The following is a 128642-nucleotide window of genomic DNA, read 5'->3' as shown; positions in this document are numbered from 1 at the left end:
TATCACTCTCTAGAATTACCTGAGAGGAGGTTGTAGCCCAGTGAGGGTCAAGTCTTCTTTCAGAGGTCGCAAGTGTAAGACAAGACAAAGTGGTCTAAAGTTGCACAAGGGGAGGTTAAGAAAAATTTCTTCATGGAAAGGGTGGCCAAGCTTTAGAACTGGCTACCCACGTAAGAGGTAGAATCACCATCCCTTCAGGTATTATTCAGAAGCTGCACAGATGTGGTGCTTGGGGGTATGGTTTATTGGTGGACCTGGCAGTGGGAGGTTAATGGTTGGACCTGATGATTTTAGAGGTCTTATCCAACCTTAATGATTCTATCACTTTATACACTTGTTCCTACTACTTCCTGTCACTGCCAGAGTGTCCTGCCCCTGTGAATCCTGTCCATTCAGGATTCACAAGGGCAGGAGTATGTTCTGGGTGGGGGAGCATGTTCTGCATGTAGGGAAAAAGCTTCGTTCCCCCACAGCCCTGAGGGGAGCTGGGCACAAAGGGGGAGAATGCTCAGGTAGCATAAAGTCAGGCTACAGCCAAAGTGGGAGGCAAATCCAGGCTACAGAAGTGATCCCACCTTATAAACGCAAATAAATAAATATTAAAAATATAGTCTCTGGTAAGTAAAACAAGTGAATTATCCTTGATCAAGTCATACACAGAAGCAGAATTAAGAAGTGGTAGGATTTCAGCTTACTGATTGTGTTTGTCTTTACCTACAGACATCTGTGAACAAAGACAACATATTTGTGGGTTTTTTTATATGGAATATGAAAAATAAGTATAAGAGACATCTAATTTACACAATTAGGAATCAATATAATAGAAACACTGTGATTACTTAACCTACCATGAGATCAGCTTTGTCCTTGGTCTTTTCAGAGAATTATAAGGCTGGAGGACCCCCAGAAGATCACCTACTTCCTTTTCATTGATTCTCCCCAGCAGAATGATTTGTTGGGGCTGACAATGTGCATAGACGGAAACCTCTTTTCTTATCCACCTAAATAAGAAGACTGTGAATGAAAAGCTTACAGTGAATACAATTTTATATTCACTTTAAGGACATGTGTGAATAGAAAGGGTGAAACCAGCCATCTGCCAGAGAATAATTCATATATCTGCAAACATGAGAGTCCACAAAAGTGCTGACAGGCACAGAACACAGTGTAGCAGCATGAGCTCATTTCAAGACAGGCATTTCCCTTTGGTGAGTGCATAGCTCACAACGGTAGGTGCAATTTGAGTTGGGCACAGCCCTCTAAGCAATACCACACAGAACCAGATCCTAATCTCCTCTGTGCTTTAAAGGCCCTGATCCTGCAGATGTTTGGGTGGGGAACAGAATTCCCCAATGACAAGGCCCCTGCCCCATGGGGAGTGCAATGTATAGTCCAAATTTGGCACCTGACCTTGTGCATGTGCACAGCCATGCTCTAGGGAGATCCCCTGGCAGTGTGAAGGGACTTGCACAGATGCAGGACCTTCCCTGCAGTTCTGGCCACCAGACCAAGGGGGATTTAGATCTCCTGTGCAGAAAAGGTGTAGGAAAAGTAGGCAGGAGGAGTTGGAAAGAAGGTAGTACTGGTGTCCATCCAGAGACAGAACTCAAACTGCCCCACTGGTGCGTGCTTACTCTGGCTCCTCTGAAGAATCTGCTTTGGTTAATTTGACTCTGTCAGCAGACTGGGCAGCAAGGAAGGTTTCAAAGATTGATGAAGCCATCATGGAGGTGACCTTCTCCAGTGTCTTTTAGGCTCAGATCTCAGGTCCTAGTTCAAACCAGCAGTCACAAGTGTGCTAAAGAACAGTAGCCTGCAGGACTTAAACTCAAGGTTGAATTTGAACAGGTGAGGAAGCCCTTTTCTGCACCAAGACTATGGCTTTATAGCTGGTGTCCATATATCAGGGCAGGATGCATCTCATTGAAAGCCTTCATGTCCAAAGAAAGGAAATGAAGATGTTGAAGGGTCTAGGAAGCAAGTCCTATGGGAAGCAGCTGAGAGAACTGGGGTTGTTTATTCTGGAGAAGAGGAGACTCGGGGGGAGAACCTTACTGCTCTCTACAGCTATCTGAAAGGAGGTTGGTGAGGTGGGAGTTGGTCTCTTCTGACAAATCTCAAGTGAAAGAAGGAGAGGAAATGGCCTTAAATCATGCCTGGAGAGATCCAGATTAGATATCAGGAATTTTTTTCACTGAAATAGGGGTCATGCATTGGAATAATCATGCCTGGAGAGATCCAGATTAGATATCAGGAATTTATTTTTTTCACTGAAATAGGGGTCAGGCATTGGAATAAGTTGCTCAGGGCAGTGGTGGAGTCACCATCTCTGGAAGTGATGGTTCAAGTGGTGTCTGGATTTGGCACTTGGGGATATGGTTTAAAGGGGCTTATGGTGGTGCTGGGTTCACGGTACTAGATCATCTAGAAGGTTTCTTCTAGCCATGGTGATTCTGTGATTCTGAGGTGAAAATCATGGGTGGGTGTCAGGAGGCTACTACTTTTACAGTGACTGACACCAGTAGTGCTCACATGAGCTGCACTGAAATGAGTTACCAGCTGCTGATAACATGCCAAAAGCTCTTGGGGACACAATAAGACTTAAAGATGAAATTATATATTAGATAACTTCTAGAAATGGAGGATTAATTTGTTCACGGCAGATATTGCACTGTGATGTTCAAACAGGTTGAAAAAATGAAAGATTGCTTCAACCAGCGACCTCATTTCTTCCAAATAAAGGTTGCTTCTTTTCCTTTCAGTCCCTGTGGATCATCTTAGAGACATTTATGGTGGCACACCTAAAAAGGCAGAAAGCAACAGTGCTGGTGCACAATGGAGCCATGACTTTAACCAGGACAGCATTCCCCAGAGTAGCTTTGCAGCCAGAAATGCTGTAACATGCAGCAGCACCTGCAGACCCAAACCTCCCTCCAGCAGCCTCATGGTTGCTCACCCTCGTGCCCAGGATTCCTGCAGCTCTGCAGATGAGCAGCTGCAAAGGCATTTTCATCAGCTGAGTGGCTAGCCCAGCAGGAAGAAGACTTTAGGAAGAAGGAAAACTGCCTTTTGTTATCCTTTTGTTTCTCCTTTTCCCACAATTCCTCTCACAAGCAGCTGAGCACTTGAGAGGGGAGCTATGGGAGGATCAAAAGTTTTATCCGAGTTACGTCTAAGAATTGCGCTTGCCTTCTTGTAGCCCCATTGTAGCTCATCTGCAGGCCATCCCTTGAGGCAGAAATGTTCCCCAAAGGTGGGAAAGATGCCACAATTATCTCAGAAAGGGAACAGGAGCCAGGGACAGGTCTGGGCTTTGGAATATTATTGCCCGTGCAGTTGGCACAGTCCCTGGAGTGGTTTTGGTAGAGACTCCAATAATGTCCCAAACAGTGGCCAGGCCCAGCCCAGGGGATGCTATGGGTCAAGGACAACCAACAGCAGATCTCTTAATGTCAACCTGACTCTCTCTTTCAGAGACTTGAGTTCTTTTGCCTTCTGTTGGCCTCAGGACCAAAAACACACAGCCCAAGTTGTTTGCCAGTGCAGGTGTTGATGATGCTTCTGCAGAGGAAAGGTTCAATCCTTTGTGCTCCCTCTACCCTCATTCTTGACTGTCTGATTCCATGAGTGGAGAAGTTTTAGTATGGTTTTCAGTATGTCTGGTGGTGAAGTGCTTGTTTGCCAAACCTTTGGAATGTTTCATTCCATACAGCAGTGGGCTACCTCTTTCCAAGTCTTGTTGTGGCTGGAGGTGAGCCAGATATATAAATCAAAACATAGATTAGGTTCAGACTAGGACTCAGTGTTTAAGCCAGGGGATAAATCCAAGTTTTTGTCTTAGATTTGAGGAAAATGATTTTCATGAGGTCTTCTCTTGCAAAATTTAACCTCAATTTTTTTTTCTGATATGTTCTGACAGTGAAATACCAAAGATCAGTATTACTGAGCCTGTTATATGAATATTAAATTTCATATTTAGTTCATCCAGTGGTGTCCCTCTGTCTTCTATTTCCTGAAAACTCTTGCCAAATAGTCTTAGGGAAAGAAAATTTTTATTCCTTTTTATTATTAAATGGGGATGTGTCATATCAACATTTTGTAGTACCTTCTTTCCAGCCACAGAACTGGTGGCCATGTACAACATTCAGCCTCATTAATGGAGTCAGTTGCAATGGATCTCAAGATCTAGTTACATCATGGCTCACTTTACCACATAAATCACCCTGGCTAGGCTTCCTCTGAAAAATGAAGGAGTGAAGATAGCCAATAAAAACTCTTACAAAAGGAATGTAAAGTGAAACCGTATCATTAGTAGCCATGGACCAATAATAGAATCACAGAATGGTTTGGGTTAGAAGAGACCTTTAAAGGCCATCTAACCCAATCCCTTTGCAATGAGTGGGGAGATTAACTAGATCAAGTTGCTCAGAAACTCATCCAACCTGACCTTGAATGATTCCAGGGATGGGACATCTACCATCTCACTGGGAATCCTGTGCCAGGGTTTTACCATGTTTAACCCACAGACTCACTTGTGCCACCATAGAGAGCTATAGAGGTACTGCCCACAGGGTCCAACAGGGGTTTGATGGACCCATGGTGAGAGGGCCATAGATGGACACCAAAAAGGCTGGATGGTGTTGCAGGCCTGAATGTGGCAGCTGACCAGGAAGGTGACCATGCTCATATGCTCCCCTTGAATAGCACCTCCTGCTGCTGTACTCAGACCTGGCTACTGCCTGTGGATCACTGGTCTGACACTTCAGGTCCTTTCTAATGTCAGTGTCTGCTTGGTGTGCACGGGAGGGAGACACAAGGCAAAGCAGAGCCCAGGCTAACTGATCCTGAGAGACCTCTGCAGTGCCCAACCCACTCAAAGGCAGAAGGCAAAACACCACAGCTGGAGTCAAGAACGAGAATCATGCAGCTGAGCACAGGGCTCATGCCCTGCTCCTGCAGGAGGGTCAGCTTCAGGAAGGTCAGCATTCTTACCAGGGTAATAACAGTGCCATCGGCAGTGATCAACAATTCCATTTTCAAATACATGTTTCTAAAATAACTTACGTATTTTCTCTAAAGCCTGAAAAAGTTCCGTATGCATTCAATTCAGCAGAGTTTTGATTTCAGCAGGATTTGGAAGAGGTGTCTGCTAATGTTTCTCTTCTTTTCCTTCTGCATAAAATACATAGGAAAAGAAATAAGCCAAATGATCACTGCCAAATACCACAACTAAGCATACTTTGTCCATCATACGTGTCATTATCTTTATTATGGCAGCATTTCATGTGGATTATAAAATGTCATAGAAACGTCATTGCTGCCTCTGTTCAAAGATATATAACAACAATAATAATCCCTTACAACTTTTATTTTTTTTATCTATGGATGTCAGAAGCTCTTTAAAAAGGTCATCATCATTATCCTCCCTTTATGGCAGGGAAAAAAAGACAAAGGCCGAGCTGTTCCTTCTAGCTTTGGGCGTCTAGGATCCTTCTGCCGTCAGTGAAGGAAGACAGCAAAATAGGCACATGCAAGGAGATCTGAGTCCCTTTCAGGAAGGGACAAGTCTTCTCTGTGACCCCCTCCTACCCATGAGTCCCCTGGTGTCTTGCTGTCAGAAATCTAAAGTCTGGGGGATGAACTAGAGCCTGATCATTCATGTCTGGTTTTTACTCATTCAACAACAGAGAATGAAACAGAGCCCAGCCCCTGATTCCCACCCTCATTCTGTGCACCCTCTCTTTCAGAAAAAATGATCATGTGTGCCTCCAGCATCGCCCTGCTGCCAGGCTAGCATGATATGCTTCTTTTGGCTGGGGTAGAGTTAATTTTCTTTCCAGTGACTGGTATGGAGCTATGTTTTGGATTTGTGCTGAACACAGAGGTGATAATATAGAGATGTTTTTGTTTTTGCTGAGCAGGGCTTACACAGAGGCAAGGGTTTTTCTGCTTTTCATACTGCCGCACTGGCAAGGGGAGTGGGAGTACATGAGAAGTTAGTCAGAAAGACAGCCAGAACAGGTGACCCAAACTGACCAAAGGGATATTCCATACCATAGGACATCATACTCAGTATAAAAAAGTGGGGGGAAGAAGGATGAAAGGGAAGATCATTGAAGTGATGGTGTTTTTCTTCCCAAGTCACTGTTAAGTGTGATGGGGCCCTGCTCACCTGGAGATGGCTGAACACCTGTCTGACCTTGGGAAGTGGTGATTTAATTCCTTGCTGCTTTTCTTGCATGCATAGCTTTTGCTTTTCCTACTTAATTGCCTTTATCTCAACCCAGGAGTTTTCCAGCTTTTACCTTTCTGATTCCCTCCCCAGTCCTGCTGATGGGGGAGGGAGTGAGGAGCTGCGTGGGGCTTGGCTGCTGTTGGGGGTTAAACCTGGACACATAGATCCTTGTGTAGACAAGATTTAATGCTGGATTTGTGGTAGAGCAATTTTTGTCTGCCCATGCCTGATGGTATAGTAGATAAATTACTGAAAGAAACATACACTCAACGTGCTCTGAAGCCCTGCTTTCCTAAACATCCTGGGTGAAGTATTTTATCTGAGAAACCTGATCTCCCCACTGCTGTGTTACCTCTGGCAATGGCTCTGTGGGGGAAGTAAAGTGGAAGCAGAGCTAACCAGCATGCTCCTGTTGCACAGCAGCCAGAGTCATGACAAGAAATTCACCCAGCCTGCTCTTCCACCAAGGACACTGCAAATCAGCTGCTGGTCATGAATCATCATGAAGTGCTACTGTCTTTGGCCATGGAAATGTCCTTGAATTAATGTCTTCCGTTGTGAAAGTAATCCTAACAGCATCACAGTTTCCCTAATTGCCTTTTTTTCTTTCACAGTGGAAGGTATCAGCATTATTACCATTGATTTCACCTACAGCACAGGCTGATCTGGTGGTTTTCCCTGTGTGTTTCTGATATGGTTTTCCTTCCTGGGCCTTCATTATACTGTAATTCTCTTGATAAAATCTATCACAAGTATCTTTTAAATACTGCAACTTCCACACAGGAAATGTTTAAGAAACATAATACTTATAATAGAAAAAATAGTAGAGTTATTCACATAATTCTGCACACACATACTACCATTAGTGTCAATGTGTCAATACAAATGTTAATGTAGGCAAATGTGAAGTGCACAAAGGATTCTCACAACGCACCTGCAGAGAGGTGCTGTGTATTGAAGTTGCTGTGCATTTATGCACACTGAAAGGCATCCAGCCTAATAAGATGCCCCCAAGGTTGGGACATGGGTTGTGAAACCCACTTGCCTTACAGCCAGCAATCCTGTCTGCCTGGTTTCTGGACAACCCTACATGCAGGTAAATCCACTGGGCATATCCATGCTTGGTCTGACAGCTGCCTGGATGTCCATATCCAATTTGGAGAGCTCTCACTTTTCTATAGAGCTAAGAGTCCATCTGTGCAGGGGACTTGAAGCCAAGATGAGTTAATTTTGGGGACTCCTCAGAAGTCAGATGGGTAGTGACAGCTCCTGCACACCAGCCAAGTGGAGCAGAAGTTGTGAAGGAGAACTTTGATGCTGTGCTATGAGAGATCTCTGCTATTGCTATCTCACCTGGGAACACCCAGGTGCTGAATGAGGCTGAGTCACTGTGCAACCAAACACTGAGAGCAGGGAAAGCAGGAAGGAGAAAGCTTGACTCTGGCCTTGTGATCAGGGCATTCATCTGATGGCTGGGGACAGGGAAAAATAAACCTCTAACAAAATACTTTAACATCATAGCTCAGCCTGCTTTGAGCAGGAGGTTGGATTGGGGAGAAAACTCTCAAAATGCTCTCAGGTTGAAGAAAAAGTTGAAAGTAAATCCAAGTCTTTACAATATCACAGTAATCAGTTTAATTTGTTGTCACCCATGAAAAGACTCAAGAAAACAACAGCAACTAGATAACTGCAGTATGATTTACCTGTACAGAACACACTGCTTATACTGATCAATTCTCTCATACTTCTTGCTTCAGTATGTTAGTGCTCATGGATTAAAACTCAAGGCATTTCTCCTCCTGTGCCACTCTGTGTCTGAGGTTGTATTCACAGCACTTGTTAACCACAGCATGCACTGAAAGCCACTGCCCCAGGCCAGATGTGTGCAGCTTCCCAGGGCACTGCAATACTGACCAGAAGGACTACTAGAAAATAACCCACATGTTTCATTTGTATTCTGGTTTTTATTCTCCATGCCTTTTTGTATGAAACAGCACATTCATATGAAAAATTAAGGAACCATTGAAGGACATTTTAAAGTTATTAAGAGTGAATATTTAGATTATCTTTTCATCCTGTTGAAACCCAAAATGTTGTCTGAAGAGCAAGCTGCAATTTGATATGGGTAAGAGCAGAGTACTCAAGGTCTTCCTTCCTCAGAATACAAAATTTTTGGTCTTGTAGTGAAGTGCAGTTCCACTCTCTCTTGGTAACAGCATTGTAACAAGGCTGATAACAACAGGCCACGTGCTGTACCTGTTGCACAGCTACAAATGCAATGAAAACAAAGGCCAAATATTACCTGCCTTCACAAGGACAAGGTCATTTGATCATAGTAGAAGAAAACATGCCCAGAATTTGGCTAAATGTGTGGCCTGATAACAGCCAAGTGCTGGCATTGGACTATGAACTGCTGTGAAACAAACACCATTGGTCTACTTTGTTTAGTCATAAATAATTCTTATCTCTGCACCTCCGGAGCTCTTTTCAGTATCAATGGGTTGACCTGTGCAATCTTCCAGTGGTGAAAGGGAGGCAGTGCTGATCTGGGGCGGCCCAGGCTGCCCTGGCCAGGGGCCCAGGCTCTGCTCTGGCAGCAGGCACTGCTGCTGGCTGTGCTGAGGGCTGCTGGCATGGCCCCTGCAGTGTTCCAGGTCTCCTTGGGCCAGGGGACCCACCTGCCTGCAAAAGGCAAACTGTACTTTCTTTTCTACCTCTCTTCTCCCTTCTTTGGTGGATTTTGCAAAGATTCTTCCTCTTGTCTATATCCAAAGGACTGTACTAGGAGCAGAGTCTGTCTCACTCCCCATTTTGAGTAAAATCCCACTTTTTAATAAAAAATGACCACTGGACCTCCCTGATCGCTCTATATCAAAAGATTTCAACATGACAGGTACTACCTGCTCTACTTTCTAACCACACACTTTTGAAAAATGCTCCAGCAACAAGCTCATCAGATTTTACACAACCTTTCTGAGTTATTTTCAGACTTTGCTTTCTTTTTCTCAAGCACAACGTGAGAACCCAAGCCCAGCAGCTGCTGAGGCAGGCAGCTGTGCACGGCGGGCTGGCACCCGGGATGGAGCCGGGGCTGCGGCACGGGGGGACAGCGAGTGACACGGACACGGAGCGCCTGAGTCATCCCGCACGCCCCGGGGAGGGCAAAGGTGGAGCTGGGAAGCAGCACAAGGTGCTGCACCGATTGCCTCCCTGGGGACGAGGCGCTCTGTGAGCTCCAGAGCAAGCGCAGGGCACCCAGGAAGCATCCCTGGAGGCTGTACCACCCTACAAACACCTGAGTCATAATCCCCTGTCCTCCTCCTTCCTCCTGGGAGTGGCAGCAATTTGCTACCCATGTAAGCCTGCCAGAGCAAACCACAATCCGAGGCCAAGGGACAAGCCTCCACCCTATTGTCCACCTACACTTCACCCTCCTGTTTTGGAAGGAAGGGAACAGGAAAGACTTTGGCTCTCTCTTCCACGCCTGGGCCCCAGGTCTCAGCAGCTCTGAGTTGTCAGAGGTGGTTTTTCCCAGGATGGTTTTCTTCCTTTTGTTTAGGTCGTTTGGGATTTTTTTTTTTGCGTGCAGAGGAAGAATTTGTTCTTGCTCTCTATCCATGTGTGGGTGTGCTGCCAGACACTGGCTCTCAAGCTGGTTTTGGCATCTTCTTAAAGGTAATACTCCAGCTACAAGACCAGACCATCACTTGGTCTGCTCATCCAGCCTATTCCCAAAGGTTTTACAGAATAACTCTCCAAAGGAGGAAATATGTCATACCCAGTGATTTCCTCTTCATAGCTGGGTTTGAGTGAAGCTCTTGGTAAAGGATTCTTCCATTTAAAAAAGCAAATCATCTCCTGAACTCATTTAGTTGACCAGCTTTGTAAATAATAGAGTGGATAATGAATAATCATTTATCACCTTGGAATCTCAATTCCAGCAAGTTATGGAGAAGCAGGCGTCTGTCCCAAATTCTGCATTTCCCTCTCCTCTGGACTAATGGACTACGTGCATTAGTTCATTCAGAGATGTCTTTCTGGTTTCCTCATTTAACCTATTTATCTTAAACTATCTTATCCTATTTGCTCCACAATTTCTAAAAAGATCCTACCCCAGGACAAGATCATTCTTGTGAAATTTTTGTGTGTATTGGTTTAGTTTTGGCAAAGTTAGGAGGTAGTTAAAATGAGACTTATAATGGAAAGCTAGCTGCTAGCGACTCTCCATTATACATGTCTACCTTGCAGGAGAGTTGTGAGGATTAATTAATTTGTGTTTGTTAAGCACTTTGAGATCCTATGATTAAAGGTTCTATAGAAATGCAAATTGTCATTATAATGATAAATTCTTTATATGAGCTCATATATTTTGCCTTAGAGGCACAGTCTCACCCTGAGTTGCGTAGTTATACACGTAAATCTTCAAATATTATGATGAAAATGTACCTCTGAAGGCCTGATCCTTCCTACTGCTCCCACTTCATGCATAGAGCTGCCCTTGATTTCAGGCAGGTCCCATCAATGGCACAATTGTAGGATTCAATTTGTTTAGGAAAAGACCATTGTATGCCTCCAGGCTTCCCACTGAGACACACAACTTTCTGTCTCACTCCATAAAACCACTACTTGCTGTCAGTAATTATTCCTTCTTATTAATAAAATGACTGAACAGATGACAAAATCTGGATCTGAATTCTGACCCTGCCAAAACTCAGGTTTTCAGAGGTTTATTTAACCTGTTAGAGAACAAGGGAGGTAAAAGCCCACCAATGGATATAGGATTGAATGTCATTCCTGACACACAAGATGTGACTCTTTGGCCCTTTCCCCTGTGTGATTTGGCAAGTGAAGGTTTTCAGGCACAAGCTGCCAAAGGACTCCCCCTTGCAGGGAGCAAGGCCACAACTGCACTGTCTGGGCAGACCCATGACCTTCTCTCAAAGACAGCTCTCTGCTTTTCCTATTCCTTCTCCCTTGCACAGGCTTGAAGCATCACACTGCCCATGCCCTGCCTGCAAGGGCGTTTGACCATCCTGGTCAGTGTCCTTGTCTGAAGCACTGGTCCAACACAGGGGCTGTGCAACAGAGAGGAAGGTCAGTGTCCTTGTCTGAAGCACTGGTCCAACACAGAGAGGAACAGGGTCCTGGGAGAAGTGGTCACCCATCTTCCATCCCAACGTGCCTTCCTTGTCACATCTCCAGCACGAAGCCACCTCAACTCACACCACCAGAGGACGGAGTCAAAAAAATGTCACGGGGTTTGTTTGCATCACCCATGGGCTTATCTGAGTGCAGAATACAGTGCCAGAAATACCAGCTGTAAAAGAAGTCTCCTGCCTAACCTCACACCCAAAGTAGGACTATCAGCAGTCACCAGAGCAAGTCAGCCATGGCTTTTTCTGGCTTAAGCTTGAAATCCTCCAAGGATGACCACCCCACCTCTGGCTCAAGGTCGCACTACTCTCCTGGAGAAGAAGTTTCTCTGATATCCAACCAGAACTGCCAGTGGCACAGTTTATGGCCATTGCTCTTCCCTGTAATGTCTGACAATGCTGAGAATTTTGCACCATCTTTGTAGCTACCGTTGAGATAATCACCTCTTAAACTGCTCTTCACCAGATTAAACTAATCCCAAATTAAACTCCAGTCATAATCCAAAATGTGAGGTTTTCAACATGAGGTCTCGCTTCTTGGATGTTTGCAGTGGGTAGTGTGTAGGTAAGATTACAACTCATTCATTCCCTGAATATGACATTGTCTCTGTCGAGAGCAAGAAGAGGAATCTATTAAAATACAAAATGTTTAAATCCTGCTATACCATCACATATTACCTACAGCATCCATGAATTAACTATAACAATGTTAGAGTCAAATCTCATTATTTGGCTCACTTTTGGTTGGTGCTGAGCTCTTATTGAGGATGATGGTACTCAAACACCTTGATGTATCAAGTATATTTAACAACATGCATATGAGAGCACTCAGTTTTAAAATTTATTTTTCATATATATCTGTCTCAAATCTGTAACAGTGAAGGATTAATGAACATCTCTAACAGGATCGGGTGCAGTAATGTCAGAGTTATGTGCTTCCCCTCATGGCATGTGAGGTTTTGAACTAATTTTTAACTGGACTACTAAGCCCAAAAAAGGCAAATCAGAAAACAGATCCATAAGCATTTCTGGAGTTGAGCACCAAAGCAAAGCTTTCCAGTCACTTCACAAGAATTTTGGTTACTCTGTCTCCTTTAATTTAGTCACTGCAAGGAGTTATTTTAGTTTTTGCTCTGACTCAGAAGGATGCAACATCACATTGGTAGCACTGAGTTGCAAGAAACTGTATTCAAATGTCTGGAAAATGTGCAATAAAAGATGATGAAAAACGTATCCTGGAAACGTTGTTTTCTCTAATGGTCTTTGTTGGATGACAGGGACAATTTGTAGGTTTTCTTTTCTCTGTGTCAATGAACTGAAAGGTAATGAAGAGCTGCTGCCCTAAGAGAGCTGGAGGCAGCCCCATGAGATTCCCCCATGCACATACCCTGCATCCCACAGCCCACACAGTACCTCCACCTCACATGGGCCCACATCTCAGCACACCCCTATCAGGAATTTACTCTGTGCAATCCTTGGTAAGTCACTGAATCTTCCTCTGAGTCACTTTTTCATCCATAAAGTGGAGGTAGTATTTACCAGCCTCCGTGAACTGTCACAGGGCTTAATTTCTCAAGAAGCACAAAGACCCTGGTTAGACTCAGACGGAAGGAAAGCAGCTGAGAAATGCCAGGCATTAGCTTGAGGTTTTCTCCAGCTGCTGTGGTGGTGCTGGCCACTTCATCTCTCTCCCACCGGGCAGCTCTCCCCACCTGGCCAAAGCTCAAGGACCCCGGGGCTTGGCTCCAGCTCCTCCCAAATTTGGGGGTCTCTAAGACCTAGGACACCCATCATTCAGGTGGGTGAGGGCCCACCAGGCTGCTGCTGCTGCACTGCAAGATGTAGGAGACTGACAGCTATAGGGAAGTCAGAGAGTCCTCCCCATCCCCTGTCCCTCCACAGCAGCAAGCGCCCTGTGTGGAGAGAAAGTGAGGAGGAGAAATATCAGGAAGATATGGCCACAGTCTCCTACCAACAAATGCTTTTCCAGTGCCCTCTTCTGGAAAACGTTTTTGGCCCAAGCAACTGCTTCATGTAAGATAGTCTGAGACTGGTGGTGACTTGCCAAGAGCTGCGGGAGCATCCCCCAGTTCTTCACACCCAGGATCTGCTCTGCCCCTGTGACTGGTGGAGCTGGGCAGCTGCTCATGCCCTTTAGAGCAGCTTGGCCAGACCCTCAGGGCACTAGCCAGGAAGCAGGAAGCAAAGGACATTTCTCCTTTTTTGTACCTGAATATGCCTGAAAGCTGCCCTTGACTGTCCTCTGGCACAGGGACCCGGGGTCCTGAACTGGAGCACCTCCTGCAAACATTGTGCTCCTCAAAGCCAGCCTTTGTCACCACCAGCTCTCAAGGATCCTCCAGAGACAAGAACTGGGAGGACGATGAAATATTTGGTAATGCTACCATTTTAAGGAGCTGATAAATCATTGATATTAAGTATCTGCAAAACGCATCAGTTCCTCAGGTAATTACATCCTGTGGTTGTTTTTGTCACCTCTTTCCCTTGGGGTAGTCCAGCCTTTGCTCCAGCCTCGGGCACAGCTCCATTTTGTCTCACACCAGGGCAGTGCCTACCCACTGGCCCCTGCCCCCCTGCCCCAGCCAAGGTCAGTCAGCTGGGACATGGCTGGGGACGGCCACAGGCTCTTCTCCTGCCCCAGCCAGAGGGGAGAAGGTGGAGAGTACCAGAGTTGTGTTGGAGTGCTGGGGCAAGTGATGGCCATTGGCATTATCCAGACCACAGACCAGCTTTTGAGCCAGCTCAGTGAGCAGCTGGCCCCTGTGGTGGCAGCACAGCCCTTCCCTTTCCTCTCTGTCTGCTTTTCCAATGCTTAATTCCAACGCTGATTCTGCAATCCCCGTTATTCACAGTCAACAGAAGAAAAATGAAATTAAATTATATCTGCTGCCCACAGAGCCAAATCTTGAGGAATTTGAGCTCCATTATTTGTCCTGTTAACTGGCAGGGGAGGTGGTGTGAAATTCCTCAGGGGTTTTGATGAGTTATCTCAGCAAAGACAATGCTTGTGCAGTGGCCCTGCTGCAGCAGAATTACCGTTGAGGGCAGGTAGTGTCCTTAGGACCAGCTGATGTAGGTGCTACACACTGGGATGGTTTTCCCCACTCCTTGCTCTTATTTAGAAAACCTTTTGTAATTCATGTGTGGACATGTGATGACATATAGTATATATATATATATATATATATATATATGTGTTTAAAATACTTTAGGGCATTTTGTTCCTTCTTTCATTAAATTATTTTAACCAAAACCAGCACTTCTGTCCCCTGAAGTTTCTTTTGGGTGTGTCTCAATCTATCTTTTGTTCATTATCTGCTTGGTCTTGGTGTTTTCCTTTATTTCAATCCTTTAAGGGATTGTTTTGCAGCCCCAGCCTGGTGCCCTCCACCTCCAACCCAGCTCCAGAAGGCAGGGGATATGGAGTGGACAAGGACATCCCATTGATCTGCTTCTGCCTGAAACACAGTGGGTTTTCCAGCTGAGCTTGGTGGGAGAGGTGGGAGGATGGAACCTCTGAGGCCAGTGAGCACAACCTTTTGCTTTGGATAGCTCCATGAGAGCATCCCACTCGCAGAGCAGCCAGCATTTCCCATCACTTTTCCCCAGTAGGACACAGGGTTTTCTCCACCCTGCAGTGCTCACTGGCCAGCCCTGCAGGAGGCTAGGGGCTGCCCAGATGTCTGCTTTCATAAAGCCATTAAAAGAGCCTTCGGTGACTTGGAGATGGGGAGCAGGAGCACCCTGAGCTCTGTCCTGCAGCAAGGACTGCAGAAAGGTTCTTGCCTCTTACAAATATTCCAGAGGTGGCTGGGTGTAAAAATCACTTTTTCAGCATGGCAAGGGTAGCTCCATCCTCCCACAAACATTGACAAGGCAGGAACTCAGTCCACAGGGCAGGGACTTGGTCTATCTACCATGGGGTAGGGCTTGAACTTTTTAAAGAGAGGGGGAGAGGGGCAGAAAATGCCTCTCCTGACGGGCAGAAAGCACAGTCGTTCAGGGCTAAACCAAAACTGGATTGAAAGGATCAGTTGATACCTTCTTACGTCTTCCATGGATGCCCATTTCTAAAACAAGCCAGTAATACATAATAACCTTACAGTAGAAACAGCTACCAGTGTCAGAACAAGAGCGGACGGAAGAACTCCGGTCAGTGTTTTGGATAACACCCGCGGTGGTCAGAGATGCAGGCAGGGGCAGCAGCCAGGGCCGAGCACAGCGGCTGCGGGAGCCGCACAAATGGATGGCTCTGTCTCCGCCGACACGCCGGCTGTCACACACTGCGGGTCCCCCGGCGCAGCAGCGCTTTCCTCCACCAGCTGCCAAAGGCATCGCTTGAAGCCGCAACCCTCCGGCCTCCTGAGCCGCTTTTTCACGCTACGGCTGCGGTACCGAGCTGGGAGCACCGAGCCGGGGGCACTGAACCGGCGGCGGGGAGGGCACGGGCCATGCACCTGCCGGCAGCCGGCAGGGCTGGGGTCGCGCACATCGCCCCGCAGGTGGATCCCGTCCCGGGCGGCCCCGGGAGGGACACAGCCCGCGCGGAGGCCCGGCCCGGCCCGGCACGGCACGGCCCTGCCCCACCGCCCCTCCCGGGGCTGCCGCCGGGCACGGGGAATCCCCGGCCCCGGCGGGGAGGCGGGAGGCTCCGGGCGGCTGTAAGCGGGCCAGACCGGCTCGCCTGGGCAGCATTGGCGGCGCTTTCCGGCAGCGAGGGAAGGCACGGCCGCGCCGTGGCCGCCGGGCTGTTTCCGGGGTGGGGAAAGGCAGGTGCGTGGCAGGAACGGGGCTTGGGGCGGCGGGCTCGCCCTTGGGCCGAGGGGCGCTGCCCCCTGCACACCCGGCGGGCACTGGCCTGGCCGGGAGCGGATCGGAGAATAACAGAGTAGTCTGAGTGGGAAGGGACCTTAAAGACTATCCAGGTCTAACTCTGCCTGCGCAGGGACAACTTCCACTGGACCCGGCTCCCCAGAGCCCCGTCCGACCTGGCCTGAGCACCCCGAGGGATGGGAGGGAGCCCTCCTCCCGCGGAGCGCTGCTGCCCGGGCGGCTCGGGACGGGGCCGAGCCGCAGGGCGATGGGGGCTCTGAGGAGGGCGCACCCCGGGGCTGGCAGGCGCCTCCTCGGGAAGCCGCGGTGTCAGGCTGGGCTCGGCCGCGTCGGGCTCTGCTGCGGGACCGTGTGGCTTTGCAGGAGAAAGGCGTCGGTGAGCGCAGGGCAGCCGGCCCCGTCCGGGCAGCCCGCAGCTCTGCAGCTCCGGAGTCGGAGGCGCCTCGGGCACCTTTTCTAGACGCAGCTTGGCTGTTTGAGAACCGAGCCTGCAGGCATGACTCAGCTCTGTCTAAGTACAGCTGCTAAACAGGGGAATGTTCTGGAGAACAAATTCCAAATGAGCATAAATTGCCTTTCTTCTGGGGAGCTGCAGACACTTTGCACACAGTCCAAGTAGAAACATCCTTTGGGAGGCTACAGTTTGCAGCTACATGACCGTGTTCTGTCTATATGCGGTGTAATTACACTGTAGTTAAAATTGTGCAATGAGATGGAGATGGAAAGCTTGCAAGAACTTTTTAACAAAATCTGTTGTGGCCGGTACAAGTAATTTCCTTCTTACAAGTTAAAAGGAAAACTGCTGTTCCTGCAGTTCTCTGCAGAGGGGAGGTTAAGCTAAATTCTTCCTGATGGTGTTCACATCTCTTAACCACAGCTGAAGTCCCTGAACTGCTTTCTGCAAAGCTGCAAGTCTATGATGAGATGCAACCTCTCCTTAGTAACAAGCACCTCCTGAGAAGTGTTTAATTTGCTGTTTCTTATGGTCCTTTCAAAGAGGCTTTAAAGAGAAGACTTTAATCCAGCTTGTGGTAGAATTATCACTGCACGTGAATGAGAGCAGAAGGAGAATGAGGTTCAATGGATTGCTGTGTTTATTAGAATCAAAGCTTAATCTACTTTGACTCTCAAATTTGATTTGTCACTGATAAATTGTCACTGAAAAATTATCAAGATACAAAGTAGTTCTTGTTGCCATATGTTTCTGAAGGTTGAAATGAAGCATAATTGCTGATGTTTCAAAGTTATTCAATACAATTCAATGAATGTTTTTATATGCATATATGGAATTAATGATTCTGTTGGTTTTAGAACTTTGTTAATCTGTAACAACTATAAAACATCCCTTTTCAATTGGTTTATAGCCAAACTTTTTGAAAATAAAGGAAACAGTAACATAACTTAAAATTAGTGAATAATTTGGAGTTTGCATAATTTTCAGTCCTAGTCTGCATGACTAGTTTGAGTGTAAAAATTGCTGAGAGAAGGAAAAGGGCTGGACCCCGTTACATGAGTGACTTGCAGTGCTGAGGTCTTTGAAAGGAAGCACACACCACTCTGCTTAACAGCTTGATGGAGAATGCTGCTGTTCTGTATTTGGACAGCTCAGTGAAAGGGTGGCCCATGGGCTTCATGGGTCATGGATGGCAGAGGAGTGTACTTTTACTCTTTAGTTCTGGTTCTCAAGGGACTTTATACTTAGCAGATAGATTTCTGTTAAATGGATGGCAGAGGAGTGTACTTTTGCTCTTTAGTTCTAGTTCTCAAGGGACTTTAAACTTAGCAGATAGATTTCTGTTAGCAATGAAGATTAGTAATGGACTGCTGGAAAATCCTGTTCTGAAGTGCTAGTTGGGATCCCTGTTAAGACTTTTTCTGCAGGTCAGAATTACAAAACAGTCTCAACGTGTGTATCTGCCACTCATGACAGCTGAGGTTCTCATGTAGCTTGGAGGTCATGCGTAGATGAGGGAAGCTCTGACTACCAACAGAGCAACTTCAAGGAAAGCCCAGTTCTCATGTCTACATTGTGCACAGTCTGAACTGTATTGAGAATCCAGGCATTTACCTGGCTTGGACCTAATGAGAGTTGTTACTACTCAGAAGTCAGTAAAGTCTTGGGTTCTGTTGGCAATAACAAGTAAACCCTTTCTTCTGAAACTGGTGAGCTAAAATAGTGCTTAGGACTTTTTTAAAACACAAAGTTGTAAGGACACACTAGCCATAGTATTAATAGCTCTGATGTGGAGGTGAAGGAAAAGAGAGCAGAAACTTCCAGGGAGCCAGACTAATAATAACTGACAGTATTTATTTGATTGTTTTTTTCTTTGAGCAGACTCAGAGCATCATTGAATTGTTGAACAGAGAACTTGCCTTCCAGCTAGCAAGATTATTTTGGCCTGCCTTCTTGGTTCTGATTACATCTGTTCTGTCATTATGCTAGTGCCTAATGTGTGCAGCTGTATAGGAGCTGTATAATTGTAAATTATATGAGCACAAAGTAGTGGTCATATAATGACTATATGAATCTAAGTGAAGTATTGAATGTAAACTATATGAACTCAAATTAAGTAATTAACTTTTTTTTTTCCCCAGCACTTCATACCCAAGTCCTTTCCCATAAACCTGAAATCTTGGAAGTCATGAGTAACTTCAGCAAAGAAGAATTTGAGTTGACCTTCCTTGATGAAGGTTTCACTGCCAAGGATATCCTTGACCAAAAAATAAATGAAGTGTCATCTTCTGTAAGTATGATGGGGAAACCACTACATTTCTTGATGCTACAAACTTATAAACTAGTAGAACAAGTTGTCCTTGCAAATGATCCACAAGACAGCCCCCTCAAATGCTGACCTCTAGGCTTATCCTGTTATCTCTTGTTTGTAAGGTTAAGATGTGTGTTTGCTCTAGGATGATAAAGATGCCTTCTATGTTGCTGACCTCGGGGACATTGTGAAGAAGCACATGCGGTGGCATAAGGCCCTTCCTCGGGTGACCCCCTTCTATGCCGTAAAATGCAACGACAGCAAAGCTGTTGTGAAGACACTTGCTGTTCTTGGGGCAGGATTTGATTGTGCCAGTAAGGTGAGATCTCAGCTGTCTTCTGATCTGTGATGCTCGTATCTGTGCAGCCTTACAAGACATGTTTTTGTAAAATTAAGCATAACTGAGTGGTGTTGCTTTTGTTGTTCTGATTACATTAATCATCTATGTAGAAATATCTTCTGAAAGTGTAATCTGTTCTTTCTTCAGACTGAAATACAGCTGGTGCAGAGCATTGGTGTGCCTCCTGAGCGAATAATATATGCAAATCCCTGCAAACAAGTATCTCAAATCAAACATGCTGCCAGCAGTGGTGTGCAGATGATGACATTTGACAGTGAAGTAGAACTAATGAAAGTTGCAAGGGCCCATCCAAAAGCCAAGTAAGTAATGTTAATTGTCCTATCATTCTTCCGTGGGTTCCCAAGATACAGAAATATCTGCTTTATTTGAAACTTGTTCTTTAAGGTAGTCTGCAAAACTGCAAAACTGTGAAATGATAAGCATACTTTTAACCAGTGAAATCTAATCTAGTAGAGTTTACTGGCGCTTTAGGAAGAGATACACAAAGCAGCTTGTATCTTTAAGCTCAGTCTCATTCTGAGATCATACTTGCCTGGTGATGTCTGTTATACTGAAATTAACATCTCATTTTTTCCTGTTTCTAGGTTAGTCTTGCGCATTACCACTGATGACTCCAAAGCAGTCTGTCGTCTGAGTGTTAAATTTGGAGCTACACTTAAGACTAGCAGGCTTCTTCTGGAGCGTGCAAAAGAACTTGACCTTGCCATTGTTGGAGTTAGGTGAGCTGACAGTATCAAAACACAGTCATACCAAACAAGTTTCCTTTAAATTATCTACCTGACAATAGAGATGCCTTTGCATGTGATGACATGAGTTTATACAAAACTTTTTGAGTCATTTGCCAAATAGCAACTGATATTTTGTATCTTTTTATAGTTTCCATGTTGGAAGTGGATGTACAGACCCAGAGACCTTTGTTCAAGCCATTTCTGATGCCCGCTGTGTGTTTGATATGGGAGTAAGTCTAGTTCTGCTTTCTCTGGAACCACTGCTCAACTGTTGTGGCAAAACTGAATGACATGTACAACTGTTGTGAGGTTAAATGTTGTTGGAATTTTTTAGGTCTTGGTAGCTTACTTTGACCAGCTTGGCAAAACTAAAATTGGCAGCTCAAACTCAAATTACTGTTACTTGAATACGTGTTAGCTCTGTTTCAACTGTTAATGAAATGACTTCACATTACTTTTTAAGCTTAAATGATAAATTATAAACTGACATAAATTATAAACTTTTTTTGACAGTGTTGCTGTTCATTTCATTTTAGGCTGAACTTGGCTTCAATATGTATCTGCTTGATATTGGTGGTGGCTTCCCTGGCTCTGAAGATGTCAAGCTTAAATTTGAAGAGGTATAGCTTTGCTAAGAAGTTCTCAGGTTGTGGAGTCTGCTTTTGGTGTTGATCCGGATTAAATAAAATCTTGCTTTTTCTGTTTGTATGCAGACAGATTTGCAAAAATGTGTCTGCTTGGTCAGAAATGTAATTAAGAGGGAAGAGGAATTAATCTGAAAACTAGAAATTAGATGAACTCATTAGATACATAGCTAAATGACTGCACAAACATGCAGAAGTCGCAAAAAAAAATAAAGCCAGTTCTAACTACAGGCTTGATTCTTATTTGGCATAGCCTTCTTCCAGTTGGTGCTGTACTTGAGACCGAATAGATGGCACTGCTCCCAAAGGGTGCAAGGGTAGTCCCGAACCCATACTGTTCTTAAGGGTGGCAGCATAAGAGGTCAGTGTCAGATTTTATTTTGGGCTAGCTTTTGCATAATTCAGTGTTTTCCAGTCTGCTTTACCTCAGCAATATCTCTGCTTTCAGAAGAGGCAAGGGGGCTGAATATGGCTGGGACTTCCACTTAAAGCAGCGTTGTCAGAGCACCTTGCCTTCTAACCCAAGGAGGTGCTAAATGTTACACATTAACACAAGGATACATAAAACATTTTCTATAATAGTGTGAGCTAACACTGTAGCCCTTTTGGTACCTCCTAATGAAGTCTGGCTTCTGGTAGTGCAGTACAGGCATGTGTGAGGCATCCAAAGTAAATTATGTCATTGGGCTCCACAGCATGATACAGTTATGTTGTGGTTGGAGGCAGCTTCATGAACCTTCAGAACATGCAAACAACTGTTCATGAAGGCAACTGAATTTCAGCTATGGTGGTAAAGCCTCTGTATGCTTTTGATCCCATGAGATGACATCTTCAGGGGTTAGTAAGCTGTGGAGTAGTGCATAAGTAGCAGCACTACAAGTGGACTACAAATCAAATTTGGAGTGTGAGGACTTGCAGGGCATTAATGATGGTTTAATGAGCCTAGGAGGAGTAATTTCCTTCAGCCTCAAACATGATCTGTTTTGTTACTTAAACTAAGCTGCAAGCTGCTTTTGTTGCTTTGCATTTAGTATATAGTAAATTTAATTGCAAACAAGATTTTGAATGAGAAAAAGTAAAAGGAGTCAATAGAAATTACAATTGATGTTATATGTTTCACTAGTATATAATTTTGAATTTGAGGGTCTTACTTCATCTAAGACTTCTAAGGTAGCACCTGAGTAGCTGCTGAAATATTAATACTGGCATCTCATTTTTTCCCTAGATCACAAGTGTAATCAACCCAGCTCTGGATAAATACTTCCCTTCCGATTCTGGAATAAATATTATTGCAGAGCCTGGAAGATACTATGTTGCATCAGCATTCACGCTGGCAGTCAACATCATTGCAAAGAAAATTGTGTTAAAGGAGCAAACAGGTTCTGATGGTATGTAAATCAAGACCTAGACTTAGATCTAGCCAACTGTATGTGTCTTTCCAAGACTTTTTCTCACTGGTATCTTGACTTCTTCCAGATGAAGATGATGCAAATGACAAAACTCTTATGTACTATGTGAATGATGGGGTCTATGGATCGTTCAACTGCATCTTATATGATCATGCACATGTTAAGCCAGTCCTGCAAAAGGTATGCCTGTTCAGAAATACCACATGCCAGTCACATATCATGGGTGTGGGAGAATCCTTGCCGCAGCAGTCACTTCTCAGTTCACGGCTCCCTCATGTTGCCAGACTCTGGTGTTTAACTTATGAAGCACGCAGTGGAATTAAGTGAAAGCCAGAGGTGAAGAGCCTGCAAGCAGCTCTTCCTTTTCTTCAGAGGGGGAATATTACACTATGATATTACTTCTGGAAGCTCTGTTTTGATAGTCAAATAATTAAACTCCACTCTCTTCTTTAGCGGCCTAAGCCAGATGACAGCTGCTACTCCTGCAGCATTTGGGGACCAACCTGTGATGGCTTAGATCGGATTGTTGAGCGCTTTAATATGCCCGAGCTGCAAGTTGGTGACTGGATCCTGTTTGAAAACATGGGTGCCTATACTGTTGCAGCAGCTTCTACTTTCAATGGATTCCAGAGGCCAACAATACACTATGTGATGTCAAGACCAGCATGGTTAGTAACTAAGTATCTTGATCCATCAGTACTTCTGAGATCACTGTAATAAATAGATTGTATCAGTTGACTACCCCTTAACAGGCAAGGGTAGTTTTGGTAAAACTTCCTGGTGTAGAAGAGGGCAGTGCTTCTGAAAGCTTTTGCTGTGTGGTTAGAAAAATGCTGATGCTACTAATTACTTTTCTCTGTTGTACATGCTTATAGGAGAGATGTTTTTAAAGGGGCAGTGTTGAGACTTCATTAATCTGGATTCTAGCTGGTGTTTTCACTATTGCACAACATACAGAATAATGAATTCTTTACAATTAGCTTCTGTAACTTGTAATCAGAGGCCAGTCAATCACAGTTATAATATGTTGTCTTCTAAGTTAGTAGCTAACTAAATCCCAGCTGCAGGTTGCAGGGATATTCAACAGTGTTGCTTCACAGTATGATCTCTGTTTGTTTGAGAGCTATTCCTTGGTTTAGGTTGAGCTCTGGCTCAGTGCTCAGTGCAGAGTGCTAGATCTCCATGGGAAGTTATTAAACAGGTAAGTAAAGAAAGCAGGACTACCTTTTAAGTGCAAAGATACTGTGAAACTGCAACTTAACAGCAGTTTAAAGTAACCTGTGTGCTCTGCATTGCAATACAGGTTAATGGATTGCACCTTCTGTAAAAGTGGGATTTCCTTAAGAGGAAGCCCTTACCTCTCCACTGGTATCTGCCTGCTCAACTGGCAGAGGACTTTTGGGCAGAAGTGTTACTCTAAAGCATGATTAGCTCTGCTATTGGATTGTTTTTGGATTTTTGAAAATCTTTAAGCTCAGGGAAATTCCTGACATAAGAGGAAGCTTCCTCTATTCTTCTACTAACCATGCCAGTATAAGCAGGGCTTTTATTTTTTCTTTCCCTTAGTGAAACCTCCAGTTTATTGAAGCATTTTTCAAAACACATGAAGCCTTTAGACTTCCCTTAACACTCCAAAACTATGTATAATTGAACTAAGAATGGCTCTGTGGGAGAATAATTTGCTTTTTCACTGTATCACTAGGTTGCTGTTAAAATTTAATACTTGGTCTGAGGCATGCTGAGCTTAATTATGCAAACATAACTGTAATCCAAGGCCACAGCACAGCCCTCTTTCAGGCCTGTATGTGTTTTCTGTTTTAGCAAGAGAATTGTGTGATAAAGGCTGGCCCTTAACTGAGAGGCATGCATCAATGAGATTATGGTGCAGCTCTTTCTAGGACAGGCAAAAAAAAGTCTTTTACAATGTCATCTACGTATTCTAAAGGTGAACAGCTAAATTTGTGACTAGAAACTGTGAAAGATCAAGGACAAGGTGATTACATGTGTCTTAAGTGAAAACCAGTAATGCATGATGAGCCATGAGTGGCACAACTGCTTGCCTTGCGTACCTAAGATAACTAGAACTGTAAGATGACACCAAGCTGAGTGTTGCTGTTGAGACACCTGAGGGACAGGATGCCACCCCACACCTGAGGGACCGGGACAGACTTGAGAAGTGGGACTGTGGGAATCTCTTGAAGTTTAACAAGACCAAGTGCAAGGTGCTGCACCCGGATTGGGGCAACCCCTGGTATCAATCCAGGCTGGGGATGAACAGATCCAGAGCAGCCCTGCTGAGAAGGACTTGGAGGTGCTGGTGGGTGAGAGGCTGGACTTGACCCAGCCATGTGCCCTCACGGCCCAGAAAGCCAAACCTATCCTGGGCTGCATCCAGACCTTTCTATGAATCTATGAATAACTGAAGTTCATATGAGGTTGTGTTTTAGTACAGCTCTTGTCTGAATATGGAAGGAGTTGCTTTGTTCTTACTGGTCTGGTCAGCTCCTTTATATTCCTAGTCTGTTATCCATATTTTTTCTTGATTCAAGTTACCCAGTAATGTGAAGATGTGGGATAAGTGACAGTCAAGTTGTCAGGGATTTTCACATCTGAAATTCTGAACTTTTGAGCACTAAGTAAATTTGTATAGTATGAAACACACAGATGTAGCTGTATGGGTGCATCTTTGCAAATCTAAATCCTACACAGGAATGGTAAAATCATCTTGGTATTGGCACTTACCCTAAAGCCTAGCCAGCCACAAGTGACCTGCATGGATTCTGCTTTTGTTGTTTTTAATTTTTTCCCTTTATGATAATAATATCAGGATTGCAGGTGATGCATAAAGAATTCATTTTATACTCACTGGCAATTTAAAAAAATGTACCTTACATTTTTAAGTAGATTGCAGTGAAACAGTTTTTTACTCACTCTTTTTTTTTTTTTTTTCCCTTTCTAGGCAACTAATGCAGCAGATCAAGGAGCAAGGGTTCCTACCTGAGGTGGAGGAGCAGGATGTTGCTAGTCTGCCAGTCTCTTGTGCCTGGGAAAGTGGAATTGAATATCCAGCAACTTGTGCTTCAGCTAGTATTAATGTATAGGTAATATTTAGTAACTAAGTGCAAGGTTAGTCATTGAATTTAGGGCATTTGGGGGACTGTTAACTTAATTCTTGGTAGAATTTTTAAGTGTTTTTTTTAACATTTAGGTTTGGCATAAATGCAAGAAAAATGACTAGGAGATGGGTCACAATTATCTGTGTTCCTATGGAAACTATTTGAATATTGTTTTATATGGATTTTTATTCACTTTTCATGTATGCTACTAAAGATTGACCCTCAACTGTCAAACAAGTATTTGTAGCTTGTGTATGGCAGAACGGGCTAAGCTTAGTGCTTTGTGACCTACCTGTTTTAAAATAAAGTATATTGAAATAACTGGTCCTGTGTTTCATTAATCTGTAGAAAATTAATGTGTCATAGATGGCTCTTAAAACATATATGAGGGCAGACCAGATGCTGCAAGCCCAGAACTTACTAATAAATGGATCTCCCCTACCCTTGCTCTCTCAGCTGAAGTGAAGGAAGCTCCCTCAGTGGGTAGGGAAATGGAAATGTCTCTTTTCATATGTGATTAGAAAAAAGTTGACTGTCAACAAATTGAATACTGTGTGAATTCTTGTAAATTCACATTTGTTTTTAACTACTGAACATGTGTGTACCGAGTTGCATATTGCAGATTCAGTGCAGTGCTGATTTTCTGCAAGTGCTGTGGCCAGCACTGGTGGCTGTTTATAAACATTTAGTCATTAATGAGAGAATACAGCACAGGCTCCACAGGTGGCACACTGCTTGCTATGTGTGTCAGACCTAAAATATGTTGCAGCAAAACCCAGGAAGCTGAAACTGTGCCTGACAGGCTCTCTGACCTGTGTTGCCTAGGGCTTTAGTATAAAAGAGATAAGAAATGGGATTTGACATCTTTTGTATGTGCAATACGATTAGAAGCTCTTATTTAATATTATGAAAAGATGCGCTACCCTTCTGCTTTTGGATTAAATGTGATAACTCTCCTAGTATTTACTACTTAGTGTCATCTAATACAGGGGGTGTTGGTGATAAAATAGTCTGCTTATTGAAGCAGAGCATTCTGACTTATGTTTAACCTATGCTAGTTTGGTGCCACTTTTTGCACTAAAATTAGAGGATGTTTCTGATAAAATAATTGGTCCTACAGCTGGATTTTATCTATTTGCCAGAGGGTCCTAGACTGCAGGCATGCCATAGCAAATGCCTGATGTGTAAAGAGAAAGATCTTAATGTATTGAGTAAATACTTAAAGCTTAAGCTAACTTGGAGTAAGTGTTAAAATTTGAAAGGTTGTCCAAAGGTTGGCATTGCTGATAGAAACGGTGACTCCAGCAACAAGAGAAATAAAGCTGTTTTTCAGCTGTGTACAAGCAGCTCTGAAAGGCAATATTTAACCTCCATTCTGTTTCCAGCACAAACTCTCCATTAGCTGAATTAGTAGGGTAAACAGGAGTGATGAGTCCTCATTCCTGAGTCTCTTGAAGCATCCCAAGTGACTCTCTTTATTTGCTTTTTTCCCAGCTTCAAGCTTGTGATTAAAATAGCACTTGCCTTTATTCTTATGCAAATGGCAGATTTCAGTACATACACATAATCTCATAGAAGCTCACTGCATCCAAACCAGGGTTTCCTTTAGCTTCTCCAAATTCAGCTGGAAATGTAATGATTCTTACATTACCTCTGTAAACAGGTAGTAAATGGTAACCAAATGTTAATACTGTAACAATTCCACATCTTGCTCTGCCAAAACTAAGTACATTTGAACAGGCGTGCAGAAAATATACTCTGAAGAGCTGCAGTTGTCTAAAGGACAGGTAGCTACTTTTTCAAAGTGCCTGTTTGAAGGCTGGGGCTGTTTTGAGTCAGAAGGAAGTTCAGCTGTAGTGAGACCTTATGTGATACCTGCACTAACACCTACTGTCCTGCTGGGCAAGTGGCACAGTCTGCCTCCCTCACAGCTGGTGGAGACCATGTCCAGCAGGTAGTTTGAAGGTAATCACTTATGGAAGCTAATTAGTGAGCTTCACTGAGAAGAAGTTGGCAGGCTGCCAATTCATTTCTTCATCTTAATTTAACTTGATTGGATATTTTAGTTATTTCACTAGGTTTTCTCTCAAAAACCCAAAATTTACATCTCTGCTGTAGGCCAGTAGAAACAGGCTAACCAGCATTTTGATCCATATGATGCTCCCCAAAAGAGATGTAGCTGGCTGTAGTTCTTTACCTTTCCTGTGGCTGGTATGTCAGACTTGGCTGATGCTCTCTAAGCCATGTCTAACAAGTGTGTCAAGTGTTTAAAAATGGCTAATCTGAAGCATCTTCTGTATTAAAAAACCCCAATGGATTTTATGCTGGTGTGTCTTTAAGCAAGACTCGGCTTTCTCAGGTTATGCTGAACAGATGTTCTGGGCTTTGGGATACTTCATCTCACGGCTGCCTGACTCCTGGCTTCCACTGAATCTTAGTTGCCCATTTTTTAATTGATTTTAGAATAGCCCAATGACAGCATTTTGGTCATAGCGTGACTGTGGGTATTCCCTACAATCCACAGTAGGGAAATTTGTTTATTGCTGGAGCAAGGACCATGTAGGACAGCAAAGACGTAACAAAGTAACAGCGAGCTCATATGGTTTTGTTTGACCTCCCCTTGATGGCCTTTTGGGACATTAAAGCTTTTGCTTTGTTTTGCTGTGTTCATTAATCAAATCCATTTGTTCTAACTGCATATCTTAATTATTCTTCCCTGGGGCAGGGTTGTCTGATACAGGAGGAAGGGAGGAGCTGCATGCCAGTAAAATTGAGATCAGCTGCAGCTGTCTGATGTAATTAGCTCAGCAAATACTAAAGTTGGAGCCAAGAATAGCCTATGCCTTTCAGCTTGCTCCTTGCTAGCCTTGCTCTGTATAGTGCTCTGTCTCTCTCACTGTGGGCTTTGCTGGCACATTAGCAGGGACTGTGGGATCCCTGCTGCAAATGTCCCTGGTGTTCACTCCACTCGCTGGCACCAGTGCTGGTGGTGTCAGTTCTCTTGGGATCACACATGTAAAACAAAAGTAAAATCTGAGGACAATACCAAGACATCTGCCTGAGATGGTTTCTCATCACCCCATTTCTCTTTTCTATATAGTGAAGATACTTGACATCTAACTAGAGGTCTAGCTGAGACCTCATGTTTAGTCCCCATGTAGCCATACATGTCCTGTACTGGAGTTCAGCTGACATTCTTTGGTGCAGAGATAGTTTCATATACCAAAAAAGCTGAGAAGCACTCATCCTCTGGAATTACATCAGATGGACAATCAAAGGTGGAAATGTTTTAGGAGAGATTGGAGAATACTGACACAGAAAGGAGGTAAGGGACAAGGGGAAGTTGCTGATGGCAGCATACCACGGAGCAGAGATCCCTTGTCTTACTGCATGACCATTTAACTCATGTTTTACTTTTTAAGCTGCTGTCTTCTAGGCTACCTTGCAGACAAAGTGTCAGTGCACCATTTGCCATGGCAGTCAATTTTGCTGCCTCACTTTGACCAGCAGAGGAACCCAGAGCTGGGAGCAGCACTGAGCAGGGACCCCATGACTCCACCTGCAGGAGCAGAAACAAACCTGGTGCTGGAGGGAGCTCTCCTGCCACAGACCTCTTCCCCAGAAACTACTATCCTTTAAACAGGTGTTTTATAGCTAAACACAGCATCAATTTGCAGCAAGATTTCCAGATCAAAACCAACCCTCTTCCACAAAAAAAAAAGAGAGTTAAAAAATCATTATCCACAAGTATTGCAAGTGGAGCTTAGATTAATATTATTTAACTGACAAAAAGAAAAATATAATAGATCATTGCAATAATTATTATTTTTCATTTTCTCTTGAAAGAAGCTCTGATCAGTACCAAAAGAAGTGAGAGAGACTTGCTTTGGAGAGTGTCCCTGGTTTTGATTGCATCACCTGATTTTCTTTACAGTTTGAAGGCAGTTGGTATCTCCATGGTCATGGTCTGGTTTCAGGACCTATGGTCACAAATGCCTGCAATTCAAATTTTTCTTAAGCTCATTAAAGCACTGTACTTGACCACCCTGAAAATGCATTGAGAGTAGGGAGCATATATTGGGGCTGGGACTTAGGTTTTGGCAAGCTTTGCTCTTGCTCTTCCATTGGTTTTGTAGTTCCAGTACAGGAGAACAACTCAGCCACGGTGGTGCCACTTTTGGAAAGCTGATGATGAGCACCCTGAGGGGCAGAACCACCAAGATGCCCTTTGCAGGATTGGGCATGAGCAACACTGGCTCCTTGAGTCCCCTCCACTTCACTGACTTAGGAGAAGTCACAAGGGTTACAGGGAAATCACTGGCAAACAAAGGGAGCTCTCTCAAGGGAGCACACTGCAGTCTTGTGTGTCCATGCAGTCTTGCAAGTATTGCTACAGTCCAGTAAACATTAGACCTTATTTGAATGTGTTGCTGCTTAGACTGCAGCAACAATCTTCCTCTATGTGTTAGTCTTAGCCTGAAGACAAAATCATTAGCATGCTGAATCCAACCCTTCTTTTTCTCTCATTTTAGAGAGCTGATCCCAGTCTTACCCACAGTATTCCCACAAAAAAGAAGTGCCTTCCAGTTATAGTCTCTTCAGTTCATGCTCTCTAAGTGCTTTGCAAAGGACTAATTGGTTCAGCCTGCTTTTGTGGTGTGGAGCCAGCTGCCATGTTCCAGCCCAGAGAGCAGACAGCAAGGCTGTGCAGCAGTTCAGGAAAGGAGAGAAAGGCAGAGACACTTTCAGAACAATGATGCAGAGACCAGTGCTCCCAGCTGGGCTGCTACCAACACTTTATCATTGCTAGGAATGAGGAGGCTCAGAGTACCTTGAGAACACAGCAAGTACTGAGTTTCTCAGCAAGGAGATGAGAAAGGGCAACTGTAGCAGCTCAGTACAAAGAATTCCCAAAATATTTTACAGGTATTATTTAAGCTACCTTGAGACAGCATTTCCCTACCGTGTGAGAACAGGATTTGGACATTCAGTTGGCATAAGCATCACCTTTTATATTTGGCTACTAAGCTCACTAGCTGGAAAAAAGAAGACAATGGCAATCTTGCAAAGTACAGGATTGCAATGCTTGGAACAAGATAACATGGATGCAGTTTTCAGTAAGAAGTGCTGCTGCCCTTACTGTGAGGATAAGATGAAAATAACCTATTGCATTGTTAGATTGTAAAAAAAAGCCTGCTTAAAAACTTCATTTACTTGCTGTTAACTGTAATTCATCAGTAGCAACAGCATTTCACAGGAACAACTCAATAAATATTTCTCAGCAATGGTTGTCCCACTTTTCTGCAGTCAAAGCATCTGACTGAAGTGAAAAGCAAAAGAAAATCCAACTTGCCAGAGACTGCTCATTCTGGGGAGGGAGATTGCTCCTGCACCCCACTGGAATGGCTCCCAAACTCCTCACAGATCAGGTACTATGGCACTCACCTTCTGCCATCTGGGTTTCATTCCCCTGTGGGTTATTTGGGCAGCCTGGTCTGGTGGAAAGGTGTCCCTTCCAGGGGCAGGGTGTTGGTGTTTAAGGGTCCCTTCCAAGCCAAGCCATTCTCTACCTCTGTGATTGATTCTATGATCATACCTGGCCTCAAACAAAGCAGGGAGGTGTTCCTCTGTGACCGGAGCCAAGAGAGATCCTTCCAGAGATAAGGACAAGGTGACTAATTAGCCACGGAAAAGCCCACAAGATGGAGCTCAGCTCAAAAAAAATGCATCCAAGAAATTTCGTCGGTCAGAGCCAGGGAAGGAGGAGGAAAGGAGTGAAACAGGAAGCTTTCAAATGAATCCCACAGTCCTGATGTTAGAGCACAGCATGAGTAAGGTGTTACTAGAGTGAACAAATACAAGTAAGAAAGTACACAGAAAAAGTATGTACAAAGTAATGATTAAGCTATTGCACAGCTCAAAAAAGCCCCAGCCAAAACTCTCATCCCATCCATTCACAGACATGGGAAATAGAGGATGTGTGAGTTTTAATACATAGAAAACTTCAAAAAGAGCTGGGATTTCTTTAATTATTTGTTAAGGCTAATACTTCAAATGTCCTGTCAGCTTCCAGTTTCCTGCTTGGAGCCCAGTCTGAGGCTTGGTTCTTTCAGTAGCTATTTCTGTGTCATTTTTTATTCTTCTGTCTAACTGGGGTTAATTTAGGTTTGCTGTTCTCAGAAGTTTTGGGTGGTTTTTTTTTTCTTTTTTTTTTGAGTGAATGCATGGAACTGATTTAGGCCACCTTCTGTAGAGCAGCTTTGCAGGATTGTAGATGTCAAGCACCAGTGGACACAAGCTGGAAACCTGGAAGTCAGGCTGGATGAAGGGAAAAACTTACTTCATGGGGACAGCCAGGACTAGTTGGGTTGGCCAGGCTCCATCTCTGGAGGCTTTTGAGACCTGACAGATCAAGGTCTTGAGCAGCCCTGAGCTGATCTTGCAGTTGATCCTGCTAGAAGCAGGAGCCTGGGCTAGAGATCTTCTCAAGTCCCTTCCAATCCTGGTGTCCTTGTCATCACCCTGCTCCCCGCTGGGTCTGGCAGTGCCATGGGGCTGAGCCCTGCAGAGCAGTTCCCTCAATTCAGCAAAGGGGTTTGCCAACACCACCAGCCCTGGCTGCCTGCCCCTCTATGGGGCTCTGCTTGGTGAGAGCTTGTGCTTCAGCATTAAAATGGATCTAAACTGGGCAGCAGCCTCTGAGGAGCTGCTGAAGAGAGAGAACCCACTCCTGCCTCAAAAAAATGAAAAAGTACCAGGGAAGAACTGGTAATGGACGCTAAACCAAAGACACAGCGTTGCTGTTGGAACAAAGGCTAAGTCTCATCCTGCTCCATGGCGTGAAGAAGATTCCTCACCCAGGAGGCCTGACCCTCCTAAGGTGGCCTCTCACCTCCCTAAAGCAGATTTCCTGTGTCCCCAGCTGAATGTGCTGATCACTGCTTCTCCTCCTGGGAGAGCCGCAGGCATTTGGAGGGAGCAAATGGCTTCAAAAGCTGAGAAGCCTTCCCAGCCTCAGCTTTAGGACACTGGTGGTGTCCTTAGGACAGTGGGAGAGCGGCTGGATCCAACAGCCATGCCAGCACCAGGGCAGGGGGTGTCCTCCCCGGAGAGGGGAATCTCGGGCAGGAGGCTGCGGTGAGAGCACAGCCATGCCAGCACCAGGGCAGGGGGTGTCCTCCCCGGAGAGGGGAAGCTCGGGGAGGAGGCTGCGGTGCGGAGCCTGTGGGAGCGGGCCAGAGCCCCCCGCTCGGCTGGGGCCCTGCCGCCGCTGCGCTCCTGGAAAGGGCGGGCCAAGTCCTTAAAAGATGCCTTCTCTTGGTGGCTCAGAAGGGGAAAGCTGCAGCAAAGCAGTAACGCGGGCAGACCGTGGCCGAGAAGGTGGCGTGGGTGAGGGCTGGGCGGCTCCACGGCTAGATGGCAGCAGCGGCCCGCGGCAGGGCCTCGCTCCCCCGCTCCTGCCGCATCCATCCCTCAGCCCGCCCCTCAGCCCCGGGACCTTCCCAAGGCTGTGCTCACTGCCCGCACACCTTCTGGGAGAAGAGAGGAAATTTATTGCCAGCAAATAAATTGGCTGGCACTGAGGCAAGCTGAGAGGGAAACAGCTTGCAAGGAAAACATAACTTCTCAAACCTTTGGTTTTTGAGCTCAAGGAAAGATGGTGGAGAGGGAAGAGGTCAGAGCAGAGAGGCCCAGCACACCTGCCCAGGGTGCATCCCTGCAGGTGGGCTGCCAGCAGCTCCCAGTGCTCTTCTGCCCAATGCCACCAAGTCCAGGGGTTTGTGGGACACAAGGGAGACTCCCTGAAGTGTCTGCGGCTGATGAGAGGTGAAGGCAGGCTGGAAGAGTGAGGGTTCCCTAAAAGCCTCTGCAGCAGATGAGTCCAGCCATGCCCAGCTCCCTGCACTCCTGACCAGACAAGCATCCCATGGCTCAAGGAAGGCTGGAGACAGATGTCTTACAGTGCCTATTGCATGCATGGAAGTCACCCCTTAACCAGGGCTGGACAGCTTAATCTGGGTGTGCCCTTGGATGCACCCCAAGACATGCCCTGGGAGAGGCCCTGAGGTTTTTTTCCACTGCTGTTGTCTCCTGCAGAAAACCACCCTGCGTGGGCAGAGGATACCAGTGGGACTGCAGAAAGGCAGAGCACATCTCTGCTACCCTGGCTTGTTGATACTGCCCCAAATAATGCATAGGGACCCTCTGCAACCATCCTCTGCCATCCTGCCAGCTCCTCTATTCTTCCCGAGAGTCTGTGCACCAGCAGAAAGGAAGAAAAGAAAGAAAAAGTGAAAAGGGGGGAAAATGCTAGCCTGGTCATTATTTATTATTATGAGTGCAAAGTGCTGAATTGCTGGTGTCTAATGAGTTTTTTTTCTGTCCTGAGCAACACCATGTAATAAAATACAATTTATCTTTGGGAGAGATGGATGCAGCTGAGCTGGTACCAGACGTAGGACAAAAGAGTATTGACGTCACCCTCAGGAGTCCAGCAGCAGATGTTTGACATCGTCTCCAGCCTCAGGCCAAAGGTACAAGCCTGGTACACAAATTACCAAGGCAGATTCTCTGGCCTGCATTAGCTGCAGGGTCAAGAGGAGCTGATCAAAATGTTCCTTTCTGCATTAGGCAGCTGGGAAGCCTCTTGCCACTGCTCTGCACGGGTGTGGCTGACACAGTATGTGATTTAGCCAGGTACCAACTGCCATGCAGAGAGTTTAAATTGTCAAGCAAAGAGCTAAGGGCACAGAAACATGGGCATGCAGGCTGCACAGGGAGGACATGCTGTGCCAGAGCAGGGGTGGCAGGTCCTGGAAGCCAGTGTAACCCCATATGATGAGTGCAATGCCCAGGGAACCATTTTACCCAGAGCAGTAACATCCTAAACTGTAAGGCTCTCCAAAAGCTTCTTTGTCTTGTAAGGTGAGCACTGAGTTGATATTTTCAGACCTCTACCCAAAGTGATCCCAATACCACCTAAATTTTTACCTCAAAGTGTATGAATGGTTAGAACTACTGTTTTTAGAGTCTTTTTTTTCCTTTCAGTTAATATTAGGTAACTTAATTTAGCTTTAACTAATGGGTAGTAGCTTTGCTGCCTCAGAATCAATATGGAGAAAAACTTCTGCAATATTTTGCCTAATCTCTAATGATCCTAAACAATCCTGTATCACCAGTAAACTTCTTTATCTATCTATCCATCCATCCTTCCGTTTTCAGACCATTTAAGAATGTGTTACCTCTTCATTCCTGCAGAGATCACAGATTTATCAGGCACAACTTCCATTTGTAAAAGCTCATTTTATTTCTTCTCTTTATACATCACATTTACCTAGCATCTGCAATGTCTGTACTTTGCTATGGTTTCTTCTGATTTTTTTCTGCTTCAGATATGAGGCTCACTGATTTGGAGTTCCTTAGACCGTGCCCTGGAGTGACTAAAAGAAACCCCAGCTAATAATTTGGTATCATGTTTGCTGGAGGCTGATTTTAGAAAGTGGTTACACTCTCATCCTTCTGTTCTTTGGGTGCACTCAGGTGGCTACCACCTGATCCAAGCAATTTCTTTCTGTTCATTTTAGCAGGCTGCTGGAAAGCTTCTCCTGTGGCATTTCAGGGGGCAGCAGCTCCTCAGCCTGGGTCACTGTCACCCATAGCAGTGGCTGCAACTTTGGTTAAGGGAAAGAAATTAAATAGCTTGTCTTCTCACCAACATGCTGGTGGCATAAAGAGTAAAATATCACTCTTCTGGGATGAAAAAAACCCCAACTTGTTTCTTTGAGATACAGGGATAAAGTTAAAAACCTGCCTGGGTCAAATACTTTCACTTCAGCTTTTCTCACCTGTATGAAACACCAGCTTACCCAGGTACTCACTGTGCAACTCCATCCTCTCTTCCAGGACACAGCAGAGCATGTCTATGGGCTCCAACTCCTTGTAAATCACTAATTAATCATCCAAGATGGCCAGCCAGGCTGGTAAGGCTGTGGTCAATTCTCTGAAGTACCAATAATCCTCTCAATCCCATGGGCAGAGCAAGTGAACTTTGAGCTTTGTTTCCAGGGGCAAGCCCACCATGCCAACCCCTGAAGCTGGGTCTTAATACCTCCTCACTCTGGGTCTTAATACCAACATCACTCTTTTTCATATTAAACATAATTTCTCCCTATTTTTAAGAAAAAAGGCATAACCTGGAGGCAAGCTGGAGGGTAAATCTCATTGCTGTTCAACCATGCGGGTGGCTACATACCATCAGTGGGACAGAGTGCCTCACCTTCCAGGGCTTGGTTAAGCACAGATCTGTGACTTTCAGGGTGTGCTGGGCCACCCAGAAAAATCTACCCACTGTGGCAATGAGCTTCTGGTGCAGGTGGAGAGAGGATGCAGGCAGGGATGACTACAGTGCTCCTGTAGCACCCCCCTACAGCGCTCAGAAACCCTTTCCTCCTGCATCATTGTCATGCACAACATGAGTATGTGCCATTCTTCCTGCTTGTGCCCTTTTCCTTCATACACCCACAGCAAAGAAACCAACTGATCCGAGCTTGGCAGCCACGTCTCAAAAACCCACTCCAAATTGAACCTATTTCCTAGAAGCAGGTTTCTCTTATTTAAACTGCTAATTTGTCCTTGTTGCCACAAGGCGAGGAAATGACTAGTGATTGAAGGTGATTTAAATCACATTACTGAGGAAGGAATCAACTTCAGCAGTCTATCTTCAGAAAAAGCCTTTAAGACAGAGCTGTGGTGATGATGGAGATGAAAATTTTGAAGTGACTCAGACTTCAGGACAGAGGTGGGAATTGCTCATTCTAGGGAAGAACAAGGCAACCCCAGAGGCAGGACATTTAGCCTTGTCCTTAGGAAAGTGCCTGTGAGTACAAAGCAGTGCAGTAAGGAACCACACTGTCAGTGCCATCAGCTTCGTGCACTGCTGGTGGCATCAGCTGATGTTTTCAAGAAAGTCCCCTTGGCACTGGTGCCTGCTGCCTGACCACAAGTTCAGCTGTGAGGCAGCTTGCCGGGATTTGTGGGGCACCCAAAGCAAGCAAGCATGGGCTGCTGGGGGAGGTACCATCAATTGGTGCTGGCTCAAGCATAAAAAGGAAGTTTAAAAACACATGCCACGTAAGAGCACTAAAACTTGGAGCTGGGTGGAAGAAGCCTAACAAAGGCAGCTGGCACTGAAAAAAATAAAATTAGAAAAATGATGGTGTAAATGCAAGGAACAGCACAAACCTTGCTGGTTGATGGTAGAATCACAGAATATCCTGAGCTGGAAGGGACCCACAAGGATCCTCGAGTCCAGCTCCCAGCCTTGCACAGGACCATTCCCAAGACTCACACCATGTGTTCAGCACCATTGTCCAAACACTTCTTGAACTCTGTCAGGCTTGGTGCTGTGAGCTTTGTTTTGAGAATCAGCTGCCAGAATATGGAAATTCATCATAATTGTCCTTCACAGTCCTCTTTGTCCCTTTCCTTGTATTCTAGGTGATGCCAAATTCCACCAAAAAATGCAGGGGCGTGCAAAGCACAAGTGCCTTGAGAGTGACTTTGCCAGACAATTGCTAGATCAGAGAAGAGAAAGAGAAGACTTGGGTCCCTTCCACTGCCTTGGTTGCCAGACCATCCCATGCACGGTTGCACTCATGCTGCTGGGCAGGGATGTTTATTCCTTTCAAGCATCCTGACCAGTGTGGATGCTGTGAACCGTGCAGAGAAAGTGAACGTGGGGGTCTGCAAAGTCATGCAAAATAGAAAGTGGGGATTCAAACAAGTTGCTTTGCTTTGAAAGAAAAAAAATTAAACTCCTGGCTCCTTTTTTTGTGTTGCCATAGCAACTTAGGTGTCCCTTGCCTCTGCTGTGTGGACAGCATCAGCTGGATACCATGTGGTGGGCACAGGAGGGGCCACATGGAGGTGCAGCCAGGGTGGCCAGCATCTTCCTCACAGGCACCCCAGGAAAGCATCACACCCAAAAGAAAAAAGGGAAAAGACCTTTTTTCTTATTGTTTGTTTGCTTGTTTTTTCACAGTTTCTAGCAACAGTGCTGGCAGTTATTAAAGGTCTAAGCAGATTTGCAGTTGTTGAGTTTCTTCAAAAGAGTCGTCCTGAAGGTTTCACCAATGTGGCCCATGATGCCTTGGTCCCAAAAGACATTGGGATCCTCATGGGACAGCTGGAGCCCCACAGGGAGCTGCTTGAGGAGCCCTGCTATACACTGCAGCTGTCAGCAGGTCCCACACGGGACTTGTGATGACATGCCTGAAGCACCAGGAGCTCAGTGAAAAGTGGATGTGGAATTCCCTGCCAAGTAATTCAGAAGGGTTCAACAGCTGCTTTTAAAGCTGACTTAAGTCACTCCTGCTTAAAAGTAAAGTTCTTCTTTTACACAAGGTTATCTTTAGCCCCCAGGGCTACCCAGGTGGGGCACAGCAAGGCTATGAAAGCCAGTTTCCCCAAAGATCACATTTCTCCAGAGTGGTCAGGGTGTCTGCCAGCAGCAGCTCCCTCAGGCCTCACTGCACACGATGCTGCTGAGATGGAGGATGTGCACTGTGGGGGTAAACCCTGGCACCTGACGTCTATTTCAAGCACCAGCACTGTTCACAGTGTGCTGGCAGCCCTCACCACACACATGCAATGGCACTGCCTCTCCTTTAGCAGGCATCAAACCTGCTTGTCATGAGCTTCACATGTATTAATAGTTCATAAGGAAAGCAGCAAAGGAATAACCATGACTGTGCAACACTAATGTCTAAATTAGCTGAGTTTATTTTATTTTCGCCAAGGAAAGTGTCTGTAATGTTTGTGTTTTGTTCCTGATCATTAATGGCATATTAAGGCACAGTTGGTGCACCCACCTTGTCCCTGAGGAACCAGCTGCCAGCACTGTGCCTGCTGCCCATACATCCATTCAGCAGTGGAATTTGCCCTGAAAATGGTCCAGGAAAATATTAAAGAAAATAAAAAAGAGAAAAAACACACATGTTCAGTCATTGTTGCAGAGCGGGGTGTTTGTTCACACAAGCTGGGTCTGCTGGGAGGAGGGGTCCCTTCTCCCACCTACATTTTGTGACTGAACCTTTGTACTAGAGCAGGGAGGCTGAAGCTCCCACACAGCAACCCGGAGGGAGCTGGAGATGGGAAGCCTGCTGCTCTTACAAGCTGCAGCAAATGGGGGCTCAGTGTCCCCAAGAGGATGCTGCTCCCAGCTCCATGCTGTGATGCTCAGCACATGGCATTTCCCCAGACTGCTCCCAAAACACTTAAAAAACCATTCACAAAGACATCTTGCTCCTGAACAACCCAAATGAAAGACAAATTCCAGCTTCAGGCAGAGGATTATCTGTACCAGCTCTGTTTCTCCCTAACTCAGTTCTGATTCTCTATAAGAGGGGATAGGTCAATATCCTAGTGAGTTAGCTGGCACTCTCCTCTGAGCCTGGGCATCTCAGTGTTTCTTCAAACAAGCCTGATTTCTCTTATTGCTTATTATTCACGTTTGGTTTAAGACCTGGCAAGGAACACCCCAGCCCTGCTCTGCAGATCTCCAGCCAGTCTCATGGCTATGTGTAATCATGTGGGATGGGCTGTCCCTGCAGCCACCGACACGGCGAAGATGCAGTAAGAAAATTCAAAGATGCACTAGAACAGTCCTTAGAAACAGGAACAAGGGTCTACAGAGATGAAAAGGAGAGGCTGCCTGCCAGAGTCCTTTGGAGTTCACGACCGCTGGTGCAGGCTCAGCACAGTGCTGACATGGGCTGGGTTACAACACAAACCCCACATGGGAGGAACAAAGTGTTTCTCCTTGCATGTACCCAAAATGGAGACACCAGGCAGTCTGCATCTTCTTCTCGTGCAAACAAATCAAGGAAGGATTAGAGGTGTTTTAATACATAGAAGAAGTACATGGCTGCTCTTGTGAGCGAGGACAGACTGGAGCAGAGCCATGCACAGCCACAGCACAGAACTATGCAATCATTTAGGTTGGAAAAGATCTGTAAGGTCATAGAGTCCACCATTAAACCACAGCCACATCTACACATCTTTTGCATACCTCCAGGGATGATGACTCAATCACTTCCCTAGGTAGCCTGTTCCAATGCTTGATTACCTTTTCAGTGAAGAAACTTTCCTTCTATTCCTAAGCCTCCCCAGGTGCAACTTGAGACCATTTCCTCTGATCCTGTTACTTGTTAGTCATCCCCACCTGGCTACAACCTCCTCTTAGGTAGTTGTAGAAAGCAATAAGGTCTCCTCTCAAGCTACTTTTCTCCACATGTTGCTGATGACAATCTAGATTCAATCTTGTCTCAATGTATGTACACCCACATTAGGCTTTAAGGATAGTACTTACTGGGAAACTAAAAAGCAAAATGCAAATAGTGACTGGAAAGTTGTCTGTGTCCTGACCTGGGAAAATCAATGAAAGTTTATGTTGTGGGTGACTTTGACATGATGGGACCCTTAGGCAGGACTTGTCCCTGCTCCTGTTCTCTGATGCAGAGAACCCATCCCCAGTGTTGGGAAAGAGAAGGCAGAGGAAAATGAGCTCCCTTGCTTACACCTCATTTCCTGCAGAATGACCTGGGTGACACTGCAGAGGCAAATTTCACCCAGCATGTAATTTGTCATATTTGCTGTAATATATCTGTGACCATCTTGGATTTTAGAGTGTGACCCACTTTCTTTTCTGCACTAAGTTCCCATACTGCTTCATGGAACAGTCTGTGCAAAGAAAAAAAAAAGTTAAAGCAAAGGAAGCTGCCAAAGTCCTGGGCAAAGGAGTTGCATTGTTTTGGAAAGGTAAAAAAATGCTGGGGTGGGTGCCCTGGGAGCACAGCTGTGAGCTGGCAGTGGCCAGAGATTTAGTGACACAGCTCCCAGTGCCAGGTACAGGGTAGAGAAGACACTAAAGATGTGTTCAAAGCTACAGTCCACAGGCAGTGAGGGTTTGAGGGAGCTGATCATGACCCACCCAGGCCCCAGCAACACCAAACACCAAGGTGTATGGGGAGGAGCAAGGAGGGGATCCTGCTTCTCACCTTCATGTGAGAGACAATTCCCTCTAGTGACACCTCAATCAATACAGATTTTGTTTGTGATAAATTGTTCCTCCATCAGGAAGAGCCAGCTAGCTCTTAAAATAACCCACCCAACTGGTGGTGGTGACCTTGCCCCTCTGTCCCCACAGACACCAGGCTGCTTCCATGACAGTTCCTTCCTCCTTCTGGCAGTGGTTTCTGGCTCGTGTGACATGGCTGAAAGCCTGGGATTAACCTGACCCTCTGCTGATGCACTGGTTGCCCTTTAGCCACAGTGAACATGAGAGTGTTCAGAAGTGTGTCTGCATCCAAACCACCACACTGGATATGTGCAGGCAACAGGTAAGTTCTGCTTGCAGGCACACTGCTCCCAGCGATGCAGGCATGTGCATATCTCCAAAGCTCCTGCACAGAGATGCTCTGCTCTCCTCTCCCACCCTTTTCCTTCTTTTCAATAGAGCATCTCTCCTCCTGAAAAAGATAACTGCAATTATCAGGTTCATCAGCACTGTATCTTCCCTGGTGCAGTACAGGGAGCTCAAAATGCCAGTCTGCCCACTAGACCATTAAAGTCAATGGCTGTTCCTAACCTTTAAATATGAATAGAGCCCTGCATAATGGATCGAGGACTATCCATGGAGACCATCTGCCCCGTGCTTGCAGAAATGTTCACGTTGTTCTTCACAGGAGTTTATTACTCAGAGGCTAATGCTAAAAATACATTGCAAAGGCCTGATTTAAAAACAAAGGGCCAATTCAGACTTGGCAAGGGAGATACCCAAGACTGAACCCAAACACCTCTGCCAACCACGCTGGAGTTAGGCTGCAACCAGACAGACTTTATCTGAAAGGCAATGACATAATTCTGAATTAGCTGAACAAGACCTTTTCATACAGAAAAGCCTGAATTTATGTAGTAATTAGCCAGAGCTTTCAGAGTGTTAAATATCTCCATGGCGAGAAAATAATCACATAGGTTATTAAAGTGAGGTAAATATGGACACAGTGATGAGATTTTTTTGTACTAAACTATTTTTGCGAAGTATGACTCCAATTTTGACTAAAAATACAATTCAGAAAAACACTTAAACCACTTTACAAGTTGAAGTTTCCTATTAATCACCTGGACTTAATTTCCCAAATGATTAACCCCTCTACACAACAGTCCCTCTATGAAAGATGTTCCTGGGAGCCCAACAAGGAGTAAAGCTCTCTTATCTCTTCATTGATTTCTCAGCTGGTTTTGAACTCTGCTTGTATCAACATGCAAATGACATCCTGAAGAAGGAGCCTGGAAATTGTTCTGAGTCCTTGTTACCAGCCAGGAAAGCAGAGACATCCTCCGAGGAGCTGCTCAAGCACAGCCAAGATGATCAAAGTTACCCAGTGACTGGGGATGCACAACCTCAGCCTCTGAAGCAGGTCTGATTTTAAGAGAGCTGCTTGGCAACAGCAGATAAAACCCTTTCCAGTACTTAGCTGGCCTCTTAATTAAAAGGTTCCCCATATCAGAAGCCACCTTTGAAAAGCTCAGCCTGGTTGGGCTTCAGAGGATCTCTCATTTTCCCTGGGATGCCATGCATGACCACCTTTCCTGGGCATTTTCCTTCACTTCTTCCTGAAAGGTAAGCTGGGAGCATCTTACTCATGTAATCTGTGCCAGTCCCAGTCTGAAATGAAATCATCTTGCCCTGAAAAGAAGAAAGTCCTTAAAAGCTATGAAAACAGTGAGAGATAACTGGAAAAACTCCCAAATCTGGGATTGGAAAGTTTAGAGAGGCAAAGGGAAAGACAGAAGAAATTGGGTCCAATGAAGCAGGATACAATCCCAGTGTCTGCACAGGACTGTGCAGGGGCTTGTCAGACTGTGGCAGGCAGCAAACTCCATCATGGATACCTTGGCACATTTTAGAGAAAAAAATGTAACATCAAAGAAATGGGAACTTTCTAACCTCTAAAATTTATGTTCTTTCACTTTCTTTCTGCAAAACATGGTAAGCTTATTTATCAAAATAAATAAGCTTCTGTAATGATATTTTTTTCTCCATATAAGAAGAGTTTGGACTTTATTAAACAGCCACTTAAACTTGCTATTCACTACAGTCAGCAAAGGAAACCAGAAGAAGTGAGATGCCAGGAAAAAGCAGTAATATTTCCACTTAGAGAAGCAAATGAAAAAGAGCTGCTGCATTTATGAATGCTGCAGCAAAACAGTTTTTAAATCTTTGGTACCCAAGATATCATGCAATGCTTGACTGATTATGCCTGACTCATTTTAAGAATGCAGAAACAAGATTCAAATGTTGTGGTCCACCTCAGAGGTTACTATCCCAGGACAAGGTCAATGACATTTTTTCACACTCAGAATGATACAGAAATGATAAAGTGCATGGTGCCCAGTTCACATCTCAACACCTGCTTTTGGATCCAACCCATGCAAGAAGAGCCATTAGTGTAAGAACATCTGCAGCATATCTAACACTTCAGCACCTCCTGGCAGACAGACTGACAGCATGAACACAAGCAGGCTGGAAACAGACTATCTTCTACCATGGAACTACATTTTTTTCAATAGCTGGGCTTTTTTGCTGGGCTCGACCTGGGAAAGCAGGCAGGCTTCTGATTAACATCCCTTTCAGGTTTGCCTCATCAGCAGGGTGTTGTGGTTGAAAGGACTGTTGGTTTAATTGCTCAAATTTGAATTTCCAGGGGAAATAATGAACACGCTCTTTTGCTGGCAGCACTGACACAAGTTTGTATTGTAGACAAAGTCTGATTAAATGTATTTCCACTTGGATATTGCAAACATTTCTCTCTCTTTCTTTTATATTAAAGTATTATCATCACGTACTAGAATGTTCTATTTCACCACTACTAGAACATTCTACACAGCAAAAATCCCTTCATTACCTGCTCAACATTAACTTCAGACCAAATAATTTTTTGATGCTTTATTTTGCAGAGAGGGCAGGCTTATGCAGCTACTGGCAGACCTGATGAATGTGAGAAAACTGCTTCCCATGCTACCAATGTCAAATGTTAATCCAGCAAGTACCCGGTACCTGACAGGAGATTTATTTTAAAAAGTTGTGGTCACAGTAACCCAGCCAGCAGAGCCAGCAGCTTTTCCTTCATTGCCTTGAGTTGCTCTGCATCCAGCGGAAACTGAGTTGTCACCTTCCTGCAATCTTTACCCTGGATTCAGCTGGGATGGAGCTGGATCCCACAGGCACCAAAACCACTGTGTTAACCCAGCCACCACAGCCAGCTCCCAAAACCCCTACGCATTTAAAGGCAATGTGTCTCAGACAAGACTGACAGATGTTGTGCAGGGAGCCATCCTTGCCCTTCCCCAAATACGTGACACTAGGAACTTGGTGCATGGCTTAGATAAGACAGGCAGTGACAAGAAAAGTAGTCTTTTATTTCAATTAATATTTCTTGGCATTAGGCAGATATTAAATAACACTGGAATGCACAAGACTATTAACATATCGACAGCAAAAGGGAGGAGGAGGTGTAGCCAAGTTGAGAACAGCAGTGCCAGTCACGTCACCTCGGGGCACTCAAAAGCCATTTAACGCAGCAACCACCAGAAAGTAGGACTCCACTGAGAAATACAAAATGAGGATGAACTCCTTTCAGGTCTTTTGTTAATACAGTAATACCGGAATGACTGACAGTAAAAATGAACAAATATTTGCATTCAGGAATTAAACAGAGTGAAATATCCACAAACTGCTAGTCATGCATTTCTTTTGGAACAGCAATTTGCTAATGCATAAATATCACAAAAAAAACAATCTCCAAGATTTGAATAAATCACAGACGACTAGAAGAAACAAAGCTTGAATTCTATTTTATGCCTTAAATAGATGACCTAAATATTTAAAATTTTACTTCACCATATATATATAATTTATATATATATTAAAAGAAAGTAAAGACCATTAGATAAGTGCAAGCAATTTTCCTCAAAAAGAAAATTGGAACCATGCCCAGGAAAGCTGCTTTTTTTTTCTTTTTTTTTAAATTTTTTTAACTTTCTACTCCATTCAGTCCACTTTTTTTTTCCAACATAGTAATTTCTGAAGCAAAATAAATTATCTACCATCTGCTATTTTGGGTAAAAGTCCTACCTAGCATCTTCTCGAGAACTATGGGAACATCACCTTTCTCACGGACTAAGTGAAGTGGTATCTCGCCAGCCATTGAACTCTCTCGTAGCTGCATGTAAACAAACCTTTCGATTAATGTTTAAAATGTGCAGAGTGAATGGTAACAATACGGGGAAGCAGGAACGGAGCTGCCGCAGGAGAACTGCACTGGTGTTAGTGGGGGAGCGAGGGCTGGTTCGCTCGGACACACACACACACACAATCTGGCAACGGGATCTTATCCGCGAGTGTGGAGGGATGGTTGAGAAGGCATCCGTTTGCGAGCAAAGCTTGAAGGACACAAGCCGAGGTTCTCTGAGCACACTGTCCGCTTTCATCAGAATTGACTCGCGCTACTGGGGTCGCACTGTAACAACCGCACGATGGAGGGATCGCTCTTGGCACCTTTGATGAACTCTTCCAGTGACAGTTTACCTGACAGGGAGAACAACCAAAATGGAAATAATTATTTAAAAGCCAGTTGTTCCTGTCACCATTGCCATAACAAAGAACCCCTCCTCACCGAGGCAACGTAACATCTATTTAATCTATCACAAAGGCATCGAGGGGAATTTAGCACAATGCACAGCAGCTAAATCCTACTCAAGCCTTTAAGCCCAAATGCATTTTTCTTCTGCAAAACAATCCAGCATAATAATTTCTATTTCTTTATTTAAAAAGACAGTCCCAAATCTAAAAACAAGTATTGCAATACCATTTGGCAGCTTTTTGCTCAGAACCAGACTAATGAATACCATGACACATGAACACAAGATATGGTACCTGAATACATGTATGCTTTGAAATTATGCTTTTATTACTACACCACTTGAAACCTAAATATTCCAAATATCCCCACTTTGTCCTCTTGTTTCTTGTGACACGTGGGGCTGAGCAGTCATGGCTTCTCTGGCACCTACAAGGTTGGACAGGGGTTTGAGCAAGCTGATCTAGTTCAAGATATCCCTGCACATTGCCGGAGTGTTGGGCTATATGACCTTCAAAGGCCCCTTCCAACCCAAATTATTCTGTGATTCCATGACTTTGCAAGTCACTTGCTGTGCCCTGCTGGGTGTACAGGAACAGGATGGGTTTTATTTTTTTCTTTTTTTACAAGCAAAGCCAGCCCTGGGGCACACTTACTGCTATGTGTTGCTCCTGATTATTTCTGTTTTATGCAGCTTTAATTTAGGCCAGAGGAGCTGACTTGGATGGACATCAGACTCTGAGGGTCTGAAAATTGATCTCTGAAGGAGCAACCAACTCAGCATCCCTTGGCTCCAACAGTCCCATGGAATGGCATGGTACAGCAAGGAGGAAATATTCCATCTGGTCCTTCAGACCTCATGGTGGGCTGACCCACCCCCCTGGTGGGTAGCTAGCACCAATACTCCCCTGCTCCAGCACTCAGAACCATGGCAGAAATAGGACATGGCAATATTAATGAAAAATGAAATTTTCCCTATGAAAAGGAGGAAAGAAGCATTTGCTGCACCCTAGACACCATGCCTAGTGATCTCCCATTTAGCTTATGCATTCACCTGCCCTACCCTCACACAACACCCCAGGGCTATCCTTACCCACCTCAAACTGCAAGGCTCAAGACAGGACCCACACCAAACATCTTGCACTTGGGAGCTGCCTGCTGCCACTTTTGGCCACATGCACCCAAACAGAGAGAGGCACCAGCTCATTGTGCCAGTTGGCACCAGCCCCAGGACACTACCAACCTGTTGTGGGGATGGAAGAGGAATGACCCTGGTGGCCAGCTCCCAAAAGAGATTGAACAGGGAGGAAGTCCTCTTCCAAGTAACAAGCAATAGGACAAGAGGAAAGGGCCTCAAGTTGCACCAAGGAAGGCTTAGATTGGATATTAGGAAAAATTTCTTCCCCAAAAGGGTTGTCAAGCATTGGAACAGACCGCCCAGGGCATTTAAAAGACATGTAGATGTGGCACTTAGGGACATAGCTATGTGATTCCATGAATGAGCAAGCCTTCCTCTTGTAGAAATTACAGAAGCTCAAAAACCCGTGGCACACTAATTTCTGGCTTTTAAGCTAATGCTCCCAAACCAAGTGTTTTTAACAAAAGCAGAGGTCTTCTAATTATCAGGATATTTATTAGTTTGCCCTTTGCCTTGTATTACTTAAAAGCAAAGCCCAAATCAAAATCTATTTGCAATGCCTAGCAGTCAGATGGGGAAGAAACATTTTCAGCCACCAGACACACACATGCAGATGTTATTCCTTGGCACTGCATAGATTGCAGGGATGGTATTTTACTGGGAATAGGATGATTTTATTTCAGCAACAAAGTGCAACAGATGGAGGATGCATATATATATATAGCAGATTTTGGGACCACTACTCTGTTACACATCTGCATGCATTGCTACTTTCTGCAGACCAAAAATATTTTAATCATGTTATTTTAAGGCCCTCCACATGTCAAGCCAGGGGATGAAGTGCTAGTTTTGATGAAGCCAAAGGCAAAAAGCTTGAAGACTTCAGCAAGGCCAGGAATTTGCCCTGGGGCATGCAGCAGCAGACACCAAAATGCAGCCATAAAATCCTATTAAATGAAACCCTTTATGTACATAAGATGGTATTTTTTCAGGTCTCCATATCTCAGTGTTAGAATCAAATCTTTGCTCTCACTGAGCACATCAGTAGGGCACAGCTTCTGACTGATGTGGGCAGCTCTCACCTCAGCCTCTGACAGGGTAATTCCCAGGCAAAAGCTCCACCTTAGCTGGGAATAGAGGACACATGTCATGAGGCTGATGAGAAGAGGAAATTGATAATTTTTGCCTGTATTTTTCAAACCCAAGGAACTGAGCCAGCGTGATGTGGGCAGCTCTGCCTCTGACAGGGTAATTCCCAGGCAAAAGCTCCACCTCAGCTGGGAATAGAGGACACATGTAATGAGGCTGATGAGAAGAGGAAATTGATCATTTTTTGCCAATATTTTTCAAACCCAAGGAAATGAGCCAGCACAGGTGGAGGGGTTGTGATGGGTACACTGTCAGATAATTTATCAAGGAGCTCCACAACCTGGCTTGGGAGCTGCTACATCCCTCTGATGCTCATAGTGCAACAGAAGTGTGTGACCATGTATGTATACATGCCATAAACACACACTTTTCATTTTGTTGAGAAAATAAGTGTTATGGACCTGGGGAATTTTTGCTTTCAGGTGCCCAGCCACATTCAGGATTCACATTACTGATGACAAGCCCAGGAATGCAGCCCTATCAAGGGCAGTGGAAGCAAAACCTTGTGACAAGCTTGTGCTATGCCCAGAGAAAATAACCCAAAGACATGGGAATTTCAGAGGAGCCTTTGCAGAAGGGGATTCACCCATGAAATGCCAGGGAAGGACTCTCCCCTATCAGCCACCTCAGCAGGAGAATTCACCCTCTGTTCTCTGCTCACTTATTCACCCTATTTATCATGGACCAGAGATGCTCAACAAGGGCAGGCAGAGACAAGAGGCACCAGTGGGGACCCTGGTGTTACCCTTTCTCTCCTCTCCCGAAATTTCAGCCACCTCAGCAGGAGAATTCACCCTCTGTTCACTATTTATCATGGACCAGAGGTGCTCAACAAGGCCAGGCAGAGACAAGAGACACCAGTAGGGACCCTGGTGTTACCCTTTCTCCCCTCTCCCGAAATCCTGCCATCTACAAGGCTGGGCTAGAAACCTCTATTTCTAGAGCTTAGGAAGGGGTGCCAGTGGCAATCCTACCGTCATTGTTTGTGTCCATCTGTCTGAAGATCTTGTCTGTTCGCTTCTCAGGAGTGGATTCATCCTCTGGCATTTTCATTACTGATGAAACCATTTTGTAAATTGCCTGAGTATTAAAAAATAGTTTAAAAATAGAGATATAAGAAAAACACAACCCAAATGATAAAGCATAGGACAGAGAAAAAGAATTTCAGCCTGCAGCAAGAAAAAAAGACAGCTGACCCTGGCAGGCAGCTGCAGGACTTTATAAACCAAAATGAATGGGAATTTCTGACTGCAGCTTTTTTATTTTTCTTTCCTGTATTAATTTGTACTTCAAAAGAAGAGCTGGGTCAGATTAACAGAAAGTCAGAGACTAGATTAATGAGGTAAAATAGAGGAGACAATAGTGTAGCTGGGCTAGGCCAGTGCATCTTTGTCTGGCTCTCACTCTGCACCCAGTTACATGTAGGTGTGTGGGGTGCTACATGGATTATGGTGAATATGAATATACAGCAGTAGGGTTGTTTGCCTTTGTGGATGGGTAAGGAAATGCATCTTCTGACTTACAAGAACAGGACTAATGACAAGACCTCTTCAGACTGTCTGCAGTCCTAGACTTCCACCTAAATTATCCCACCCTAGCCATGAGGACCAGTGTCGGGGCACTGGCTGATGCATGATCCCCTCGCACTGCACAGGACACACATCTCAGCTGCACAGTGGGTGACAAGCAGCCCCTGCCGAGGCCAAACCCCCACCAGCATGTGGGGTAGGGGCACAGGGGACTGTGCTGCCTGCCCCCACTACAGCCTGTGGTCTACATGTCCTCTGCCTTTGGGAGACAAAGGCATGCTACAGTCTTTCATCCAGAGTTCACATTGACTCAGATTTGAAGATTCAAAGCATTAATTCTGAGATTAATCAGGCCAACAGAATTCGCATTTAGGGTTTTTGATCCTGTGAACATCACACTCAGAAACCCCCAAGGAGAGCTGCAGAATTTTGGCTGCAGGCCAGCTGCACAAGTGCCTTGTCCATATCTCAGGCCCTTTCCTCATCTGCATCTTGTAGGTCCCATCATGGGTCCCTTTGGGGACCATGGGCCCAGGAACCTTCCTGGGGCAGGAGTGAACCAGCTTAGCACATCCCTCCAGCTTCAGCTGTCTCATGGTGAAGAGTTACAAGAACACAAATAAGATGTCCAATAGAGATAATACCTCACCTGCACTATTTCTAGCATTTCCCCACGGCTGATGTACCCGTTGCCATCCAGGTCGTACATACTAAACGCCCACTTCAGCTTCTGTTCCAGCTTGCCCCGGGAGGTGACGCTCAGGGCGATGATGAATTCCCTGAAGTCGATGGTCCCGTCGCCGTTAGTGTCAAAGGTGCGGAAGACGTGCTCCGCAAACTTCGACGCGTCGCCATAGGGAAAAAAATTTGCATATATTTTTTTAAACTCTTCTACAGTCAAATGGCCCGTGGGGCAATCTTTTAGGAAGCCCTTGTACCACTCCTGCAGCTCGTGGTCTGTGAACTCAGTGTTCTCACGCAGGTCCTGGAGCACCTCGGGGCGCAGCTTGCTGTTCTGCTTCCCCATCCTCTTCTGGGTCTGGGTTCAGCAGCTGCAAAGCAAGAGAAAATCTGCCTGAGCTCCAGCCACACTAGGCAGAGGGGGGCTGGCGAGAGGTAGAACCCTGCTAGAAACATGAGGTCCCCCTGGGGCAAGGGGGAAAGAGGAGAAAAAGGATGCTATAAATCACCAGGAAAAGACCTCATTTAATTTGGCTTCCTTTCCTCTCCTCTAGGCTCTCCCAGTGACTAATATGCTGTGGAGGGGAACGTAGTTTGGGAGGAAGTATTTGGAAAATATGAATTCTTATTATTAATCCTTATTATATGGTAAATAATAAAGCTCAGTATTTCAGTTCTGTGCTGCAATCCCACTTCTCCATCCTGGGCTTGCGATGCCCATCTCTGGATTCCTACACAGGCTGAGCGGGAGCGGGCAGGGACAGCAGCACCGAGGAAAATTAAAATTCATCCATTCAAAAGTGAAAGTAAATGCAGCTGAACAAGAAGCAAGAAGGGCAGGTGTCTCCGTGCCAGTCATGTTTGCCTTGTCCAGATGCTCTCTGAAACCCTTTGGCTTATACAGCTTCTCCTGCCTCCCTGCATCCCTTGCCCCACAGCATGGTAGCTTGTTCCTGTATGGTGGGGCTTGGAGGATGCTCCTTGTGGTGCCTGAGGGTCACAGGAGGGTCCAGCAAGGGTAAGCTCAGCACAGCCCATGCTCAACAGCAGCACCCCAAAAGACTTCTCCCTCTTTTTCTCAGCCATGGAAGCAGCATGAGCAGATGGATCACTGCAACAGCAGCACCAGCACAAGGGATTTTGTCCTTTCCAGCCCTCCCAAAGAATCAGAGAATAAGGCTTTTTAAAGTAAAATGTCTGTCAAAACAACTCTTTTCAGGTTTATACTTCTTGGGTTTATACTTCTAGAGAAGCTTATTTAGTAGGTTCAATATTCCCTCACCAGGGCCAAAGCGTTTCCAGCCCTCCCAAAGAATCAGAGAATAAGGCTTTTTAAAGTAAAATGTTTGTCAAAACAACTCTTTTCAGGTTACTTGGGTTTAAACTTCTAGAGAAGCTTATTCAGTAGGTTCAATATTCCCTCACCAGGGTCAAAGCCCATTTAAATCCAGGATTTCATCAGGATACCAGGAGAGGGCTGGGTCTGTCCTCTCTCTTGACAATGCCCATATTGTACCATACAAGGTGAGACTGCCCAGCAGTAGGAGAGCTCCTTCAGCAAAATGAAAATGGTCAATCTGCAGTTAGGCAACAACAGGAAAACAACAAAACCTTGATAATTTCTTACTTTTATCCCTTGCAGTCTTCATGGCTACCTAGCAATATCGAACTGTGCTGCTGAACTAGAGGTTGAGCTCTATGGTATGTCCTTCCTCATATTCAAGAAGTTTATTCACAAGTGTGCACAGACTCCTGTGACTGGTTTGCATAAATATTTCTCTGCACAGACTGTTGTGCCTGTTGGGTTTGCTCAGAGCCAATGGAGAAGACAGGTTAGTAATAGGCCAACACTGCAGACTACCTGGAAACTGTAAGAGCTGAGCTGCAAAGCATGCAGAAACCAGCAAAAACAGGGGCTAAGCACTTCCCAGAGAGTAAAAATTCCAAGCGTGCATAAGAACCCAAAAAAATTTAAAATGCTAAAGGTCAGCAAAAAATAAGTTGCTCTACAGCAGAATGTAAGCTTGTTTTATTTGTATTCCACTTAGTCTGTGCACTGCCTCAGCAATGTAAAAAATCCACATCCTGCTCTGTGGCTTAATGCTCGGAGACAAACAGCTGCTCGTTAGTTCCGTGCATTTGGCTTAACGGACAACTGTGTTATCATTCACACTTCTGTTTTCCAGAAAAGCTGCCAATACTTCAACTCCAAAGCTTTATTTTTGTCCATTATATTGCAGAGTTTTCTCCACGTACCTGACATGCCTCTGCTTGCTCCCAACGTACAGGGATGCTACAGCTCCTGGTCCCTGCCAGCATCACCCCTAGGAGAGCATCAGGCCGCCCTGCAGTTAAACCACTAACTCTCAGCTACTGCCTTTCCATCTTCAAATCTTCTCTGCTCTATGTAGTCATCCTGCAGTGCCGAGGGCAGAAAACACAATATTCTAGTCTGCTGAAGTTAAATGGCAGAAAAGAGCAGCTTGGAGCAAATAATGGATCAGATGTGATCCATTTTTTTAAAGAGCAGAAATTGTAATAGTATGTTCCTGTCCTTGGGTGAGGAGGTGCCTGCAGTTTCCAGCCTTCAGGGAGCCCCTCCACTTCATGATTCCCAGGTGCTTTGTAACAACTAGTGTCTGGGTTGAAAAGCAGTCCCTGCCTCACCAACCACTGCCTCTGAATTCCCTGGGAGAGGGGCAGGAGGAACAGCAGAGCCCACTTAACATAGGAGCTGGGCTTTAAGCAGAAATTCCTCAGCTTTATTGACTTGCAGGGTTAAGGACTGCAAAACTTTCAACTGGTAGTTAAAAGAGGTTTGAAAAGCTTTAATATAATTTCTCCCTATTCCTATAATAACTTTATTATTCTTATTCCCTTAAAAAATAGACACCCCTAGACAACAGAAAGGTAAAGTAATAATTATAGATTAATAGAATAAATAAATAAATCTAGAACTAGATTTCACTACTTCTCCTAGTGGTAGGTACATCCTGTTATTTGAAGAGATGCTCATTAAATATCAGCTTCAAAAGCTTTCTATTCAAGCAATCTTTGCATTCAAAAGATTACAGGCCTTTTCAACCCTTCCTCCTTTCACATTGTTTTATATCAGAAGATGTGCAATGCTCTGAACACAACCTTTTTTTGCATATGAGCTTTCTGAAAGGCTTCATAACATGTTCAACCCGAATGCAATCCCACAGTTGTAACCAAATTGATGTGAATAATTAAATAACCAACATTAACATTAATTTATTAAAGCCCATAAAAAAAAAAAAAAACAGCTTTGATGTAAATTGTGTTGCAGGTAGCTCCTTCAAAATGAAATGCCTAAATATCTCATTAATCATGACAGCAACCCCTGCTGCTGGCATCCAACTGACATTTCATTCGATTGCTATAAAATGCTTTCATCAAACCACTTTCCAGAGGCTCAGCAGCTGATTTAGCCACAAGACCACTCAGAGGATGGCTGCTAATGGAAATCACAGGGAGCAGGGCTGGGATGCTCTGGTCAGTCCTGTGATTAGGGCTGTGTTTTGTTGCTTTTTTAAAATGAGCCTTTACCAGCTAAATCACTTGCTGCAGTGGATGTAGAAAGCAAAGCAGAAGAGATATCCTTGCACCCAGCATTGCCCTGGGCAGTTAGCAGAGACCTAACTCCAGCACAGCCCTGCCTTTCTCTCATTTCCCATCACACCAGGGTGAAATCCAGGGAAGTGATGCCACACACACTGCAGCAAGGTCTGTCCCTGCTTTCCTTGATGAGCAAAAGCCCTCAGAGCATCTGGCACGATCACAGCAGTAAGAAAAACAATCGAAGGAATGCCCTCGAGGTGGTCAGACAAGGAGCACCTTGGTTGTCTAAATGCAGAACTGAGGCCTTAGCAAGTCAATCACCGCTGGTGAAAGAGACCCTGGGCCATGGAAGGCTTCAGCAGGGGTAATGCAGATGCACTTTTGGTCCAGTTTCACACCAACATTTCTGTTAAAATTATGTGCCGCCTGTTTGAATTCTAATTAATTGTAGCCAGGCTCAAAACCAAGCTGCCAGAGAACTCCCACCTGAATGTAACCTCTGTCATTCTAGGCTTACAAAAATCAGCAATAATCTCATAGCAAAAGCCTAGCAATGAGCAAAAAGGTCTTTTACTGAGGCCAAGACACACACTGGTGTCCTGGTTTCAGCTGAGGCAGTGTTCATTTTCTTCTTAGTAGCTGGCACAGGGCTGTGTTTTGGATTTGAGAATGAAAATAATGTTGATAGCACGCTGAAGTTTTAATTGCTGCTGAGCTGTGCTCACCCCAACTCAAAGACTTTTGCAGTTTCCTGCGCTCTGCCAGTGAGAAGGTGCACAAGAAATTTGGAGGGAGCACAGCCAGGACAGGTGACCTGAACTGAACAAAGGGATACTCCACACTGTCATGGTCAGAATATAACTTGGGGGGGATTGTCAGGGCAGGGGGCTGATCACTGCTCAGGGATGCACTGGTCAGCAGGTGATGAGCAATTGTACCGTGCATCCCTTGTTTCTCTTGGATATTACCTCTCTCTCTCTTTGTATTATCTCCCTTTTCACTACAATTGTTATCATCATTATAATAATATTTTCTTTTATTTCTTGTCTCCACCCACGGATTTACCTTTTTCCCCCCCAATTCTCTTCCTCATCCCACTGAGGGCCGGGATTAAACCACAAGACTGGGTTATGCAGCACTGGGTGAGTAACTGTAGCAGAGTCTGAAACAGCTAAAGTAGCAATTCTGTGTTTTTACCAACAGATGGACTGGCTGTCAGCTTCCACACGCTAAAGTACTTGAAATACTTGTAACAAAGCTCAGTGCATCTCATTTTCACAAGAGCTCTCTGTCAACCACCAGTCACAGCTGGTACAAGTGTGCTTTGACCATGGAATCCAGAAAGCCAGAGACCAAAGCAGCTTTTTACTGCAAAGCTTGGGAAAGCAAAACTGCCTTGACACGACCTCGTGATGGGATCCTCTCAGTGAATCAGTTACAGCTGCAAAAGGAGGAATATCTCCTTAGAGATGTAATTCATTGTGCAAACCCCCTTGGATACTAATTTAGTGCTAATAAAAAGAGGAAAATTGATGAAATGCCTGTCTATAGGACAGAGGTGCTTTCCAGCTGAGAAAGGCAGTGCACAGAGAACAGAACAAATACTCTTCATATTATCTGAGCTATCTGCTTTGCAGGGGGGAAGTGTAGCACCATTTCTCTTGCAGTGCTCACTTATAAAGCAGAATAAGTGTGTCAAATCTGTTACAGTCGTGAAGCTGTAGTACAGTGCCTCCATGACTGCAGGAGCCCAAAGAAAATGAACCGCATATAAGCCAGGCAGCAAACATTGCTCTGGGTTGGTCTGAAATGCAAGAACCATTTCAACAGGGGTGGAATATTTTTTATTGAAATACATAAAGCATCAGATCTATCACTGAGGCTCTATTTTTAAAAGTTTGATCCTTGTATTAAAAAAAAAAAAAAGAAACAAAAAACAACGACCAAAAAAAATCCCAAACAAATAAGCAAACAAAACCCCAAAAAAAAGCCCCACAAACAAAAACAAACCAACCAACCAAAACACCACAAAAAACTCCCCACAGGTAGTCCAAAGGCAAGCCTGAGCCACTGGAGTTCTGTGTTGCCACAGTGCAGGAACACGCCCTTGAGAATACATTTCCTGCACGGGCAGCACCAGCTGGCACCAGCTCAGCCACACACAGATGTGCTTAGGAAGCCTCCAGCTCCCGTGGGCCAGGCTGTAAGAGAGAGACGGGCTCCCACACACCCCAGCTAGTGACAAATGGTTAGGTAAAAAATGATCATGCAGCAACAGGCTGCAAAACAGGATTATAACAACATCCTCTGGACCACGTTTGCCGAGGGCCGGTCAGTGGTTCTGATCTGAGCTGGGGATGGGGGAAATGCGCAGTTACATGGGCTGGGACAGATAATGAACTCCAGAGTGAGGAGCAGATTTTGTTACATGTTTTAATGTCAGTATCCTAAGCAACGAGCGTTGCAACAGACAAGGCACAGGATATACAAATACGTTGCTATAGATATCTGGTCCTGCCTGGTAAACTCGTGTGAACTTCTTTCCTGCCCTGCGGCAAAAGCCGACACCCACACGGCAGCCACTGCAGCACCTGTCGCGCTTTCCCAGGCTGCAGGCACGGGCCCAAAAGTAACACCTTTCGATAAAGTCTGAATTGCAAAAAGGAGTATCTTCACCTCTTGAAAAGCTAATTACAGAAGCAGTGAGATAAAAGAAATACCTTAATCAATAATGCCACAAAAAATTCAAACCCTGCAGGGTTTGAGATGCAAAAGGCTCCCGTTAAGAGGGACTGAAGCTGCTTCTGCTGCTGCCTTCAGGGAAACAAAGAAAAACGAAACCTGACAAGTGAAGAAAAGACCAGTCTAAATAAATAAATGGTTTTTTTTTTAAATTTTTCACTTTCAGTGACTAATTCTGCTTTTATTTATATAAGAAATATTGCTTATTTGCATCTTACTTTGAAGTTCAATCCTTTTCAGAAGTTTATTTAAAACAGCAGGTGAAGGGGAAGGACCACTCAATGTACCACCCCAATATCAGTTTCAGAAAACTCAGTAACAATTCACATGTGCTCACCGAATGTCCTTCGAAAGGTAGAGTGAATTGGTAAAGAGACCTCAAGCCACCTCATTGTGTAAGTTTATCCAGAAACACATACCCAGGAACTATATGGTCTTGAAAACCTGGTCCCATGTCTGGGATAAAAATCCATTATAAATAACCACCTACCCCTCACCTCGCCAAAGAATGATGTAATTACAAATACTCCAACCCTGCAAATGGCAAATGAGACAAAGGCTGGCACGTTCATTTCATGGAGTCAGCTGCAAAGGCTGAAACAGAATAAAGTAGCTTACAGGTGTCTGGGTTGCCCCCATCTAGTGAAGTCACTTTATTCAGGATTATATTCCTGATTTACAGGGAAAAATCAGTTAGTCACTGACATCAAGCATCAGTACATTACCCTGAGAACCATTTTACATTCGGATCACATGTGTGTGGTGAAGAGGTGCTCGCAGATCCCGGGGGCAGGACCTTCCCAGGTGCTGGAGTGACAGCAAAGGGCATGAGGATGCTGACACCTGCTGCACCCATTGCTGCCCACTGTGCCCACCAACACTGACCCCCACCAGCAGAGGAGAGTTTGCCATGGATGGCATGGTCACAAGCTACTGAAAAGAAGCCAAAGAATCACAAACTACCCCCAAACATCCATGAATTGTTGCTAGTGAGTAATAAATGAGACCCATGTCAGGACCAGAAACATGGCAGTTCTTTGGGGAGCTCTCCATGATGTTCTCCATCTCAGGGAGGAGAGCTTATTACTGTAAAGGGCAAATATTCCCAATGCAGTAAGAAAAGTACAGAAATATTTCAAGTAAATTAGGAAATTGGGTTAATTTGGGTGGGAGCAGTTTGGGCAGTAATGCAGCTTGTGATTGCAGACAGGAAAAGAAAATCATGAGTGGATTTTCCTCATCTCCTCCCTTTGTCTTTTCATTCTAAACAAAACCAAGGGAGAAGCAGCCAGTCCTATTTTTTTCAGATGCTGTGCAAAGTTGGCACGGCTTAAAAAAATTACAGTTTGTTTACACAATATTGCAGATCAAGGAAAACATGTCTGCACAATGTCTTAGTGCACAAGGTCTTTTTCTGAGAAGGTTGGGTTGCATGAGGAAAAACCAACGTCATGTTCACTGAATATAGTATTGTAATAAATAATTTTTAATAAAACTCATTGAGTGCTGGCTGCAGGACAGGGGAAGCTTCCTGAAGGGAACTGGGAAATCAGAACACTTTTAGAAAAAAGGGAAGAAAAGTGACAAAAATTACCACAAGGCACTATTGTTAATACAATTAAAACAACAGTAGCACAGTTGGGCTGTTCTGTCATTAGATTTTAGAAGTTTCCTATGATGCATTTATTTAATTGATGAAGGTAAATCACAGAAAAATTCTCTAAAGAATAATCACAGCCCTGGGAGAAAGGAATCCAGATTAAATTTCAGAAGAATTAGTGAAACTCTGGCAGTAACAGAAACCAGCCAACGGCATCTGAGCAAATTCCACAGCATCGGAGCCATTCCTGTGGAGAAGATGGAGAGTTTGGGGACAAGGACACTGGCTAACTAGACAATGACAGATGATACCCAGCCCTCAGGCATGGTCTGTAAGACCATCCTCACTGCTAATGATGCCTAAATTGAAAAAAAAAAGGAGAAGATCTGACTTCCTTCCCCAGCTGCAGGTACTGTGCTGAGATACGGGGCTTGGAGGAACGAAGGGGATTTCAGTGTAGCTTCATGAAACAGAGCAGGGAAGAGAGTTGGGTTTGCTTTCAAAGTGTGAAAAGAAACCTTTTTATTTAACTAAAAAAGCTTTTTTTTAACAGGTGTATCCTTAGTGAAAATTATGCCTTGAGAGGCTACTTAGAACAGAGGTTAGACAGTGTTAAAGAAATAAAGTATGTATTTATTTAAAAGGCCTTCAAAGGATACACCCTGGGCAGTACAAGAGCCCAGCTGAGGCTACACCCAAGAAGGACTCCAAGTCATGAGTTTTCACACTTTTACAACTTTTGGTCCATTTACATATTGGGGTTAATTGTCCAGTTACAGCTGCAGGTTATGCACTCCCATCCTCACAGTTTGCTCTCCTCAACTCACTCGTTTAAACTTTTGCAGCCCGAAGCTGCAATGGTGTCCTTGGCTCTCAGGCTGGAAAAGGATTGTTTTGTCTGACTAAACTGGAAGGAGAACTTGCTAACACTTTATATGAAATTCAGAGTTACACATTAATGAAGTACAGAATCTGGATAATATGAAAGCTAAAACTTAAGGCATCAAAAATATGCTACAAAATGTGGCTTTGGAAATAAGCCAACCAGCTACCTCTAACAAAAATTCAACATTAACTAAACGTATTAAGATGTACTGGGGGAAAAAAATCAACCAAAAGAGAAAGATTCTTTGCTACTAACATGTTCAAGCTCCAAATACACAGCTATGGCTAATAATTTCTGCTACTAATACACAGGTTGTTTTTGTTCCAAAAATATGACATCTAATATATATGCTCCCGTTTATTTTATTAATCTAGTTTTCTAAAGCACCTTTTTAAAAAAATGGATCACTTCAAAATAGCACAAAAGCCACTAGTTAAATTCCTTATAAAAATACACTCCACTAAAACAAAATTTCTTACAAAACAGTGTTTTATTTCCCCTCCAGTGGTAAATAATAGTAATCAAATTGTTTCACAGCTTGATTTTCCTGTTTGTTGAATGAGAAAAGCACTGAAGTTTCAAACCTAATAGCAAACCTAGAGTTTAACTTTCCTGGATTTTTCTCCTTACAGAGATGTGAATTAAAATCTGAGAGTGAAATAACTACATGAGAACAGCATCCCACTCATAAGGAAGGAACCTAGTTCTGCTGGATGCAGCAATTCAAGGAGCAGAAGACCAAATCTGCTGGTAGGAATCAGCCCAAGCTGAAGAACAGCTAAGGATATTACTCAGGTTGGTGGATATGACTGTACCAATCTCACAGGGTTTTTTAAAAACTCATTTTTAGAATCAGGGAGCCAAAATTACAGTGACTACTATCCTGTGCAGGAAAGCCATGGACCCAGGACACACCCTGGACAAAGCATCACACCAGGAGCATGATGCAAGGTCTGTGTTCAGGTTATTATCAGGGCAGCCTTCATGCCTTGAGAACACAATGGCAAGCACCTTGTGCTGGATTATAGCAACATTTATGCTAGGATGTGGTCACCCAGCTGTCCTGCAATGTCCTGCTGTCCTCCCTGTGTGGCAAGGACTGCCCATGCCAAGGCACACCAGGCTGGTGGCTCCCCACAGGAAAGCACCTGCAAGGGCACTCGTGGGCATTTGCCCAAGGCAGTGCCTTGGTGGTGTGAACTCCAGACCAAATGATCACAGGGATGAGCACTGGTGCTCCTGTGAGGTGGATCCCAAACACAATGGGCCCTTCTGACCAGCAATGTGACAGACCATCTCTCTGGCCATGCATAATGCTCAGGGATCTAAGAGTACCTTCTCTCACCTCTCACTTCAGCTTCCATCATTAAAAATGGGAGAGTTATCTCCAGAAAACAGCAAACCATATGATTTTGTGACTAGTTCCTCTAAAATCCCTACAAAATTGGGCACCATCCCTTCACTGAGCTGTCAGAGACAGCACTGACTGGACTCTCCCAGCTGTCAAGACCAAGGCAAGAGGAGGCTGGTGCAGCAGCACAGCAGGACACCTCCAGTCCCAGCCAACACATTTAGTAGCTGCAACTTCCATTAATCCTGAACACTCAGGAGTTTGATTTGCTCTTAAGTGCATTCACTATAAATTATGCAGAAGAACAATATGACTGTCTATCTCCAAGAAAGGGAGTGCTCCATATCAGAGGAGAAAGAGGAGACGGTGGTAATTTTAGGGGCACCAATAACAGCCCTATGAAAATCCTTTCTATCTTCTGGCATTTCTGTGTAGCATTTAACACTTCAATGCAAATCATCTTGGAAGCAAGTCGTGCAATCTGCACTCGAGACATCACTTTCCTCATTAACCTCCACCACAGGCCTCCATCCCCAGCAATACCCACACCAAATGTGTTTTTCTGAGCACTGTGGGTGAGGGCTGCCTGGAGCTGAGCCTCTGTTAGCAGGCTGGGGTGAGAAACAAATGGAAAATCAAATCATGCTGAATTTTATATTTATATCTAATTGATGCCAGTAGTGGCCAAATGGGTGTATTTTCTTCCCTAACTGGGTATAGAAACAGGAAGGAGATGTGATGGTTTTGAAGCAGGAAGCATCCCAACAGGCGTGGGATGAGAAGAGCTGACCTGCACCTGAGACCACACAAGGGGCACATCCTGTCCCTCCGCCTTGGTGCCGCATCGTGAAGGTCTCGACTGCAAAAACAGGAAACGTGCCTTCTCTCAACAGTGATGTTGAAGATGGACTTTCATGTTCACATGAGGAGAAGGGGATGAAGGAGAAAATCGGCTACTGATACCTCCTTAGAATTGCTCTCTGAGGTGGAAGGATCTTCATGAAGTTCATTTTAGCAAATGCAAAAAGAGCACCTAATCTGTAAGGTTTTAATGTATCAGGCCGTGGACAGATAAGCTTTCCTGGGTATGGCCACAGCAGGTGGTCAGGATACTGACCTCAGTCATTTTGTAACCTCTTAATTTATCACCCTGTCTCTGAAAAGACCCTAAGATACACCTGGTATCAGCTACTAGTCTGCTTCACTTCTAACAGGACTAAAAAATCCTACTAAACCAAATTCTGCATCTCTTGGAAACTAAGATCCACACTAGCGCCACACCAGGCTGGCATTTTGGTTTGTTTCTTTTTTAATTTCCCTTCACCAAGGATATTATCTATTTCCCTGGAAGCTTTCAGCAACTTTTCTGCAGGAGGAGAAGGTATCCTGTGCGAGAAACCATGTCAACAAGATCTTTCCGTAAATGCAACGTTTGCGTAAGATCAACACAATAATTTATCATTTATTTTTTCCTCTTGAAAGGAACAGGAAAAAAGTGTTTAAAGGCTGTGGCAGTGGTTAAAAGGAGGGCTCTGATGGTGGAGGATGGTGCAGGAATCGAAAGTTTCTGAAGTGATGCCTTCTCCTGGGGTGTGCACACATCATCTTTCAGCACACAACAGCAAGGCTGCTTCCCTTTGCCTTCAAGCCTGCTAACAGCTCTTTGTTGGCATTACATATGTTAAAAAAGGGAAGGCCAGCAAATGTACCACCCTCGGGGTCAGAGGAGTCAGTTCTACAACTGATAGAGATGTCTGGAGTCCTACTGGCATTGGGGGAGAGGTTCCTGCCAGAGGAAGATGAAGTTTTATTTGCTCAGCTGAAGTGAGACTGGACCATGGAAGAAGCAGGTAAATCCTCCAGCTGACACTCTCTCCTGACTGAGCCTGTCATTCAGACTCTTCTTACCCCCCTGCAAACAGAGGCATGATCCTGCTGCTGGACTTCTCTGAGATAAATACAGCATAACAGAAATAATCCCTCATTTCCCCAGCCCTGCTCTGAAGAGAGTAAGCAGTAGTACATTAAAAGCATTTTAGGCTCTTGCATTCTTGTGGTTAACGTTAATTTTTTAGCTTCTTGACCTTCTATTGCAGAGATTGTGACTTGTCAGACCTATTTTGAGACCTCCTTTAAGTTTCACAACTAAAAGTCAGTGGCATGATTCAAATAGCCTCCCAAAGGAAAGTCGACCTTCATATTTCCTCTGCAACTGACTTTTCCAGCTGCAGGAGGGTGGTGGGGCAGAGGAGACAGATGGGCATTTACACATGCCAAAGCCCAGGACAGAGCTCTTCTGCATTTGGTGCCCAAACTCTGTGTTTTAGAAAAGGAGAGGAGCTGCAGCTAAGGATGACCCTGCTGAACAATAGCACACAGCCCTGGCTGCGTGCTGGGTTTTGGAGCGACTCCAAGCAGGGTGGGACTGTAAGAAAGTGGACAAAAGCTTTGGATAGAGATCTGCAGGGAGGAAGCGCTTCCTACTTCCTCCACAAAAAGGACCAGGGCTTTAAATAAACCTCCTCCCGAGCTCTGCTGAAGACCAAAAGGGTTGCTGCTGAAAGAAACTCCTGTCTGGGACCCAGCTGAAGGCTGATGGAGCTCTCCTAGGGAACTCTGCTGCTCTGCTGCAGTTTCCAATATGCTGGTGGGAAGTGGGGGAGGGCTGCCCACAGTCCCATTGTGACTGGCATCAACTAGACAAAAAAGCCTGTAAAACCTCTGACAGGGCTTTCAGCCCTGCCACTAAAGGTGCAGAGCCAGACTTGCCCATCAAGCACATCTTTTGATGAAAAAGGTATATCAAAGTGTACATTTACACTTTGTAAAGCCATTTCAACATCATGCCATTTCTCAGACCATTTACCTTTTAGCCCTTTCTTGGGTGGCCTGTGAGGCTGCAGCAGCACATTTATTCTGATGGACAGAGACATTCAATCTGCTCCATCCCCCTCAGCTCCTTTCCACCCTCCCCACCTCTGCAGCTACATGGGATATTCCAGCCTTGCCTCTCTCCTTCCTCTCACATGGTCCCACACACATACCATAAACATGGGAGCCAGGGTTGGGCAACAATACTGGTGAGAAAATGACTGGCACTGACAAAAAACCATCCCACTCCTGACAAATACCAATGGAATATTTACTTTGCTTGGATGTAACAGAATCAGACCCTAAATACAGTAATACATACTTGCAAACCATCCAGATATTTCCTCTGTATAGTACCACATCAATTATCTTATCTATCCATTTTAGGGTACATATTCAATTGTAATAACCCCCATTTCCCTGTTCTTCATCCTGAGCATCAGCCCACAGCAAGAAGCCTGTTTGTTGTTTTTGAAATCTGTCATTAGTCTGCTAGAGCATCCACTGATTATAACTCAAAAGAAGACTTGTGCTGTGCCAAAATTGCTAAAATTTACATTTCAGACATTTTTAGTGGTGTGGAAGACTTAATAACAGAAAATAAGAGAGACAAGGAAGGAAACCACAGGTCTGAAAAATATCAGGCTAGACATATTAAGAAGCAATGTGGAAAAAATATACTACCAATTATATTCTCACAACAAAAACAAAGCTACAGGCAGGTCAGAAAGAACTGAGTTTTGCATACATTTCTGCTATAGTAAGAAATGGCTTTGCACTGCAATGGGATGGAATAAGCAAATTTCACATTCCTGGAGGAAAACAATTATTTTATTAATGGCTTTGCACAAAGCAATTACCCAGCAGTTCGGAACAGACACCTGTGATATTGACCTGCGAGACAGCCATTGAAACTGCACTTGGTCCAAATTTGGGAGAGAAAGTTCTCAACTCCTGTCCTGCTTTACAAAGGAGTGAAAGAGTCAAAACTACTTCTTGTAGCAATTATCTGCTAGACTCTGGCTTCACTGGACACAAACTGCTCTCAATAAATGTAGTGCTCTTATAAAATTTCTGGATTTTCCCTACTAATTCACATCCCATGGCAATCTGGCTAACACTTTGCTGGGGGGTGACTCTGTTAGGCTGAAATAAGGCAAAGTTCAGTAAGAAGCAGCCCATGCCAACATGAAATTTGCAGCCAAGAGTGAGAGAGGCAGACCTGCTCAAGTGCCAGCCCTGGAAAGGCATATCCACCACAGGCATGCACTGAAGCAAAGATGCTGATTGTCACTGTTCCTGCATTAGGTTATTTCTCTATTTCTTATTGTTTCCAAGCTGTCCTAATGTTCTGCTAGCTTTTGTTACTCAGCTTTGTCCTAATGGCTTCTGTACAGAGCTATGTCAGAGTGGATGTATCTTAATATACTTGTACTTTAAAGCAGTCAATACTTATTACTTTCCATATTCCTGAAGATGAGCTACTCCTCTCAGTAAAACTATGTTCAGGCCCTGATATGGCAGATGTAGTGTCAGACACTGACTTTCTTCCTGAGCTTTATTCCAAAACCCAGCCAGGCTTTGCTCCCACCATCCCAGTCAAGGCCTCATTCCTCTACTGGCTCAAAAGTCATCTTCTAACTTGACCTCAAATGTATTCAGTGCTGGTAACCACATTTGCTCTGGTCCCAACACCGTCTTCTCTGGAACTTCCCCTCTGCTACACACAGGGATAGAGAGCCAGCACTCTCACATCAGCCTTGGCTTTCCTGCTTTAACTGAGCAGGTTCTTCTTGCCTCCTCTCAGACACACAGTGTCCTTTCCCCATGTCACAGAAATCCTCCCCTGCAGTGACAGCCTCCTGACCCCTGCACCGCACGCACTATCTCAACACCAAGTTTCCTTATCTGCACTGGGAACTCTTCCAAGAAGGGGATTTGCCTTTTGACCTTAGTACCTTGGGTCAATCTGTGTTCAGCTCTGCCTGGGCTCTCCTCCACACTTGCAGAGAGCAGCTTCTCCCCTGTTCAGGGACAGAGTACCCCTGTGTTTCACGCCTTTTCTGTCCCTGCCACCCAAAGGGTACCCTGCTCTCTCAGAATGACATCCTGATCTTTTTCCAAGCTGATGGCAAAAGGCAGTGTCATGGCACCAGATACATGACCTGTGCACCCCTGAATGTGGAGCTTCAAAACCCATCTGCTGAGAAGGTCTAATGGATGAGATGTAAAGCTCAGAGGAAAAATAATGCCAAGATGTAAGTGATCCAGCACACTACTGGAACATCTCCACATGTAAAACCTAACAGTGCGAGTCATACAAGGATTTTTCCAGTTTCTTCTCTAGCTCTCAATGACAGGTGACTGACCACTTTTATCACTCATGAACAGGGAATAATAATCTATTTGTTTTAAAAACAAAACAGTAGGGTTGTACAAAGCCAACCAACAAACCAAATGTAACCACACCCTCAACTAGGGAAGACCACAATCACTATTTATTTGCTATTCAGGATCTGTTTATTACACATATATATTTCTATTTTATTAAAAATAAAGGGTTTGGTTGTTTTTTTTTCCTCATAAGGGGTGAGATACAGATCTGGCACATCTGAGGAATAGCTGAAACAAGCAGAAAGTCCATTAGGCAGTTTGGTCTGAAAATACACTAAAAAATCCCCCCTTACTAATCAGTGCAAAGGTGACTGAAAATACCCCTGAATGCTACAAGCAGGCTGCAGCCCCCTTGGAGTGTGAAGAGTTTCAGAATCCACTGTAGGGGCAGCAGAAACAGCTCAGCAAATATTCATGCACACTTACAGATCCGTGATGCTTGTAGTTAATGAGAGATTTGCTGCTGAGAAAAACATTTTTTCCCCCTTTTAAAGAAATTTTACATGGAAAGAAATGTGTCTTTGCTGCTCTAACCCATGGGTGGGCCAACAGGGATCTAGCACAACTCTTCCCCTCACTCCAAGCAGCATTTGCACCAGAGTAGTTAATGAGAGATTTGCTGCTGAGAAAAGCTTTTTTTCCTCTTTTTAAAGAAATTTTACATGGAAAAAAAATATGTCTTTGCTGCTCTAACCCATGGATCTTCCCCTAGCTCCAAGCAGCATTTGCACCAGACCAACACAACACAATCTTCTGCAAACCAGAAAGTCCCTCTGGATTGGATCACTGTGCAAGCCAATGGATGGGGAGAAACTGTGCAAAAATACTCCAAGCTTGCCAGAGCTCTGGGCTATGCCATAATGGCATTTGGATGTACACTGGAGCATGCAGGCATCTTTGGCCAGGCACAGCTCTGCTCAGCTGGGCACTCACTCTGATGGCCCATCACTGCTGACATGTGACTCATTAAAAATGTCTCAGCACACCACTGAATAAAATCTGTGTGTGCATAAACTCCCCATATTGACTTTTCCTGTGGAAGTGACTGCTTCTCCACTGTGTGCCCTTTCAGCAGGGAGGAAGCTGCAGCAGCACCTTCCTCAAGGCTGCACCACAAACTCACAGGGGCTGCAGGGAGCACCTCAGGAAAAGCTCACAGAGCTCCTCAAAACCAGCACCACCCTCTGCCCACAAATAACCCCATAAAACACTTACAATTTCCTGAGGGTGTTACTGCCAGGATTTCCAAGCCTGCAACTTTCCAGGAGAAATCCATGGAAATGGATGCACACACTCCAGACTGTGCTACATTTGATATGAGTAACCCAGTTTCAAGCATCCACATAAGCAGTGGGAGCTCCCATTTTCCCACTAAGTGCACATCCTAGGCTAGTACAAGTTAAAGTTAACTAGTGGCAAAGCCTACTGCTCCAGCTCTGCAAGGGGGAACACCTGCCAGTGGCAGCCCCAAAACAAAAGCAAGATGCTGAAGAGCTCCTGCTGCAATGCAGAGAAGTGGCAGCTGAGATCTTGCTTCTCCTGTGCCAGGCACCATGTACGGGGCCAAAAAGAGCCTGTTGCTGTGCCAGAAAGTGGATAATTCAAGCTGAAAGGCAGCTGATAGGGCTTCCCTGCTTTGCCAGGCAGCTGGCTGCAGAAACACATTTTGCAGCAGCAAACATCACCCTGCACTGATGAGGTGGAGCATCCTTTCAAGTCAGTCCTTACCAGGTCTAAAGATGGGCTAAAGATAGAGGAGCTGCCTGATAAATGGCAATGCTTGGCAAGCAATTAAAAAAAAAAAAAAAAAAAAAAGCTTTCTCTCTTCAAAAGGTTATGGTCCTTTTTCCTACTGCTGCCTCCCAGTCCATTAAATATCATTACATTTTCCCTGACTGAAAATATTAGAGGTCTCATGTCTTAAACTTGAAGAACATTTTTTCCACTCAGACAGAGGAATTTTGCTTACCTTCATCAAGCAGTAGTGCCAACAGTTGTTAAAGTATAGTATAAATATTAGTCCTTGCCAGTAAACAGATGCAAATTTTGGCACCAGATCAGACTGAAATAATCACATAATCACAGAATGGTTTGAGTCAGAAGGGACCTTTAAAGATCATCCTGTTCAACCCCCTGCCATGGTCAGGGACAGTTTACACCAGACCAGGTTGCTCAAAGCTCCATGCATCCTGGTCCTGAGCTCTTCAAGACATGGGGAATCCACAACTCTGGCAACCGGATCCAGGTTCCCACCACCCACACAGTAAATTTGTTCCTTATGTCCAATCTAAACTTACCCTGTTTCAGTCTAAAACCATTGCTCCTTGTCCTGTCACTACAGGCCCCTGAAAATACCCCACTTTTCTCAATGTTTTTTTTTATAAGCCCCTTCATACTGAAAGATTGCAGTGGGATCTCCCTGGAGCCTTCTACAGGCTGAACAACTCCAGCTCTCTCAGCCTTTCCTCACAGGAGAGGAGCTCCATCTCCCTGACCATCTCCATGACCCTCGTCTGGACTCACTGGAACAAGTCCATGCCCCTGCCTGTGCTGAAGGCTCCTGAGCTGGACACAGTGCTCCAGGTGAGGTTCCACCAGAGCAGAGGGTCAGCAACACCTCCCTCATACCTGTCAACACCTCACACAGAAAATCCCAGCTGGGCAATACCAACATGGATTGAGCAAACCTGCCCGACAGACTGAAAAAGATATGCACAGCTACACTGGGCACAATAGTTAGAAACTCCATTTTCATGCTTTATTTATTTCTACTTAACAAACTAAAACCCTAAGTGCCAAACTGAAGGTTCAGTGACAACTCATACTAAACAAATTAGCCACTCAGATCATTAAAACACTCGAGAGATGCTTTACTTCCTTCTGTGTATGCTCCACTAATCTCCACACTTCCCCCAGTCTGATAAAGCAATTAAAAAAATCCATTTCACTTTCAGTTTCTCACCAGAGAAAGCACCGTGAGTTCACCAGCTACCAGGATTTTTATTTTTTTTAAATGAGAAATGTTATTCTCCATATACTTTCAGTAAATAATCCCAGTGAATTTAGGTATGAAACAGACCTGCAAAACAAAATAGGCAAGAATGTAAACTTGGTGCCTCTGCCTCAAAACACTTCCAGCCTCACCTAAGGAGTGACTTGGCTGGAAAGCTGCTAATTGGACCAAAGAGGCTGAGTGATGCAGGAGCGCTGGAGGCAGGCAGGGAGGGCAGGGAGGGAGTGTAACACCTAAGCCAGTTATGTAAGCGGGGAAGCACGGGGTGAAAGGACAGGAGGGCTCTGCGGGACGTGGCAGCCAGCCCCACAAAGCTCATAAGGAGCTTTGGCAGGCCCGGGTGGCCCGCCGGGGCAGGGGACAGGAGCCAGGCTCCAGCAGGACCCAGCCCAGAGGCACAGCCACAGGTGCTGTGCCTTGCTGTGGGCTCTGTGCTCATGGCCCGCTAGAGTGAAGCCTGTGGGATGCTGGGGGAAACACCAAAAGGGCTTTGGTGCTTTCTCTGCCGTGCATTTCAGGTTTTAATGGTGGTTTTGCCATCCCCACCCCCGGGATTCGCTGCTGAAGTGCCATGGACAATGAGACTATTGAGAGTTTACTACGGCATGAGATTAGTTTGGGTTTCAGTTTCTGCTGAGCCAGCTCATTTCCTTCCACTTCTTACAGGAACAGATGCTAAAATATAAAAGGGCCGTAAGCATCATAAAGGCAGAGAAAGGAAAACCCTTCATGCAACAGCATGAAGTTAAAAATACTTTTTCACAGCTTTAGCCAGAGCCATTCAATAGTTTGCTCTGCTGTCTAATTACATTACATAAAAGAGGCAAGAGATTATTATTTTTCTTAAGAACAAAAAAACCACAAACACATACACACCTCAAAATAACAAAACCCCAGCCAAACACCCAACAGCTAAACTGGCCAAACTGGCTGGATTAAAATAAGTGTTCAAAGAAGCTAAACAGAAAAATTAGTTTTGTCCCCTCCCATCATGCATGACTGCAGTGCTGCCTTCAGACACCAAATTCAATTGCTGCAGCAATTAGTCACAAAATTGAAGGCGAGCTGAAACTGTCAGATACTCCAAGAGCATCCCTGTGCTAGAATCAATTCTTCCCCCACAGAGGCAAACCAAGCAGATGGACAACCTGCAGCTCATAAAAAGCCACAAGCCATCCCTGGGCTGCAACAGCAGCAAGGACGAGGTGATGGCAAACAAACTGCCAGCCCTTGTGCCACTGCTCCAGCCAGTGCAGGAGCCCCTCTTCCCCTGGAGCATCTCTCCCCTGGGTGCTTTGGTGCTCGGTGGCCACAGCCCAGATCATCCCCACAGGGCCATGCAACACAGGTGGAGCCACCAGGGCTGGGACTTGCTTTAGGGAAAAAACAGATGGAAAGAAACCCAGATTGCCCAATGGCGCCACACCAGCCACGTTTCTCTTTCCACAAAGTTACGTTCATCAATTTGATTATTTTTCAGAAAAGTCCCAAGTATGGCAAGGTGCTTCTCCATGTAGCTCTGACATTCTGATGCTTTGCCAGCTAGATGGGCAATCTGCAACCCATCCAGACACTGTCTAAAGTACCTTTTATATACAGACATAATATCCATTATCCTCTGATGCTTTTAAAATGCTTCTCATTAGTCACTCCAGATGTGCAATCCACTGCTCAACAAGTCCACACCTTCCTGGTGCCACTCCACCAGCCCACAGCTGAACCTGCCAGCACCATCTCCTCCAGGCTGTGGGAAAAATACTGTAATATAGACCAGAAAACTGACATCACAAAAGACAAAAGCCACTGATTACCCATCAGGTTGCTTCACTGCTTGACACAAATTTTTTCAGGAGGTTTCTAAACCTCTGAGAACTACCAAGCTGTGAAGTATAAACAGGCAATGTAAATACAGAGATGTTGGTAGGACTAATGACATGAAATCACTGATAACATTTAGGAGGATTTTCATACAAATCTTTCCAAATCATTAGCTTCTGGATTTAAGACAAGTGAGGCAGCTTCATGGAGGTTCAAACAAAGTGGAGTAAAACAAATTTAGCTCAAACAATAAAATAAATGTCTCTGCTGGCAGCTTGGGCCAGAACCAGGCTCCACAGCACCTTGCTGACTACAACCTTGGGGAATTTCAGTCCTGTCTGTAAAGAGCAGAGAGCACGATGCAACTTCCAATTGCTTTTGTCAACTTATTCATAAACATCTTCATATTATGAACATTTTAATCACCTGTGCATTGCCTACACAGTGTCATTAGGTTTTCTTTCAAAACAAACAAACAACCAAAATGGAGTAACCTTCGTGGAAAAATAAACTCCCAGGGCAACTCTTGACAAACACAGCTGCACCATGCCTCCAGCCAGGAGATGCCTTTCTCCCTTCCCTGCAGCTCTCCCAGCAGCGGCTCAGCAAACCCCAGCAGCACGCACTGCTCCTCCCTGGCTGCAGAGCAAAGCCCTGGCACGCCTGGTGTCCCACAGTGCCCGGTGGCTCTCGGTTCTGGCACCAGCTACACCCCCCTGCGCCACACTGCTGCGTCGGCACAAGGGGCTGCCACTACATTACACATTTTTGATGGCTTCACCATTTCTCTGCTTGCTCACCCATTTCACCTAGACCTCTAAGCCATTCCAGACCTCTAAACTACTCCCTGGAATTTAGGGTTTGAAGCTAATTCCTTCCCTCACTGTCAAAACATACACTTGGGACTGATGGAAGACCTAAACATTCACCCCACAACAAATATTTATGGGTGTAGAGGAACTTCACAGAGCCATCCCAGGTGGGACAGACACCAACTGACTGCAGTGTCACCCTGCAGCACCCAGAGAAGGAACAGCCCTACACCAGCCCCTCTCCTCACTGGCTGCCCAAGAGGGTGCTGGCTGCCCTGTACTCACCCCCTCATCTCACCCTTCCAGGTGCCCTGGGCTCAGGCAGGAGGGTCTCCAGGCTGGACTGGCCACCCCATCCCTTTGGCTGCTCCTTCACAGCCCTGTGTGAACCAGGAAGTGGAGGCAAGCCAGCAGTTTATTTTCAGCCTTTTTTTTTTCTCCCTTAAATAAAAGCAAAACCACATGCACAAACCACATGTTCGTGCTCACTCCACCCAGTGACGGGTTTTACATTTCGCATCCTTCCAACGCTCAAAAATTCCTGGGCAATGAAGTACAGCAGACATCACCCCACAGATTTCCATTATGCCCCTCAGCATCCCCGTTCCTACACTGGCAAAATAAGAGTCTCTCCAACTGAATTAAGTCTCTCCATGAAGCAGGCAAAGCCTGGAGAGAGAGGTCAGTGAGAAGGACTCTGCACTCAGCTTGTCTCCCCCTTTCCCTCCTTCCCAAAAACCATCCAGGACATCCAGGAACACTGGCAGAAGTTGCAGCTCACACTTCCAAAGCTTCACTGCAGACCCTTCAAAGAAAGAAGAGCTAGTGTAGGACTATGAGTTCCTTCCCATGAGTTCAACCAGAGCTTTGAATCCCTACTAACTAGAAGCTGGCTCTTGCTTCTCTTCTGCAGCTCCTCAGACATAATTCTTTGCAACTTCTTTGAGTGCTTCAGATAAACAAGTTAGAGGATCTTAACCAACTCCTCAAACTTTCGTTTCAGAGGTGCAGCAGGTGGAAAGAGTTAAAGGGTTTCCCAGCAGCAGACAGTTTTACAGACAACAGGCTGAACTTTTGGAGCTAGGAGGAAACCACCCATTCACCTTAGGAACTTTTGGTACAGAACTCAGCTTCCCTCAAAGTTAAAATAAAAAGTTGAAAGATTCCCTGTTTTTTCCAAAAGGTCTATTGAACTTCACCTTCTTTAAAAGGAAGGGGGCACTAGGTCAGTACACACATATCTACAGCTTGTACAGCAAGACTTCTGAATCTAAGCAACAAAAACTTTCAAGGAGCAAATACATTTAACAGAAGACCCAGTTTGTGCCCCCAGTTTGATGTGGCTACATTCAGGCTCTAATGGCAAAATTACCTGTTTTCAACTCCTGTTCAAAGAGAAACTCCATACCAGCAGAGTGCCACTTAGACATGAATATTATTCATGCAGAAATGCCTGCTTCAGAGCTCTGAAAACACTAATTAATCACAGCACTGGCTTTATGAGTGATCATTTGCAAACGCCACGTCAGCTCTGCACCACCCTGGAATTGCTGGCAATGCCTCATCCCAAGCAGAAAAATGTGCTCACTACTTGCTGAATACCATACTGCTTGGACAGCAAGTGGAAGCCATCAGTTTTGAAGAAGACAAACTTGAGAGATAAAACAAGATACTTGAAATCACAAGAAGGCATCTGCCTCAATTTTAATATCTCTCTACTGACTTTTATCTCCAAGACAAAAATAATTTTGTGAGTTTGCACAGCAGCTCAAGGATGAACTGGACAGCTTCAAGCATTGCAAGACTTGAAGACATAAACTTTGCTCCACAACCTCAACAAAAAGAATATGTTTGTGAATATAAAAAGGTGGAAGCTAAGATGGTTGGGTCACTCCAACCACTGTGCTCTACACTACAATAAAAAGTAGATTCAATGCAGCCCTGCAAATACCTTAATAAATTCAAAAATCTGTTGGAAAAGCTGGCAACCATTTTTGTATATTTTAGGAAGCAGAGCTGAAAGGGAACATCTTCTCCCAGTCCAACCTAACAAACACGTGGTAAGCTGTTGGCTTCAGGGCACAGATTATGTTAGCTGATAACTATCCCTTGCTCCACTCTTGCTCAGGCCTCTTGGTCCATCTCAACCAGCCAAACTGGGTTTTAAAAACAGCTCATTTTTGGTTGTTGTGTGTGTCATTAGCCACCTTGTCCATGCTTTATCCAATTATTTACTGTGCCAAGCCAGCACCCTCTGAAAATGCACCAAGGTGCCTGGTGCCAAGTTTAATTATCCCCTTGCTTAAGAGCTGCAGGTTATTTGATGTGAAGTGATGGAGAGGTGCATTTGCTGGGCAAAGAAAAAGCCTTATACTGTGCCCCATTTCCTGAAGGAGCCTTGAAATTAAACCTCTTAACTAACTAACCACACTGTGCAGGGAGCAGTGTGCTTATTGTTAGCAAGCATGGCAGAAACCCCCCAGTCAGCTACAATTTCCTTGCTCTGCAGAAGCAGCATATTCCCTTTCCCACTGCCTGAGGCTCTGCCTCACCTCTCCGCCAAAGGGGCAGATTTGAAACTGCAGTAACAACCAGCCATAGCAGCAGTAACAGCAGCTCCCCTGCCATAACAAGGGAGCTCCCTCTTGTCTCACCACAGGGGTGGACACAGACACCCCAGAGAGCAGCACCAGAGGGCTGAATCATGCTGCCAGCCTCCTCAAGGAATGCTGGCACAGAACCCTCAGGCCAAACATGATCAAGTTCCCAAAGGAAAAACACTCAAGTGTTTTTCTCCTTCCCAGCCTCCAAAGAATCCTACAGATTCCTCCAGCAGTGTTTATTGCTGCATCCTTCATGTTATAGGTCAACATATACCAGAGAGCCAGCAATTCTCAGCTAATCAGATTTTGGTGCAGACTGACAAATGGCTCCCAATGAGAACATAAAAACTCAGGAAAATCAAGAGCCTCTCTAATCAACTCACTAGATATGATGCAGTAAGCCTGCAGAAAGCTCACACACTTTGTTAACACATTGGACTGCACTTTGTGGAAGGATCTGAGGGGGCTGGTAGCAGTGGGGGGACCCCAGCCCAGGCCAACTGCTGGAAGGAACATGTTCCTCTTCGTTCTTTGTGCTCCACTCAATACTGTGTTATTTTGAAACTAATTCATGGTAATTCCTTGACATACTATTAGTGTGCTTGCCAAATGCCAAAACTTAAAACTGGAGTGTGAAAACACACTCACAAAGGAGGTTCTTGCTCCACCACTGGATTATTCCAACCTGGAAACTTCTTATAGGTGAGTCCTTCCTATCTCCCCAGGCAGACTCAAAAAAACCATGAGCTGACATTGCCAGCGGGGTGCAAAAATCATCTTTCCCATGAAGGCCAAGCACCTTGCCTTGTTACCAACCCTGCAGCTCTGCCACATTCTGTCCCTCCAACCTCCTGATCCTACATACTTTACCCCACAAAGCTCACTCATGCCTGGGAAGAGCTTCAGAAATGTAATGACCTCACTGACATTATATGGCACCCCTCCTCTTCTCACAGCATGGTGACAGCAGGGCACTGCATGCCCCAGGAGCCAAATGGCTGAACCCAGGGAGTCAGGAGAGGAGGAGATGATGTGCAGAGAGGCAGGTGGAAAATCATGGCCTCCTCCTTCACAATGGCCCTCAGCTGCTCTTAGAAGATGACGAGGATTTCAGTGCTCTCACAGGTCTGGTACCCGAGCTGCTGAGCAGGTAAGAGACTGTGAGTCTGTCAAGGTCCCTGATTAGGTGTGAAAGAAAAGCCCTGTGCACACAATACTCTTACTGAAGCTATAAATAGTCCCCCCTGCACCAAAGTTGTGCATACTGTATTGACACTTGTGACTTAATAGGATTTCCAGGGTAGCCTGAACCAGCTTGGGCTGCTGCAGGGCAGCCTTGCTGAGCCATTTTCACAACACATGCATACCACTGTGACTGGGGGGAGCATAGGGGATAATCCTGTGTTTTCAGTGTCCTGATCACACTGAGGCAGGAAAAGACTGAGAAACTCCTAGAGGGTCGTCATGAGTTTGCATGCACAGCATAATCAGGAGAAAACTTCCAGGATGGCCTTTTCAATGCAGCAAGCTTATCTCCCAGCTACACTTCAGAACTTACCACAAGTGCAGTTTTTTTCTTCTTTATATTCACCCTTTTTTACAGTGGTAGAGAGAGATAAGAAACAATGTTCTAATAAAATATATAAGTTTTATATCGACTAATGTAAAAAGTTATTTTCCCATTCAAATATGTCATTTCAGTTCCTGTAAGTAAATTAAACCAGTTCTCTCACTAATGGCATATTATTGTCTTCAAATACATAAGATAAGAATTTAAACATCTCTTATGCTACTTTATTCCTTCTAAAGAAATCCCACCCTGTTTTAGTTACTGTCTGCTAACCTGGCAGGCTGACCTGAGAACTGCTTACAAAGTAATCTTTTATTATAATATTTCCACTACATAACCTTTGTCTTTGTGGTGCTTAACAGCCTGCCAGTGGTGCTGGGGATCATGGCCAAGTTTTGCCCTGACCCTTCGAGCACGCACCAGATGTATCCCCTGCCTTGGTCCTGAGGATGAACCATGCTGCTGAGCCTGTGCCCACCTTCCAGGGTACAGCCACAGTATTGCTGCACCTCCCCTGCCTCATCTCTTCCATCCCCTGACAAAGAACTCCAAACTTCCACGGTCTGCTCACGTGCTGTGGAGAAAGCCAGTGTTGACCCTTTCATGCCCAAAAGGTACAAGAACCAAGGGCCTGGCTGTGAGTGCCTGACTGCACAGGAGCTGTCCCACTTTGCACCGCAGTTCCAAGGGTTGGGCACCACCTGGCTGGAAACATTACCCCAGCATCTTGGGGCCTGAGTCCCAGACCAGGAGACAGCAAGACTTTATGTTGTACAGATGAAGAATAAAAGGTGTTTTCTGGTGCCTCATGTCATTCCCATCATCACTGCCTCACAGACAACTCACCTCAGCAAGGAATGGTGTAGGACAGTTGCCTATTGCACAGTCCCTGCCAGCCCCAGCTTCCTTCAGCTGCTCCATCACCACAAGCAACACAGACCCCAGCAGAGCAATTGTGCACATCCATCCATGTGCTCAGTACTGCAGTGTGCACCCAACCTGCTCAAGACAAGCTCTCAATTGTGCCTGTTGCCCTGGGCATGCTGTGTCTCCAGGGCTTAGGGATGCAAACTCTCTGTGCAGCACTTCTGTGTTTTCCTGGAATGACATTTGGCTATTTGGAGCACTGGGAATTTGTAATACAAGAAGAAGAAATAATAAAGTTGACCTCAAGCTGGTTCAATACACTCATTCTGAAACTAAAGTAGCTACAGCATGGTGCATCATTTTTTCCTACCACAGTCTTAGCTGTTATGGAAAATGCAGCAATGAAGAAAAGAGCTGGCTCATGAGCTAACACTACCTGTCTGCACCTCATCTGCTCCTTCAGTGTGCTCTGTACGTCACAGCAATGATACACACAGTGCTTGCATGGCTATCTAAGAACCTCGGGCAGAAGTGATTGCAAGAGAGTCATGTAGTTCAAAATTTCATTAAAGAAATGGCTCTAATACAATCACAAGCCACTCAATGCACTGGAGGCTGAATGTTGCTAAGGAAAATTATGAACCTTCTCCTGCAAATATCCTTATCTACCCACAACATAAAAAGAGCCAATAGTGTAGCAACATCTATATTCAGCACAAGGACTAGACCAGAATAAGGTGATCATTAAATAGTTTAAAACAAAGACAATAGCAAAATGTAATGAGCCTCAACAAACCAAGTGAAGCAGGGCTAAGAGGCTGTACCAGCTATGCCTTGCACTTAGGCACCTCTTAGGAAACCTTTTGTAGGAGACAGAAGGACAATCAGCTTCCCAAGAGCTTCCACACTGGATGGATGAAGGTGGCTCCTTTTGCAAAACCCATTTTCTTTATTCTGCACAGTAGATAATTCAGTTCAAGGATAAGAGGAAAAAAAAAGCAGAGGGGGAGGTAGGGAAAATGCTTGAATGCTAAAAGAGGCAAATTACTGAGCTAGAAAATCTAGATTAAATCAAGCATTCCTGCAAATGTGTAATAGAGAAACAAATGGCTCCCATCTGGAAGCTCAGCAAATTAACTTGGATCCTGGTTAAGACAACAGCACCAGAGTCTGCTTCCAGAAATGTAAATATCCAGTGTGCATTTGCAATCCAATCACAGGCTAAAAATATAAGACAACTTGGAGTGGAAATCTGATTTTGTGTCTACCCTCCTAATGGGAAATAAAACAAAAATTCTTTAGACACATCAATCTGGACTCATTTTTCCTGCTTGAAGAGATGATGCAAGATGTCTTTGCACCAGGAAAATCTTTCAGCTGCTTCTGATTGCAAGGCCACAGCTCACATGTTGGAGACCTGACTCTTATCCATCATATTCCAGTTCCCCATCTCCTTTTCCATTCTGTGACCCCTGGCTGCTCCACTGTACTGTCCTCAGCTCTGTTTATTTATACCGCTTCACTTGATTCTTCTCACTAAGAGTATTCTAGTTCCTTTTTCCCCCAGAGGTTTATCTCTGGCCTTCCAGCAAGAGAAGGGTTCTGGTCTCAGTGTGCAGATGGAGAACTCAACCACAGGCATGAACCAGGCTCAGGACTAAATTTAGACCAGAAGAGGATAGTCTTTCTGCCTGTAGACCAAGAAGGCAATTTGAAGCAGGAGCCTATTTTAGATGCTCTCTGGTAGTGTCTGCCTCCCTCTAGGCCATAGAGAGTCTGGGGAGACCAGCCTTAGACTCTGAGCATCATCCCTGAGGACCTTTAGATGATACAAAAGGAAGGAAAAGCTATTACAAGTTAATGTCATCCATATGGTTCAAGAGCTGACACTGAAAGGGAAGTTTTAGGGTGTTCCACCAGCAGAAGGCACTCATCGAAAAAAGGGATGTTTCTCTGTGTATGAGATGGGTCCTTCTGTGATCACAGCAGGCACAGACAGGAGTTTTAAACTACAGAAAAAAACACCTCTCGAGACAGGATAATCAGGAAAATCAGTTAATTCCCACATCTGGTTTTAATAAACAGATGGGGGGGATAGGTAAATGTGGACAAAAAAGCACATAATACCCAAACTTAGGAGAGCAAAGAGCATATGAACATTAATAGCAGCAGATAGGATGTTAGATAATTAGCCAGAATTCACAGATGATGAATAAGAAACAGGAGCATGGATTAACATACTGATACCAAGAGAAAGGGCACTGAAAGAGAAAACTCAGGTAGCAGAAAAAGAAACTCCAAAGGACTGCAGTGGTATGGGGTCAACACTACTTGGAAGAAGGGAGCACATCACAGGTTATCCTACACCCTGCAGAGCCTGCATGGCAGTGCAGTGCAGATTCCAGGGTTCACAGCAAGACTGAAGTGCCAGCAGGGCTTATCTTACTGTGGGACTGCAACTTCCCAAAATACTCAACTGAAGAACCCACTATTAACGTAAAGAGCTGACCACAGATATTTCTGGAAGCAGAAGACAATTGTAATCCTCCAGCTGCTGAACTAGGAAAGGGCAGCTCTAATTTAGACACTAACTAGCTGAAAGTCCTCAATGAAAGCAACTCTGGAGGCAATTGTAATCATGGAGAAGCGATTCAGGGAAACACAAAAATTCATCTTTTCAATTTCCCATAAGCTTGGAGGAATCTAAGGAACTCGGCATGGAAGTCAGCTGGACAGAAGTGCTCAAGAACACACTTGTAAGAAGCTTAGAAAGATTTAAAAAAAAAAAAAAAGTTGGTACTGAGCAACCCCAAACAAAGTAGGGGAGACATCTAGGGAATGAGTCCTGATCTAAATGGAGAAAAAAAATAAATCACCAAAAAGGGATTTTTAGGGGTAAGCAGAGTGTATGTGAGGAATGGAAAAGAAGGGCTGCTCATCAAAGACAGCTGTGTCAGAGGTCAGGAAACAAAGGGGGAAAGAGAAATTGCCAAAGTCAAGCTGAATTAGGTCATGCAAATAAAAATAAAGAGCAAAGATCAAAACATTCTTCAATTATAGATTTATATGTTTTTTTTTTACAGTACAGAAAGTGGAAACTAGCAGCACTTGGCTGATGTATCTTAAAACAAAAGCAGAATGAGTTTTTTCATTACTGCATCAGGATGGGAAACAGCAGATGGAATAAAATAAAGCCACAGCCCTGAAAAAAAACCCCTTCAAACTATTAAACAGCCCATGATTAAGTTGAAACTGAAAGTGTTTCTAGTCAGGGTGGAGGTGAACAGCCTATCCCCAGGGCAAACATCCAAGAGGGGAGCAATTTGTTTGGGCTGGCGCCTACTCCCTGCAACTACAGGAGATTGGGCTTTAATACAATCAACATAGTGAGGCAATCAACACAGCCTCATGAAAGCTGCTATTTTGAAACATGCTGACCACAACCACCTCACAGAGAAACCTAAACAGGAGGATGATGACAGTGTGATGATGTGTGATGATGAGGATGTAGCAAAATAACTCAAAAATAAGGTTAAATGGGATCAATTTCCACTTGTAGCCTCATCCCACAGCACCCAGAGGCAAGGGTGCTCTTGATGCTCCCCTTGATCCCTTTTCTGACTTCAGCACAGGTCTCCCAAACTCGGAGGTTGAGAGGAAGGGAGACTGCTTATTTATAAGCACTGGTCATTTGAGTCCTTTTTGAAGAGACACCAAAGCTGCCCCACAAAACAATAATAATCTGTTGCTGGGTTGGAGCAGTCTGTCTGACCTTTACCTACTAAAATTTGGTAGCAAAGGCATTAAGACCAAAACCAACCTTTGCTCTGAATAACCTTAGCCTAGCACAGATATCTCCCCGCAGCTCACTCCTGAACTTCAGCACACTGAGCAAATGCAAAGTACATAATTTATGAGCACTTCAGGACTGTTTCTTCCATTGTATGGAATTAAGAAAGGCGATTCATGTACCTGAGAAAGCTGGGACTGTAAAGGTGGGCACTAGGAGCCAGTGTCAAAGTTTTCTCATTTTCCAATGAAAATGTCACTGTCAGAGCACAGAGTTGCCTTTAAGGGACAAGAAGATATTTCCAAGTGCAGATAAAATGTGCTATAGCTTCATCAAGTTGTGGTCAACCAGCACACAGCAACTGCCTTTGTGCCTGATGTTTATTGAGAGCTAAACACAAAACTTCAGCAACAGCAGAATTGGCATCACACAAGCCAGAGAAGCAAACCTATTATTGTCCAGAATTACTATTACATTGTATTATTAACCAAAACAACTTAAGGAAAATATTAAGAAGCTGTGAGTAACTCCATGACTTATGTCCAGCTCCACTGATGCTCACTGGCTCTGAGCTGGCTCAACAGGGCATGCAATCAAATGTATCATTGCTATTCAGAGCAATGAGGAACAGCTCAGCCTCTAACCTCAGGTCACATTTGAGGACATCTCGTTAAAAAGGAAGACAATTAAAACCAGAACTAGCACAGAGGCAGGTCCACAGCATCGACAGGTGTTGAGAGGGCTCCTCTGAGTCAGCTGTCTCGATGCAGCACAGTACACAGTGTTAAGACTCGTAGCTGCAAAAATGTTAAAAATGTACAAGTTTGTAGAACGCATGAAGAACCAAACTGGAATCTTTTCTGTGGTCTTGCCTTTTCTCTCACAAACTGGGATTTTACAGCGTTTAGTCACCTCCCTAAATTCAGCTGCAGATTCAACTCCTTAACTGAACATGAAAAGTTCTCCCTCCACACTATGTAGCCAAAAGCAGAGACCTTCTGAGAAGAAAACCAGAATATAAGCAGGTATTCTCATTACAAGGACTGCTCCAGAAAAAGAGATGACCAATGAATATTTTCCCCTGCTCTGCACCTGCGCCACTAACACAAAGCAAAACATTTGTGACCTCGCTTCAACAAAATCTTTCAAGTATCATTATTCACCTGGATTAAGCATGCACATGTTTGACTGCACAAACAAATCCAGCCAACACCGAGATAATTTAAGCATGTGCCTCAAATGAAATACAAGACTGGATGTTCTGGCTCAGGGCAGTCTTCAGATCCTTTCATTACACACTTTTCAATGCAAGACAGAAGCACAATGCTGAAGCAAAGGAGAAGACTGAAAAAGAAGCAGGCCACGCATCACAACTTATTTTATGGTCAGTGTTTTATCTTTAAATCAGACTTGGAGGAAAGGAACAGCAGGAAAGAAGCTCAAAAATTGTTTCAAAGACACTACTGCACTGGCTGTCTGGTAGTAGATTAATCATTTAGTTGTCAACCTTGCAATAACTAATTGTTTTGGAAGACATTCATATTGCAAAATTGTAAGCACATACAGTAACAGTGAGTCAAGTTGAATCTAACCCTTCTTCATTTTACATTTGCTACAGACATGTTTTCTCCAGTACAGAAAGAACCAACTTAAAGGAAAAAAAACCCATCATCTAGATTAGAGTTTATTGATTACCCAGACACTAATTCCAGCCCAGCTCTTTGAGATCTCTCCAAGGAGAAAGGAAGAGATGGTATTTACAGAAACTGCTCCTAATGAGAAAACCTTAAGGCAAGGAAGGTGAACCTGAGAGCAATGAGTACCAATTTTATAGAATATAAACAACTGTTTGCTGTTGTAATTGCATTTGCCTTTTTAACTACAGTCCCTATTCTCTAACATCCTCCAGAAACACCCACTGCTAGGCAAGGATGGCCAAAGCTGGATTACATCACTGTAACTATGGGGAAAACATGTTATGATTTGCTTAAGCTCACTTTTTTTCAGGGAAAGCCTTACGTTTATCAGTTTAAAAAAATTGCTATAAAATCAGTGTCACAGAGGGACTATCCCTTTTTCCTCACTGATTTGAACAGCATGGTATTAAATAGAGCTCTATGATGAAGGACTTTTTTATTTCTAAAACAAAATCCAGTGTCCCAAGCAGCTAAGTTCACTTCAGAGAGGGCACCAAGACCAGGGAAATTACTTTCTGAAAAAGAAAAAAGAGCTACTTCTTCCAAGTCTTCTCCTGAATGGACAATTTTATTGATGGTAATGATGAAGTCTCCTTTGCTGGCTGCAGACCTAAGCCAGCAGGACCTTCACACGTTTTTCTGCAGGCAGAAGACACTCACTCCTGCAAAGCTAATCCCTGTTGGAATCCTGTGTTACGGCCAGGGGTGCTGAAGCTCCAACACCTGGGGCGAGCAGGGCACCCTGAGCACACCAGTGTCACCCCTTCTCTAAGAGCCCTTGGCGCAGCAGGCACTGCCTCCATCAGGTGTCTGCACTTCCTCCATCGCCAAAGGAAAGGAGCTTAAAAAACCCCAAATGAGCATAAAGCACCTACACTTTAAAGAATACTCTGACCTGAGTTACAGCTGAGCTTGGATGCAAAGAGATTTGGGGTTCATGGACAAGCAGCAATGACAAGAGAGGAATTAACAGACATTTGCCAAATATAACTTTCAAAAACAATTTGTCAGAAAATGGCAGCTTTGGTGGAGTGTAGGAATAGGATGGAATGGACATTCTCACAGCATCACATTTTTATTTAGAGAAGACAACCAAGGAAAAAAATAAACACATTTTGCAGATGGTCTGCCTCTGAGTGGCCCTGATAAAAGCTGCTGTGCCCTGACTCTAGGCCAGCCACATTCCAACTGCACAGCCTTCAGAAGCATTAGCAGTAATTAAGAAGAGCCAACCATAGTGATAAGCCAGATGTCTATAAAAGAAATACATGTTGCACTGATATTTTTTCTTGCACTTTTTGGTGGACTAACATGGTACACTCCTTATAAAGACATTTTTCAAGTCCTTCAGTGTTGACTCACTGAATCCCAGATGGGACTCTTGCATCATTCATCCCAGCAGGTCTCCAGGACAGCACCAAAGACTTTATGTGTGGTCACCAAGTAGATACCGCTCTTTCAAATTGCCACACAAGTTCCTGAAGCACAGTTCTTCAGAATTCACTGTGACCTCACAAAAAGCATTGAGAACCTCTGATCTAGTCCAATACCTTTTCGTTCAAATAATTTCTCCAAGAATTTTGGCACCCAGTCACCACCCATTTGGCCTATACCACCTGTTTTCAAAAGACATGCAACCATGACCTAAAAGCCTCCAGAGCACAAGGACTCCCCATAGCCAGAAACAATTTTCTTCAAACAGTGATGTTCTTCTACCATTAAGCAAGCAAAGAATGCACAGCCTATGCTGTGGTAGAGGTAGGACAGGGGAATTTGATCATTTTGTGTCATCTCCCTGTTTGTGCCATATATAACTCAGTGCTCACTTGTGCAGCTCACTGAAAGATTAGTTGGCTCGTTCAGACAGGCAAGGGTAGACTCCTAAGGCGTTTAAGTGATTTGGGGCAGGATGATCATCTGTCTCCTCCCTGCCCACAATTAACTGTTCCATGGCCCCTGTCTGTGCTAGGGCTGAGCCTGCTGGGGAAGTGAGAAAAACAGAGGAGCTGAGCTCCTTCCACCATGACTAGGAGCATCTCTTCTCCCTGATCCTTCAGTGGTTTAAAGGAAGTTGTCACAAAGGGAACCAATCCCATTGATGATCCAGGATCTTGCTTATTCAACCTAAAGCTCAGTGTTTCAAATAGCAAGGAAATTAAACAACAAAGCTTTGCAGTAAGCTAATAAATCATTGTGTATCTATGCTCAGATGGCTGTAAGGAGCATGACAACTTGAAACAGCCTGCAAATTTCTAAAATTAAACAGTTCTTGATGTTACAGAGGTCAGCCATCTGTTCAAATGTTCATGTTTCAGTTAATATAACTTCTTCTTCCACTCTTCTCTCCTAACTCAAGCATACTCCCTAGGAAGAAGAGAGTATGAATCCCTAGGAAGAGGAGAAGCTGAACTCACTACAACTAGACAGCCCTCCTCTTCCACAAAGAACTGCCCACAGAAAGCACTTTTGTGGTTAGGACAGACTAGGAGGCAAACAAGAAAAGTGGTAGAAAGAACAGTGGATTACCCAGGTCTCCCAGGAGCACCAAAGCCTGCAGAGAGCCAGGACTTCTGGTGAAATTTGCAAGGTTTGCAAGAGAATTTGTCAGGTTCTGAAAGCTGCACACAACATCCCTGGCTTGTCAGGAGACCTCTGGACCTCCCTCCTCCCATCCTTCCTAACCTCTGCTCAGTCTTGCAGGGCTCCAAGGAACATCAGAAAGCACTTCAACATTCAGCTTTAAACTGCCATCTCATGACAGGAAGAAAGTGAACTATAACTGCTTTCAACAGACTTCATATACATTTGTAGTGGAACTGCTTGCTTTATAAACATTTGGAATTATTTGGAGTTATTCAGCAAACAAGGCCAGCCCCAGGCTGAAGCTAGGTTTATAGAGCAAGAAATGGCCTCCAAGTTGTATATGGTATGAAGAGATATGATGCAAAACAACCAAATTCTGCTGTTTGACATCCTTTCACAGTCTGGTCCTCTCCTCTATCCCTGGTAATAAGAGGAACAAAAAATCCATGAGTTGTGATAAAGGTGAAGAATGTGGAGGACAGGAAGACAAAAGCCAAACAAGCAGTTTCATGAAGAAAACAAACTTGGGCAGAGGAAAAGCCAAAGTTAAAAAGATATGGAAGTGGTTGACTGAGGATAGGTTGGTCTTCTGCAACCATCAACCTGCTTAAAATGTGTCTTTAAGGAAACTGGCCAATGCATTTCAGATATGGGTAGCCCTGGTCCATCAGGACATCTGGCATGAAGGAAAAGACAAAACATGCATCTTTAAACCTTTGGCTTTAGGCTGGCAATGATGTCCTCAAAGGAGACAAAGGAACATGCTGCTTTACTGTGTATAATTTTAAACCAGCAGGAGTTGGAAGAGGTTTTGATAAAGACATTTGGATACAATTCTGTATAACAGAGATATTGTGCAGAACTGCCTACTGGGTTAAATACTAAGTTGAATTTAGATGGAGAAAAGTGTCCCCATACTTACTTGTAAACCCATCTTGGAACAAGTGTGAATCCCTGGTATTGCATGTGGCTTAATTCAGGGGAATAACAGTGAATGAATTACTGGAAATATTGCCATTCATTCTTTTCTAACACCTCCAGTTTAAAGTCTAGCGAACGCTTCACAGCTTGACCTTTGGGATGAATGTAAAAGCAGTACTACAGCATGAAAACAAAATATTTTCCTGCTTTTTTTGAAGTCGATAGGACTTTCAATAGTATTATTTGAAAAATGGTAGCCTCAGGGAATCTGTTTCACTGCAAAGCCATTTAGGCAGCTGTCATTAGTTTAAAAGCTCATTTTTGTTTAACGACTGCTGTTTCACCTACTCCCAATGCCACGTATCGTAACTGTCATACCTAAACCTTAGATTTATGAAAGCATACAGCAGCAGCATTATACTCAGGGGTCTGCTGATATTCCCATTATTAAACCACTTCTTACAAGTTTTGACTTGTGTTTAGGCATAACAAATCCCGTGTTCTGCGTGGGTGCTGTCATGGACGTGGATGCTCAGCTCCCCCAGGATGCCTGGCTGTCCAGGCAGAGACATCATCATCCCCAGCTGGGGCATCCTGCAGATCTTGGGAGAAGGATGCTTGAGATGCAATGAGAAACAAAATAAAACTTTTACATTTGTTTAGATATTCTTTATCATCATGGGAAGGATTCAGAAGGGCTGGATAAGGCCCACTCTCCTACCAAGTCACACTTTATCCAGGGTGCAGAAAAAATGTGGCAGGAGGGGAACACTACCACAAAGTTGTTAAACATCTGGAAACAATTGAAGAACCAAACCCTTTTTCCTAGAGTCCCAGGCTATGATCTTTAAAATACACTGACTCAGGAGGACACTCAGAAGTCATTTCCCAGGTACCACACAAAATGCATAATTTAGTACCTGTCTGCTGTGAAATTCCTTTTGCACCTGCTATCTTCTATCAGTCCTCCACTCAGCTGCCACTTTGCAGGTAAATTCACCTCCCACTATTTTTAGAGTGGAGAACAGGGACCATTTGATCCTCTTACCTCACTCTGTGACTGAAGAGCTGAGTCTATGAACTCTACTTGGTCAAACTTAAAACAAATAACAAAGCAAAATGACAGAAAAAAGTTCTTTTCTTCAGATTCAAAACAGTTAGAAAACACATGAAAACTCAGGGAAGGTATACCTGGCATATTCTGAAACCAATGAGCACAGATTTTACATTATCAACTTTATGTTTTCAGGCACTTGTATTAACATACATATCTATTGTGCTCCTTGTTGCAGCGTTACAATATTTCATTATCGTTCAGAGAGAAGGTATTTTTACCTAGAAATAAAAGGATTTAAAAACAAGCTCCCTTAGTGATTCCAACATGAATTATCAGAACTAGATAATTAACTATTTTGACAAATAAGCAGTGATGGTAAATAACAACTAATGAGACATGATTTATACCCATAAGGATATGTCTTAATACTGATGTGCGACAAAATAATTTCTGGATGGTAAATACCTAAAATGAAATTTCCTCCCCAAATTACAAAAAGTAACATTTTTCCTAAATTATTTTGCCTGTGGCATTTCATTGAATAAAATGACAAATTACATTTCCTTTGAAATTCAATGAAGACCAAATACAATTTTTTTTTTGGTGGAATGAAAAATTCTGTGGTTTAATCCACTTATTTTTACTATAACAGATTTACTACACTCAATTTACTGATGAATTCAATATTGAGACAATGAATTCTCGGGCCTTAGGGTGTAAGATAGTCAGCCAGCAAGTACCTAGCAAAAAAATCTCTCCCACCACTCCTGCATGAAATCAGAAGCACAGCTACAGCTGGGACCTACAGCCCAATCTTCCTCCAGCTCTCCAATCCTGTCTGCACTTGAATAGAGCAAAGTAGTTTTCTTGGATGATCATCCAGTCCAACTGCAGATCCCAGTGCTTCTTTCCAAACAAGAAAATCTAGACAAGGGATTGATGGCCATGTCTGCTTTTCCTGGAAATTCATGTCAGCTCTCTGGAAAGGAACAACTGGATTTTGACTGCTAAGAGACCAGATTTCATGGTAGCCCAAGGGTGATATTTATAAATACCAAAAGCATAGGGAGAAGGAAACCAAACTGCCCGGCTTAGCTGGGACTCAATTTGTTCACACAAATAGTTTTCACCCCAGTAACCCCACTGATGCTCTGCTGAACTTCACCAGAACACCATGCAATGAGGGCAATGTCTGGACATGACAGCAGATGTACATGCAACACTGGATGGTGTTGGGGGAACTGCCCCCTCCCAAAACAGTCCCAAATGAAGCCTGCCAAACAAAACCATTAACAAAGCAATGTGCATCCTATGTCAAAATTATCCGTATATTTTGTAATGGCAAAACTGGCACTTTATGTTGCTCTACCCTAAATGGTTTAACAGAGACCAGAGTTCAGCTGATTTCCATACCTGCTGCAACAGCTCATGGTCAGCAGGGAACAGGACTCTACAGGAACCTGGCTAGGGAGCTGCACTGGCAAACCCACAGCATCTTCTGCCCCATTCACTGGACACTGTGCTGCCCACCCCAAACTGTGGAGCACCAACCATTACCATGGGGTTTTTTTCTATTTAAGGTAGTAGTCAAGCAGTTATTGAATGTTATTCTGCATTCCTGCTAATTAAAGAGAAGGCTGTAACCCCCCCCATATTAAATGCCTCCTTCATTTCAAATGAAGGCTTGATGGGGACAGAAATGCTCCTTCTGTCTCTCTGTATGCTCATATTCACAACTGCAGACCTCACTGAACACAACCATGGCTGCCTCCTGTTGCCTCTGGGTGCCATGAGCCAGTTACAGCAATTAAGCTGCTCCCCAGCCAGGCTGTCCCGGGATGCAGAGCCCAGGAGGATGCCCACATTCAGCCTGTCTCTCCATCACCCCTCCTTCCAAATGCTGATGAAGGCCAGCAAGGCTCTCAGAAACTCCCCCTCAGGAGACAGTGCTGCATTCCCAGCCCTGGAGCAGCCCCCATTCCAGTGAATTTTGGAGGTGGCAGTGTCCATTCTACTGAGCTCCCCAGCAAGGGAGCTGCGTCCAAGCAGCTTTTGGGAAATATTCCCTGGGCTACTGTAACTCTGCTATGCAACTCCTGGATCACCAAAGCAATGTAGTGAAGCAGTTTTTGCACCCACTGTCTTTGCAAACCCTGCTGACTTTTAGTGGTAACGCCACTCAGGCCCATTGCAAAGGAACTTATTTTGATCACCTTCATATTTGTCCCACCTGAGGAAAATCATGCCTCATCTCATTGCATTCCCATTCCCTTTTCAAGAAAGGCCATGATTTTTTTTCTTCCCCTCTGGAAACAGAGTGGTTGGCAGTCTATCCATCCTACAGGCATGCAGCTGGACAGACATGCTGCCTGTAGATATTTCTGACTGCATCCCTTAGCTAACCTCAACCCTAGGATGCATGTTTATCTTTGCATTACCAGGGTACCAAGCTGCTGCAGGGTAATGAGAAGGAGCTGAGCAAGGTAAGGATCCACTCTAAATTACCTTTTTTTTTTTGTTTGTTTGTTTTAATTAAGACTGGTGGGGCCTCATATAAAAGCCATCAAGGTGGATGGACAGAACTGCTGGTCATGGCAGGTCTCATTTGCTTGAATTAGAAGGGTCCCCAAGGCTTCAGGTGGGTGAAACCCACTGCAATTCCTGGTGACTGCCCAGGTAACTCCACTGAGCATTCCCAAACCTTGCTCCTCTTACACCAAAGGCCCCCCACTTCCACCAAAGCTTCTCCCAGCAAGTACCAAGTCCCTGACTCCACAAGCCAAGGCACCACCTTATTTTATTCCAAGCCTGGCTAACATGATAGAGATCACAGGAATACTAAAAATGTAATAACTCACTGTAGAGGAGAGGGAGGGAAAAAAAGTGTTGAGTTCATGACTAATCTTTGCAGCTCTTTCCATAGACAGGATTTGTACAGACATGTTGATTTTTTATAAAAATAGTAAATCGTATTACACCCATGCTGCAAGACCAAAGATTCACAACGATACCTTAATGCAGCTTAAATAAAAATAGTACTACCTGAGTCAATCTGAGCATGATAATGCTTTGTAATCCCACACTCTTAGGGGATGAACAGTTGTATAGCAGTGAATCAACACGAGATACTTGCATTAGGAGCCACTCCTTTTTCATGCTATATAGCAACATCTCTACAAAATGGAGAAGGCAGGTGGTGTTTGGGGGAGCACAGGGCACAGTGGGGAAAACAGGGCAATTACAGAGCCCCGCTATCTTCCAGCTTGGAAATCTTGGCTAGGAGTTTACTTTTTAAAAAGAAACCCTGCTTTAATTTTTCCCCATCACAGTAAAGAATTAAGGAAAAAGTTTGCATTTTAAAAGTTTTTGAAAAGTGAGAAATCCCAAAGCCTGTGAGCACTCACACAGGAGATTCATTCATAAAAACAAACACAGCTGAACAGCAGTGTTGCACAGTCATTCTGGTTTTTTTTTCTTGACATCCTTGAATGAGCAAACAGTGAATATGGAAAGTAAATGTGCAGTACAACACAGAAAGGTCTAAACAGAGGAGACATCAGTAAAACCTATTTATAATAAGAATGTAAAAGCTGAAGACTCAGATAGCAATTTTTAAAGGTGGCTAAGGAAAAAATTGGAAGCTTTGATTGAAGACATGTTAAATCATAATGAATTATTTTCAATTACTTTGTTACATAAGCTACTCACAAAAGGTACTTCATTTGCTACTGTGCTCCCATTTGTTCTTTTTTAAGACACATTTTCCAGTTAATTGCACTTCCATCTCCCCTCCCAGTACCCACAGTATAGATTTATGTATGGCAGATGTGTGGCCCTCACAGCTCCCTCCAGACAGCAGGAAAAGGTAACAGGAAAAGTTAGCAGAACTGAGTTTGAGTTCTGAAACAAGGCAGTTTTTCAAGGCTGTAGTGCAGATGATGCCCAGGGGAAGGAGAACACAGCCTCAAATTCCCACTTATCTTGCCTGCTCCCTTCTTCTCTGCCCTGGTGCTCAGCCTGGCACTGCTGCTGGGATTTTTTCTTCCTGCAGAGCCTGAATGTTCACAGGAGGGGTGATCCCATGGGACCCTGGATATGGGGATACAGGTAGGCTGTAGAGAAGGCAGAGAAATGCTGACAAGGGCAGTAGAGGCAGAGCCAAGCTGAAAGGCACCAGGACTCAAGGATGAGGAGATCCTGGTGATGACCAGAGCCAGGTCATAGGGACATGCCCATGGCCTTGCTCTGTGCACAGAATATACAGCATGTTTCCACCAAACTTCCCAACACCAATGGCAAGAACATTCCCTGACTTCCATGCTTGCCACAGCTGATCCTGAGAAGCTCAGTCCTCCAGTACTTCTTGCAACTTCCCATTCAGGGGTACCCCCCTTCCCACAAATACAAAGGATGCAGGAGTCTTAACTCAGCTTTCAGTTTAAAAATAGAATGTTTCTCAAAGCCAGTTTGGTAGGACAGATCTGTCAGTCTGGCTGCAAAAAGTTTCACTTTCATGCATCAAACACACCAGCTCTGAAGCAGAGAAGCAGGGAGCCCTGTTCCAGACCCAGAGCCCCCTGTCCATGCTAGGAGCAGGCAGTTTCTGAAATGATGTTCACACCACCTCATGTCCCATCCTCTGCCTTCCCTGGCCATGGGCCACAGCCACTTATGAGCTCCTCCAGAACAGCACAGAGGTTACAGCAATGCCACCACCACCTGCCTTGCCCTGGGACAGAGACAGCCCCCCTAACCACATCCCAGCTCCAACCTCCCCCACAGTCACCCCAGCAGCACCCTGAAACATGCCAACATGCCAAGGCACAACCCAGCTGTCCATTCAGGTGTCCTGTGCAGGGTGGCCTTGACGGGTGCATGTCCCATCATGTGTCTGCCTCCCTGGTCTTCCCTGCCCAGAGCTGCTTATGTGCTTACAGGCAGAAACACAGGTAAGCAGCTTGCTGCATCAGACCCTGTGGTATCCCAGCAGGAGAGCATCCAAATGTCAATTCCCTCTTTCCATGGCCAGCACCTCACTTCCAGATGTGTGTAGCTGGGGTAAAATTCAAGCTACCTTCAGGCAGGCTCATACACATTTTAGTTTCACACTTTGTTCTGAAGCCATCCATGTGCTACTGGCCACACATTACATTTTGGAAAATGCCCATCAAGCTCAGCACTGGTCTGCCTTCAAGTCTTGCTCCATGTTGAACATGAACTGATGCAGCTGACCACTGTAAGGCACCACACAGGAGCTGTTACACTCTGGAGATGTACCTTCTTCTGGTATGGATCATATGCATTCCCAAACTGAAACCATGGACACACCTGAACTTGAAAATGTGAGGAATGTAGACCATTGAAGCATCAAAAAATGTGATGTACAGCCACCCAACAACTCTAAGCTCTGTTAGCAAAAGTGCATCGGGAGCCCAAGCTCCAAGGAAAGACCACAGGAGCTTTTCAAAGAGACTACCCAGGAGAAAGGCATATGGAGTATCAACAAGTGGTTTTTTACTCATACCCTGTTCAGGTGTTACCTGAAACAAGAAAACAAGAAAATCCAATTTTAAGTGCAATTTAAAGAGAGTTTAAAATTACCTCGATTTTGCACACATGGTATTACTGTCATCCATGTCATACTCCTCTCTCTGCTCAGAAGAAGAGTTTTGTTTCATTTTCCAACCTCTCAAAAAAGATCCACTGAATGTTCAGGCCCCATACAGAAATTAGCAGTACAAACCGTGCAGGTTTACAACACAGATCCCATCCTAGCTGCAGGGCTGGGGAAGAGGAGGGGTTCATAAGCTACTGCTCACAAGAGCATTCTGGTGAAAGGCACATGGGATTGGTGATTTAGGCCTGTAAAACTCAAGTTTTAGAACATAAGCCTCAATACAGAAAATAAGGATAAAACAGCTTACTAAGTAAGGGACGTTTTCATTGCTGAAAGAGGGAGTTGATAAGATATACATTTAAGGGGTGTTAAGTAAGCCCCTTACAAACACACAGTAACCATTTTCTAGCATAATGAAGACATATTTAAGTTGACAGAAACACCAAACTCCATCATCCTTCCCATATTCAGGTTGACAGACACACCAAACTCCATCATCCTCCCCTGCCCTGAGAAATTACCAGTCCAGATGGCTACATTTCACCTGTAGGGACACTTCAAATCAACCTGGGACCGTGTGTATCAGAAGGCACCTGATCTACGGGCAGTGCACAGACTTGGAAGGCAGGGAAGGCCATTAGAGGTTTGGGGCATTCCGCCACGGTTCATTAGTCAGTCTGCACACACAAGAGCTCTAATGGCTTGTATCCTGTGCATAGGGAAATGCAACGAAAGAATGAGCTTCCTGAGGAATTAATGGGTAATTATATAATTTGGGTAATCTCATGGGAAAGAAATCTAGAATTGAAAAAGGAAATAGAGTAGGTATTTCTCTAGAAACAATGAAAACAAACAGCAAAGGGTGTTACAGAGCAGAGTCTCAGCTGGCACCATTGCAGAGACCAGTTCCAGCAGAGGAAAAGAAATTGCACTGATTGACATCAGCATTTTGCACCTGCAATGACACCAATTGGCAGCTCTTAGCGATCTCATCCTCCTGCAGCTCTTGACTGATTTAATGTTTCACTTACTCACAAATGAGAACCTAATGAAGTGCATAAAAATGAAATACATGGAAGCCTTGGGTGCAGGCAGAACAAAATCAGTCACATGTGGCAGAGATTAGCATGGGTTATGCAGCTCATATAACTCTCTGGAAGCTGCATTCCTTTAGATTAACACCTTGGACAGAAAAGAAAGGAAAAAATCCTAAGGTTGCTTTCTGACACAGAAAATGCTGCGCCAGTGGGATGTGTAGGCTTTTAGTAAAAATTGCAACATAATTTGTACAGATTATCCCTAAAGTCAAGTATTTTTTAAAAAAATGTAACAGTTCACTTATCCAATCTCAGGAAATTATTTTTAGTGCAAAGGTTATTATTAAGTGCAAATCTTAACATTTTGACAACAAACCCCTGCTTAAAGATTAGCTCTGCCAGCTTTAAAATTAAAGCACGCCATTAACTCAGCAAATGCAAACTTCTGCGCTCAATGCAGAACAAAAAACAAAGCCTGCATTTTTTACTTCTCATTTAGTTTTACTATTACTAAAGAGTGCTTTGAAAGGAGCAGGCTCTGCAAAGTACTCACCACCTATTTTGGAATCTCTTCAGAGAAAGTCCACGGGGCTCGATTACCTGGAAGAGAAGACACAAACCAAACATGCTTTACATTACAGCTTTTCTCTAAGTGACAATCTTCACACTCTTGGCCTATCCTGCAAAAGCTACTATTCCCAGTTAAAAAAAAAAAAAAAAAAAAAAAAAAAAAAAAAAAAAAAAAAAAACAAAACAAAACACCAAAGCCAGAAATAGTCTAAATATGCAAAAACCCTACTCCAGTTCTTACCCTACAATGGGAAACAGCTCTGTTGTGTATTTGCATTTTATTATTTGTCCTGAAATAAGAAATATTTCCATGTTGAAAAATGCACAGATTTGTCTTGAATTCAGACAGCAAATTCTTCGGATGTTCAATAATCTTCTTATTTTAAATATTTTTTGTAAAAAGTCATCTTTCAAAATAAGTAAGTATCAAGTTCAGATTCAGAAGGTTTGCTTGGCTCATACCACAAAATATTACTACACCAAGATGTTAAAACTGGAACAAAATAAAGGAAAAATATGAAAGAGCCAGTTCCAAGTTTAGTGAGCCACTAAACATTGCTCTGAAAGGCTAGAAATCACTATTCTTTCACTGAGCATGTTTGTCAAGGAAAAAAACTAAAGTAATTTGCATCCCATCAGCATCTGTCAGCTCTGACTGCTGAGGGTTCATCAGCCTTCAAGGAGTCACAGATAAGAGCACCAGGAGCAAGGTTCACCTTCTCCTGTGATTCCTAATCTCTCGAAATCTGTGGATTAGAAAATCGAAAGCAAGTACCTTGCTCTGATTCCCTCTCTCACAGAACCGACCATGATTTTCCTCCACCACCAAGGCCAAGCTCAGCTGGGAAGAATTCATCCTCTCCAACCCAATACACCAACTTCTTTCCTGCCAGATTCCTGTCTGACCCAGTAACCCCGTAACTTCTGCAAACAAAATCCCACTGTGTTCAGCTCCCAGGTGCCTCCAGCCCACACCTAGCACACACATGTGGTCTGCCCAGTGCCAAACCCCAGCCACAGACATCCCCGACAAAGCCTCCCAAGAGTCTCCTTTGACACCTCACCATCTCTACAAGCAGGAGTTCCTGCTTTTCATGATTCCACTCACATTCATTTCCACTGGTCCTAACCCCTACAGACATAGGGTTTCATATTTCTCTGCTTACAGCAAGCTGCTGCTGTTTGCTGACACTGTAAACTGCTCGTGCCAATCCTACACCTTCTCTCCAGACCAAACACCCTTATTCCTTCCCATCATTCCTCCTGAGTCCTGTTATTCAGATCCTTGCTGGCCTTTTCCATTTTTTCACATCTTCCCTCAGGTGCAGTGCCCCAGGCAGGCTTTGGTACTCCAGCAAAGCCAAAGCACCAGGAGATCCCAACACTGGACACAAAGTCCATCCCCCTATTTATGGAAGCAGGTGTTGGGGCAGGATGAGGCTGGAAAAGCAATGTATGACCCTCCCATGACCCCACAACTCTTTTCAGTGGAGGCCCTCCAGCTACCCTGAGTATTCTGTAGAGCCAATCCATTCACCAGAGATAAATGCAAGCCCATACTAAAAGCCTTTTGGTGGGAATGATGGACCCTTCAAGGCCATCATCTTCTGGTTCTGTCCAAAGCTACTGGAAAATCAAATAACTTTCTCCCCCCAAATACTTGTAATATCCCCTAGTTTGGTGCTACTTATTGAGTCTGAACCAGCATTTTATCAAATGCATCAGTAACAATGACCCATGCCCTAGGGTCCACTTTTGGAAATTCTCACCCAACACTACTTCTGAGCTTGATCACACACAGAAGTTAAGTCTGGATCACAGTCAGCACACTTGCCTTGCACTATCCATAAGTTTCAACCAAATTTCTTTTCCCTAGTTGTTTGTTTTTTTTTTCTATGAATACCAAATCACCAAAAACTTAACTAGGATTGGAGTAAAGCATATCATCTGCTCTTTTGCTATCTACAGGAGCTGTTAGCCTGCTCCAGAGAGTAATTAGGATGTCTGACATTATTTGTTCCAAACTAACCCATGCTGACTGTTACTCATAAGCACCCATAAGATGACTAGGTGGGAAATAATTTATTAACTTCCAGAAAAACACTGTAATAAAAGTCAGAGTGACTGCACTGAAATTTCATCTCCTCCTTTTAAAAAAATAGCACTATATATTTTGGTTTTTGATTGTTATGGTAACCTCACAAATTCTTTACAGGTTTTAAGAAGTAAACACCAAGAAGAAATTGAAAAGAAGTCAAGCAGCCAGCTGAAATACAGCTCCTTCTACAAATCACAAGAACAAGACAAGTGTCACAGAGGTGAGGTCAGGGTATCCTGCCCTGACATGGGGTCACCATGTCAGCCATCCCCTGAAGGTGCCCCCTCCCCTGATGCCTGCTGAGTGATGCTGGTTGAATGGCTTGTACTGAAGACCAACCTTCCCACATGCATCTTCCCATCATCTGGGGAGCAGTTTCAAACAAACTTCCCTAAGGCCCAAAGAGCCTAGAAGGAAAAATAAAGGCAAAAAGTGTGTGCCTCCTAAATGACTGTGTTCCTACTTTATCCTGGTAGCTTCCCTCATCAGGGCAGGTTTTAATTACACCAGTCTTCTGCTCCCAGGAAGTAAATTCCAGTATCTTTTCTGTTACCATGAAATTTTCTGTTACTCCTGAGATCCCTGGGCAGGCACTCATAAATGTTGCAACCTGGCAGCAACAAAAACATTTAAGCAAATCATTTTAGATTCAACATATTTTTATGATAAAAACTTAGTATGCTTATCTTACAGAGTGATGGATGTTATTTCTCCAAGCTGCAAAACAAATGAGCCCCAATGGAAAAACAACATAGGGACTGTACTTGGTCAATGGCAAAACAGGAAACAACCCACAAACTTTTAATTTCTCTTCTGTATTGCTGCTACAAAATTGTTTTACTTTCCCTATCCAACAAGCCACATAGTGCAATATTATTTGGCCATATTTATATGCTCAAAGTAAATGGAATTTCACAGTCCAGATGCTGGATTTTGGCATCCCAAAAGACTTCCAGGGATGTCTGAAATCATATAAAACCTTTGTTCCAACCTGCAGGAGTAGAGGGTAACTGGATAGCACACATTAATTACTGTGTTTACAGCCCATGCAGTATTCAAATTCACTGACAATTAAAAGTATGCTATAAATGAATTAGCAGAAGAAACTCATAGCAGAAATTCAATTACAAAGCAGAATTAAAGGAAGAGATGTCAGAAACTTTTGGAGGCTGGGCAGGAAGAGGTGAGTGCATCAGTCTACTATTTTCAGAGCTGCTAGCAAAAAGCTTAAGAAGACTGCTCCAAATAATCATGTGTAAAGATCCTCCTTACAAAGAGAGCTTAATTGAGAGACCTGAGAAACCAAGGCAACAAATTATTTTTTCAGAACATATTTTGATCTGACAGGGGTAAAACTCTCTCTGAGGCATCAGATATCACCCACCCTTGCCTGCCCCACAGGCATGCAGCTCTGCCATGTCCTGCAAAATCCTTGGACAGGCCTTGGCTTGTACCAAAGGCACTGCAGACACCTTTACTTTTCTCTTGTCTTGTTTTTCAAAGTGATTTTAACCCATTCCTTTTCTTTGAGTCATAGGCATTACATTTTAAGCAGATTTCTTTCTACTCAATGGAGAAGCCTCAAGTGCTGTGGCCACTTTTTCTTCCTGTACTGTCACTATTTCACCCTGCCCTGTTCTAGCCTCCATTTGCCCCCCTTTGGTTGATACTATCCTTCATCAATCTTGATGCCAATTACCAATAAAGCCCTCCCACACCTCTGAGGTTCAGCTTTCATAACTGCATTAAGACAAATCAATACTGTTATTAACATTGCCACGTTTGTGGATGGCGTGACCTGCCTGCAAACAGCAGCAGAGATACTCCCAGGACTACATTAAGACTCTGCACTCCCTTATTTGCAATTTCTTTTTCAAATAGACTCTGCTATTTTATAAATATGGGGTGGGTTTTTTTAAATCTTCTTGCAAATACAAACTGATGAGGGCTTGCAGGACACACAGTTTTGCTGTTCCCATCCCGTGTGGGTAGCAATACTCCATGGACAGCCAAGAACTGATTGTCCTGTCGCTTTGCAGTTGGGCTCAATGATCACTGTAGGATCTTCACAACTGAGCTGTTCTATTCTACTCTTTCCTCCAGTCCTCCCCAGCCAGCTCACTCATCACCCAGCACTGCAGCTCAGCTTCGGTTGTTCACTGCTGCACATGTTTGAGGATGCATCCAGACAGCACATGCAGCCATGCCAGCACTTGTGCTGGCTGACCAGCTGCTCCGGAGGCTGTCACTGACCTCCTCCTCTAATGCACTGTCTCTTCCCACTCATGTCTCACCCCCTTCTCCTCCCCATCTTTCACACCAGGCCCCTAAGCCACCATGCCTGGAACCCACCTCAATACATGATTCAAACCAAAATGCCAGGAAAAACCCCACTTCTCCCCATCAGAAACAGAGGCCCCAAGGTCCTCACATTCCAGCAGAGCAGTTGGTCACTGCCCAAGAGCACTGCCAACCTGACTCAAGAGAGCCCAGACACCATCACAGCCCAGCACAGGATCCTGGGCAGGTTTTCCAACCCTTCCTGACCTCCAGGGTGCTACAGTTAGGGAATTGGACACTGGCTAATGTAAAAGCTTATTCAAGTGTTCTTCTCAATACCCTGCTGTGGCTGCAGTGCAGAAACACCTTGCACTGTGCATCACCTGAGAGGCTGGTACTGCTGAGAGAGATTGATGCTGTGTCCATAGCTGTCCTCCTTTTCCTGTCTCAGATTCCTCTAGTGGCACCTCTCCCATTGCCATTTCACCTGAGCAATGTGCTTGCAACACCCTCAGTAACTAGAATAATAGTAAGAATGCCAGAGCATGGAGGAAACACCAGACACTGACAGCGTCAGGAAATAGCAACAGGGAGGTGTTCAAAACATTCTTCAGAGGCCATGTATTGCTTATTTGGAACACCTTCTACACCTATTGACTGAACAGCTTCAACAGGCTCCCAGGCTGCTTTGATTTCACATGCTGTAAAGCAGCCTGCATTTTTAGCAGGTGTCCAGTTCCTGCCAGCTCTCTGCCTCCAGGGTTTCCCTTCTGCAGTTTACTTAGACACCCTTCCAACATAAATTTTTGCAACCTGAAGCCTGTTGCTGTATCACTGGTACTTACATCTGTTCACAAAGCCACCCTGACATTGCTTGGTGAATTTAACCTGCAACAGTGAAGTGAAATGCAAAGCCAGGTCCACCCCTCAGCAGGGAAAAAAGAACAAACAATTGTGGAGGTAGAATCATAGAATAGTTTGGATTGGAATGCACCTCTAAAGGTGATACAAATGCCAACACCCCTGCAACAAGCAGGGACATCTTCAACTAGATCAGCTTGCTCAGAACAGCTTCCAATGTCACCTTGAAAGTTCCCAGGGATGGGGCATCAATCACTTCTCTGAACAACCTGTGTCCATGATTCACCACTCCCATAGTAAAAAACTCGTTCCTTATATTTAGGCTAAAACAACCTTCCTTCCCTTTAAAACCATTACCCCATATTGTACCATCAAAAAACCAAACAAAACAAAAACAATTGAACCCCCCCCCAAAAAAAAAAAAAAACAAACAAAAAAACCCAAACAAAACCAAACAAAAACCCAAGACAAACAAACAAAAAACCCAGCTTAAAACAAAAGAGAATGGATCTGCTGGGTGTTGCTGGGATGGTGGTATAATCTCTGTCCTGTTTTCTTTCAGTTTCCCTTGGCAATCAATCTATCAGGTAAGTCAACAAGTCCTTGAGAGCACAAGATATTCACCTGGGAGTTTAAATTAAACTCTCCAAGTGAGTAAGATTCCAACATCTTTCTCTGAAAAGCTGTGACTTACACTCCTGCCCAAGCAGGAACATCACACCTTAGCCATGAGACATCAGAGTTGGGCTCACAGAAGTCACAGAAATCCTACCAAATGAACACATCTATTGCCTTAGATTTTTATCGGGGGGTTTTAGAAAATGTTCCATGCTGCCCTAGGTATGTTCATTGCATATCTGCTCTGCTGGAGCTCTCCTTGTAGCACAGAAACACTTGGAGCAGACTCCAAAACGGTAGGACCTACATTAGTATCTTAGGTCTGCAGTGACTAACTGTTGTTTCACACCTCCAAAACCCCCATTTGGGAATTCCAAAAGGTTTATTTATTGAACACAGTTGCAACGTGGTAGTTGAACCATTGACAGCCTGAAGCCTTCTGTATAAGAATGTTATCTCTGACTGATGTTATCATAACAGGCAGTGATCCCTGCCAGGTTCAGGGAAACAGCAGGGAAATCAACAGAAGCCAGAAGAAGCTTGTGCAAAGGGGAAACCTGCATGCCAACCAGGCCTTTCATGAAACACATCATGGGCTACTCACCACAGATTCATCCTGTTGGAGGCAGAAGAAATTCCCCCGACCCAAATTTCCAGATTGCATTTCTGTATTATGTGTCAGTTTTGGCTCCCATCCCTCCTGACTTCCCTTACTGAATCACAGAGTTCTTAGATGTTGGGGCTTTTTTTCCCCCAAGAAGACTATTGACAAATGCCACATGCTGCCTGGTCTGACTCGCACACCAGCAATCAGCCTTCAGCTAAACACAGTGCAGGCAGCTGGGGACAGAACAGTGCCAGTTATTTATCCTATTTCCTCTTAAACTTTTTTTCCAATACAATTAACTAAATTGTGCAATTACACATTCACTGGCCAGGAAGTTTCTCTCTTCCCCTTTTTAGCCCCCTTTTGAGTTGCATTTCCCTGCTTTACAGGATGCTCTAAACTAAACATTACATTCAAGTTACACAATAAAGATTTGGGAGTGATAGAATGAATGAGGAAGGTCACGGGAAGGGAGGTATCTGCTAAAACAAGATTTGCTAAGCAGCTACACAGGACCTAGTGTCAACTGCCTTTTATTACAGCAGACTGTCATTTATATTAGCTAGGATACCAGATGGAGGGATATAGGAGATCAATAGTTTAAATGGTTCAAAAACTTTCCAAGGACTGAATCAAACCTGAATTAATTCCAAACCCAAATTATAGTGATATAAGCTGTTATACCAGAGCCAAGGTGCCTCATATAACCTTAATCCTCTCTGCATATTGAGGTTCTTTCATGCTACATAAAACCACACTCCAGCTACAGAATATGCATCTGCATTTAAATTAAGTTTATCACAAACCAGTGCTCCTGGGCAGATAATTTATTAATTTTAAAAAATCTACACACTCTCATCTTTATAAGGGGAAAACCATCTTGGAAGCGAAGCAAAAACCAGATGCACCAGTGTCTTGTTAACCTCCAGAGAGCTGGAAAAGCAAGGTTAAGTGCAAAACTTCCAGCACACATCAATCTCAGTTTCAGAGGCTGTAAAATGTCAACCTCAGGTGATAAAGATTTTTCTAAGCTGAGGGGTCTTCCCTGCTCTGCCAGGACAAGCTGCCCCTTCCTCACAGGCAGCCCTCCTGCAGCCCACAAGTTACCTTGGCACAGTCTGTCCCAGCACAACCAGGGCACGCGCAGATGGGATCAGCCTGCAGCAGGGATGTCTGGAACATATCTGGGCAAACTCCTCCTCAGGAGCCACAGGGACACCAGGGTAACAATGCTGGGAGTCCCCTTGTCTTTTCTCTTGGTGGGAGCCACGACCTGCTTGAGAAGCCAGGCTCCTGGAGAAGACTGACAGGGACCACCTTGACGTCTTTGAGACCTGTCACCGTTGCTACTCCAGTCAGGGATTTTTCCCTCTCCTTTCACCCACTTCTGACTACCAGTTAAGAAATGGCTTTAAATGGAGGCTGATACCATGAGCAGGAGCCTGGCAGCAGGATGAGATGGGGGAGGAGAGGAGACAAGCAGTGATGAACTGCACTCTGCAAGCCCCGCGGCACACCAGCCACAGGCTGCGGCTGGAGACACGGAACCTGGCATGGGGATGTCACGGTCACAGAGGGACAGGGCAGTGGTGGCTGGCCTTGAGTAGCTCAGCCTCTGGCACTGCTCTGCCTCAGCACCTGCACACCTTGCTCGGGCCCCACTGCATTTGAAGAGCAGACACGAGACAGGGAATGTGCTGGTGTGGAGAGCTGCACGCACAGCATTAAACCCCCTGTGCTACTCACACACCACAGTCCTTCTTTCCATCTAAGGCTACTCCACCTCAAGGCACACTTCTCACAAGTCCCTGAGGAGCCATTAATATTCAATAGTCAGCCTGGATTTTTGCATGTATACACCTTAAGGATACCAAAACTTCCACCAAAATGTTTTTGCAATGCTTTCCTGGAACTGTGCAGTTCAGTGCAGAATGTTTGTTAGAAACATGTCTCCCCAGCAGGTGTAAAAAACCATTAAACCCATTAGTGTTACATAGAAGACCCTAGAACCACCAGTGGGCATCAAACATCTGAAAACAAAGCTCAGCACAGCTAATTCAAAATGTCCCAACACAAATGGGATTAACCAACACCTGGCTGTGAAACCCCTGGTGCTCAGAAGGTGATGGCTCAGCCAAATCTAAGATCATCCCTGAATGTGTCCTGCAACAAATCAGAGCTCTGAAAAGGGCCAGCAAATAGACCTTCATTTCCAAACTGTGCCTTCTGAATTACACCCATAAAAGCAAGCACTCAGTATATTCAGCTGTTTCTGGTGCTCTCAGTTCAGAACAGCCTGCCTTACTTAAGGGACAGGACTTCTGGGAAGCTACAGAACACACCACATGAACAGCCTGCCAAGAGCCCCCAGCAGGGGCCATGAAAGACACATTCATACACCAGGAAACCTGAGAGAAGAGAAATCACAGTTGGTGTGGCTGAACAGACCAGATCTGGCACACCTTGGGTATACCATAACACTTTGTCAGAAGGGAGACTGGGCGATTCCCCACTGTGAGAGGCTCAGCAGTTGCATCCATCCTCCCCTCTGGACAGTCCAGTGGTACCTTGGCAGGGGCTGGCAGTGGAATTTTCCCCTGCAAAGATTCCTCTCTTCTTTGTGACTGGTAAAGAAGCATTGCTGGAGTCACAGATTATTCAGCCTGAAACTGCAAGCTGCTTTGGAGGGCTGTTCCATCTGAACAGGACGAGATGGATTCTTTGCTCCCTTGCAAATCTCACCAGGTCAGGAGGCTTCTCATGGGAACAAACCTGGCTGGGAAATTCAGCCTGCAGGTTCAGGGAATCCTTGAGGAGATGGGAGACAAGGGCTGGAGAATGAATTAAAGCATGATCTTTTCCTGTCTCCTGAGACAAACACAGCTCCTTGTAACAGAGCTTTAGGGCCAGATGTAGAAATGAATGCCATTTTAAGAAGCATGACACCAGCAGAACAGAAAGTTGTGGCTGCAGTCTACAGAGCTGAATCTCATTTACTTTCAGACCATTACCACTGCTGCAATTACCCTCAGCTGAAATGAAATCTAATTTCCATTTTAAAAAATTGTCTTTTGATGCATCTTCTGATAACCCTAGAAGAAACCCTGACTGGTCCTGGCAGAGCTGCTGCTCCTGGGATGAGCCTGGCATGGAGGATCAGGCTCACACTGTGCTCCTTGCGGGGACAGGCATGTGCAGTGACCAAACTCTTGACATCCAGAGAAGGGGCTTCAGCCATCACTGAGGGTGCAGCACCCACTGAACCATTCCCAGCCAATGAGCAGGGAAACCACCTGAAATTAAAAGGTCTCCCACAACTGATTTCAGCCAGTTTGCTTCACGTCAAGCCTAAGCCAAGGGAAATAATTTGCCACAGGATTTGGCAAATAAGGCATCTTACATCAGGGGTGGTCTTGGTCTGCCCTCATCCACCTGGATGCAACCATCCAGGGTTCATTGCTCAAAGTCACTAGAGAGGCTGGACACAAGCACGTGCTCACTCCCATTTGAAAGGTTCTGACTTTCAGAAACACGTGATTCCACAACTGTCAAACATCTGTGTTTTCAGCCCACGTTGGCATAAGTACCTCCTTTAATAAACTCTTACACACAGGAGCACCCATTTTCTGGAAAGCCTCCCAAAACCCCTCTGAAGCAAAGCTGACATACATGAGCTCAAGAGCAATAAAACTCAGCCCAGCAACACCTGTGGTGACTAACCACAGCGGGCTTTATGCTTATGACACTTTCTTCCCCCTGCCCTTGTACAGTGACTCCAGTTCTCTCAGTACAAGAGCTTTAGGAGGGTGAACACCATGGAGGGGAGATCAGAGAGATGACACAAGACACAGTGGTATTGACTGCTGAAAAAGAACTTTGAATTGGATGGAAGCTAGAAGGAAAAGCAGAAACCCCAGCTTGTTCCAGGACAGTGCTTTGATCACTCTGCAGATGATGAAAGGCAGCTGCCTGTGACACCCACTGGGCAGGAGCTCCTGCCAGGCCCCTGCTCCCCAGCCTAGGCTTCAAGCTGCTGCCTTCCCTTCAGCTCTGTCCAGGGAGATGCAGGGTTTTCAAGCATCTTCTAACATACTGAACAGGTGATGCTTCTAGGCCTTTCCTAAACACCGCAAAGTTTGGTTGCTTTTCTTTTTTGAACACACATTTCATAAGCAAAGGTGGGGCTAATGGTTATGCATCCACAACATCTTGCCATGGAACTCCCACTCCCCTCTCGCACACTAGCAGCTTTCAGCCAGCAGCCCCCAGCTGCCCTACCAAGAAATTCTCCCCAGATAAGTTTTAAGAAAGAGAAAGTGATTGTGTTTGGAGAAACAAAATTTGCCTGCTAAATTAAAAAAAAAATAAGCTTTATTTAAGAAATTTGTTTTTAAAAAAAAAAATTTCCCGCAAAAAAAAAAAAAAAAAAAAAAAAAAAAGAAGCTTTATTTAAGAGAAAAAGGAAAGGATGCCCTGCATATGCTAACTGGCTTTGACAGTGGCTATCTGCATTGTGACCAAACCAGTGAGCTTTCTCCCCTCACACAGTGGGCGAGCTGCCAAGAACAGAGCATCCTGCGCATAATGCCCTTCTGAAAGAAAAAAAGAAACCCGAAAAAAATTCCTGCTACCTCCGAGCAAGGAAAAGCTCCTTTCTGGAGAGCCAGGCCAGGCCGTGCGGAGCAGAGGTGAATGAGGAGCGCAGGGCTGGCGAGCCCGGCCGCAGCCGCCCACGCCCTGGCTCCCAGCCCCCGAAGGCATTTCTTTTCCTCCCTCCTCCCACCGCCGCCCCCGACTATTCTAAAATGACTTTGCGTGAGCCACACGCCAACTTCTAAGCACAAGGCACCATGTATTTCCTTATTCCATGCCCAAGCTGTACCATCCATCACGTTTTTATTTTCAAGAGATTACAGGAATCTGGAGTTTACACACAAGGGACACACACAAGTGTACATGCTCCCACTCCCAGGCAATTCGTGTGAAATGCTTCTTGCACTTCCACTGCTGGGAAGTACGTGCCCGAAGCAGGTATGCTGCATGGTTGGGGAATCACAAACAAACCCCTCTGCCACTCTGACTAGTCCACCGGCTAATTCATTACGATAAACCCATTGTCCAAAACAAAAACATTATTTAATTGCTAAACCAGCTGCCCAAGTTTAGCTGTTGCTCTTGGCAAACATATCAGGATCTCAGTACGCCTGTTTTTCAGCAAGTATCTTTGTAGGTGCAAGCCATGCCTTCCACCCCTGAAGTCTCTGTCACCCATCCAGTGCTTTCCAGCCCAAGTGGATATTTAAAGGGATACCATCAGCTTAAACACCTCTCTGAATGCATTAAGATTACAGCAACTGAAATACTAGCAAGCATCCTTTTTTTTCCCCCCCAGCTGTTAAACATGCAATTATGCAGCTGCACTCTGCCCCATCAGACAGCCTGATTTCCTTTAAAAACAGAGGGCAGAAAAAGAAAAAAACTGTTAGAACATATTTGAAGGAGTCACCAAAAAAACTGGCAGAAGCTCTCAGACGCTGATGCCTGAAGTGTATGCAACTACAGCTATGTCTAAGTTTTCTTGCTGCTTTTTCAAGTAGGCTGTGCCCCTTCAGACAGGCAGCTCAATCACTGGGAAATATGTTGCATGCAAAGGAAGGAAAAGGCTGGCCAGGTTGCAGCTGGCATCTTTTGAACGGAATGCTGCTTGGCATGGGATTGCAAGTATCTCAGCTAACATTGATCACCAGGGAGAATTCCTTAAATTACTTGCTACTCTTTTTGAATTTAAAAAGATACACACCTGCAGGACAAGAAACCTGAAACGGCGCAAGTACCATTGCCATTTCTTTCACCCTGGTTACTCACAGATATCTACAAACCTACTGTGCAAATGATAAGCATAATTTCTTAATAATAATAATAATAAAGGCATCTTTCATGCAGTGCAATCCAGAGGAACTGCAGTATTTCTTAGATTACAAGACTGATCTGCCCTCCCCCCCTCAGCTCCTGCCTTCTAATTCCAGCACAATCAGAGCAGGAGAATGCATAATTCATCCTGCGGTCGACCCTGTGGGTCTCTCAGTCATTAAGCAACACCAGACTTCCAGAAAGGTCACATTTCCAGAAGAGTCAGATGAAAATTCTCTCCTATCCACTGAAAGACTCTGAGAGGTAAAGTAAGGAACTCCTCATGGAGTATTTGCCCCCACTGTTGAAGGATTCACAATTACCCTGCCAGCAGAGCATGACAACGGGCAGAGGATATCTATCTTGGTAAATCAAGAAATGCAGAAATCAATGGGTTAATTAGCAGGTTAGCCAAACAAAGCCGACTTGTGGAACCTTTTATACAGCAAAAGACTGATGTAGCAAAGATAACTGTTTGCATTTCTCATACTCTCTGGCTGGTAGAGGATTATTGGAACAATGGAAATTTTAGGCACTGATTGAAAACAAGTTCTGTTCATTAAAGCTAAACTTCAACAATTTTGCAAAAGCAAATCCTTTCATTATCCGTGGGTAGGATCACACACAAAACAGTAACACAGTTAACACAATGTAAGATAAATCTCTTGACAAAAAACATTTAACTTGTATCCAAGTTAAGCTCAATGAAGATACAGATGCTGGACACAAGCAATTTTCTAATACAGCTAATGAACACAGAAACTGATCCCACATATAAAAAAGCACCCTAGGAACATGATGGAAAATATATTTAAAAAGAAGGGTCTGTATTTCTTCTGCTAACTGGAAAACACATTGCATTTTTTCGTGAATCTGACCTAAAAGTCATGCTTGAAGGAAATTCCAGCAGTTCTTTGGAAAAGTGTGAGATCCTCTTCCCATGAGTATCAATGCATCTTGCACATGCAAACAGTGCAACATCATTGCTTACAGTGTCACATAGCTAAAAGGAAGTAAAAAACCCCAATGATATAGAATTGTAATCCACACTGTCCCCTTGGTCTACCAGCATTCTTGTCTCCCCCATGTTAAAGTAATCAACACTCAGAAGAATGTTGCCTTGCTTGTAAAAAAAAAAAAAAAAATCATGTTGCATGTGGATTTTTAATTGCAACATTTCTAAATCCAGATTACAAGCTTTTTTTTTTTTTTTTTGTAGAGTCATAATCCAAGTTTAATGTTGCTTAGGCTACAAATTAATCTCTGTCCCCATCTCCTAACAACTGGCCCATGTTACTTCCATGCCCATGAGCTCGGGTGGTGGAATGGGGGCACCACAGTGCCAGCTGCGACACGCAGCGAGCAAAGCATCGCCTGCACCGGCAGTGGCAGCCTCATCTGAGAGCTAGAAAGGTTTGCCTACACAAGTTCCTGCCGGTGCAAGCAGCCAGCTGCAAGAGCAAACCCCACTCCAGCACTGTAGCAATTCCCTGAACAGACTAAGCTATGCCAACAAAAGCACTTTTCTTGCCAGCAGAGCTGACTCCTCAGCAGAGCTCCTGACAGTGTTGCAACAGCCACTCGACAGTGGCACCCATTTTTCCCCTTACAGTTTCCTACACTTCCACCTCTACGCAGAGAAAGGCAAGAAACAAAGAAATGCAGAGAACAGGTGTGAGGACAAGGTGATGCGTGTCCTGCTGGCTGGCCAGCGCCTCCTCACCGAACCTGAGGAAAATGTGATATATCTGCTTCTTCCCCAAGCCCCACCACACTACATGAAGGCAAACACACTCAGCTCTAAGATCCATTCACCTGAATCAAAGGGTTCCCAATCCAAGCACCCGAGAAGAGTTGAGATACTCGGCCCTAGAACAAGCACTCAGGCTCCTCCTGGCTCTGCTCTCTGGCCAAAAGTACCCAAAAATGCTGGTGGACCCCAGCACTGACAGCATGATATCAGTGGCTGCTGAAATAGTCCCCCAGCCTTTGCTCAAATTCATCTCAGGCAAGAAGAGGTTTTGAACCTGAAATTACAACAAACAGCTCCCATTAGGAAAAACGGAAAATATTTTGGGGAGCGAGTGATTGTTTCCTCCTTTCTTCCTCCCACAGAGAAAATTTGATCTTCCTACCAGATTTTTACTTGCGAATGGGATTACAGGACAATGCTGAGCTACAGTGCTTGACTACAAGTATTCCCGTGAAAAAGCTCAGGATTTTGTCACGCAGGAATAAATCACCCAGCTATGAGCAGGAGACACAGACCTGCTGAGCGCCCAGCTGTTTTTCTCAGCAAACCTTTCGTTCCTGACGATGCAATAGATGACCTTTTCCCAAACCGAGCAGGAACTTATTTACATAGAAACTTTCTTGTAAACACACTTGCCTTGTTTTATTTCTTATTTCTTGCAATTCTTCCTACTTGGGCAGCCAGTGTGTGCCGGAGCCATGTGCTCCAGCAGGTCCCCCAGCAGCCTGATGCAAACCACGGCTGGCAGATGCCTTTGCTGCCACAACCTCACAGGAGTAGGGTGTCCCCCCTTGCCCGCATTCCAGGGAACTGGGGTGACCTTGGCCGCAGCCATCCGGCCTCCAGCACAGCCCCAGGCATCTCTCGGGCGAGGAGACAGACAAAAAAGCCAACTCACCAGAGGCAAACGACAGCATTTTTAAAAGGCCGATTGGGAAGGTTGGCAATAGGAAGTCCGGGTCTGTAGGAGTTGACTCAAAGGGCCCTGCAACATTCATGCGTCGGGAACTTCTCCGGGTAAACCATTAACCACCATAAAGCAGAGCTGCGAAACGCCCCTCACCATCGGGGAGGCTCACACACAGCCCAGCACACACGCGGGCTGCACGGGGACACGCACACAGAGGTACAGATATCCGCACACCCACAGACATACGAGGACCCAGATACACACGGCTTGGGGTTTTCTGAGGGCAGGGGAAACGCCGGCAATTCCCTGCGCTCGGGGCGAGGCGAGCGCTGACACCGCAGCCCCGCGGCGGCAGAGGGGGATCCGCTCGCATCCCGCGGGCGCGCAGAGGGCGCCCGGATCCGCTCCGCATCTCCTGGAAGGGAGCAGCCGCCCCGCTCCGCGCCCCTCGGGATGTAAGAGATGCGCGGAGCGCCCCGCGCCCACAATCCAGACAGGACGTTTTAAGCCCTCTCTCCCCGAAGATACCCCTGCCAAAAGCCAGGAATCTCCCCCTTCCCTCCAGCTGCGCTCTCCGACAGTCCCCACGGCAGGAGAGAGCGCGCTGACCTCCCGCAGCCCCGCCGAAGTTTCCGCGCCGCTCCGCGGGCAGCGGAGGAGCAGCCCCGGCTCCTTACCCGGCTGGCGGAGCGGGGTCCCGGGGCGGCCTGGAAGCGGCGGCGGCGGCTGCGCGGGGGCGCGGCGGCTTCCTGGGAGCTACAACTCCGCGGCGGCGCCCGGGCGAGCCGCGCGCCTGCGGAGCGGCGGCGAGCGGGGAGGAAAAGAGGAAATGAGCGGGAGGCGCATTGGAGGGAGGGAGGGGGAGGAAGGAGCCGTCGCCGAGGGACCAGGGAGAGCGAGGGACAGAGCGCAACTTCCCCGGCGGGGCAGCGAGCGCGCCGGGGGGCGGAGCGCACCGCACCGCCGCTCCGCGGCCGCCCCGCGGCGNGGGGCCGGGGGCAGCGCGCAGAGCTGGTTCCGCGGGGCTGCGCGCCCGCGGGAGCCGCGCCCGCCCCGCTGGCGCTGCCTGCCGGCTCCACCGGCACCGCGGGCACGGGGAGCGGGGCGGGAAAAGTTCTGATTTTTGATGTTGGAGGGCTTAAACCCCCCCCCCCTTTTTTTTTTTTTTTTTTTTTTTGGTGGTTTTTACCCCCAAAACAGATAAGGGAACGCCGGGCAGGTAGCTCGCCCCAGGCCCTGCACGTATCCCGTAGCGCGGCTGAGGCTGTGCAGGGCTGGCGGCACGGGGACCGAGGGAGGTGCCCGGAGTGGCTGCTGGAAGCGAGCGCAGCCGCTTCCCAGCCAGGTCCCAGCACATGGACCCCACGCTTCCCTCCGAACGGGGCCGTGGGACAAGCCCCTGCCACCGCAGTGCCCCATCCCGCGCCGGCAGCGGCCCCCGGCAGGGCGGAGAGCGGCGCAGGTGAGCTTGGAGCCGTGGGACGGGTGCCGTCCCTCTCGCCGGAGACCGGCGCCCACCCTTCGCTCACTGTTCTGTGCAAGACATGAACTCGCAGAGCCTCTCCCCGTACCCCATCACAAAATGGAGGGGATTTAGGGATTGGTGCTAATCTGCTTCCTGAGGGAGGTGATTGGAAGCGTTGTTCAGAAATACGGCATGTAGCACAAAGTGAATCTTCCTGTTAGGATATTCCTCCCCACCCGCCCCCTCCCAGCTCCTGCCCAGCACGTTTTCTAGTCAAAAATATATGGAGAATTTAATGTAGTTGTCACTGTGCCTTATCGGTAGCTTTCATTCTTCCTCCCCTTATAGGATTCTCCACGAGTACCTTCAGTGCTGTCTTGAGATAAGAACTGAATAGAGCTGAAATCAAGGCCACACTGGGAAAAAGCTACTAAAAGATCTAAGTGACAAAAGAGGGGGGGGGAACAAACAGAAAAATTTCAAAACCATCAAAGCAGTTTTTCAAAGCTTATCTTTGCATTAAGTCCAACAGATTTTCATAGGGACAGAGGGACTGAAACCAAAACAACCAACCAAAAATACACAAAGAAAGTAAACCTTTCACATGTACTCCAAAGCTGGAATACCTTGAAACTGGATACATAGATGCAAAGAGCAGAAAATGTTACAGAGATTAAAACGTTACTTTACAATAACCATTTTCTCCAAGGCCCTTCAAAAATAGTTGAACCATCCTGCCAGTTTGAAAAGAAAATAATAAAAATGTCAGCCAAGGAAAAGAACAAACTTGGAAACTAAAACACCTGAACAGTTTAAAGTAGCAGCAACTCAACCAGGAACATATAATGGAAAACTCTATTTAACCACCGGCGCTGCCAACTTCACCTGCTTGAAGCTGGATTCTCCTTGCAGGAGACATGTGAGCAATGCCCTTGGTTTCCCAGCAAAGCTTCCCTGTGCCAGCACTGCCGATGTAAGCGCGGCTGGACTCAGGGATGGGGCTCGGCTCCGGCTGCTCTGCCAGCGAGGGCGGTGGCACCGGTGACACCGCTCCGCCCAGGAAGAGGTGGCAATGGCGAGTACCTGCTTGAGGCCTCCTCCAAGATTCACAGCCCTCAGGGCTCACGTCTGGCGAGAGAAAACAGTTCATGGTGCTCAGCCCCACTTTCACTATTAGCGCGGCTGTCACCGCAGCAGTTTCCCTGTGTGGCTCTGCCCTGAGACCTGTGGTGGGCAGGTTCAGAGGGGAGACCTGCAGCCATTTCTGGGGCTGCAGTGGCTCTTCTCCAGGCTGCCCAGGTTCAGCGGGGATTGGCAGCTGTGAGTGCCGTGTTCTGTCTGGGGGGATGCTCAGATGGGTCTCTGTGCTGCTCAGCCCAGCTCTGAATGTCTCTGTCAGGAGCTGCCAGTGTTGGGAGGCTCAAGGACTTTCCACAGACAGTGGGTACTTACTTAGGAAATGCCTGTGGCTGCTGCTCTCTTTGGACCCTCCAATGTTATGTGTATTATCCCACAAGAAATTACATAAGCACTGAAAATAATTCTGTATTCAACAACTATTGGGAAATACACAACAAGATCCAAATGAGATGTTGCTGTCACTTATGCCCAACTTCTTTCTTTGAGAATCGTAGCTTTCCAGCATGCAAGATGGTTCAATCCAGGTAGACAGCCAATCAGAGAAATACCACCAAGATGATTTAGAGTCTTAATGTTCTAAAGATCAATTCCTGAGTTACAGAAATCCCTGGGGAAATTAAGAAAAATGGCCACAGAAAGCTGACAACTGCTCACAAAAAATCTGAGATGAAAAGAGGCTGCAGATCCATTCCTACAATAAGTTTGTGAGGGCTCCTTCTCCCCTCCCAGAAGAGCAATGGAGCTGGTGAAGGGTCTAGAAGACATGTCTTATGAGGAGCAGCTGAGGGAGATGGTGTTTAGCCTGGAGAAAAAGAGGTTCATGGGGCACCTTATCACTTCCTGCAACTACCTGAAAGGAGTTTGTAGATAGGTGGATGTCAATCTCTCCTCTAGGATAATAAATGGTAGAGTAAGAGGAAACAAACTCAAGGGAAGGTGCTTCAGAAATTTTAGACTGGATGTTAGGAAAAATTTATTTATATGAAGCATTGTCAAGCATTGGAATGGGCTGCCCTGGGTGGAGTGATATAGTCACCATTCCTGGAGGTGTTTAAAAGATGCATAGATGTAGCACTCAGCGACATGGTTTAGTGGTGGACTCGGCACTGTTAGGTTAATTATTGGACCTGATGATCTTAGAGGTCTTTTCCAACCTAAATGATTCTCTGATTCTGTGAAAACATTTGCAAAATTGGTCCCACTGGGTATATTTGGCTTATTCAAAGTTCTTTTGATGGGATATGTTTGTTAAGTCTATCTGTAATAATCCCACGATGACCCAGCATGGACCTTCACAAACTTAAATCTACAACTGCTCTGGCATCTCACCTTTTGTTTGATTTTTCTTTCTGCTTTTCATTCTTTTTCCACAGTTAGAAGTGAGAAACAAAGAGGGATTAAATTTGATTCATTTGCATCATTCCAACTATGCGGAATTTGAAGATAATGTGTGAATTTTTAATTTTTTTTTTGCTGTCTGGGGTTTAATTATCAAAGGCTTAGATGGAAACTAAGGTATTTGAGGTGTGTGGCTTTTTAAATTTCTTCGGTAATAATGTGAGCTTCATAAGGCTATTGCTAATCTTGAATTACTATCTGCCTTCCTGTGGTTTGCCATGATTAACTGGAGGAAGAGATTAAAGTGGTATTTACCTTTTTTGAGCAGTTTATCGATTTGACCTGGCCAGCCCAGCACCAAAAAGCAGAGGAAGAAAATGCTGGCAAGGATGAAGGATGGAGGTCCTCTTTTCCCGTTGGTCTTCTGATATCTGTCACAATTGTTGGGATGGAAGGCGCTGGTGGTGTCCTTGAAGGTGACAAGGTGAGCTGGGATATGGTCATCCTGGCTGTCCCCACACTGCAGTCCTGGAAGCACATGGCACTTCCCCAAGGAAAGCCTCTGGCCACAGCTTTGTCTGGGAAGGATCTCCTGCCTGGCTGGGCCATTTCCAGAACAACATTGCAGGAGAGGTTGGAGGAGCAGCCCTGAGACTCCCTCCATCACTGATCTTCCTCACAATGTACGTTTGATGAAGAAAAAAGCAATTTCAAAATTTCAGAATTTCAAAAGACAATGTATTTTTTTTTTAAATCCTCTTTTAATCTTGTTTTTGGAAATCCCCTAATGAGGGACCACTTTAAAGAAATTCAGATGAGAACAGTAATGGAGACATGAGTCTGTGTTATTTACCTCTGATAAAACCAAGCTGGTTGGCAGGTGCTTGGGGAAATAAGAGGAAAAACTGTTTATCAGAATATTATTTTCTTTGATAGATTTTGAATTCCAGTGATAAACCGATGGATGCTCATCTATAAAACCTCTTATTTTTGTGTCTGGATGCTAGGGCTTGAACCTTTGCCCCCTCTTTGTTTAAGAGCTTTAACTCCTCTTTGTGGTCCTTTGCATTTCCAAGTCAGACTAACCAAGCAAACATAACTTGGGAAATGCCAGCTGCATCCATGGCTCTTATCTTCTGTGCAGGCAAGCAGCATCACCTGAACAGGCAGACCGAGTATTTAATGTACTACTGAAACAAATATGCCAAGGGGTTTTGCCAGTCATCTGGATCACAGAAACTGGGAAGTGAAAAAGAACAGGTAGAATTTTACAATGCATTTTCCTGCCAAAGCAAGATTGTTCCCTGCAGTATTTTCTAGTGTACTTCCCTGGCCTATTTTAGATGACCTTGTAGGATGGGGAGAGGCAGGAGAAGGAAATCTGCTAGTTACCTCTGAAGGCTCTTTGTCTAGTTTGACTAATACAACACAAAGAAAGGGAAAATGAGTGTTCAGAGAATGTAGCTACAACACAATATTTAATGTAATTTTTGCAAGCTTTTTCATCTCCAGCCTACTTACTATGCCTACCACTATGCCAGTAACATCAGATAGATGAAAAGAGAAAGTAACAAAAATAGTGTCAATAGTCCACCTTTGCATGATTGCTCTTCTTTCTCTTAGCAGGATTGTCTTGGGTGCTTTCTTCCCTTGCGAGGAAAAATAAATGGTAAGAGCTGCAATGATTGGCAGCAAGCCTGAGAACAGCAGATGTGAGCCTGCACAGCTGGACAAATACAAAAATGCACTTCCTACCTACATTTGTATTAAGGTTGCCCCAGGGATACCCCAGTGCCTACAGGGGGGTTCAGTATTTGAACAGCCGAAGCCATCAGGCACATTTACATATATGAGAACACTTGGTATCCTTTTCAAAGTCAAAAAGAGCAACAATTAAACCAGCATAAAGGAAAATTGGCTGCGTGGTTTTTCTCTCCCATAATAGAAAGACTGAGGGTGGAGATATTAAAAAAAATTAGGCTTGACAGAGGTGAAGAATTTATGAATTAAACTGACACGTTTTCTTTTAATTTACTGTTGTCTACCCATTTATTACATGGAAACCTAAAAAGGACCTGATTTTGCCTCCCAGGCTGCAGTTGCTATGTCAGACACTAAAGTTAGGTGTTTTAGACAAGATTTTAATATTAAAGTTTCTTACGCAAAAAGAGAAAGACTTTGCTAAATAAGGAAAATGTAAAAGCTTCATTTCTTGCTATGGTGCTTTGCTAGAGATTTCCACTCTGGGGTTTGCTACAATATTTGCTGGGATTCATCATCAAACAAAATTTGGAGCCAGGGGCATTTTAGCTGTATCTATTAGCAAAAGAATTGGAATTTCCTACACTCCATAGCCTGCTCACGATTATTTCCAGTTGCATGTACCAGCAACCCTGCTGTCCCACAGGGTCTCTGCACAAGCATCTCCACCATCAGGGCAGAGCAGCAGGGCCTTGGGTGTCTGCCCGTGATACCCTGGCATTCCCACCTGGGCTTGGCATTCCCACCTGGGCTTGGCATTCCCACCCAGGCTATTTCCTCATGCTGGCAGCAGCAGCAATTTCTAAACACAAAACGACATGTCTAATTTGTCTGAGCAGAAAATAACAGAGAGCCCTTGAAATGGATGAGTTCCCACAGAGAGAAGTAGCCACTGAAAAACTCGTTTCTGTGAGATGTAACAGAATGAACTCTGGTTTTGTCATTCAACATGGCAAATTTATACAGAGAAAGGGGGAATAGATTAAGAACACTCAAGTGTTTCACTGCAGCAAAAAGTATCAATACTGTTACTTGTTTCTATTCTGAAACACAACAGGAGAATGCAAAAGTCAGAAAACATGTATGAAAAAATACTGATGTGTCTAAATGAAAATTAATTTTTGCATTGCAAAGCTTTTCTAAACCCAGGTATTTTTGTTCAATCAGGGCAATAAAAAATAATATTCTAAGCCTAATATTCTATTCTATTCTATTCTATTCTATTCTATTCTATTCTATTCTATTCTATTCTAATATTCTAAGCCCACAGCAATTTTCAGTTTTGCTGAGACCATTTTTTCATATGGCTGAACATAAGAGAAAGATAAAAAAAGGTGACAGTGCTTCCTGGGATGCTGGAGCCAACAAGATGGTATTGCAGTCCTCTTCCAGCCTGTCCCAGATCTTCTTGCTTTGGGACACCTTCCAGAGCCCTGCAAAAGCCAGGGCATTCCACTGACATCAGATGCTGCTTCCCCAGCACCCTGGGGTTCAGGGACTTTGCTCTGTGTTTACACTTCTCATCCAGGGCTCAAACCTTACTGCTGGGACACCCATGTCCTCACACTGCTCCCACCTGCCTGAAACCACCCTGAAATACTTATTATGGAAATTAATTTTCATACTTAAGGTGGGCTTATAGAAAGATGGGGGCAGACTTCTTAGCAGGGCCTGTTGCAGCAGGACTTAGGATAATGGGTTTAAACTAAAAGAGGGCATGTTCAGACTAGATAGAATGAAAAATGTTTTACAGTGAGGATGGTGAGACACTGGCACATCCACCAGAGATGTGGTGGATGCCCCATGCCTGTAAACTTTTAAGGGCAGGTTAAGGGCTCTGAGCAACCTGATCTAGTTGAAGACTGCTTATTTCAGGCGGTTTGACTCTTAAAGGTCCCTTCTAACCCAAATCAATCTGTGGTTCTGTGAAAACAGAGTGCCTCATAAAGCAGCACTTCCCATGGGATTGAGGTCTCCTGCTTAGTACCTGAAGGCACAGCCATGTGGATCATTCAGTGCAATTTGGAGAAAGTCAGTTTAATTTTGGCACTGGCAGTGGAGCACACTTGTATTGCTCCTGTTGGTAATTAAGAGAAAGCAAATCACTGGGGAGGACACTAAAAGTATTAATTAACAACATTTTCAATGAACAAAAAGTTAGTAATTTTGGAAAGGTTGCTTTATGCCTGAAGAAAGTACTTAAGTAGGGTAATCACACTGTTGGACATTTGACAAATGAGCACTAGTGAGTAAATGGGGGTATTGATTACTCATTTAGATAATCACCAGATTCTCCATGCTCCTGCAGGCGTGTCCTGATTCTCCTGCCTCAAGCTTTGACTTCAAGTAGTGAAAACCACACTTAATTGCAAGCATGCAGCCAGCCAGGTTCCCTCACTGCCTGAAGAATGCAGATCACCTTCATGCGTTTTGATACAAAGATTTTGATATGAACTGGTTAGTAAACTCCCTTGTCTGAAATTGTGTGCATTTCAGGTAGAAGTTAAACAAGTTGTTCTATGTTTGACTGCAATTTAAAACCTTATCCTTATCTGTTAAAAAAGATCTTTCAGGGATGAGTATTTGCTGATAAAACAACCCCCACCAAAATTGATCCTTCTGGTGTTCACAGATTATATATATATATTCCTGCTGGAATGGCAGGAGTTCTCCCCAGGGCAGGCTGCCTTCCAGCCTTGCCAAGCACCCTGCACTGCCTTTGCCACAGCACTGCCAAAATGTGCACTTCTTCAATAAAACCAACAGAGAGAGAGGCAGCAACTTTGCAACTAAAAAGGCTCACAGTTTCCATGGATGTTTGATCACCTTTTATCACAACACAAACCATGAGGCAATCTGCTTCAAGCAGAGGATATTTTCCTCTCTCCAAAGAGACAATAACCCAATAAAAGAGCCCACTAGCAGGATCCTGGACAATGTGTGACTCTGTTATTATCAGCATCCCGTTGGTGTTCTGGCGAGGCACAGCCGTGCTCAGCTGATCCTCCTGACAGCATTCAAAGGCACAGCTTATTGGAGACACAGCAGCTCCCCTGAGCTCCAAATGCCATGCAAATACCACCAGACTTTTTAATATTATCATTATACCAGGTGTTTCATATCAAATTATATCCAGGCAAGTAAGAGAAATTCAGTTATTTACTCCATGCTGGTGGTATCTGAGCAAAATTTATTCTGACAGAGGCATGCCTTTTAAAGGCATGCCTTTATGCTGACAGAAACTGAGAAATAATTAAGAGCATCCAATAAGTTCTTAAACTAGATGTATTCCTAAAAGTGTTGGACTGGGTCACCTTTCCTGTAAGAGTTTCAGCACTGATTAATTAATATACAGTTTGGCTTCCAAAGAACATGTTTCTGCCCTTCTACACATGAGCTCCCAAAAATGACACAACTACTGCTTTTCTTTGGTATCCTGTCAGAAACAACCAGCTTTTAATGGCACATAAAATTTAATTTTTGGTAACAAAAAGATAGGCAAACAAATTACACTGGCAGGGGCAGAAAGCAAAAGTAGGGACTCTGGAGCTTTTGGGGTCTTCCAGTGTCTTTCTTTTCTGGCCTCTGCTAATTATGTTTTTCTTTCACACTGACAAAGCATTTTTCCATTGGAAAAAAGGCTGCTTGTTTTGAGTCATCACTGCAGGAGCTCTCCTGTTGTAGTGGGGTTCTCTGTGCCTGGCATCAGTGGCCACTGGCAGCCACCCTTTCCTCAGGTTCTATCTCCCAGTTGTGGCATTGAAATAAAAACACAGACATCCTATTAATAGCTAAACTGTAGACAGCTCCAGATGTGGAATTTGGTGTCTGAAATTACAGATCCAACCAAGCCAGTCCCGAGCCAGTAAAATTCAGTTGTGTTATCTCTGACTCATAACTGTTTTTTCAGAGAGGTTTTTAGCAAAATTTCTTCAGCAATTCCTCTGTTGTTGCCTGACTCATACTGAAACACCAAAATCATTATTAAAGTGAAATCATGGCAAAGGGGGTGTGAATACTTGCTGTTTATCAGTTCAAAATGCTTTAAAAAACGTATTTTGCTATGAAATGTGCTTTCTCCAATAATTAAATACTGTATTACTTACAAAAGCAAACAAAAATCTGTCATATAAGGCACAGAGGAAGTTTAGCAGTTACAAAAAAAAATTAATGCAAGGTTAATTTATTCTTCAATAAGCCTTCATTTATCCTTCTGGCATCTGTGTAATATTTGTGTTCAGCATCCCACCTAGTTTCAGTCTGAAGGCCTGTCCATGACAGTGGGAAAGAGGATGCTCAGTGTGAAGTGGGAGCTGTTCAGGTGTCCCAGGATGAGCAGTGGTACAAAGTACACAGCTGTGAGCAGGAATTCCTGACCATGGGAGCAGAAATAGATGCAGAGGTGGGGGCAGAGGTGCCCTCACAGCTCCCCTGACAGAGCAAAGGATGGGAGAGGGGAGTCAGGCCAGTTAGCAGTCACTGAAGTCTCTGCTCCTGAGGAAAATCTCTGAACCTGCAGTGGTTTGCCTCTGTCAGAGGGTGCCCTGCTGCAGGAGGGTGGGGGGTGTCCTGCAGGTGTCAGTCCACCACCCTCGCTGTGGGTTTGCAGCATGGAAACAACAACCCTTTGCCTGATGGAATGCTGTGCCTGGGAATGGCCTGGCCCCCGGCTGCAGTGGGAGCCCCACCAACCCACCCTGGGCTTTGCAGTGCCATAAAGCTCAGAGCCCTGTGGAGGTGGACCTCAAAGGTGTGTTTTGGTGGAAAAAAATGTTGCAACGATTTGTTTGCTTTTTGAATTAAACCTCAAACTGTTGCTGCAAAAGAAGGGGCTGAAGAAAATCCCCCAAGTCTAGGAGCTCATATTTACCTTCTTACCAGCTCTGCAGATACTTAATTTGAATGTTGCTTCATCTCCTGTCTCCCTCATGTATCATCACTAATTAAAGTACACACTCTGCATTTACCCAAAGGAGGATGTGGGAGGCAGAAGAGGCTCAATCTCATTTGCTGCTGCTGCTGTGCTGCCTCTGCAGAGCCAAATGCAGGGAAAGCAGGGTCCTGCTCAGAGCCTGGCAGAGCAGCTCAGACCTTTCCCCTCACTGCTCTGTGTGATGGACATCCCCAGAGTGTGAGTGTCCTTTCCAGGAGAAAGGATCCAGTGAAAGAAGGGGCTGTAGCTCCCTGGGAAGAGGGAGTGAGCCTGTTGAGGGCAGGAGCAGCATCTCCATGTGGGCACATCTTCACACACACCTACTTTGGGGACTCAGGCCTACTGAGCAAGCCAGAAGAGCTGTGCCAGTAGCAGCCCAATATGTCTGTGATTTGATGCCTCCACAATCTTCAAATATTCCTACCAACTTCCTGCTCAAGTGAAATTCAAACAAAGCTCTATGCTTTATTTGGACACATCTTCCCCAGTCTGCATCCCAGAGACCCCTCTCACAGGTCCCCAAGAACCAGCCACCCCCAAACACACATCCACTCTCTCTCAGCAACAAAATGAGATTGCTGACTTCTCCCCAGCTTCTGGTTCCAGGCTAGAAACCTGTGTCCTCCAGACTCCACTGCACCCCAGCTGCACCTCACCCCCATCCCAGCCAAAATGTGCAGGTATTTTTGGCAGTGCTCAGCTCTGCAGCCACACTGGTCCTCATGCTCACAGCAGCCCCAGCTGCCCCACAGTGCTACAGGTGTCATCAGCCTGAACAGGAAAAGGGAGACTTTAGAGCCTAAAAAGAGCCAGGAGGGAATACAGACACTTTTAGCCTCAGAGATCATCTATACCTCAAAAGATTCAAGAAGATGGTGTCAGAGGAGAACACGCTGAACTCAGCGTGTTTCACATCTGGACAAAGTCTTTCCCTTGTCCCCATCTGAAGTTCTAGTGCATGCTCTGCTCTACATGAGTGAAATGCATCCATGTCCATAAAAGCTATGGAAAAGCACTGCTGAGAACTTCTACAGCTCTGAATAATTAATTCACAGAACTATAAAAAGCTACAAGGGAATGAAATTTAGAAAAATCTAGTTTTAGGATAATTATAGTTCAAACCAGGAGAGCACTTGGACCCAAGACAGATGCATTAGTAGGACAACTGAGCATAGTGGATCAAATTCAGATTTGGCAGAATAGCACAGTCTTGCAGACAGCTCCTCCTGGGTGGATTCAGCCCAAGGAGAGAAAGCAGCCCCTACCCGATAATTTGATGAAGTGAGAAGAAATCTAAAGTAACACTGCTTGGTAGGGAAAGCATAAAAGAAGGGAGAAGAATTGTTTCAGGTTAGCATTCATGCCCCAGGTGTAAATAGGGAGTGATATTTTCTGAAATATTTTGTTACATGCTAGTTTAGCCTGTTTCCCTTCTACATTGCTTCCACTGCCATGTCTACTGTCTTACCACTAGTTCATAAAATCCAGTGTTTTTACAGACCATATCACATGTAGGCTTTTTTCAAAGCTCCAGATGCTGCAATTGATGTGTTGCTTGCAGACACAGACCTTCAATTTCCTAACCAGTTATATTTCCAGTCCATAGTTTTCATGGCAAGTTTGAAAACATTAACCCTGAGCCCTGAGTCATCAACAAGCAAACACTGAAGTTTTCTTTCATTTTCCAAAGTTTAAAGTTGGTAATTTCTGTGCCCAGTTAGATGTTGAATCTTTGGGACTGCCCATTTACCTCACCCCTCTCAGGCAGGGAGATGTGGGATTTTTATAGTTTATGTGCTAACACATGCAGCCAGGCTGTGTACTGGGCATACTGGGCATGTTTTAATTGAGTGCTGGAGGAGCCAGTGTTGGGTGACTGGTTTATGGCAGACATGCAATCCCGGAGCCCTCAGCATCTCAGAGAGCTCCACAAGACTCTGCACAACATCTCCCAGACCAACTCTGCCTTTACTTGTTGTTTTCTGGTAAAGGAGCACACCCACAGAGAGGCAGGAGTTTATTGCTTTTTCTGAGTAACAGCAGCAGATCACCTGAGAATTCAGTTTTACACAAGCCAGAAGTGTCAGCCTACTCACAGACCAACAAGGAGATTATCACTCTTTCACAGGAGCTGTTTTAATGTCTACTGTCCTGTTTGGCACAGGAGCAGGCACTTCCAGTCACACCTCCTGACTGAGGACATGTGTGCATTGGCAGAGGGGTCTGTCCTGTGTCAGCTCCTGTTTCCATAAGCTCCCTGCTATGGCATTATCCATTACCAGTACAAAGTTACTGGGCACTGCCATAGCACATTATCAAACAAGGGCTCTTTTCACAGTGCTGAACTATGATTTTCTAGTTACTTCATTCACTAAGAGCATTGATGTCTTCCAAAACAAAAGGCTCTCCTTTATGCCATTGCCATTCAATGTGCACAAGAGGGGTAGGTACTATAAGCAGATATCCTCTCCTTGGTTTGCAAGTACAGGAGTTATTTGACACAACATGAAGCAAATGGAGAGAGGAAGCAAGAATTACTGTATCAGCCAAAAATGCATCCAGCTCTGCTGTGGGGCTCCTGCTTCAAAGGGAACAAAATCCATTTCTCTGAAACTCAGCTTTTTAGGGCTCTAAAGTGGGTGGCAGGTAAAGCATCACACAGTTTTCCCTTGTGTCTGGAAACATTAGGGTCAATTAAAGGGAAGAGCATCTGCTGAGGGTTCAGATGATGGAGAAATGGAAAGTATGCCTGTAAGCTGATGGATAAAGCAAAGCAGGTGGGAGCAGTGGGAGGAAAAGGGCAGAATGACAATTCAAAACATAGATGTTCTAGTGTGGATATAGTAGGAAAAGAGCCCATACAATGGGGAATTACCTTTCCACACCAGACAGTGATGTGTCTTGAGGAGTGGAGCTTGCAGGGAGCCCAGCTGCCAAGCAGGGGCGGAAAACACCCCAGGAGCAGAGGCTGACTGAACAGGGATTTAGCTTAAATATGTGAAGCCTGAAGGGAAACATAATCCTCCATCTACATAAAGTGTTGTCAAAAATGGATGTCTACCATAAGCAGGAGCAATGAGCTTGAATTAAAGCAAGCAAAAATTCAGAGCATGCATGGGGAAAAAAAAAATCCTGCAGGTAAGGACAGCAGTTAGGGAAATTGAAATTTCCATCATCCTACATACAGGTCAGACAGGGGGTGGTTAGAAATGATGAAGTAGTACAACCTGCCTTGAGGCTGGAGAAAAAATTAAATGAGCCCTTGTGACTCTTTCTAGCCCTGTTTTTCTGTGATTTATCAGAGGATTCACAGCTGCAGTTTTCCACATTTTCACGGTTCAAAAATGCAGTTTAACACCTCAGTGGAGATGCTGGGAGAAAGTGGAAGCCCTCTTGTCTAAGCCCAGTGACACCTCACCACTTTTGGAGCAAAGTCCCCCATGAAGTCACCAGTAAGCTTTGCTCTGGTCTCCTCTGAGGCTGAGAAAGCAATGCTCATAGCTTTTATCTCTATTTGTGTGGAGCTGAAATATAAACAACAAATCACAGATGGGTCAAAATAAGAGCAGTGTTTCTGTTCAGCTTCCAGGTTGTTTAACCCTTCTTTTTCCATCATTCCTTGTCAATCTCTAAGTCTCTTCAAAGTCAAGATTAAAGAAAGCCCCCTCAAATTCCTGTTCTGGAAGTGCCAATGCCAAGCTGTTCACTTTTGTGAATTTGTTCTGCTTTTGCAGCAGAAATGATTCACAAATTGAGATTCACATGGCCTTTCAGTCTCCCAGAAGTTATTATGAATATATTGGCTCAGGCCTAATTCCTTCATTTGCTTTTTTGGAGACAAGAAGCCTCCTGCTGCTTAACAGTGTGGTGTGTTACAGGGAAGGACAAAACATCTCAAAAGGTGCTTCACCTCTTCACAGATACACGCCTCAAAAGAACAAGGGAGAGCACTCAGAGATGCAGCAGGGAAATCAAGCCAAGCCATTTTCATCATGAGGGTGAATAGTCCAGCACTGGACGTGTTATCCAGGGAAGCAATGCTTTCTCCATCCTAGAGTTTCAAAATTCAGTGGAATGAGGGTGTGGACAATATCACCTAGCTTTTAAGTTGGTCATACTCTGATCAGAAGTAGGACTAAGAGCTGGAGGACTGTTTTATGATGCCAAAAGAGTTAAATCAGAAACTTCCTACATGCCAACAGAATTTCCCATACTTTTCCACTGTGTTTACATTGTCAATGATTAGGCTGTGTGTCCAGGCTGCCCCAGTTGTACCCAGTGCCACCAAGCAGCTGGCCCAGGGCTTGCTGCTGAATCTGTTCCACACCACATCCCACCCCTCATCTCTCCTTGTCTCCCTTCTCCTGCTGGATTCTGTCTGGCGGCTTTTTAATAAGGACAAACATCTTATTTCCTTGCTTTGTTTTATGATAACAGAATAGATACATATATCAATATGGTCTTTAAAATAAAATTCAAAAAAAAGAAAAATGAACAGCCTTTCTTTCATTGCTGTGCCACTGCAGCATGGGAGAGAACAATTTATGCCAAATCCTCTCTTTTTGTCGTAGCATTTGTTGGGGTTTTAGGGCCAAATGCCAGCCAGAGAAGACACACCATAGCAGTAATGGCTGTAGTCAGAACAATCTCAAAATGCACTTTGCAAATACTGAAAAGCATTCTCCCTATCTGAAAGAAGAAAAAAAAAACCCTGTGAAATCACCAGTGTGTTACTCAGATCAAAACGAGCGCGTATTTTTATGTAGGCTTTGCTTACAACTGATTTTGCTTCCACTGGATCTGCGGGATGTGTACCCGTGATTACAGGTCACCAGGAAGGGCAGAAGCCATTTTGACTTTCAGAGCCTGGGTGATTTGGCAAAATAGAGCTATTAGGAGGTGACTGTCTGTAACCAAGCCAATTTCAGTGCAGCTCTGGAAGCTCTACACTGATGTAACCATGACATGGACGTAAAGAAACCAGCCTGTCTTCTTGCAACACTTTTCTGCCTATTAGCTAGACAATAAATTTTTAGGAGTATTCTATTTCTTTGCATAGAGGTCAGATAGCTAAAGCCAAGATGATGTTTAAAACCAGAACAGAGACTTCTTGGCTAAACCACTAAAAATGTGAGCAAAATGAACATACCTTTACATCCACCATTGTAAAGGAATATGCAGGGCTGCCAGGGCTTCCATCACCTCCATGGTGTGGCTCTCCTGAAAAGAGGGGTGCTTAGTTGTAGGTGGTGCTAAAAGAGCCTTTCTGGGTGCTTGCATAGGCAAAGGATGGACGAGACAATCGATCTGCTTGGATTTAAAAAGACAGATTTATGAAGAATAATTGCCTTCTAACTTGGCAGACAAGTGTGCTGCCTTGAAGGGACTCACAGCTGTGTCCTGTTCTCATGGAGTTAACTGAGCTTAGAAAAAAACATTTGATCTATTCTTCCTGCCTTAATTCAGCATAGCTGAGAACCTCCCAGGATATTTCTATTTGAATTGCAGCAGGCTTTCCATTTTGATGTGTTGGCAGTGCATATCTGTCACACTGATGGAATTTTCTACATGGAAAGTATCACCAACACTTACAGTAGACAGTAGCATATACATCACCCAAATGGTTGACTGTGTGTTGTAGGAAAAGCAAGATGGGCTACCTTAGACTATTAATGCAGGTTGCCTTGAGCAACACGAGTTCTGCAGCCAGAATCCCACATTTTGCACCATTTCTGAGCTAGATTGACAGCTGGCATTTAGCTTCATTTAAAGCTAAGCCACAAATTAAGTACATAACAAATAGATCAGGCAGCAGCACCACTCATGTTCATAACAACCTTCCAAACTTCATCTATCATTTCCTGCAACTCTGTGCAAAGATGCCTGGCTCTCACCTTTTAAAAATACAGATTTTTCATTTTTAAATTTCATATTTGCTCAGTACTTGAACACAGCTGGAAAATTCCTGCATAACCTTCTTCCCAGGGAAGAGGAGGAGGCAAAATCCCCTGCAGGAGGTCTTGAAAAGTGACCACAGAATTAAATGACTAATACAAAAACAATGAGACTAGAAGAAGAAAGAAAAGTAAATTTCATCTCCAAACTGAACCTTTTTTTCCTTCTCTCTTTATTTTCTTCTCTGGACACAATGTTGCTTCATTAGCCTATGTTGATGGTATCAGCACTGAAACCAGCATTTACAGAAATATGATGCAGCCAGCAGGAGAACCAGTTTGCAAACCCTCTCAAGTGTTACCTATATGCCCTGACTCAGACTCCAAAGCTCATAATTTAGGTTCTTTTACTTATATGAAGAACGTGAGTAAAGTTCTAGAATCATATTTCCAAGGTAGATCATTAGTACTCAAAGAAAATGTCCCATGGAAACTGTCTTCAGGAAAATGTTACTTTGGGATGAGTCCTAAATTCTCTGGGTATGTTGACCTCATTAGTTCTTCACTGAAAATGTGTCTCGAGGCTGGTTTCCTAATGTAGACCTTTGCAAGGCAAGGAAAAGCCCTCAGTGCTACACAGGACATTTGCAAGGCTCTGTTGCATGTCGAGGGACCCAGACATTGCCCAGGTCCATGCTGGGACTCTGGTCATGCCAACTTCTCCCTCCACTCTGCAGGAAGGAAACCCTGGGCTTGGTCCCAGCTGGGGATGACACTGAAGGGGACAGGGCCAAGGAGCTGCTCTGTTTTAGTCTCAGTCCAAGTGCAGGTGAGGCAGAATCAATATGACATTTACATTAATATATTGTTAACATTAAATTGTTACATTGTGTGTTTCTGCCAAATCCAGTATTTGAGGGTTTTAAAACCTGCCCAGTTTTAAAAGACCCTAACACATTTCTTTGTATTGCTGTGGTGATCAAAAAGGACAGTTTAGGCCATCTCTGCCAGAAAAGCATTGCCCTGGAGGGAAACTTTTCAGTCTTGCTTGAAATATCTGTTCATTTCCCTAAATGAGAGGCCATCCAAAGGTCTGTTTCATGACCTGCATATTCAATTTCTTCTGGCACTTACAAGATATGCATATACTAAATGCATGCAGATTTCAAACAAGGCTTCAGGAAAAATTTCCAAATGAGTAAATTCAATTAACTGAGTTTGCTCTTACAAAATCGTTATTTTTTTTAACTGCCTACAAACAACCATTCAGTGACCATGGGATTGTTTGTATTGCATCCCATCAAGGTGGACAAACTCAGGATGTAATTGGCAGCACAGGAGAAGTTCCTTCCCTGTAGGAATGTCACAACTGCACTCAAGAGAGGTCTGAGAGCCACCAGCCCCTCAGTGCTGCTCTGGGGGCCTGCTGAAACTGCTCAGTGGTCTCCTGGCCCTCATTCCCCAACAAGGGTGCACCTGATCTCCCTGCAAGGTGAATCACCTTCCACAAAAGCCTCCTCAGTTGGATTTGAGAGCACTGATCTCATACTGGAAATGTATTGCTCTTGCAAATGTTACCTCCAAAAAATATTTTGCAGAGATTCAAGGCTACTTCTTCAAACCACGCCTGCATCAGTCATTTACAGATGAAATATCACTGCTCACATCTCCCTGGCACTGAATGGAAGCACAAAGCACTCCACCCCCCCTTCCTCCTTCCTTCATGACTCAGCTGCATCCCTCACTTCTTTGCCAGCTTTTCACTTCTTCTCCCAGCCAAGGTATCACACTCAGTCTGTGCTCCAGCTGCAGGACTGCCTCTTCCCTGTGATCAATTCCCTGTGTCTACTCACTAATTTTAATACTTGCTTTGTCCTTTAATTATGTCTCTGCATCAACCCTGGTCAAATGCTGTCAACCCTTCACAGTCCTTTCCTCAAGGAGAAAAGCAGACCCTTAACCCAGATGGCAATAAGTGCTAGGGTTCAGCATATATGGCAAATGGATCACTTCAGGTTTAGCAACACACAGAGCTCTATTTTCTGCTGTCAGGGTTAATACAAAAGGTATTAAATTCAGTATATCCTGTCAACTGTACTTCCCTCCTTCAAAGTGTCACGCATCCTGCAGTATGATGTGCTCTGCCAATCTGTCCCAGTTCTCTTGATGAAGCTTGGAAAAGCAATTCATTCCTTAGCTGATATTACACAAGATATTAGAGTGTTCTGAAACATGTCTGCCAGCATTTTGATGGTATTGTTCAAACGCTATCACTAGAGACTTGTCTGCTTAATATGGCAGCAGTGTTCCTCTGTGGTGACTTGTCCCACACAGTGACTGAGGAGACCTTGTACTGAAATGTCTCAGCACTTTTCTGCTTCTTCTGGTGCACTAGCCCATCATCTCTTCTGTGTATGAGGCACCTCAATCACCTCTGTGCTCCATCCCAAAGCAGTCCTTATCCCACTGGGCTGCTTCAGTCTGTGAGTCCCTTCAAACTCAGCTCATGGAGCTGACAGCAAACCTTCACCTTCTATGTAGGAGAACATTCACATTTTACTTATTTCCAGTCCATTTGTTGGGTAGCATGCTGAGGAAACTCACCCATCCTGAATTTGATCTCAGAAAGTCATATATTCCATTGATTACAAACCCACCTGCCTCCCCACTGTCTTCTCTTGCTTCAAATCCCAGCTTCTTACTGTGCTTTTTTGTCCTGCTCCTATTCCCACCATCCAGATTACCCTGTCTATCTCTGCATCTGCTCTCCACTCACTTGTCTGTCTCTATCTGCTTTTCACAGCTTTGCCTTATGCATCCATATGCCTGAACTGCAAGTGTGGTGTTCCTTCACCCTTGGCTCCAATCCCGATTACAGAGGAAGAGTTCCTGAGATTATGTTGGGCTGGAGCCTTAAGTCTGGAGATGAAATCACCTGAGAACTTACCCTCAGCACCATATATCTAAAGTGTAAGTGAAATAGAGTTTGTTTTTTTCCAGAGGTTTATGTCTTGGCCAGATTTGAGGAGAGGGAAAAATGAAAACCGATCCAGTTGCAAATCAAACCCTCCTACTGAGCTTCATTTCCTGCTCCAAAATGAGGCCCTGCAGTTCAGGCTAAAGAGCTCCAAGAATTCTGACTTAAGGAAATTAAACTGGTTTGTGTCAGGCTTTTTCCAAATTTGATGGATCAAATTTGCTGAAGCTTGCAAAGCCACCAATACCACTCTGGTATTGGTAGTATAATATGTCATTTATTTGGATTCAATCTTATTTGATAAGGCAGAATCAACTGAAAACAGGAGTTGAGAATGGAAATTGTTTAGTAATTCTAAATTCACACAGCTGTGAAAATTTAAATGTTTTTCTCCTCCAAGAGTCTGGAAGCACAGAGAAAAGGTAATAAAATACAAGTTACTAGTAATAATATTCATATTTAGTACGAATAAAAGATTAGACACTAAACAATGTTTATGTCAAGTGCCATTAAAAAAATCAATTTTTTGTGCCAGTAGTCATCTTTAGCCCCTTTAAAATGCTCAGTTACTGTTTCTGAAAATAAAAAAATGCAAGATTAAGTTAGAAGCTAATGGTCATGTGTTACAGCTCCAGGATCCCATGCTCAGTTACCCACAAAAGATGTTTGTCTGTATTACCCTGCACCATACTGCAGAACATGAGATTTTCAAGTAATTTGGGCCTTTCATGGCTTTAGTTGACCCTCATTTAAAGGGTGTTCTGGCCTCAAAGCAAAGCTGACATTTGTTCTCATTTATTGATGGCAATTACATGTTCACCCAGTATTCAACAGAGCAGACACCCAAAAGTTGCCCTCTCTGAATGTTACAGCAGTATGAATCAACAATGTCACTGCTCTGTCACCAGCACAGCTTTTCCCCAGCTCGCTCTTTCCCTCTCCATGGTTCAGATAAAGCAGGTGCCATCAGTCCCTCTCCAGCAGCAGCAGCAATAGCTGCACTCTCTGGCTCCATTCCCACCCCAATCCCAATGCACAGGATGCTCTTCCCAACCCAGTCCTCTTCCACACGTGCAGGCAGAGACAAAGGTGTCTGGACAAGAGTGGGAGCTCTGTCTTCCACTCAGTGAGTACCTGCAGCTCCTCTCCAGAGGAGGCTGGGGCACTGGCTTTCCTGGATTTGGGGATCTACTCTACCCATCTGCCTACAGTAAATGAAGAAAGCCCAATACCTCTGGGTTAGGGATCTGATGG

General features: G+C 44.7%; 2 protein-coding genes across 5 annotated transcripts; one reads left to right on the top strand and one right to left on the bottom strand.

Moving 5' to 3' along the window:
• The first annotated feature begins 16051 nt into the window (after nucleotides 1-16051).
• Nucleotides 16052-25590, top strand: ODC1 (ornithine decarboxylase 1). Its single transcript, XM_039715649.1, has 11 exons — nucleotides 16052-16182; nucleotides 18838-18986; nucleotides 19153-19326; nucleotides 19495-19667; nucleotides 19953-20087; nucleotides 20245-20326; nucleotides 20633-20716; nucleotides 21966-22128; nucleotides 22217-22329; nucleotides 22603-22817; nucleotides 25109-25590. Exons 2-11 carry the CDS (start codon nucleotides 18885-18887, stop codon nucleotides 25248-25250), a joined length of 1383 nt encoding a protein of 460 aa, XP_039571583.1. The 5' UTR covers nucleotides 16052-16182; nucleotides 18838-18884; the 3' UTR covers nucleotides 25251-25590.
• Nucleotides 25591-43724: 18134 nt separating this feature from the next.
• HPCAL1 (hippocalcin like 1) lies at nucleotides 43725-123749 on the bottom strand. Of its 4 annotated transcripts, none has more exons than XM_039715640.1 (5): nucleotides 123667-123749; nucleotides 92827-92873; nucleotides 49431-49833; nucleotides 48227-48332; nucleotides 43725-44913 (listed from the first exon to the last, which is right to left on the bottom strand). In XM_039715640.1, exons 3-5 carry the CDS (start codon nucleotides 49806-49808, stop codon nucleotides 44816-44818), a joined length of 582 nt encoding a protein of 193 aa, XP_039571574.1. In that variant the 5' UTR covers nucleotides 49809-49833; nucleotides 92827-92873; nucleotides 123667-123749; the 3' UTR covers nucleotides 43725-44815. The 4 variants fall into 4 exon arrangements, with proteins under 4 accessions (XP_039571574.1, XP_039571573.1, XP_039571575.1 ...); XM_039715639.1 differs by lacking the exon at nucleotides 123667-123749 and adding an exon at nucleotides 108558-108853; XM_039715641.1 differs by lacking the exon at nucleotides 123667-123749 and adding an exon at nucleotides 107869-107941.
• Nucleotides 123750-128642: the final 4893 nt, after the last annotated feature.

This window comes from Passer montanus, unplaced genomic scaffold, assembly GCF_014805655.1.
Source record: "Passer montanus isolate IOZ18808 unplaced genomic scaffold, ASM1480565v1 scaffold34, whole genome shotgun sequence".
NCBI lineage: Eukaryota > Metazoa > Chordata > Aves > Passeriformes > Passeridae > Passer > Passer montanus.
The sequence above is the reverse complement of the archived record's forward strand: the minus strand, read 5'-3'. Positions and strand labels throughout refer to the sequence as shown.

What these genes read in the sequence shown, in the direction of transcription:
- ODC1 (XM_039715649.1), top strand. Translation starts at nt 18,885, where the DNA reads ATGAGTAACTTCAGCAAAGAAGAATTTGAGTTGACCTTCCTTGATGAA. An exon ending in GCTGTGTGTTTGATATGGGA is followed by an intron (nt 20,327 to 20,632) that starts GTAAGTCTAGTT and finishes ATTTCATTTTAG; the next exon opens with GCTGAACTTGGCTTCAATAT. An exon ending in GTGATGTCAAGACCAGCATG is followed by an intron (nt 22,818 to 25,108) that starts GTTAGTAACTAA and finishes TTCCCTTTCTAG; the next exon opens with GCAACTAATGCAGCAGATCA.
- HPCAL1 (XM_039715640.1), bottom strand. Translation starts at nt 49,808, where the DNA reads ATGGGGAAGCAGAACAGCAAGCTGCGCCCCGAGGTGCTCCAGGACCTG. An exon ending in AAATGCTAGAAATAGTGCAG is followed by an intron (nt 48,333 to 49,430) that starts GTGAGGTATTAT and finishes TTTAATACTCAG; the next exon opens with GCAATTTACAAAATGGTTTC. An exon ending in GATGGACACAAACAATGACG is followed by an intron (nt 44,914 to 48,226) that starts GTAGGATTGCCA and finishes TCTCCCTGTCAG; the next exon opens with GTAAACTGTCACTGGAAGAG.